Here is a 137829-nt window from a genome sequence, read left to right on the forward strand (position 1 = left end):
CTACAAGGTTGGTGGGTGATCGTGAATTCATGATTCATGAGGGGCTATTTCGTGATTTCGTATGAAATCGAGGGTGCTCCTTGTCAAATAATAAACAACGGCACTCTGACTCGTGCATCAATAAAGTCGTCTTCCCACGTCAACCAAATGTGAACGCAAGCCTCCTCCTAAACCATCCTTGTCGGCAATTACTTCCTACTTTCCGACTTTCCTAATTTTCCCCTTTCTGCCCAAATTATCCTTACTAACTCATCATTAATCATTAAATTAAAAAATGTATAAGAACAGCATCGAAAATCCTTAATTATGATATTAATGATTGTGCATTATGAAAATTGTTATGTTAATGACAAGTAATAAACGCTCTAATGATGTACAATGATGAAAACCCAAAATTTCAGCTGACGCAAGGTGGTGTTAAAAAAGTCAACAGACCGACCGGTTCAAAGAGAGGGGCGTTTTGGTCAATTCACACCGCATTAGCCCTCTCCACTCGTCAAACCTCACGCGGCTACCTGGAAATATTCACGTGTTCCGCAAGCGCGTGTGTGAAAACGGTGTCTAGAATCCTAAGGCTCCGAGATGGACACGCGTCTATCTGCACCCCGGACTTTACAGGTGGCCGCCGGTTCCCAGTCTCCCACAACTCTTACGTTTCATCTCTATAAAAATCAGTTCAAATCGACCTGCCTCAGACTTTGATATTTCTGTCTGAAGAAAACGCGAGAAACTGCGAGAAAATTTCAGAAAATTATAAGGAGTAGAGCGCTTGCGATCAAGATTTCCAAGTGTTGTGTTTGTTGGCATGATTTTGAAGGAAAAATGGTAGCGGAGGCTGAGGTTGTATGTCAACAGAGGGTTCCAGTGCTGGACGTTCAATATTATGCAAGAGAAAACAATATCGAGGACGTGGTGGCAATTTCGACGTCTCTTTCCTCTCCGAGTTTTGATCCGATTTGCGCTTCGGATTCGGTTTCGGCTGATTCATCCGGCACTCAAGTGGTGAGCTTTTGGTTTTGGTTTTTTGTTTTTTGTTTTTTTTTTTTGTTTTATGTTTGTTGCTGTAGGGATTTCATCCTTGTCAAGAAGGATTTGAGCTTCATATGTTGTACGGCGAGCTTGAATCGTTTGATTGTAGAAGCAAAACTGAATTTTGTTGAAAATTGGTTGAACTATTCGGATAGAGTTCGAAATAACGTGGGTAAAGGTAATCTCGTTAGGCTAAATCGATCTTGATTGACGAAATCCTGATCGGATAGGTGTTTTTGAGGAAAAGTTTAGATGACGATCATGACCTAAACTACCTAAGATTATTTTTCCTTTTAGTGTTTTCTCGAAATTTTAGTTGGATTTTGATTGAACTTTTTTGTATGTGATTTTAGTTTACTTGCAGTTGTGATTAAAAGCCATGATATCTATATGTTGTTTTGAAGGATCAAGTGGAATTTTTTTAGAAAGCAAAATTTCCCCTTCCTATGAGAGAAAAAAATTAATTTATATATAATTTTTAAAATATTTATTGTCTAGTTTCAGGGGAAATTGCTTCTTATGTGATTTTCTGCAATAATTGGCCTTGAACGGCCTTTGGTTTTCTTTTTGTGTATCTTGATCTGATCATCTGAGTGATAGCACTTGTGGTTTTATAAATAGTAGATTTTCTGAGGGAAAACACTTGACATATGATTCCCCTTTTTTTTTTGTCCTAGGATATAAAATCTCCTGAGAAAAATCCAGACGCTACTCTTGAATCTGCTATTGTGCAATTTGTCCCTTGCATCCGATCTGGTAGCTTTGCTGACATTGGACCAAGGAGGTACATGGAAGATGAGCATATAAGGATAGATGATCTATCTATGCACTTGGGTTCAGTCTCTAGGCTCCCGAACCCATGTGCTTTTTATGGGGTAATTGAATTGTATTCTGGGTCTACCAACTACTCTTATTGCCTGCATCTGAGTTATGTTAGAACTGATTGAGGTTGGATATTATGCAGGTATTTGATGGCCATGGAGGACCTGAAGCTGCAGCTTATGTCAGAAAAAATGTGGACAGATTTTTCTTTGAAGATGCTAACTTTCCTCGCACATCTGAAGTTAATGATGTTTTCTCGGAGAGGGTTGAAAATTCTGTCCGGAAGGCATTTCTTCTGGCTGATCTAGCTTTGGCAGATGATAGTGGTGTGAGCAGTTCTTCTGGGACAACAGCACTTACTGCTCTGATATTTGGGAGGTAAATTAATGATTAGGATTAACAAGTAGATGCTGGGTAGTAGGTTTTATGCAACATTTTGTTGGACTTTGCTTGAACTAGCAAAAGCTCCAACTGTAGGAGGAATTACTTGCCCCAGCACTTTCTTAGTTTTGATTGTCCATGTAATTGTTTGAGGCATAGTTTGATTATTTGCTTCCTTTTTTAATTTGTGCAGAACTCTAATGGTTGCCAATGCTGGTGACTGCCGGGCAGTTCTTTGCCGAAAAGGTCAGGCAGTAGACATGTCTCAAGACCATAGACCTAGTTACCCATTAGAACGGAAGCGTGTTGAAGAATTGGGAGGTTTTGTTGATGGTGAGTATCTCAATGGGGTTTTATCAGTAACCCGAGCACTGGGGGACTGGGATATGAAGTTCCCCCGGGGCTCTGCATCACCGCTCATTGCAGAGCCAGAATTCAGGCAGGTGGCATTAACAGAGGAGGACGAATTCCTCATCATTGGGTGTGATGGTATTTGGGATGTGATGTCTAGTCAGGAGGCAGTTAGCCTTGTGCGTCGTGGCCTACGGCGGCATGATGACCCAGAGCAGTCTGCAAGGGACCTTGTCATGGAGGCTCTGCGCCTCAACACATTTGACAATCTCACTGTTATTGTCATTTGTTTTTCTTCTCCTGATCAGTTTGAACCAACACCTCCACGACAACGCAGATTCAGGTGCTGCAACATCTCCATGGAGGCCCTTTGCAGTTTGAGGAGCTTATTGGACAACAATGGCAACCGATGATGGATGTACATATAATTATTTGAATAAAACCTCTCTTGTCAGGAGGGGTATACTGTTTGTTGCTGCTTCAGTTTAATGCTCGAAAAAGCAGCTAGCAGTTTTGTAGGTGCTGGTGTTTAGCTCTGGCCGGTGAGTTTTTCTGGGTCATGTATATAACGAGTGGAAGGTTGGGGGTAAATAAAGTTAGATTTATTGTTGTCTGCTAAGTCATTATGGATTGTTTTTGGCATCAAGTCCAGAGTGACCAGTGACCATCCATTTGTTCCATGTGTATAATGATATCTATGTTCACATTCAATGACAGAATTTGACATCTATTCTCTACTCTCTCCCCTTTTGTTGGTCTCCACTTTGGGCCCCTTAATTTGGAAACAGGAGCAACAATCATTATATCTTCCTCCCCCTCTGTTCATCTCTATGTTGATTGCTCACCGACTTTATCGTATATATCCATGAAACCTTGTCTAGTCTTATATATATAGTCTAGAGAATAGACAGATCAACCCTCTCAACGGTTAGAAAACAAATCGAGTATTATTGGCACTTCTGAATATTCAATTGTCTAATCGATACATTTTTCCTTGTCATGGTTATGAGATTACTACATGGTTTGACATCAACGGTTTTCCCTTACAACAAAGAGATTAGAACTTCCATCTTAATAATATTTCATATTAACACATTAATGATATCAATGATGAAAAATCAACCACCGTGAGGCTTACCATTGAGTTTAGGTAATCAAACTGTGGAGTCAGCATGATAGGTTTTTGCGAACTTGGCAAACCGTTCCAACCCACGTAGAAGTAAGCCTTCAAGAAAAGGCCGCAGTGCCTGAATAAAATCACCATTAGAGAGAAAATGTTACTTCGTCTTCTTTTGATCTTTTTCTTTGCAACCGAACATGTACATTAAGTGATTTAAGTGAAGAATGCTTACCGATGCCACTGGGATCAAGACCTGAGGAATCTCATATGATACTGTTAGCTGGAATGGAGAAATTTAGTCATTAGGGTCTACTACTGAAATTTAAGCCACCCAAAAGTAGAAGACATAAAAGAAATATTTCATTCCCTGTGACCATTCCCCCAAAATTACCCACAAGCAGAATGGAATACAATCAAAGAGAAACAGGATCAATAAAAAGATTTCTTTGCTCTTTCTATGCTAATTATCATTCCTCTTGGCGGCTCTATTGACAAATCGGTCATCTCAACAAAGTTGGAGCAATATAGAAACATTAATGTTAAGTTAAAACCCGATATTGGATAAGTTTAATGTAAACTCACCTCTACTGTGCATGATGAAGGACTTTTTGGATAAAACCGAACAGCTCCTCTGCCATATGAGAAATCAAGTTAACAAAATTCCGATATCAAAACAAATGAAATACCAGTTTTTGAGGTTTTCTAATTCAGAGATGGCCAGTTTCATTTCATGTCTGCAAAAATACACTCAATTCCTATAACTCAAAGCTTCTAGTTCCATAAGATTCTTCAACATATAGATTCCTTTAAACCTTCCTATACCTAAAGTGATTTTCTCCCAGGCTGTGTAATGCCTGGTATAGACTTGAACAACAGCTTATTAATCAATTGAAGACAAAAGGGAATCTGTAAATTAATTCTACATTGAAGCCCATGTCGTTGTTTGTGTTATGATCATCTAACATATATTTCCAGTTACCTGTTAGGAAGACCTTCCAGAGATCTCCAGTGGATTTTTTGATTTGGGATTGGCTGCAAATGAAGTAAAAATAGCTTGACTTGATATTATGACAAAAAGAGAGGAAAAAAAGGGTACACTGACATCCTTACCTGCATATTTCGAGCAAGCCAAGAGAATTCAATATCACGACCAAATGCTTCATACTTTAGCGACCATTTTGATAGATCAGGCTTGTCTTCCAAAACCTGTTCAATTTATACCAAATTATGTTCAAACAGACTCTTACATTAAGTACCCCTAGATGTTAGTAGGGAGCAAAATCACAGCTTGGTCTCATATGTCATAAACTTAATAATAACATTGAACATTTGTTGGAAAAGACTATGCCTTAGAATTACAAACAGAAAAATATACCCAACATGAAGATCAATAAGTTTGCATCAGCATTTTCCCTCCAACCATCATTTGCTTGGTCAATGTTATAAAGAACTGGGATGCTTTTAAATATGAATGAGGGTTTTCTTTTAGAGGGGATTTTCCCAACAAATTTCTATTGTAGAAAAGCAGGTTGGACATTAGGTAACTTTACATTAGAAAGATACAAAAGGGGAATACATAATCAAGTTATGTTTCAGCCTACCTCAACAGATGAAATGAAGGGCATCCAACGGGGAATGGATTGTCGATCAGAATAACAATTATATGCAACTGAAATAGGCACGTCGATTTCAGTCCTCACCCTGCAGTCATTCACATGTTCTAATTAATAGTAGTAAGCTTGAAGCTTGAAGCTTGAAGCTTGGGTTAGATGTATAGAGAATTATCTATCCATGTAAAGACTCATCCACTGGAAGTTGTAGAGCCCTCTAAAGACTAATTAAGCAACTGCAAAAACATGAATAGAAAAGGCAACTGCATCCACTAACATTGTTCCATGAAGGAAGATCTATTACTATGAGAAAGCAGAGTCTGCCTTTAGATGGAAAGGTTATATATTGATGCAAAAAGGAACATGTTGATTGTACTTGGTTGCTAGAGATTGAGTTTGGCTTAAAACTCCAATTCTACAGAACCCAGTAGGGAAATTGGCTTCTAGATTTCAAATTTGATCTATTGGTATGAATTGGAATTGAAGTTTTCAGTTCAAACTCAAAGGCCCTAATTCCAAGCAGTCAAACAAGCAGGTGTTTACAAACTCCACCAGAACTGATGATTCTAATGATGCAGCAAAGCACTCGTTTCAGGAATTGAGCACCAAATCAAAATGGGTGTCTGTCCAATTCATCAAAATGGTCAATAATGAACACTTCCATAAATCCCGTTTCACCCTAGACACAAAAAAATCAACCATACCCAAATAACCCAAAAAAACAGAAAGGTTAATAATAACCAGAAATCATCATCATCCAATTTTCTGATTCTACTCAATTTTTTTGAACTGATCCTAGAAGACCCAAAAAAACAAAACAAAATATGAAAAAGCTTCAGAGATGGAGATGAAATTACGTGCAGTCCTGCCACTCCATGACAGGGGAAAAGGGTCGAGTACTGGTGAAAATCGAGTTCCTCTTGGTGGCTCCATAAGGGTACCTGAAAAAGACATCAGTCATAGACTGCGGCCTCAAACAATGAGACTTTCTGAGAGAGGAAATGGCATTGAACACCACTGCGCCTCCGCTTCTACTCCTACTTCTTCTGATCAAATGGGTCATATAGGTAGGAGTTGATACAGAGAATGACGAGGTTGCAGACATGGCTGACCAATCAGAGATTGAAGCTCAGAGATTGGAGGAGATGGTCCAACCTCCCCACAAAATAACATCAAAAATCTTTCCACTCAGGTTCGTTCTGTCCTGCTAAATCAACCCGGCTGTTATGTCACATACATGACCAGCGAATGGAATCCACCTGTCAAGTCTACATTGATCCATAATTCTTTGGAGAAATATTGAATCTATGAAGGAAAAAAAGTAAGCAAAATTTTCTTTTTTCGGTTCACAACAAGATAATAAATTAGCTTTTTTAAAACCTACTTTTGGTAATTTGGTTATTAAGGAAAAAAGAAATGAAAATATAGTAAAGTAAATGTAGAAAAACTAAAAAATATCAATATTTTAATCAAAATTTAAAAAATAAAAGTAATAATTCCTTAAATTTTAAGATTTTGTTTGCATAAAAGAGTTTATGAAAAAGGTAATTGAGAAAGAAATAAGCATGAAATAAAAGAAATAAAATAAATTTAAACTATAAATATTTTTAGAATCTTTTTAATTTTATTTGGATATTTAAAATGAAAACATTTATGACAAAAGGCCAAAATGTTCTCCACTTCAACAAAATAATCTTTATGTATTTAAAATTATAAATATAACCTCAAATGGAACAAAATGCTATTATTTTATTGGTTTTGAAGTAAAAAGAGTATAAGCAATTTGACGTGTCTATTTAGTAAATAATGCAACAAAAAAAAAAAGCAACAAAGAGTAAAGGCATTATTGATGGGGAGAATTACCAACAGGTGGGCTTGGCCGAAATAGTTATCGGAAATTGTGTTCTCTTCTGCTAATTCTTGGGTAGAACTTTAATAGGCTTAAATACCAAAATCTTTATTCAACTAAAACTTTTAAAATTTAAAGTATTTAAAGCACTTCACTTGATTTGTCAAAATAATTACTACGAAGGCTCACTCATCCTCAAGGATTTTTAGAGGACAATTTTACCCTTAAATATGTTTTTCATATTATTTATAAATAAGTTGATATTATCAATGATGTGGGGCTCATACATGATGATAAGTATAGGTTGATAGGTAATCAACAATATATTTCTCAACTCGAAAAAATTGTTGTCCACTTTTGAACAATCAAGTGACTGTTTAAAAATTTACTATTTTTTTTTTCAAAAAATTGAGATTTTTGAAAGAACCTTGTAAAAAAATAATTTCAATATCTTATAAATAAAAACCATATCCTAAAGTTATTATATCGTTTTATATATAAAACATACAATTAAAAACTTTGTTATCATAATATAATGAATAATTATTTTTTACAAGCACTCATCAATTGAATAATATATAAATATTCAATTTTCTAACACACACCTAATTAAATGGAATAACTCACAATTATTCGTAGGTAATATAGCACGTGAAAAAATTAAATAAAAATAAATTAAATTATGTTGTAATATATTGTAATGATAGTGTATTTATATTATAAATATAATGCATTTATGTCGTATCTATATTTCATTACAAAAGTAATAATTCTAAAAATGTTTATTCATACCTTATTGGTATTAACACATCGTATCAATATATTAACAACATTTTTTTAGTGTTTTGAAATTATTTAATAATTTTTGTATATATATATATTTAGAACTAGGAGTATCGTGAATTCAAATTAGTATTTCATTTGGTTTCATAAATTATTTATGATATAGGTATGTTGTGAAATATGGTATGATCATACAAAATTATCATTTTTATAAAAAATTTCAAAAATTTCCTAATTAGGTTTTATTGTAATGTATTGTAATGTAAGTGTATTTATATTATAATTATAACATATTTTTGTTGTACCTATATTTTATAATAAAAGTAATAATCCTGAGGATCACCTTTTGTACCTTATTAATATTCAATATATCAAATATATTAATATCATCCACTTGATGCATTGAGAAAAAAAAATTATATGAAATTTTTTTTATAAAAAAAACACTATGCAAAGGGAAAAAAATCATATAAATTTTTTAAAATTATTTTATTGTAAAAATAAAAAATTATTAAACTTTCTCTACCATTTTCTTATTCTTTTAGAGAATCTGAATAAAAAATTAAACATTTTATCTTCTTTGAATTTAATACAAAGATATAATTTATCAATTTAAAATTATAATATATATATGAAAAAATCATCATTTTTATTATATAATTATAAAACATATTTTTTTTCTTAATAAAATTAAAAATTAGAATAAAAATAAAAAATATAAAAAAAACAATAAATGACATTTTGAAATATTTTTTAAAAGTATTTTTGTTTTAAATAGTAAATTTAAATAAAAAATTATATACAATGGTAAGGGTTAAACCCAAAATTTTGATTTAAAATATGAATATCAATAATTACAATAAATGTGGGACCCACGCACCATAAATGTATTGACAAATCAAGTGAACGACTTTAAATGCTTTGAATTTTAAAAGTTTTAGGTAAATGACAATTTCGGTATATTAAGTCTATTAAAGTCATTCCCAATAATTATTAAAATATACCACAATTTCTAGTAATTATTCTGTCCAGCCCACCCTATTGGGTAATTCTCCCTTGTAATTATTGATATTCAAATTTTAAATCAAAATTTTGGTTTAACCCTTATAATTATATATAATTTGTTATTTAAATTTACTATTAAAAACTAAAATATTTTCAAAATGTCATTTATTTATTTATTTTACATTTTTTTTATTTTTATTCTAATTTTTAATTATATAATAAAAATGATGATTTTTTTCATATATATATATATATATATATATATATTAATTTTAAATTGATAAATTATGTTTTTTGTATTAAATTCAAAGAAGATAAAATGTTTAATTTTTCATTTAGATTATCTAAAAATAATAAGAAAATGATGGAGTATGTTTAATCATTTTTTATTTTTATAATAAAATAATTTTAAAAAATTTATATGATTTTTTTTCCCTTTGCATAGTGTTTTTTTTCTTCTTAATTTTCATATATAATTTTTTTCTAAATGCATCAAGTGGATGATGTTAATATATTTGATATGTTGAATATTAACAAGGTATAAAAAGTGATATTCAAGATTATTACTTTTATTATAAAATACAAGTATAACAAAAATATGTTATAATTACCATATAAATACACTTACATTACAATACATTACAATAAAACCTAATTAGGAAAGTTTTGAAATTTTTTATAAAAATGATAATTTTGTATGATCATACCATATTTTACATCATACATATATCATAAATTATTTCTGAAACTAAGTGAAATACTAATTTGAATTCACGATACTCGTAGTATTTTTTTTTATATATATACAAAAATTATTAAATAATTTTAATGCACTAATGAATGTTGTTAATATATTGATACGATGTGCTAATACCAATAGGGTATGAATAAACATTTTTAGAATTATTATTTTTGTAATAAAATATAGGTATGACATAAATGCATTATACTTACAATATAAATACACTATCATTACAATATATTACAACATAATTTAATTTATTTTTGTTTAATTTTTTCACATGCTATATTACCCAATGAATAATTGTGAGTTATTCCATTTAATAAGTGTGTTAGTCAATTGAATATTTATATATTATTCAATTGATGAGTGCTTGTAAAAAGTAATTATTCATTCTATTAAGGTAAGAAAGTTTTTAATTATATGTTCTATATACAAAACGATATAATAACATTAGGATATGATTTTAATTTATGAGATATTGAAAATTATTTTTTTACAAGGTTTTTTAAAAAATCTCAATTTTTTTGAAAAAAAAAAAAGAAAAAATAATAAATTTTAAACAGTCACTTAATTGTTCAAAAGTGAATATCAATTTTTTCGGATATGATAAATGTACAGTTGATTACCTGTAGTTATCATAATGTATGGGCCCCACATCATTGACAATCTCAAGTTTATTTATAAATAATATAAAAAACATATCCAATGGTAAAATAATCTTATAACAATCCTTGAGATGAGTGAGTCTTCCTAGTAATTATTCTTTCCAGCTTACCCTATTGGATAATTCTCCTTTATTGATTTCCAAGAGCCATTACGATACCAATTGAAGGATTTTGATAACCAAATTGATGAAAAGAAGAAATTTGCAAAGGGTGTGATTAGCCAAAATTTTGATACTTCTCCAAGTCATTTTGTAAACAACATTTCAACAAAGGACAATGGTGTATGGAAATTTCAATACAAGGTATAAAATGTCCTTTCAACTTCATTTTAATACAATTTTGATACAACAATCCATTTTGATACCATATTGATGTCTTCGCTTTTAGGTAGAAAGCTCCAAATTTGAGTAATTTCTTATTGAAATAAATTGACACGACTTCAACACAAACTCCGAATTTTGATAAAACTGGCAAAAATTGTTTTTCGAGCTTAATCCATGCTAATCTTGATTTGGAAAGGAATTTGAGGTTGAATTGGACTTGTCCAAGGCCAAGATTACTAAAACTCTACATAACAGGGTGAAATTGGAAGATATAATTTTGACACAAAAACCTCCCATTTCATACCTATTTCAATATAAGAAGTAGCATTTTGACAATCACTTATGATGAACATTTTTTATGCAAATTTTGATATCAGGTTATTTCTCCATGGAAATTTCAACACCAAGTTGTTCCAATGTTAAATTTAGTGTAAAGACAGCTCATGTTGACTTGTTTCCTTCGGAGGATAGACTTTTGGATATTTTCTGTTATTTTTGTGTTGTTTTAGGGTTTTCTAATTAAAGTTAGGTATGATGGATATAATAGATTTTCTGTTTATGCTGAGGCATTCATATACAATGTAAGAGGGAGCAACTTCATTTTTTCTCACCATATTTTATGAAGTTAGAATTTAAAAAAAAAAAAAAATATTTTCTCTTCTTCTTCATCTAAGACTTTCTTCACCATGATTGTCTAACTTCTTTTGATCTAGAGGAAGGATTGCTTCCTATAGGAAAAATCCTCAATAAAGGAGTGTTTTTTCAAGCAATATGTCCTTATTCTTATATTCAGATTTATCAATGAATTTTGTATAAAAATTCTCTGCAAGTCTCTTAGGATAAGACATAATTGATGCTTATTATGCTCATTGAATGCTTACCCTGAGGGTTTGATTCAAGGGATGGTTGATTTGATTAGTTATTTGTGAAACCTTTGAGTAGATCTTAAGATGGATTAAGGTTTCACTATTTTGAGATCAAATGTGAAAGAGTATGATCGTTGTTAGAATATAAAGATCTCATTCTAGTTAAGATATGACTTAGTAGTTGTTGGGACATTATGCTTTGTTTTTATTATTGATAATTTTGTTATTTTTATTGTGACATTTGATCTTTTTAGATAGTGACTTTCTATCAAAGATCTGAGGTTGTCGTTTAATGAATCAGTTTATCACAAGTTAGTTTGAAAATGTTTAAGTAAAGGCAAGTTAGTTTTTTGATAAAGTAGGATTGGATTGAAAGTTTTAAAATTGAGTTAAAATGTTTTCATTAATTTTTGTAAAGTCAAGATTTTAGTTTTTAAAAAAATTTCGTTTTCAACCATCTAAGCCCTTAGCCCTATATATACCCTACCTAAACGTGTTTTAGGGTTGGATACTTCCAAAAAGAAAATCTTAATTTGCCCTATCATTCCTAAAAAAACTCTCAACAATTTGTACATTGGAATTATTGGTTGTTGTATGACCAGCACTCCCTAAGAGGTTAAGGCGAATCTATTGGAGCATTTGAAGTGTTGTATCGTAGACGTGAATCATAATATAGGTATTGAAAAGTAAGTCTTAAGATAAGCAACCAAGTAAATATGTGTATCTTGATTCCAAATAGTAGATGTTTGATCTAAGGTCTCAAACTTTGTGATTTCTTATCTCCACGGTTACTGTGGAGGTTTTCCACGTAAAAATCATTGTATCTTATGTGTAATTGTCTCTTTATTGATATCTTTAATCTATTAGGGTTCAATTAAGTTAAAAAGGTTTAAATCCCATTCACAAGTTCCATCAAGTTAAAAATCTCAACCCTTATATTATAATATTTTAAAAACCATTCATTCACCCACTCTAATGTTATCCTACTAGATCCTAGGTTTTTCAGGAGTATTCTTATTTCATCACATTTTTGTTTGCTTTCATTCATTTTTCATCGTTTCTTCATTTAGATTTTACTTTAATCTAGTTTTGTTTGGCTACAACAACAATTAATCATTTTAACAGAAGCAACTAAATTGATAAACCTTGATTCTCTATGCGAATTCATAGTAAAAGTACATCTCAAAACACTATATTCAAAGTTAAAACAAATTGCTATGGTGCAGAGCATTAAGAGTGTATATAACTTTATAGTTGTTAGTTCCTTTCAAACTAGAATTTTCTTCATAATCACAAATGGGAATTGACAATCAATTTGATCAATTGTAATGCATAGTTGCTACATTTTGAAGATATTTGCAATTGAAGATTGTACAAAGAATTTGTAAGTGTTTTGACGTAGCGGATGAGTTCAAAAATTGATCAACCAAATTTTAAATCATTATATTTTTATCAAAAATGGTATTAAAAGCTTAAGGGGTGTTAAGATCTTTGATTTAAACCAATTCACTTCAATTTTGATGGATGCTAATGAAGGGTAATAGATCAAATGTTACTTAGAATATTTCAATCTTATATGGGATTAATCACCACATACCAATTTTCATCTTTCCCTAAAATCCTTATCATTTAAACTCATTTCCAAAATTAGGGGTTCATGGTGAAGAGACATAAGTATGCCTCCTTAAAATTCAATTCTTTTCTACGTTAGGGAGTGTTTCTTGAAAAAATTTATGATATTTGGGTTAAAAATTACATTTCAACAAGAAAATTCCCATAAATATATGTTATATTCTTGTTTTCCATTTATTAGGGTAAGACTGAAATATCTTCTTATGTTAATATATCAAGAAGAGGTTAATTTCATGTTCGGAGGTAATTCCAAAGGGATTTCACATGAAGATGATGAAAATTTGAGGTTCGTAAGACAAGTTGTCCAAGAGACTTTCAGAGGTCTTGGAGTTAGGTAAAATGCATTGACTATTTTAATAGTAGACTTTGCAATTATACTTGTGGTTAGGGATGACAATGAGACGATTTTTCTGAATACTCATCATATCTCATTTGTAATGAAACAAGTTTTAGATAAAGATAAGTAGTTTTATGACGGGTTTGATTTTTTTTTTAAAAAAAAAAATTGGGACATGTGCGGATGTAACTTTGTCTCGTACTACCTTGATTATATATAATGTTTAAATAAAAAAATATTTGATTTGATTTTTTCTTGTTTTTTAATATATATAAAATATTACTTTAATAAAAAAATAATTATAAACATTTGTAATCGATATTTATTTATAAATTATATTTATTTTAATAAAATTTAAAATATTAAAATTTGAAATTTTGAAAAAAAAAATTAAATGGGTTGAGTAAGAAGATTTGATGAAAATAGATACCAATAAATTTGATGAAATTGGAATAAGGAAACCTGCTCGTTGTCCATATCTTTTTAGATAATCATGATACATGGTTGATATAATATGATAAGTGGATAACATATTTTATCCCATATTTAATTGATAATGAATAATTTTTACATCATTTATTTTATCTTATGTTTGATATAAATGATAAAATATATTATTCATCATTTTTTAATATCCTTTTTGAATATATTAATCTTAAATTAAGATTTAAAGTATATACATATATACCATGTATTATAAATTTATTTTTTATCAAAATTTTATTTATTTTACAAAATTTAAAAATTAAATTTATGATTTAAAATATTTATAAAAATATATCATACTAATATATGTATTATTTAATATATATATATATATATACATATAAATTATTTTTATATATTGAGTAACATAATTTTTAATATAAAGTATTGGAATGCAATATAAATTCATTCCTGAAAAAGAAGCTTGCAAACGAAATATAAAAATGGTGAAATCAAAGTAAAGCAGAGAAACATCCTTGTAATATTAAGCTGTCCGAGTAGAATTATTTTGCACTCACATCAGTGGGCAGTTGGCAGCCATAAATTTAAGTTTCACAGCTCACAAGAGATCCACAATGGTTCATCGAACTCCCCTGTCAACTTATCTCCATTCTCTGACCCCAAACACATACGCCCCATATCCACCTCATTCCCAGTGTGCCATGCTGGCGTCCCATTTTCATATCCATTCCATGTCAGCCTCTTCAATCCACTTCCGTCCAACCTCACCACGAACAGGTCACCATACGGTTGAAACTGATTGGGAAGCGAAATCGGTTCAGCCGTCATGCCCCCCAAGTTAGCCGCGAAAAGAAGCCACTCGCAGTCAGCGCTGAAACACACGTGGTTGATTCTCTCCCTGTCCACGTCAACTGAACCTTCAGATCCCGCCACGTAGACTCTTCGGAGATCGGAGCCGTCGGGCCGGATGACGTATATGCTGAAAGCATTCAAGTTGTCGGGATTGTGCCTGTTCGACGAAAAGGCGATCAGTTTTCCATCTGGCGACCAGCTAGGCATGGTGTCAATCCACGGTCCCTCAGTTAACTGACGGATACCGCCTTCTAATTCTCCGTTAACGGCGTCTATAATGTAGAGGTTCTTGTTCCCGGAGCGGCCGGACCTGAAAACCACGGACTTGCCGTCCGGCGAACAAGAAGGAAATGCGTTATTGCCGGTTTCTTCTCTGGTAAGGATCTTCACATCGGCTGGAATGTCTTCACGATCATCATCCAGATACGATGGATCGAACGAGATTCGTGCGATCTGGACCGTCGCTTTTACAGACTCAAAGATCGGTCCTACCGAGGTGTAAATCACATGCTTTTCTGTAGGACTCCAGGAGTTATAGAATGCCGTACGATCTTTCAAAACGGTCCATCTCTTTGAACCGTCTGATTTCACGATCTTAAGGCCGCCTTTCGCTTCGAAGTCGTGATTGAAAGCAATCAAATCACCGGCCGGAGAAAAGGACGGGAACGATCCGTTGAGTCGCAGCATCCGCAGTTCATTTATTGGAGACACTACGGGATCGAGATGTGGAATGGTCGACTCGCCCGGTGATGACTCCCCTCGGAATCGGTGGTAGCCGAGAAAACCACATTCGGGAGATACAAAGGGGTTGTAGTGATGGAAATTCGGATTCAGCGACTCGGTCACTGGATAAAACTTCTTCGAATCAATATCAAATATCTCTATGTGCCGGAAATTGCTCCCCTTCCGCCTAGTCGCTACGGCGATTCGCTTACTACCTTGCATGGCCGCAGGAGTGAAACAGTGAACTCGTGGCGGGGTTATCCGGCGAGGAGCCTCGGAAATACTAGAAGATTGAAAACCCTCCGGCAGATTCACGCTGAAAATGCTCCACCATCCATCATCAGCCTGCCGGTGAAAGTAGAGGTTGGAATCGCCGGACCAGGTGGGCCAACCACCACGCTCGCATACAACAACACGCTTTTCCGGCTCCGATTCCCGGAAAACAACAATATCAGTGTGCAACTCATGAAATTCACCGCCCCAAGGACGAGACCCATAGGATGCAACAGCTATGAACTTTCCGGACCGAGAAATCGCTGGACTGTAATCGACAACTCCGTGAGGAGTCAACTGCACAACTGCCTTGTCATCAAGCCCAGTGGAGTAAACAGCAGACCAGCTGATGAAGGGCTTCTCTGGCCGTTCATGAGCCGACACGAAGTACAGCCGTCCGTTCTTAACGATCGGACGGTCATGGTAGAGACTGCCGGGAACAGAGAGCAGCTGTTCAGGTTTGGTAACACCGGGCCGGATTTGATAAATTCGAGGCGAGCCGCTTCTCTCGGAGACGTAAACCAGGGTCTGGTTTTCGTCGAGGAAGTGGCCATTGAAATTGATGGAAGTACCGCCGGTGAGGCGGCGTTCAGAAGTGTGGTTGATGAGATTGGGATCGAGATTGAGAGAAAAGAGGTCGAAGCCGTAGTGAGGTCTGCCAACTGTGGTGAAGGCAATGGTTCCAGTGGGTTCCATTGGAGGTGGGGTGCGAGTGTGAGTGTAGGAGGCGAAGGCTGTCTTATATAGGTAGCGACACGTTCGCAGTGACACCATCATTCTTGGCCTTACCCAAATGTTGTGGATGATATATGGGAATGGCACGAGTCACGAGATATGGAATGATGATATATAAAAATAATATTAATTAAAATCTGAACCTGGAACTGATGAGGGGATGTAGCTCAAACGGTAGAGCGCTCGCTTTGCATGCGAGAGGTACGGGGTTCGATACCCCGCATCTCCAAACTGTTATGCACTGATGAATTTTGGTTGGATCAATAGTTTAAATTTTACTTCACACAATGGAACAAATTAATTTCGTCTATAATACTATCTCACTTAAGATCAATGTTTGGTTGGTTTGCAATGGGATAAAATCAGTTTTCCATCCTTTTACTGGATATGCAGATCCTATGTACTATAAATTTAATTATTATTTTTATATTACTTATTTTATAAAATAAAAAAATTTAATTAAAATTTAAAAAATATTACTGAAAAATATATAATACTTTCATATATTGAATAACATAATATACTTTTTTTATTTATAAATTTCAAATATTTTAATCATAAATATTGTTAATGAAAAAATTATTTATTAAAATCATTGAATACTTTCTAAATAACAGTAAATGCAAGAGAAATTTCATATTTTTTTAATAATATATATTAAAATGTAATATAATTTTTTATTTAAATAAATATACAATATTAAAAAATAATACATATTTTATTTTATTTTCTTATTCATTTTACCAACTAAATGTAAATATAATATAACATAGCATTTCATATCTTAGGATATAATATGTTAAGATATATATATTATATTTTATTTTATTCTGTTAATTAAATATAATTTAAAGATTTTACCTTATTCAATCTTCGGATAATTTTATATCCAAATCTTATTTACTATTTTCATTTAATCATTTAGATTTTATCTCACATGTTCAATAATCGAAATGATGGAGTTTATATCAATTCCATCCCTTATTATTTTTTATTAATAATATAATAATACAGAAAAAAAAAAAACCCTTCTTTTCGAGTCGTTAAAAAAGGCATGCAGAATGCGACAACTGAAGGGATGCACTCAATCTCAGTGTCTACACTTTTTGGATCACCATCTCTGTATTTCTTGTTCTCCACGTTGGCGGCCTTAGTCTCAAGCACCAAACCACTAGGCGGCCATGAGTGGGATGCACCATATATCCTCTAAAGTTGAGGTGGTTTTTCAAAGTTGGAATGTATTCCATACCATGCTTTCTCAAAGTAGACACAAAAGCCAGCTTTGTCAAGAATCTTAATATCTTTGAATAATCAATCCATAAAGCATTACAGCAACTATGCTATGCTGTGTCAGAGTTCAAATCTCTTTGGCTGATGGTCTATAAGACAAATCATAATATATTGAGTAGTTAGACCAGCCATGTAAGTACAAGAAAATGGAAGATAAGGGAACTTCCTAATGTGTGTTTCTATCCACTGCTTGGTGGAGTTTTCTCATTTCTCAATCTTTGAATCAGTGTATAAACTAGCAATGCTTTTGATGGGAGAAGGAACCTCAGCATCTTACAGGTGATTGGCATGTTTGGCAATCAGTAAATGGTTTTCTGGAGAGATGGTCGGTGGGACGTACTTCACAAGCTGTGTTTCTAACCCATGTTCTTTGACCCACATCAACCTCCCCATGTCTATGATCTCCTTGCACATGAACCCTACTACTGCCCTTTCCATGGCTTTCATATTCTGCACAATTTCAGCAACTCCACCAACATCTTCAACACATTCTTTCTTCTCACTATGACAACATGATAAAATCAATATGTCAATTAGAAAATACAGTTTGAAATTAGAAAAAAAAACACTCAGGATGGCATTAAGGCCGAAGAGTTCAATGGAATTACATTGATTGTAGATGCAGTCTGCAACCAGCAACGTCTGAAAGATCCGAGCCATGATCTGCATCCACTGCCCAGCTAGTAAACCAAGTAATAGCATGAAAATCGTCTTTAGTGATCCCCAGATTCATTAAATATTTTTTATCTGCAGGGCAGCAAAATTTAAAAATTTAGGCAGGTCATGATAGAAAGAGATGTCTGCAAATCATGAAAATTAAACAACTCAATGAGGTTGTGCCAACTATAAATTATATATATATATATATTTTTAGATAGCATGAAAAATTGATTACTTATATAGTGTTTCCACTGGCAAAGATGATGGCAACAAGTAGCTATAGCTAGGCCTCTGAGGTAATGACCACTACAGCACTGAACAGCATCATCTTGATTGGATTCCTCAGCAAGGCAACATCTCAGGCTCAAATCTGCAGCAAAGTTTGACAATTCATAATGGACTCAGAGAGTCTCACAAAAGATGATTATCAACAGATTTACAATGGATTTAAGAGTAAAGATTTAACAGCAAGTTATTTGGAGTTGCACCAAATGTTAATCACCTGTTGCAGGCCCACATAGATGTTTACCAATTGCAAGGTAAGGAACTCCCTGTAAAGACTCAACTGCCTTCAAGTTTAAATCCTCAACTGCAACGGTTGAATGTTGTAACGTAACAATGTAGCCAAAGGTATGCCATTTATAAACATACAATAAACAAAAGGTATAACAAAGGATCCTACAATAAACAAAGATGAAATCAACATGTCATATGAAACTGATGCAAGGTCAGTACTTTTTGGTACCAGAATATAACAAAGTTTTGACTTGTTATTTTGCAAATGATAGTGTGAGAAAGAGTAGATTCTGAAGTAGGGTTAATGCAGCGGACTCTAAATAGGAGAACAGACCAAGAAGCTACTTGCTAAAAGCTAGCACTATGAAATTCTCAAACATAAGTAAACTATCATAACGATTTGCTCCCAATCATGTAGATATGATTCACTTTGCACCCAAAAGGGCCCTCACAGCTTTAAAACGGGTTTACAAAGTTAAAAGAAGTTCATACATATATAATGCCAGAAATTTTTTCCCCTATCTGATATAGGATATCACAATCAACCCCCAATGCAGGCGCAATGTCCTCGTTATGTCCCATGAGTTCCTCTTAACCTTGTAAATATGTTTTAAAGCTATAAGGACCCTTTAGGGTGCAAAGTGGATAATATCTACATGGTTGGAAGTAGATTATTATAAATGGTATCAAAGTCGATCTCCAAACCCAGTGGGGGGGTTTATTTGATCTCATAAGAGGTGTTGGCTGTTTAGCCCCACAATCCTATAAGACACAACAAAGATGTGTTTGCATGGGGGTGATTATGATATCCCACATCAAATAAGGAGAATATAAGTATGAATTCCTCTTAACCTTACAAATGCATTTTAAAGTTGTGAGTACCCCTTTAGGCCTAAAGCGAACAATATCCACACAATTGAAAGTGAGTCATTACAACTACAGTTTTAATGAATATCAGTATTTGCATTTCCCAATTATTGTTTAGCATTTTGGTAATTGGGACAATGAATCTATAAAAGCACTAGTCCTAAAATTTTCATAATTTTATTGCCTAGACACATGGTTAGCCTCAAACTGAAATTCAGACATTAGAACATGCAGATGTATAAGCTCCAATAAGTACTTAATGTATATGTCTTTGTCAAAACACCAACAAGGCCATGCATGCATGTTAGTACATGCAGATGTATAAGCTCCAATAAGTACTTAATGTTTATGTCTTTGTCAAAACACCAACAAGGCCATGCATGCTCGACCTTGTAAAGGGGGCATTTTTTTAATAGTCTCATAAATGTTATGATCTTACATGGTCTAAGTGCATTCCTTAAAGTTGGCTAAACTGTAGCATAGAGAGAATAAAGAAACATTACATTTGATCTATTAAAAAACTTGTCAGCAAAGAAATGAAATTTCTTCCAAGAGGATTTTGAAAACCTTACTGTCAATTCTCAAACGCTCTAATATCAAGCTCTCTTTCTGTCGCAGTGATCGATCAGCCTAGAAGTAGCATTAGCACATTATAACAATTAAAATACATACATACACAAATCTTACTTCAAAGATGCAGTGAGTTCAAAATGTGAATTCATTATACTTCTTTAAAAACCTATCATTGAACATTTCCAAATCTGCCAACATTTAAGGAAAGACATGCTGGTTCAGTGAAGAATGCATTCAGCTAACCTTCAGCTTGTATGACTTTCGCTCAACCAAAAAGACTCTCTTGATCCCATAACAATCTGCAAGCATTTGAGTCAAGTACCCTCTTCCGGCTCCAAACTCGACTACTGCAGGAACTCCATTATCATCCCCTGATGATCTATCAGAGTCACATTGCTCCATTTGGTCATCACCACTAGATTTCTCCAATACCCCAAATTCTTCCAAATTCCCAAGAATTGATGCCTGTTGCACAACATGTTTCTCTTGAAATGGTAGTTTCCTGCAAAATAACAAACTATTTTGTAAACCAAAGAACCCCCCATTAAAGAATAAACTAAATATGTCAGTTTGTATACCGGTCTACTTCTCTCTTGATCCATATATCGCAAGCTTCAGGCACCCTATAAGAGTCTCGAATATCATTACGTATTGAACTATGAATAGACTGAATTTTACTAATTAATATGGAGAATTCAGGTACAGTCATGCTATATACAGCGTTCCTCTTCATCAATGAGGTAGCGTTCTCCAAAGAAGCTAATGTGGGTGCCGCTGCTCCCTTCTCATCTCCTTCATCTTCATCATCTTTCCCACCATTGATGCCCTTTTGGTAGAAAGGTTGACTACTCAAGGACTGAGCTTGCTTCAGTAATGGGCATCTTTTCATATGTCCTTCAAGATTTTCACTCAGTACAGAGCTACAAATCAGGTAAAACAACAAGAGCCGTTAGATTACAGAGAACAATTCTATTTCTTTGGCTGCACAGAAACTGTTAGCAAGACAAAGAGAAAACAAAAAACTTAACAACAGAGAATTATTTGACCCAATTGATAAAACGTATATTTCAAAGTTCATCTTCTTTTCTTTTCTTTCTCAGCGACCAAACAGAGGATGAAGAAAAAAAAATGAAGAATCAGAATAAAAGATTACTGAGAAGGGTCGATTGGGCATGGCACCCACTCTGCATCAGACCTAGTGTTGTGGTTCCCGCAAAACCTGGGCCGTTAGATTACAAATCAGAGATCCAATCAAAGCATATAAAGAGAGAGAAGGGAGAGAGAAATTGATGCTTACACGGAATCGTTGATACGAAAGTTTGCACAGAAACGTTTCTTCTTGGGAAGCCAGAAGCTGCAGCGGTTTTCCATACTCTGAGACAGCCGGAGACGTCCAACGCCGCCGCAGTCTCAGTTAGAGCAGACAGTTTCCGGCTGGTTGCTCAGCTGATCTGCACCCTAAGGTATGCCAATAGGGCTCACTGATTTGTGAAGCCCACTGGGCCATCTTAGTGAGTTTCTAGTCACTGGGCCAAGACCTGGCAGCAATAGCCCAAAGGCTCAGGCTACGGCAATAACAAAAATAACAAAGTAAGCAAATTTTCACATATTCTCAAAAACTGTTTTTGAAACCATTTATTAAAAATGCGTTAAGAATCAGACTCTGTTTGGATATGGAAAGTAAAGACAGAGTGTAAAATACTTATATATTTTCTAAAATACTACTTTCTTTATAAAAAAATAAAATAAATAAATAAATTTATCAAATATATTAAATTCAAACCCATTTTTGTTTTTATATTTCATTATTTCCCTTTTTATTTTTCAATTTTCTCATTTATTTTCTTTGATCTCCTACTTTTCTCCAATCTTCTCCATGTCTAAAGGGTGCCCAAAATTAACATCATGGGCTTCAAATAGCAACACACGTTTTCTTTTTAAAAATAGTAGAACCAACTCCTCCTCCCTTCACCATTCTCTCCATTTTTCTCAACCTATATATACTATCAGCTACTCTCTCGGTTCCCATTCCATGACCCAATGCTCATATATATGCTTCTCTCCTCTCTCCTTCACCTCTTTCCCTCCCCCATAAAATGGCGACTTGTGAAAGGCCCGGGTTCCAAGCCCTTGCATGGCTCCTATGCTTGATTTTTGCTCATCTTTCTGCATCTACAATGGCTTTTCCACGATCATCATTATCATCATCCCTTAAAGTTGGCTTCTATGGATCAACATGTCCATCTGCGGAGGCAGTTGTGAGAAAGACTGTAGATAAAGCTGTGTCCCGGAATCTTGGCATTGCTGCTGGCCTCATTAGAATGCATTTCCACGACTGCTTTGTGAGGGTAAGCGCATATGGCTTCTATAAATCCTCCTAGAATTTGATAAACTTCCATCAACGTACGTCCTTATTTTCTTCCTTGACTTGATTCTCTATTGCGTTTCAGGGTTGTGATGCTTCTGTACTACTGGATTCCACACCAGGCAACCTTTCCGAGAAAGAACATCCAGCCAACAACCCAAGCTTAAGAGGCTTCCAAGTCATCAATAAGGCAAAAGCCAAACTTGAGGCTCTGTGCCCGGAAACCGTTTCATGTGCGGACATAATTGCTTTTGCAGCTCGTGATGGTGCCTTAAAAGTGGGGGGAATCAACTATACTGTGCCAGGAGGCCGCCGTGATGGGCGCGTATCTCGCAAAGATGAAGTGGCTGAAAGTCTGCCTCCTCCCCACTTCAATGCCGAACAACTTGAGCTCAGGTTTGCTCGAAAAGGTTTGTCGCTTGATGAGATGGTGACGCTCTCTGGGGCGCATTCTATTGGCATGTCTCATTGCTCCTCCTTCTCAAAACGCCTCTACTCCAATGGCACTCATGCCCACGATCCTTCTATGCGTCGAAAATATGTATCCTTTTTGAGAACCAAATGCCACCCACAAAGAAATGGAGGTCAAAATCCTACTGTCCCTCTTGAAGCTAAAACACCTGGCCGCTTGGACAACAAATACTACAAGGAATTGGAGAAGCACCGGGGGCTATTGAATTCAGACCAGACGTTGATGAGCAGTCAATCAACAGCATGGATGGTGAGGAACAATGCAAGGCATGGATCTACATGGGCTGCCAAGTTTGCAGCAGCAATGGTGCACATGGGTTCGATTGATGTCCTCACTGAGACACAGGGTGAGATCAGGAGGAGTTGCCATGTAGTGAACTAATTAATCTTTTGTAATTGTTTTATGCTGGGGCTAGCAAAATTTTGAAATTTCGTTGATCTTTTCCAATGTGCTTTGTTCTTCTGCTCTCTGATTCAGGCTTTAAATCATTTCCCCCTCTGATGAGATTTTGCACTGTTCTTCCCCATAATACATTGCATTGAGGTTGAAAATTTTAGAATTATTAGATGATGGGTAATTCATTTTATAAAATTAAATTATCAATTTTAAAAAAAATTTAACTTTGTAGAATTTGAATTTACAATTTATATCATACACTTTAACTTCTCATCCTCTGAGTAGTCCATTGAGCTTAGGAATGATATTCCAATGAGTTTTTTTGGGTATTCATCCAATCCCTATTGGAAATTTGGAATAAGTTTGGAATGAAAATAAATAAATTAGAGACTTTGAGATATTTTTTTAAAAACATAAGATAGATTTGGATATTTTCTTATCCCATTTCTCCACGCATAAAATTAATTTTAAAAAATAATTTAATTTAATTTTTCTATTTTTAATACATATATAAAATAATAAAATTATTTTTTAATAAAATAAATTATAAAAAATTATAATCTTATAATTATTTTAAATGTAATTAATTTTTTTAAATTTAGCGTTTTTTAAAAAAAAATTAGAATTAAAAAAGAAAAAGAAAAAGGAAGAGGTTAAATGAGTAAGGAAAATCCGTATATACCCTTAATTTTTGGGATAACCGATTAAAAGGGACAAAAATCCCTCAATATTGCAAAACTAACCCTTTACTTATTTAGGTCTCAAAAATGACCCAATTCGGACAAAAATACCCCCTCACCCCCTCAGTTATCTTTTCAGCCCTTTTTCCCTCCAACTCCAATTTTCTCTTGTATTGTGTCTCTTCGTTACCCTTTTTCCCTCCAACTCCAATTTTCTCTTGTATTGTGTCTCTTCGTTACCCTGCAAACCCATTTGTTCCATCTGTTAACCTGCGAGAAAGAAATCACGAAGGATTTTTCCTTTTATTGCAAGAGAACAAAAAGGCAACACAATACAAAGAAAAAACAGAAAGTAAGTTTCACTGTTTCATTCTTTGATTTTGGTTTTTCGAACTGTATATATGAATCTTCATCCATGAAATGAGAAGAAACCCTAAGTGTCTTATTTTGGTTCTTATTTTTTTCTTTTAATCAAACCCGATTTTTCATCTTTCTGATATTGTGTGTTGATTCAGTTCATGAAAATGGAAGAAGAAAAAAATTTTGTGATGAAAAATACGAAACAGAAGAGGTATAAAATTTTGGGAAAAAAGAGAAGTGAAAGAAAGCCAGGTTTTGAAATCTCTTCATCGTCATCAGAAAATGAGAAGAAAACAACTGATTCAGTAAGCATTAATTGTCTACTTGAAATTTTGATTTTTAATTTTTTTTTTTTAATTTTATCATTTTTAATAGATTTTTTTTTGTGAATTTATTTTTCATGAATTGATAATCTAATTGTTGGAAATTTTCTCAGTGAGGTTATAGTCCAAGGTTTAAAGCAATATTTGAATTATTAGAAAAAACTAAACTTAACTACTATCAAGTTTACCATCAAAAGGTTTTGAAATTTTGTGTAATGAAGTTATTTGTTATGAATTTATAACGTATTTGAATATAATTTTTGTGAAATTATTTTATCCAAATATTTAGAATTTTGATTTAAATATATATGTTAAGAAGAAACTGAACTTAACTGCTATCAAGTTCATTGTCAGGTTGCAATTTCAAAATGGTTTTGTTTTGTTTCAAATTTCAATAAACACTAGAATAATGTCTCCAATTTTTTGTAGCTGCAACTTACTAAAATATAATAGCTTCAATTGCATTAGTAAAATAATATCTTTAGAATATTAGCATTTGACATGACATCCTTAAATAATAGGAAAATAAAGTCTATGTTAAGAAGTAATACAAAATGATGGATTTAACATACTTGGATAAGTTTGGTAATATAATTTTGCTCAATTTATATTGATATTTTTACAATTTGTTATTATTTTGCAGATTGACATTCCTCCTCCTTTCCTATCTTTTATATCTAAAATATCTAAAGAGGAGTACTTTCCTGGAAAAATTGCATGTTTGTCTCACTTGGTAGCCATTGAAAATATTAAGAAGAAATTGACTGAACCACAATTGGAGATGTTTAGAAAATCATGTTTTGGTCATTTTTTACTCCTTCCCGAACTTAGATTTTCAGCCCAAATTGTTCATCAATTGTTGTTACGTCAATGTGAAACCAAAAAAGACAATGAAATATGGATTTTATTAAAGTCAAAGGGCTTAAGATTTAGTAAAGAAGAGTTTGCATTGATTACGGGCTTGAGTTTTGGTCCTATTACAAAATGTGATAAAAAATCATTACGAATAAGGGACACATACTTTAAAGGAGAAAACAAGGTGCGTAATGATGAGTTGGAGAAAGTTTTTCTTTCTTTAGGAGAGGAAAAGAAAAAGAAAAAGAATAAGAAAAATAAAAAAAAAAGGATTTGAAGATGAAGAGGTGATAAAGTTGGCACTTTTGTATTTTTTAGAGCATGTTTTATTTGGGAAAGAAGGAAAAAATTTGATAGATATGGAATGGGTTGCTTTGGTTGATAATTTGGAGGCTTTTAACAAGTATCCATGGGGGGGGATTTGTTATGAGAGGACACTATTTGGTTTGCAAAGAGCTTTGGAGAATCGGGTATCCAAATACCAAGATAAAAAGAAAACAAAGGGAGAAGCTGCAGTTGAAGCATATAGTCTTGTTGGATTTCCATATGCATTCCAGGTTTGGGCATACGAGGCTATTCCACTTATTGGATTGAAATATGTCACTCGTGTATCTGAGAGGTATCCTCGAATATTAAATTGGAGTGCAACAAGTGCTCTAAGGTCTACTGAGGTTGAAAATGTATTTCTAGAGCCTCATGTAAGTAATTCTTTACCTTTACATTTTAAGAATGCAATTATAAATATTATTGTATTGTTGTTTATTAATAATTATATTTGATTTGGACTTTGTAGTTAACTTTTCATTCGCTTCTAACACCCACTTTAGAGGAGCAACAACAAGACTATTACAAGCATGTAGATAAACAAGGAGCTTCAGCAGAAATGTTGCACCAATCAAATGCCTCACAAGATGCCAAGAATGATGACTTAAGGCATGAAAAAAGCTCATCTGACACTGCTGCATATGTTGCTGCTGCTACTGCTGCAATGGCAAAGAAACAACAAATGATGCAATCACCCCATCAATAGAGGTAACTTAAACTAAACTTAGCCATCATAAATAATGCATGCATGTTTTTTTTTTTTTTGGTACTTTATTTAATATAAGATGTTCATTCCATAATTAACATGTGGAACCTGACCTTAACTATAAATAAACAAGAGCTATTACAAAAGCAACCTATTCATTGGTTGATTACAAGGGTAAAATAGGTATTTACAAAGCTAAAAATCAAGCAAAATATCTTGGAGAACCGGTAGTGGAATAACATCAACAATGTCTCAAAACAGGGGATTCAAAGGAATTTCGCAATGTGCCTAATCCTCCTTGCGAAATTTTCGCAATGTGTTTCTTCATGGTGCGAAATGGCAAAATTTCGCACCATGAAGAAAATCCCCTTGCGAAATTTTCGCAATGTGGCTCTTCATGGTGCGAAATGGCAAAATTTCGCACCATGAAGAAAATCCCATTGCGAAATTTTCGCAATGTGAAATTCACCTTGCGAAATTGGCCATTTGACATGATGCAGTTGTCTTCCGAAGGCCATATCTTCCTCATTTCAGCTCCAAATCATACACGGTTTAAAGCATTGGATTCTTGACTTCCTAAGCTTTCAAATGGTATATAACATGCAAAAATTGGACTTCGGGAAGTGCCTCAAAAGTGCGAAAGAAGACTGCAGCTGTTTTCTTCACTCTGTTTTCTTCACTCTGTTTTCCTCTTCTCCATTGCTTGTGCTCGTGTTTCCACTTGAAATTCAAGCCTATAAACGTACAAAATCCTTGCTTAACTCGCCCAAGTAGCTCCTCCAACAATTGGCATGCTTGAATTGGTTCATAAGCTAATAAAAACATGTAAACTTGCCACAAAATGGTTAAAACCAATTACTAAGGACCTTAATGAATTAATTGGGTTAAATGAATATGATTACTACTCAAAGGTGCTTAAAACCATTATAATTAGGTCTACAAAATAGCACTTTTTGGTAGTAATCACAAAGTGAACAAACTTGTCATAATATATATATAAATATTGTAAGTGTTAAATTTTTATTTCATTTATGTGCAATATGTGCAGAAATCATGGATGGAGTTTGTGAAATTCAGACAAAGCTCAGAGTTAAATTTCAATCATCTAAAGAAAGAAATTGAAGGACTCAACTTGAAGATGGATGAATTGAAACAACTTTTATTAGAAGTTAGTGACATGTTTACTTGTTTAAATTTTCTAATACTTCAATGTTTTGACATTTGTGTTTTCTCATATTTATTATTATTGGGTGGTGTATGCAATTTTAGGTTAAGAGTTCGAATGAGGAACACGGTATGCATGACACTAGATTCAGAAAATCTAGTACAAAAGAAAATGATAACAATATGGGCTTTGATTTCCAGACTGGAATTTTTGAGGATGTTACAGATGATGAAGTGGAGAGAAATGACATTCCCATGGATGTGAACATTGATATGGAAGCTTCTAGAAACCTTCAGCTTGCAGAAAAACACATGACTAAAGAGTTGAAAGATGACTACTCTATTGATGATCCAGTTATTGATATTGCCAAGTTGTTTGGTACCCCAACTATGTCGGGCGAGTTTTCAGTATATGTCATACCTCACCATCTATCTCCTGCCATTTTTAAGCGAAGGCGTGAGATTAAAAAGTCTCATATCTTACAGCACCCTTTTACAGATCCCACCAAGAGAAAGAAACTAAGAAAAGAGATTGAGAAACCATTAACTTCATTTGATCCTTTGCATCCAATCTCTGAAGAAGCATTAGAGTCCTTTCAAAAGTGGATGAGTGATGACCAAGGGTAAGTTGTATACATCCATACTTGTAAATTTGTGTTCTTCACAAGTTATAAAATTACTAATGTTTTTATTTTTTTTTTTATGTCAAAGGTCCACAATTGACATTGACTACATACATATAGATAAAAAATGGTTTCAATCACTGTCTAATCATGGTTCATGGCTTGCTGACACGGTTTGTAAATGATGCATTTTGTTTTTATTTTTATTTATTATTATGTTCAGCTTACAACCAAATAATATAACTAATTTACTTTATTGTAATTGTTAGCACATTGATGTTGCCTTCTTCTTTTTCCGGAAGCGGCGAATAGAAAATCCTCATCTTTTTTCCCAAAAGTTTACCACAGTGGATACTATGTTTTGGGTATGTGTAGTTTGAATTTTAGTTAACATTTTTAATTTTTTTGTAATAATGAATCTTATGATCTTGGTTATTTATTTATGTATATTAACTTTATTCTATGTAGCAAAATGCTCAAGCAAGATGGATTAAGCATGGCAAGAAGTGGAACCAATTCAAATTACTAGAGAATGACATCCTTATTGATTATGCCAATGGTTTGCAGCCTCTTTATTCTGTCAAATGGCCTGATGTTGACATTGTGTATGTCCCTATCAATGTTCGGGCTAGTCACTGGGTATTAGGAGTTGTCCACCTTCATCGAAGGATTATATACGTATATGACTCATTGATGGGCATCAATAATAATGCAAGATTGCAAGTTGCCATTAAACCATTAGCCAAATTGTTGCCGCATATATTGAATGCAATAGCATATTATGGTTTTCATGGTGACACAAAAGTTAACTACCAAGAATGGGAAATTGAACGACTGCAAGATATTCCTCAACAGGAAAATGAGTAAGTGATCTTAAATTTACTTTCATAACTTATACACTTAATCTTTAATAATAGCCCTAACATTGATTATTTGTGTACCATGCAGTGGTGATTGTGGCATGTTTGTTATCAAATATGCTGAATACTTAATGCACAACCATCCATTGAAGTCATTAACAAGTGCACGAATGGACTGGTTTCGGGAAAAGATGGCAGCAGAGTTATTTTATATGAAATACTTGCCTATGTAATGAATTCATGTTGATATTTCACATTTTGATAATGTAGTTGGATGGTTTGTTATATGTAATTGGATAGCTTCATATATGTAGTTAGGCATTTTGATAAATGTAGTTGGACAGGTTGATATATCTACTTGGATATTTTGATGAATGTTGTTCGATAGTTATGTATACAATTGACCTTTTAAACTAAACTTCAATGTTGTCAAGTTGTTATGGGTACAAACTTGAAGGTAATTAAGTCCACAGTCTTAATAGAACACATGAACTTAACTACTATCAAGTTAACTGTGAACAAACTTGACAGATATTAAGTCGAAATCTATTCCAGAATAACATATTTAATCTGGACTTAATAGGTATCAAGTTGATCTTCTATAGACTCATAAGAAGTTGTGTCTACAATTGTCATTTTTACCTGAACTTAACTATTGTTAAGTTATTTTATGAACAAACTTGAAGGTAGTTAAGTTTACAGTCTTCAGACAAAAACTGAACTTAACTATTGTCAAGTTATTTTATGAACAAACTTGAAGGTAGTTAAGTTCACAGTCTTCAGACAAAAACTGAACTTAACTATTGTCAAGTTATTTTATGAACAAACTTGAAGGTAGTTAAGTCCACAGTCTTCAGACAAAACCTGAACTTAACTATTGTCAAGTTGTTTTATGAACAAACTTGAAGGTAGTTAAGTTCACAGTCTTCAGACAAAACCTGAACTTAACTATTGTCAAGTTGTTTTATGTACAAACTTGAAGGTAGTTAAGTCTACAGTCTTCAGACAAAACCTGAACTTAACTATTGTCAAGTTGTTTTATGAACAAACTTGAAGGTAGTTAAGTTCACAGTCTTCAGACAAAACCTGAACTTAACTATTATCAAGTTGTTTTATGTACAAACTTGAAGGTAGTTAAGTCCACATTCTTCAGACAAAACCTGAACTTAACTATTGTCAAGTTCCTTATCAATAAACGTGAGAACAGTTGAGTCCATAGTTTGAGAATAAACATGTAATTTTCATTTATACTTTATACATAACTCATCATAACATATATGTACAAAAGTAACAAATATCTCCATTTCTATGGTTATGCAAAAAAAAGGGATCATTATTACAATATTCATCTATGTGCTTATCCTATCACCTTATACAAAAAAGTAACTTACATTTCTGTTCACATGGGTACCAAAAAAACAAAAAAGCTCACTATTACAATTTTCATTCCATGTAAGTTCATAGAGTGCCAAAGCTATCATGATATCAAGGGATTGGTCGTTTGCATGTTTTCCGATTATGCCCATATTGACCACATCGACTACAACGAGATGTGCGCTTGCCCTCTCCACCAGAAGGAATTCTTACTTTCCTTGGTCTTCCTGTTGGGCGTCTTGTTTTAGGTGGTAACACAACTTTATCACGAATATGATTAGGTACTACCCAATCTATTTCATTTCCAGTTGGATAAATACACTCTGAATATGAAGATAACAATGCTTTAGTAGTAAAATACTTGGAGCACAAAGTGTAACATGAAATGTTGTAAAATCTACAAGCAGCAATAGCATGTGCACATGGAATATGATCAAGATCAAATTGTCGACATGTGCATGAACGAGTGTCTAAATTCACTTGAGCACTAATGCCAGCATAGTTAACATTACACTCCTTGGAGTTGATAGGTTCCACTAGATATGTTGCTGACATATTATACCTAGAACGAAGTTCTCCATCAGCCCACATGGTAAGTTCAGTTGACATTGACATTGCTTGTTGTTGACGAGTCACAAACCATTTTTGAAGTAAGTTTCTCAATTCTTCAACCAATTGCAAAACCGGAAGATCTCTAGCATTTTTCAACACAGCATTAAGGCTTTCAACGATCCCTGTCGTCATGATATTATATCTTTTTTCGGTAGAATATGAACGTGCCCATCGATCAACACCTATATCCATCAAATATCTTGCTGCTCTTGGGTCAATCATCTCTAGTTGCCCAAATATAAAATTAAACTCTGAAACACGATAAGCATGGGCAGCATCATGGAACAACTTATGAATTGCAGGATTCTTGAACTTTGTCTTCAAATTTTGTCCAACGTGATAAGTGCAGACACCATGCCTCGCATGGGGAAATACTTTATGTACTGCTTTCTCAATGCTACCATGTCGATCTGATATCACAAACAAATCATCAATGTGTCCAAGTGCATCATGTAGTTTTTGTAAAAACCACTCCCATGAGGCATCATTTTCTGAATCACCAATCCCAAAGGCTAAAGGGTATATCTGATTGTTGCCATCTTTACACGCTGCAATAAATAAAGTCCCTAAGTACTTTGCTTTCAAAAATGTCCCATCAACTGCAACCACAGGCCTTATTGATGTGTGAAACCCAGCAAGAGATGCACCAATCGACATAAAAAAGTATTTGAATTGATTATCACAATCAGTAACTATATCAGTAATGGTACCAGGATTTTTTTGCTCTAAAACATAGCAATAGGATGGTAAAGTGTTATAAGACTCCTCAGGTGATCCCCTAATAGAACCTAGAGCAAGTTCTTTGGCTCTCCACGCCTTATCATAACTGATTTGAATGCCATACTGCTTTCGAATGTCTGCTACAATGTCTTTTGGTCGAAATTCACAACCAATCCCTTGATATGTTTCTCTTATACTCTCACCAATCAACCAACTACTTGCATGTCGATTGTCACGAGACATCATATCTAACCGACAAGTGTGTGTTGAATAGAATTTCATTATTTGAAACATATTGGAAATCCCCAACTTGGTAGCACGAACTCGCCACTTGCATTCTTTATCAAAACATTCAACAAGCAATAACTTAGTAGTGGATTTAGTTGTTTTGAACTCAAACTTCCTTTTCAGAGCCATCATATACAACTTCCTTTGTAATTCTTTCTTACTTGAGTAAATTTGGTGTTCTTCTAGATGGTCATCACTAATTCCACTAACTATAGGTTGTTGCATCATGTTTTGTCTTTCATTTGCTACATCTTCGATTATAGTGGGATTGTCATGTATGAACCCATCACTTGTATCAATCATGGTCAAGATTTCTGCACTCTGAGCTGAACCAGTTCTGAATGAGCCAATTTGGGTCACTTGCTTATCACTAGTAGGGTTAGTATTCATTCTATAATCCTCCTCATTAATTGCAGTCTCATTCATGTTCCAATCATGAACTTTATACCCTTCATGTGACTCATTTTGAAATCTTGGTCCATTTTCACCATCAACAGTAAGAGTTTCAACTGAATCACAATGAATGTGTCTACTTTTATGCATCAACATTGAGTCCTCATTCAATTCTTTATCAATCTCAGAAGACATATGACATTCGAAATAAGAATTGCAAATTGATTTCTGATTGTGATTATCAATTCTCTTTTCAACTGTGATGCACAATGGAACAGGCAGCTTACCATTTGTACAATTTAAACCAATAAAGAATTTCACATCCCCATCATCAGTTAGTTGTATAGGACTTGTGGGTATGTTGGCATTGAATACATACTTCATTGAAAGAAAACAATTTGTTGGATCTAGCTTCAAAATATGATGGACAACCCCTAATAACTCTTTATATGATATAGTTTTCGGGATCTCAATGCCTTTACCTTTACTTCCTTCGAAATAGAAAACATTTCCATCTCGTACCCATTCTCCTTCATATAAAAGCATTATTCCTATTTCATCAACCACTGAAATAACAGAATAATTCAATTAGTGGCATCAACAAACAATATTAGAATATTTTTTAGTTACATCATAGCATTAGCACCAATAAGTAGGTATTAATTTTAAAAAACTCATTCATTATTAAATACATATTATTTCATTACACATATTTATTTTTTTAATAAACAACAAATAAATAACATTATTAATCATCTTTACTACCTCAAATAATACCAATAATGATATAGAAATACAATGTATATAGTTATTAAATAAATTCAGACATTGTAACTCTAAACTATTTTAAACAATAAAAATATATTTGTTTACTAAAAGATTGGTTATGTTGTAATTTATTTAATGTCAAGGCTAATTTGCAAATGATTCAACTCAAATTGAGTATAATTAAATACAATAACAAAAATATAATGTTACTATAAAATAACTATATACAATCTTAACTTACTTCAAGTTCAACTTAACACACGTCAAGTTCAACTTAATATCCGTAAGGTTTTGATATATAACTAAAAAAGATAACTTTATATATTATGTCAAAAACCTATTAACACATATATTTACATCTATATAAAGCACAAATGTGCAAACAATACCAAAACCATCATAAAATTCCATAAGTTTTATTACTTACCATCATTTGATTTTTCCATATAGACAATGTTTCTCCACGCTACACTTTTTAAGCTGATTGTTTTCTTCTTTTAATCCCTTTTTTCATGGTTGTAAATGATATTAAAAAAATTATAACAATTTCAAACTTATTTAAATATTTACTACATCTCATTAAATGTTTGAAAATATTCAATAAATAAAACATGAAAGAAAAAAAATATGGAAAAATAAAAATAAACGTACACTGTTTATCCAACCACAACTTAAAGCGCTTTAAGTTGAAGAAATCTGAAGAGAAACTGTGTGAGACTTGAAGAAATGCACTGAAAAGAGAGAAACGGAATAACAGGAGAAAATGAAAAAAATGAGAAAGTGGAAGAAATAATAAAAAGGAGGTGAATGGAGGGAAATAAAATTAGAATGGGAGGGAAAAAGGAGTTGATGTAGCTGAGGGGTATTTTTGTCCAGATCGGACCATTTTAGAGGCTATTAAAAGTGGAGGGTTAGTTTTACAATATTGAGGGATTTTTGTCCCTTCTGATCAGTTTTCCCTTAATTTTTTTACAAGAGAAGGGATGAATTTAGCTCTTAGCCTTAAAGGCCACCCAAAGGGCTCATGACGGTCCATAGTCATTGGGCCTCGGGCCAGGTACGCGTACCTAAAACGTAAAACTCGCATTTTTCGAGGGTCTATAACGTAATTCCACCACCTTCACAACCATGAAACCCTAATATGGGCTCTCTTTTAACCTAGCGAGTCGCAACTACATCCAAACCCTAGAAACCCTAATCCTTACCCCTCTTCCCCTGACGCGAAGATGCAGATCTTCGTGAAAACCCTAACGGGTAAGACCATAACCCTTGAGGTGGAGTCCTCTGACACCATCGACAATGTGAAGGCCAAGATCCAGGACAAGGAAGGCATTCCTCCGGACCAGCAACGCCTCATATTCGCCGGGAAGCAGCTCGAGGACGGCCGGACCCTAGCTGACTACAACATCCAGAAGGAGTCTACCCTCCACCTGGTGCTCCGCCTCAGAGGTGGCGCCAAGAAGAGGAAGAAGAAGACCTACACAAAGCCCAAGAAGATCAAGCACAAGAAGAAGAAGGTGAAGCTCGCCGTGTTGCAGTTCTACAAGGTTGATGACTCCGGCAAGGTCCAGAGGCTGAGGAAGGAGTGCCCCAACGCTGAGTGTGGCGCCGGCACTTTCATGGCCAACCACTTTGACCGTCACTATTGCGGTAAGTGTGGTTTGACTTATGTTTACCAGAAGGCCGGTGGTGAGTGAGAGAGATGGCGCCGTCTCTGATTTCATCTTTGCTCTAGGATATTGAGACCAATAATGAGGTTTAGGACTTGGTTTGGTGGATTTATCATGTTTTGTTATGCTTTATGATACTTTAAAGTCACAGTTTTGGAGTTCAAAATGCTGTTTCAGTTGTTAGATTCTGGATTATCGTTGTTGAATTCGATATGGTCTGATAACTTCGATGGGTTTTTACAATTGATCACAATGCTATTATTTTGATTCTATGTTAGTTGATTTGTGGGCTATGATTACTTTTGTTCGGTGACTTGGTTGTTTACACTGAAGCCTTTGTCCTCCATCATGGAAGTGCGAAATTCTCAACCTCACAATATGTTCCAACTGCATTTATTTTAGTTGCTTTGCTAAAAACTTGTGATCTCTTAAAATTTTGAAGCTTAATACTCTGTATTCTGGCCATGTGGATGTGGTAATCCTTTTAGTTATGATGATCTGCTGCTAAGCAGCTCTCCGAATAAACAGAGCAAAGGTAATGAGTTTTGCTTCTTATTGAAGCCCAAACTGGCCTATATTTTGGAAGTCACTGTTTTGATTTTTATGTCCTATTAGTCTTGATTTGGGGAAGATGTGTTTTAGAGATGTGCTTGGGACTTTGTAGAGCTGACCAGTCCAGAGGCACTTCCCTCCAATTTAGAACTTCAAACAATGGTCCCTTGTGGAATAAGTTGAGGATGGGTGGGGGGAATTTGACAAAATGGCTATGTAGCTTAGTGGTAACTATGGATTTGAAGGAAATCTCTTGGGAAAGGATCAAATCCCCATCTTGCCAAAGGCACTATGTGGCTCTTCAAGTCCCTCTGATATCATTGGAGAATAAAAATTCATATCTGATGGAGGTTGTTGCATTGTTTACCCAGTCATATTTTAAGTATTAAAATAAATCTCAACATGCTATTCTGACTTCAGTTCATGGTTTTATAAAGCACACTTAAAGCGTGCCAAGGCCCAAGGTGCAACCACTTCCCAGCTGTAGCGCCTCGCTTGACAATACATGGACCTTGTTGAAGAGGCATGCCTTGTCTACTTTACTTTTCCTTTTTAAACTCTTTTATTTTTGAAATTTCTAATTATGTATTGAAATTTATATAATTTCATTACTTGTTTGTTTTAAATATTTGGAATCTTAAAATTTTTATTGATTGGATTAGATTTTGAATCATATTTTATAAAATTAATATGCATCTTAGGTCATATTTTACTTCACTCAAGTGCGCATCTTGTGTTACGCCTTGTGGCTAAGTTGTAGGAGACTTTTTGTACCTTAGGTGTGCCTTGTGCCTTTTAAAAGTATGCTTCAATTACTATTTGGTTTTCTTCTTCTATATGTGTGTGTGTATGTATATATATATATATATTTTTTTTTTTGATAAATAAGCACATAGTATATTAGAAGAGGCAAAGAAGCCAAGAAGCATACAGGGGGTATACAAGGCAACAAGGCCTCACAACAAAAACAAAAAAGAGCAAGGAAACCCTTCTTCTATATGTGTGTGTGTATGTATATATATATATATATATATATAGTCAATTGGTTCATTTAAGATTCCTTTTAATGTTAGAGGTTTTGTCTTTCCTTGCCCAAATAATTTGCAGCAAGGGCTAAGAATTGGAAGTAGTCCTATCTGAGCATTTGTCTTAATTGCATTGCAAATGGTATTTAAGGTCAAACTAATCATAAATGGCATCTGTTGTATGCACTGTTAGGAATCTTAGCTTTAGGTCATGATATTCGAATCTTAGCAAAAGCAAATCTCTCATAAGGCAACAAAGTTTATTAATGCAATAAATAGGTTATAAATGAGCAAGGAATATCCATCTTTTTGCTAAACAGGATGTATTGAGCTCATAATTCATTAGATACTTTTATTAAATATCAACTAAGTATTGTAAGGGAATTGCTCCTTGTTGTTCAATCATTTGACAACTTGTCATTTGTTGATAAATGATCACTATAAGTCAGACTCAGTAGTAGGTACATCTTGTTATGCAATAGGTTGCTTGGTTTAGGTCTTGGTTCCATCTTTTGCCTGTTTGTTTTGATCAACTCCTGGTGCCCGCACTTTCTATGTTTTTCCTTTGCTTTTGGTTGGCAATGTTATTCATGCTGATGCTTGTAACACCAATGAATTAATCAATCCACTTCTGTCACCATCTTTGTTTATGCACTTGGTAATTGGGGGTGGGATGCCCCTACCAATGGCGGTTAAGACCCCTTTCAATAGCTCAAGCACCAGCTTATTTACAGATAAATGTGTCATCTAGTAAATACGATGATGTTCTGATATATGCGGAGGATCTCGAGTAAATATGAAAAATATTGATGCAAAAATACTTACACATTGACTGAAAGATTTTCCGCATTCATTGTGTCATGGAGGTTGACAAATCTACTCAAGACAATTTTAATCTTGAACTAAAAATCATATTGAAAAGGTGTTATAATGAGTGGAAACCAAGCAAGCAAGGAAACGTGAAGACAGCACCAAAGCGCCAAGATAGGCTCGCAGTGTGGGCGCCTGAGGTTTGAAACAGAGGTTCCAAATGTCAGATATGGCTATGTTTCTGATTTTGGGATTATTTCATCCCTTTTAACCAAATATATTTCTTATTCATACAAGGCTGTTGAAACTGACAATTCAGTCACCTCAAGGGAGGGTTCTAGTAGAACGAATAATTGAAATAATTGTACATGGGGCTTACCATTGTATGACATGTTTATTTCATTACTGGCCCATGCTATGAAATTCATTTCTTTCTCTTCTCATAACAGATTGAATGTGTGAGGTTTGGAGGTGAGAGAATAGATCTCCCCACATTCAACATGATTCAAATATTAATTTGATTCATAAATCAATTGGACTCTGTAGTCCAATTCAAGTGGGGGTTCAAAAAAATGTGTATCTATAGCTAACCCACAAAAAGGTTGAGAAACTGTTGGGAAGAGCCTCCCCTAGGCTCTCTGATGGAAAAGCTTGGGCACTGGCTCAAGCCTGCAAGATGTTCAACAACCACATAATTTATGGAAGGAATGCCTGAGCATTCCTCCTTTATATACATAAGCATACCAAACAAAATCAATACAAGTCTCAACTTAAACAGACGCTCAATTTCGAGAGCAACCTGGAACTAATGAACCCTGATGAACTCGTGGGGGAAGAATCTCGAAAAAATTGAAATTTTTGCTTTCATGATCAGTGCAAAGAGTCCATAACAGGGGATGTGAAGAACAGCCAAGCAGAAATACCTGCAGGATGGACACCGACTTCAGATATTGTGTATTCATGGGTTAAGGCAAAGAATAGGATGAAATGGCGTAGATGGTTTACCATAGAGGCGCCCATTGTGTTGAAAGCTCGAGGAAAGGGTATGGCCACCTGAGAGACACGATAAGTTCAGTCTTGAAGCAAAAGTCTCAGAGCAGAGAGGATGATTAAGAACAATGCTTACCATGAAAACCCACAAGCGTGGATGACCCATTGGAAAATAACATAGATACAGCTCCAGAGCACAAAGTACGACAACCGGAACCATGGGAATGGCTGGAAAACAAGATGGACAGTCGCTTAATTTTTATCAGTAGGTTATTAACTTCTTGATGATTCTATACTTACAAGGCTATTGAGGCTGGTATCAAGGAGGAGGAAGAACGCATTCATAGTATGCATGCATCCCATCAACTGCCAACCATAGATCAAACCAAAATCAGTGGAAAGAGGAGAGTGAAAAATTCAGTGCAGTTCATGTATAGTTAAAAGGGAAGGGATGCCATTCCCTTCATCTTTAGAAGAAAGGTTCCTCACCATGTTCAGTCCAAGGTGTGCATTTGACAGAAATGGGACTATTACACACCAAAATACAATGTCTGTTAGGATTACCGCGCCCGCACAAGTCTGTTGTTATTGCCCAAGAAGAAAAATTAGCTTCAACCCGCATAATGAAATTTCTTCATGAGATTTTGCAAGAAAACACTTTCTACAAACATTAGACAGAAAATTAAAGCTCTGATTTCTGTGCTGAATTCTTCTTAGGCTAGTTCATGAACTGACCTGATACGCGATTTGCATAAGATATCCCAACAATCCTGCTCTCCGCTGAATCGCCTCTTGGTCATAGTGGCTTTGCAGCTTGATGGTGCCTCTGATTTCTTTTGCCCTGAATATCACAGCAGTTGATGACCTACTCTCTTCCAAATCCTCTGTAACCCCATTCTCAGAAGGTGGTTTCATGGAGTATACCCAGCATCCATAAGCAGACATGCAGCTCCCGAGCTACAAACAGAAACGATATATAGAGCTATATTTATACTTGTTATCCAAGCCATATGACTGCATCTATGTAGTAACCAAGAAACGATTTTTGTTCTAAAGTAGAAGACATACCGCAAAGTATACTATGACTAATGAAAAAGTCCACCTGCAGATCAAATCATATCACAAGAGTACATCATCAGATTAAGAAACAAAACTCAGATAAAATCTCTAAGATTCTCAGCAATGTAGCAGCTGGGCAGTTGCATGCAGAATTTGAATGTGAAACTCAGCATTCAAGATTAGTTGAATTCAAACCATAGATGGTGGAAACGCTTCTCAAAATAAGTAGTTTGATATGAAGTCCTTTTTATCATCCACTCCTCACAATAAAAACAGTTGTCTTCTATACAAAATGTTCACTAATGATTCATTAGGAGAGAACAGGAGTGTTGTTGGGTTCTTTAGACTCGATTATCATTTGCTCTTAATTCTACAAAAAGTTGCATAATCTGTTGTTCCCATCTCATTTTTCCTATGACAATAGCAAGGGCTTCAAACAACAGATGATTTTTATGCATTTTGTTATTCCTAACTGATATGCATTCTTCCACAACCCTTAGAAAAGTTCAATTTTCCCAAATTATATTAAAAATTTTCTTCGTCAATATGAGGGAAAATTATGCTAAAGAGTTCTGTAAATGAGTGAATTGGCATTCAATCAACTGAATCTTATCTCTTAAATCATGAGGGTTTCGGTTAATGAAACATTTGACTAGTACAATCGTACCGATTGTAGTGAATTTTTCTATTATCTTCTATATCTAGAAAATTAGTACTCCAATGGGCACAAATATACAGGAACAGAGCACAACATGAACAAGAACATCAAGAGAAATTGAACAAAATATAAATAAAAGAGAAGAGCTTACTCTGTGTAATAAACAAAGATTGTAGCATCCCATTTGAGGACGTCCCAGGCCAAGAATCCGGCCATCACAAAAAAGGAAACCACTCTCAGAAGCAACAGCCAAACAGGGTGCACCCCTCTCCAACAACTGCTCCATAGCTGTGAAGAGCTCACATGGCCCAGCCTCGTGGTACCCACATACCCCTCACAGTCTGGCCTAGCAACCAACAAGCTCTCATACATGGTTCTATCTTCATATTTTCCGGAACCTTCCTTATTCCATATCACCCAGAGAGAGCCACAGAAGGCCGCAGCCACTATCCCAAAACAAATGAAGTCGTACCAGTACACCACCATTGCCATGGTCGATGAACACACCACCTTGGCCCTTGCCCAGAAAAAGGAAGATCAAGGATCCAAAGGTGGAAGATTGGTAGTTCCAAAAATTGGTATTTTGACGGAATAAACCCTGGAATATGGTGTGTTGTGGGAGGTTCAGCTGGAGGTCTGATCAGGTGGGACTGGTGGTTTTGACTGTCTGGTTTGGTGCTGCATTCAAAAGTTGTTAAGGGAGTGAAGGCATGTTGACCCTTAGGAATTTGGCCGGTGACAGCTCTACAAAAGGATATTAAATTTTATGGCTGAACAAATTTTTCATCCTAAACTTCCATTTTCATAACCACTCATCCAATAATTTGGGTCAATTTTAATAATCTAATGTATTATTCAATCTTTTTTTTTTCTTTTCTTTTCTTCCTTTTTACCGGAGGCTAGTTTGAACCTAATAGCTTGTTTATTTTTGTATTTATAAATTAGTGAAGTGAGAAACAAAATAAGAAAATAATTGAATACTTATTATTTAATGATTTAAGTTGATTTTAAATTAAATTATACTTAAGTTCTTAATTTAAAATTTATTATTTAATTTTTGTTTTAAGTATTAAGATTATTTAATAAAATTAACTTAAAATATATTTTAAATAATTAAATTGACATATTTATTCTCATAAATTATAACTAACGCAAAAAAGGTCAAATAACAGTAAAAATGGTGGAGTAGCAAAGAAGATCCTAGAAGTATTAGGAGAAACGAAGATAAAAATATAAAATAAAAATATGGATTTAAGAATAAGTTAATTGATTTTATTTATTATTTATAATTAATTTTTTATTTTAAATCATACTATTAAATTATTTTATTAAATATACTTAATTTACTTAATAATTTAAATTAAGTTATTAAACTTATTTATTAAACACCCGCTAAGTTTAGAGGATGTACTCGTAAATTGAATTAGAAAATATTCTACTTGATTTTGGGGTTATATGTATTTCATTATTGAAGCTACATGATTGGCTTGATTTATTGTAGAAGTGTAAGAAGATATGTACTTTAGCTTATTTTAAGACAAAAGTCCACCATGAGATGTGAAGTGATTGCAATTAGTTAAACAAAATTATTGCAACAAATATGGCAAAAGTTCATGCCACTAAAATACTTGATCGTGGGGTTGGGGACATACTATAAAGACAAAATTATATAAAAAAAATTCTTTTCTTTTTAATGGTAAATGGGTGCGAGTAAATTAATTTAATAATTTAAGGTGACTTAATAGTTTAATTTAAGTCATTCAATAAATTAAGTATATTTGATAAAATAACTTAATGATATAACTTAAAATAAAAAATAATTTTAATAAATAAATAAAAATAATTAATTTATTCTTAAATATATATTTTCATTTTATCTTTTTATCCTCATTTGTCCTAATAACTTAATGATAAGACAAAAATTATTCAAAATTCATAAAAATATTTGAAAAAACTAAAAAATAAAAAAAATAAAAAATACATATATTAAAGTTATTTTGTAAATTTAATTAACATAAGTATAGTTAAAGAGAAAAATATTAGTAAGTAAAGATACATTAGTCTTAATATATAATTTATCATTTATCTTATCAAATTAATTTTAATTTATAAAATATTATAACTTCATTATTTGTTTTTATATTTTAGTATTTTTTTAATAAATTTATATTTTTAATATTTTAAAATAAAAATATTTAAAATTAGAAGGATAAATATAAAAAATTTAAAAGTAAAGTGATAGTAATTTTTTAAAATATGATTAATAAGATAAATGATGATATACTTAATATTAAAATTATAATTTATTTAATTTAAATGCATTTAATAATGTAAAATAAATAATAATGAATATGATTTTTTAATATTTATATTTTTATATTTAATTATTATATAAATGATATAAAAAGAATTGTTAAGAAATTTATAATATTGGTTTTTATATTTTTATTAATCAATTAAATAAAATTTAAAATAAAATAATTGTTTTATTTTAACCATTCGTGTTGGCCCGTGCTTCCGAAATATCGGCGAAAAATCGTGTTGGCCCTCACCCATGACACACAAACTTAACCATTCAAGCAAGCTCAGTCTAAATTTGTTTTCTTTTTCATTGTCCTTTCCGTTGTTGAATTGTTGTTTTTTTGACTAAATAAAAAAAATCAAAATATATTCAATTTAATTATATTAATTAATATCAACAGATTATTTTAAGTTAAATAAAAAAATCAAATATTTTGATTTTTTTCATTTAATCAAAAAACAAATACCCAAAAGTGTAACATATATAGTAAAAGTTTTTCCATGAGCTACTATGATACAAGGTTTGCAAAAAACAGGCAAGTAGCAATAGAAATTATTATAAAATCATTGGTTTATAAAAATATTAAAATAAAGGCATTTTAGTCATATCTTAAATGAATAGCAGTCGGTCCTTTATATGAAATAAAATATATTTTACTCTTTTTATATTCAAAAAGTAACAAAAAAAAAACCATGTGTTTTTAAATATTTTGGTCATGATACACCTCATCTTAATTTTACCATAAAGTTGGCCCATAGTGTGATGTAAATATATTAATAAAAAATATATAATTATACAAATATACATAAAGCTTTAACATGAGTATTTCAATAATGCTTATATTTATAAATGAGATAATCATTCTATTATATTATATAAAATATTATAAAAAATAGAAATTAATCTGAACCATTTTATACACATTTTTCTTATTTCTTATATGTATACTATTGAAAATCCTCTCATTCTATCAAATATCTCTAGTCCTTCCTCTTATCTCTATCTATAACCTATAATCTTCACAAACATATCTATCTCATAGCATTTTTTTATCATGACCTAAAATATTTATAGATATTTTACTACTCATTTTTTTATTTTATAAAAATATTTAATATTATAATAATATATTTATAAATATATATATATATATATCATACCCAATAGGGCATAGATAGAATCTGAGACCCTTTCCTACAAGGACATGGGTGTAGTCAGTCTAACATTTATGGCAAGAGAGAGGGCAGAAATCTGGTGAGTTTTCATGCTCATCGTGGACATACCCTTCCAAGTTTGCACATCTGCAGTCTCACAGTGCCTTGTCTTTAGACCGGCAAGTGGACGTTGATCCCAAGAATTTTGGTGTCCTCACCCCAAAATTAAGCGATCACATGTGCCATTAACAATGCTAATCCTTTCATTTGTGGTTGCATTTAAGTATTTAATAAGATCCTCCACTCCGCCCACACTTGACAATCCCTGCATCAACAAATCTACCCAATACCTTGGCTGGCCAGAGTACAAAGATGACGTTTTACTCCTGCCCAAACACCAATATTCAATCACAACATGCCAAGTTATGGAACACAAAGATTGAAGTTAGAGCTGGAAGTGATGATACTTCCACAATAGTTTACACATCAAACCATGAGCTGGAAAATGGGCACCAAAATAATCAATTTCTCCTCATCTTTTGTTTTGAAGCCTCAATCGAAATGAGCATTTTTAAGGGTCATGACATTGGCAAACGAGACTTATGAACTGAAGAAGTGGAAATTAGAAAAGATCTCATTGCAGATTACAAGGAAATGGCACATGGGAACTGCTAACAAAGTTTGACTTGCCCTGCAAGTTGAGTTCAAATTTACAAAGAAGTTCAAAGAAAAAAAAAATTAAAATATTTGCCACTCATCCATAAAATATTGGCCCATTGACGAACTGTGATGAGGCAGTACTGCTCTTAGGAAGCCGAGAAGCTGTGATTAACCACTGTAAACCCTCCATCTATGGCCAAATTATGACCACTGATGTAAGCAGACTCATCAGAAGCAAGAAATACAGCAGCCTCTGCGATGTGCCTGGCCTTCAACACAATGCCTTTCAGGTTGGAGAGCGCTAGAATATTAGCTTCAACTTCACTTGGCTCCAGATTGTATGCTCTACAAGAAAGAGGTGTGGCAGTTCCAAATGGGGACACGCAGTTGACTCTAATCCCATACGCCCCCAGCTCGCTGCAGGCCGCTCGAACAAGGCCTATGAGAGCATGCTTTGAGGTGGTGTAAGCGTGCGGGCCGGCTCCCCCAAGTGCGGCTGCGACACTGGTAGTGCATATGATGGATCCTCGGATACTTCTAGCCACCATGGCTCGAGCCGCATGCTTGATTGTGGCAGCAACTCCGCGGACATTTGTAGCCATGGTGTTGTCAAAGCCCTGGAGGTCTAGTTCTAGAATTCCGGTTAAGGGGCCTATGATTCCGGCATTGCTGAACAGAACATCCAGGCTTCCATATTTGTCCAAGGTGTATGCCACTGTCTCCTCCACCTGCTTCTCATCTCTTACATCGCAGTGTCGGTAACTAACCTTCTCTGATCCTATCGAGGAAATAACCTGATGGCCTAATTCATCTTGAACATCAGCTACAACAACAAAAGCCCCATTCTCTGCAAATAATCTCACAGCCTCCTCACCAATCCCACTAGCTGCGCCAGTCACAAGTGCCACCTTACCCTCCAACCTATCAAACCATATTCATCCATAAAACATCTTTGTGAGCAAAAAGGGAAAGGAAAATACAGAGATGGAAATCAAGAATCAGACATTCAAGTAGAAGAAAACTCACCTTGGCCTAGACATTGTTCTCTTGATGGGTGGCTCAAATCTTACAATTAGACTCTTGGATCTGGCAGTTTATATTAGGATTGTAGTTTGATAAATTATTAGGTTTGCAATGATGCTGAGCTCGAGAAAATAACAAGTGGAACAAACTGTATTAGCTCATTAACAATTTATTAATCCCCTTTCCATCTCTTCAGTTATTGTAGCAATTGGTAATAAAGTAAGAGAGACTAAACACATTCAGTGCTCCCAGCCATTGCCTTGGTTCAAGTCAACTAATCATAAAAGGCTAAAAAATTAAAAGAAGCTTGCTCTGTTCCTCTGTTCCTCTGCTTCTCTGTTATTGAACAACTTTTCTCAGCAAAAGTTTTATATAGTTCTCTGGATTCATTGGCTTATTATTAAAAGCTATTTATTTGTCTACTTTTTATTTCGAATGGATCCATGATCACATGATCACTTTAGCATCATTGTCCCCTTGGTCTTGGCCATAGATCGGGTCTTCAGAAAAACAATTCCCTGAAGGGCTTTTTTCCGATCTTTTTCCTAGGCTACAATGATTGATTAGCACTAATAAGCATGGAAATCTTAAAACCTATGCACCTCCCCTTCCCTCCTTGTGTCACAACAATGCATAGGAAAAGTATAGTCACCGTCTTTTATGCATCATGTCTGGATCCAATGCTTGTGCAACTTCACTGCTGGGCTCACTCTTTCATGGATTAGTAGGCTTAATAGGCTGCGGTGCTCGAGTTAGTGACATCTCCTGTGTATCAACAGAGTATTAACCTCGGTTTCAGGTTGTGCCCTGTATTTAATTGTGAAAATGGTACCATATGCAATGCATCTTGACTTTTCAAAATTGAAAAATTAATGGCCCTGATTTAATTTGATAATCTCAGTGTCTGTAAGATGAATTGCACATGGATCAACAGCATAAAATCCATGGAGTTCAAATACAGAATTTGTGTTCAACATATTATTTCCTGAGTCTGGACCTAGTAGTACTTAGAACACTAACCCCTCCATCAACAGCTAAATTATGTCCAGTTACATAAGCTGATTCATCTGAAGCAAGAAACAGAGCAGCCTCAGCTACATGTCGTGGCTTCAAAATAATTCCCTTCAACTGTGAGAATGAAGAAGCTGATGCTTCCACTATACTTGCGTCTACATTGTACATGCCGGTTGACATGCGCGTGGCAACTGCAAAAGGAGAAACACAATTGACCCTGATCCCATACTGCCCTAGGTCATCAGCAGCTGATCGGACAAGGCCGAGCACAGCATGCTTGGATGCAGTATATGCCGGAGGCCCAGAGCCCCCCAGTGTTGAAGAGACACTCCCTGTGCAAATGATGGAACCGCGTACTTGCTTTTCCACCATTGCTCGAGCCGCATGCTTGATGGTTGATGCGGGTCCTCGAAAATTTGTAGCTATGGTATCGTCAAAGCCATCCATGTCCATTTCAAGGATAGAGCCAATGGGGCCTGTAATGGCTGCATTGCTGAACATGATGTCCAGGGTGCCATACTTCTGTATTGCGTAGGCCACAGTTTCTTCCACTTGCCTTTCATCTCTAACATTGCAATGGAAGTAACTGGATTTCTCTGGGCCAATTGAAGCAACAACCTGATGACCCAACTCATCCTGAATGTCTGCAATCACCACAAAAGCTCCATTCTCAGCAAATAACTTTGCAGCGGCCTCACCAATTCCGCTGGCTGCCCCTGTGATTATTGCAACCTTACCCTCCAACCTGAAAACATAAACAACCAAAAGGTAGAATTAAGAAAATTATCAACAATATATGTATCCAACCACTTCCAATTATGTAGATGCCGTCCATTTTAAGCCTACATGAGACAGAGCTGGTCATTACAAATGGTATCATAACTATGCTCTCCATGCTTCTGCTATGCCACTCTAATACCATTTTTAATGACCGGCTTCATCCCATATAAATATAGTCTACTCTCTGGAATCAAAGCAGAGAATATCTATACTATTAGAAACGGGTTGTTACAACATAGAACTTGAGACAGAGATTGCTACCTCGGTTTAGCCATTGATGGTTTGCAGGGAGTTTCTTCTTGAGGAATGGTCTGGTTCAATGTGCCTTTTACCTTTCATCTTGAGCTAATATAAGCCTTGTGAGGCATCTCCTTGTTTTGGATGCATGCAAAAGAGTCGCCTTGGTGCAGGGGCATGTTTTTGGTTTATGTTTGTTGTCATTGAAGTAGTCGGCAAAATATACAAATTTATGTTTATGTCTTCCTCAGTTCAATCGACAAACAAGGCCTATTTTTCTTTTTCATCCTCGCTTTCTTATCGTTTAGCTGCCCCTGTAGTTTCCATATGGTTTGTATCAGTTTAGCCGGCCCAACTCTTATTCCCTTCTTTGATGGCCGTTTATAGAACTGAATAAAATTAAAAGAATGAAAATCAAAATCAAGAATTTAAATTTTATAAAATAATTATGTGAAAATAAACTAATATCTTAAATTTTGTAAATAATTGCATATTAAAAATAATTTAAAAATTTTACTAAAATATGTGAGTGTTTGATAAAACTTAATATTTATTATTTAATCAATTAAATTAAATTTAAATTAAATTATCCTTAATTATTAACTTAGAACTTATTGCTTATTTTTTTACTTTAATTATTAAAGATTAATTGATAAAATTAACTTAAAATTTATTTTCAACTATCAAATTGACACATTTACCTTCATTAATTTTAACTAATATTTATCCTTATTGATTTTAACCTATATTTATTTTCTTTAATTTTAAATAATTAATTTATTTGTAAAATATCTATATTTAAAATATGGTAAGATAATCATAAAATATTTATCACAAAAAATGAGTAATGGATGTGAAATCATGATACAAAGTGTGAATAGGTAAAAATATTTAAGATTAAAAATAAGTTAATTATTTTGACTTAATATTTAAAATTAAAAATAACTTTAAGTTGTAATATTAAGTCTGTGAAACTAAGGTTTGGTTAATCTCGGTTTTGATGATAAAAAAACAAAGTTTAGAACTAATGATTATATTTCAAGTACGATTAGGCAAAACGATTTCTAAAGTGGCAATCACAAAGACAAATCAAGCCAAAGAGAAATCATGAAGAAAAAGACCACCTCAAAGAGAAGTATTTTTCAAGACCCAAATTTCATAAGATCTCTTTGTAAGGTTGTTGGTACATTAGGATTTCCATGCATTACATTTTTTACTTATGCACCGAAATCATCCAAGAGTTATTTTGCTTTAAATATTTTTAAAATTGGATGATTTCATGTTTTCAACTAAAACCTTGTGTCAAATGTTTTTTCAAACTTGTTTAAAAGATTTTAAGTTGAAAAAGTTGGTTGTTGAACCATATGAAGAACCGATCGATCCCCAACTCAATTGGTCGAGGGTGCAAAAAAAATTTCTCTTTCTTCCAGAACGGTTGTTCAACCGGTCAAGGTTGAGGTCCGGTCGAGGTCCAACAATTACCTACCAAACATTAAATGCTAACGACTAGTCAACCTGTCGAACCCCCAATGGCTAGTTTGGTTTTTTTTCTTCTATAAAAAGACTTCTATCTTCATTGTTTCTAGAACTTAACCTTCTCAAACCTTTCTTGAATATATTTGAGCCTTGGAAGAGTGTTTTGAGTGCACCATTGTTCTAAAACTTGCATATATTTAATACATCATTCGATCCTAATTTTCTTATATCATTTGAGCTTAAAGTTTTTGTACTAGGATTTTTTGAGATCAATTGTTGTTCAAGAGTGGGGTATCGATCTCTTGAGAAGTATAAAGGGTGCTTGGAGCCAAAAGTCCAAGAGGGTGGATTGGAACCATAATTCAATTGTATTACTTGAAGGGTTGGTTTGGAAGTCTTGAATTTACAAAAAGAGACCATCACCATATTCGCCCCCCTCCCCCTCTTCTAGGATGATTACCATAGGTTGGATTAACCTAATTTTTCTACCAAAGTCATTTTATTAAATATGGTTTATTTATTTAGGTGGTATTTGTTTTTTTTTTTTTACTGAATTTAAAAATAAAACTTAAAACTAAATACTGTTAAGTATTAAGTTATTTGTTTTTGTAATATTTATATTAAATACTAAAAAGTAAAAAAAAAAAAAAAAAAAAAAAAACCTAATATGTTACTTTTTTTCAATCATTGAACCGAAAAAGTTATCGATTCACGGTTTATTGGTCGGACTGGCGGTCGAATTGCGGTCGAACCGGTGACATCATAAATATATATTTTATTAAAATTAATAAATTAATAAATTCTATCTATCAATAAGCTGGTAACCCAAGCCATTATTTGATTTCAAGTTAGGGATTTACCCCAATTAATGATGTCCAGCAGCAAATAACAGAATAATCGAAATGAAAGAATGAAAAAAAGCTTGCCCAGCCGTGAGGGGGGGGGGGGGGGGGGGTTCACCAGTTGGACCACCAGTTCAAGCGATCCAACCTCGGTTCAATCCAAATCTAGTTCAATTGATCGGACCAGACCAGAACCGTGACTGGCCGATGGTTGGATCGAAACTGTGACCGGCCGGTACGGTTTGATTTTTAAAACATTGCTTTTTTTCATTTAGCAAAAGTCAAAATATTTGACTTTTTTTCTTTTTCTATTCAATAAAAAATTTATAGTAAGTCATAAAAAAAATATAAAACAAATAACCTAAAGTCAAAAAATAAATCACTTTTAACAAAAAAACTAAAAAATCTGATTACTTAAATTAAGTTATTAAATTGATTTGTCATATATCTTTTTAGTCATTTCTCAATTTTCTCTAGACTTTTATTTGCTTATTAAATTGTTTTTCTAAATAAAAAATAAAATAATGTTAAACTTTTATATTTAACCACAAAAAAATAGTTATTGAATTTTATTTTTGAGAATGTTATATTAAAATTATTTTTATAAAAAATAATATATATATTTTAATATTTTTAATTAAATAAAAATAATTCTCCTACGGCATTTAGTGAAAAATATGAGTCCTTTCAGTAGGAGTAAAAATTTGGTAAATAACAACTAACAAGGGAGAAACTACTAAAAAAGAGTTGAGAATTCAAAATTATTGTGAATTACAAAATTTAGGAGGGTGAGGGTGATGGGGAGGTGAGAGTGGCAAAGGCGTGTCCTAACAATCTGTTACACGTGGCAAGCTGAGACGTGCAGAATCGTAACGAAATTTGCATGGGGTACTGCAGCAGGTGGCCTGGGATTCTGCACCACCACAACGCTGAGCGCAATCCTATTCCGTACGGGGCTATGGCGTGAAATTAAACCTTCCAAGGCTACAGCTGGTAAACTTAGTTGCCAAAAGAAGTATGGATGAACAGGAACCATAACCAGACAGATTGAACTAAAATGGCCTGTTTGGCTTTCGAGAAAGCACGGGAAAATGAAAAAAAAAATAAGGAAAATAAATATAGGTGAGTAATCTGCATTCTGAAATTAACAGAAATAACTCTTCCATTTAAGAATCAAAGCAACATCGTCCAAGAACCATGGAAAGAAACCCTAAATCTTCTGCAAAGAAACCCAAAATGATATTTCGCTGGCGCAGATTCCATTCAAAGTTTCTCACATAGAAAGCACCAGTGAACCCTAATCTACCTTCTACTGTAAACGAACCCAAAAAAGAGTGGATCTCATTCTAATATTAGGAAGCATATTGTAAAACCCTACTCTACTAAAGATCATTCCAGACAACTAAAAGAACCAAAGACAAAGAAAACGGTAATCAAGAAATCTGCACCAGTTGGTCTCGCTAGTTCTTCTTGTTCTTGTTCTTGTTATTCTTCTTCTTCTTCTTGGGAGCAGAATGATCCTTGATCATATCGTATAGCTGAGTCCCGATGAGAAAGCAAAGGTATGGATCGACAGTAGCATAGGCGGCCTTCTCGCAGGTGAGCACTCTGTCGTACCAGTCGTAATGACTGATCCTATCGTACCACTTCATATCCTTCTCTGGCCGAACCACATCCATGTGCTTCCCCAACACCGCCTTCGCCAGCCGGTCTAGATCATAGCGACCAAGATCCAGATCCTCCCTTCGCAGCCCCTCAAAAGCCAAAGTCCCCAAATCCACTGTGTTCACCATCTTCAACCTTTGCTCCCGCAGCATCCTCTTCGCCAGCGTCTTCATACCAACACCAACAGCAACAACGTTTGGATCAGAGAAAAACTCCGTCACGCACCTCGGCGGGTCGTCGCCAGGCTCCGGCAACTGGTAGATGAGACATTGCGAGCCGATGCAGAGCTGAAGGATGCCATAGGGATCGTCACCGGGGTCGCTGCAGGCGACGTTTTTTAACCAATCGGCTTCAACCTCGGCACAGACGCCGACGACTATCTTCCCGTGGCTGTTCCGGCAGCTTTTCAAAACTTCTTTGAACCACTTGGCGGCGGTGAAATCACAGAACGTGGAAATGGTGAAGATGCGATGTGTGCGCTCGTTCTTGAGGTCCTCCACGAACACTTTGTAGGCGTGGTAAACATATCTCCTATCGTCTACGACGTCCTTCTTCGCTGTGATTCTCAGCATCGTTCCTTCACCAGAGACACAGAAACACAAACAACCGGAAAAGAGAGACGGTGAGAAAGGTAGGGTGAGGTGATCTCTTTTTCCTTACTTAGAGGCGAAGTTCAAAAATGAAATCATTTCATTTTAGTTTCACTGGCTTGGGTATTTATTATGTTGTAATTTCATTAAATACCAAACAGTTAATATGTGTTTGATAATTGAAATTCCAAGTAACTAATCTCATATTTTCATGTTGTGGAAAGTATTAATTTATTATTTTATTTTATCTTAAATTTACCATGTCTTCCATATACTCTTCTTTTTTTTCTTAGCTGGCATCATATTCCATTGAAGAAATAGACATGTAATGATTTAATAATTTAATTTTTATGTTTTAAATAAGAAAAAAATTAAGGTAGTGTTTGGTTGAAAACAATTTTGAATTGTATCAATTTTTTAGAGGATTTTTGAATTAAATTTGATGAAATAATCCTAAATTTGTAATAATAATCTCTTCGGTATTTGAACTTTGAAAAGCAAGATATAAATGTCTTTCAACATTTGGATTCTTTTTATATAAGTTTTAGAAGAAAATATTACTTTTACTTGTGAAGATGAAGTGTACTTTTATCAAACATAGGTCATTTTGTAAGTTAAAATATATAGAGAATTAAAGTTGGTTTGGCGCTTGATTTAAAAATAATTTTATGTTTTTTAAAATAGAAAATTGTTTTGAAAACTTTCTAACACTATTTTGATTGCTACTATTTGAGAATAATTTTTAAAAACAAAGATAAATAGATAACAATTTTAGAAAATAAGTAAAAATTATTTTCACATGTTTTTAAAAATAAAAAGAAAACATAAAACGATTTGATTATGTTTTTTTAAACTTATTTTTATTTTTAAAAATCGATTCATTCAATTGTTGATTGATCGCGAATTACTCTAAATGAACGGTTCAAATTATCCCCTTATTTTGTAAACATGAAAGGCGAGCCTTATTTTATTATGACAAAGTCCACACCCACTCCAACCATTTTGTGGGCTAAGGCTTGAGCCCAAGTGATGCATGTGCCCTCTGTGAGGATGGCTTTTATAGGCATCTTTTCATCCTTATTTCTCTCAGAATTCGATGTGGGATTGCTAACTAATATCAATGAAAAAAATATAACAAATCTCCACTAAGAGGGCTTGAACCTTGGACCTCAAGTCTAGTTATCAACCTAGGACACCACTCAGCTATAAAACAAAGAAAATAAGTAAAAATTATTTTCACCTATTTTTTAAAGTAAAAAGAAAACATAAACCGATTTGATTATGGGTGGGTATTGGATCGGTCATGAATCACCTAAACCAGTGATCGAATCGGTGACCCGGTTGAACCAGATAGTTCTAAACGAATCGAACGATTCAAGTTATCCCCTTATTTTGTAAACATGGAAGGGTTCCATTGGGTTTAAGTGTTTTTGGCTAAAGCCCATGCTGACCTGTCTTATTATGACAAAGCCCACACCCACCCCAAACATTTTGTGGGCTGAGTCTTGAGCTCAGGTGATGCATGTGTCCTCAGGTCCTGTTATCAACCTAGGACACCACTCTACTACATACATTTTGTCATCAAATATGCCAAACAAAATAATATATATTAAATTTTAAATTTTTTTATAATATTAAATAAAAATAATATAATATTTTTAAAAATGATAAAATTAGTTTAAATTTTCATTTTCATTTTTAATATATTCATATTTTATTTAATAAATTTTAAAATATTAATATGATTTAATTTGATAATATCAAAGATATAAAATAATATTAATGATTTTTAATTTATTCATATATATTTAAAAAAATTTATAATTATTTTTAATTTTAATAATATATAAATTATATATTCATGATGTCACCGGTTCGACCGTGGTTCGACTACCGGTTCAATCAATGAACCGTGAATAGATAATTTTTTCAGTTCCATGAGTTCAATTATGAAAATATTGTATTTTATAGTGAATTGGAAGCTTTTAAGAACTTGACACCTGGCCAAATATGTCTCTTCCTTATTTATAAACTACCATCTAAGTCGTTATTTGTAAATGTTTACAATAATTCTCTAGAACATTCGACACAAGTTCAAGGACTTCAATCTAACAATGGAGATGTGCAAATGTCTAGGAATCATTCTAGAAGCTAGTAAATGTATATAAGCTGCATAATGGGACAATTCAAAATTTCCAAGATTGCATTTTAATTTATTATATGAGTTGCACTTAGGCCCGCCTCCTACTGTCAGTCTACTTGACCTGTGCCACACATTTCATAGGACTTTTCTTAATAGTGCAGTAATTTAAAAAAGTTATTCTTAAATTACTGTAGTGGAAGAAGTTATTACAAATATAGGGTAGTTTTTGCCACATAAGAGAGGAAAGAGGAGAGAGGGTGAGAGAGGAGATAGGAGAGAGGAGAGAGGGTGAACGGTAAAATTTTTTAAAAAAGCGAACTCGTCTCTTGAAGAGACGAGTTCCATGAAAGATAATTATTCAAGGAAACTCGTCTCTTCAAGAGACGAGTTCCCATTAAAAAAAATATATATATATTTTTAAAAAATTCACAAATTAAAAAAAATAAAATAAAATTTGGAACTAAAGGGAACTCGTCTGAAGAGACGAGTTCCCATGGGAAAAAAAATCCCAAAAAAAAAAAAAAAATCCTAAAGGAACTCGTCTCTTGAAGAGACGAGTTCCCATGTAAAAAAAAAAATATTTTTTTAAATATATATTAAAAAAAATAAAAATAAAAAAATAAAAAAAACAATTCCTCAAAATTCCTAAAGGGAACTCGTCTCTTATAAAAAAAAATAAAATAAAATTCAAGAGACGAGTTCCCTTTACGAAAAAAATATTTTTTTAAAAAAATATATTTTTTATTTTAAAAAATCCCAAATTAAAAAAAAAAAAAAAAAAACAATTCCAAAGGGAACTCGTCTCTTGAAGAGACGAGTTCCCATGTAAAATTTTTTTTTTTTAAATATATATTAAAAAAAAAAAAAAAAAACAATTCCTCAAAATTCCTAAAGGGAACTCGTCTCTTCAAGAGACGAGTTCCCATGTAAAAAATATATATATATATATATATATATAAAAAAATTTCAAGAGACGAGTTCAAAAAAAATATTTTTTATTTTAAAAAATACCAAATTAATAAAAAAAAAAAAAAAAAAAAAAAAAAAACACAATTCCAAAGGGAACTCGTCTCTTGAAGAGACGAGTTCCCATGTAAAAAAAAAATATTTTTTTAAATATATATTAAAAAAAAAAAAAAAAAACAATTCCTCAAAATTCCTAAAGGAAACTCGTCTCTTCAAAAGACGAGTTCCCATGTAAAAAAAAATATATATATATAAACTCAATATATATATATATAAAATATTTTTCAAGAGACGAGTTCAAAAAAAATATTTTTTTAAAAAAATATATTTTTTATTTTAAAAAATCCCAAATTAAAAAAAAAAAAAAAAAAAAAAAAAACACAATTCCAAAGGGAACGCGTCTCTTGAAGAGATGAGTTCCCATGTAAAAAAAAAAATTTTTTTTTAAATATATATATTAAAAAAAAAAAAAAAAAACAATTCCTCAAAATTCCTAAAGTGAAGAGACGAATTCCCTTTAGGAATTTTGAGGAATTGTTTTTTTTTTTTTTTTTTAATATATATATTTAAAAAAATATTTTTTTTTTTACATGGGAACTCGTCTCTTCAAGAGACGAGTTCCCTTTGAAATTGTGTGTTTTTTTTTTTTTTTTTTTAATTTGGGATTTTTTAAAATATAAAATATATTTTTAAAAAAAAATATTTTTTTTACATGGGAATTCGTCTCTTGAAGAGACGAGTTCTGAATTTTGAGGAATTGTTTTTTTTTTTTTAATATATATATATTTAAATATATATATATATATATATATATATATATATATATATATATATATATATATATTTTTACATGGGAACTCGTCTCTTTGGAATTGTGTGTTTTTTTTTTTTTTTTTTTTTTAATTTGAGATTTTTTAAAATAAAAAATATATTTTTTTCCTAAAGGAACTCGTCTCTTCAAGAGACAAGTTCCCTTGAGTAAACTCTTTTTTACATGGAACTTGGGAACTCGTCTGTTGAAGAGACGAGTTCCTCTAGGAATTTTGAGGAATTGTTTTTTATTTTATTTTATTTTATATTTTAATATATATATTTTAAAAAAATATATTTTTTTTACATGAGAACTCGTCTCTTGAAGAGACGAGTTCCCTTTGGAATTGTGTGTAAGAGACGAGTTCCCTTTGGAATTGTGTGTGTGTGAGTGTTTTTTTTTTTTTTTTTTTTAAATAAAAAATATATTTTTTAAAAAAATTATTTTTTTTCCTAAAGGGAACTCTGATTTTATTTTTTATTTTTTTTTACATGGGAACTCGTCTCTTCAAGAGACGAGTTCCCTTTAGGAATTTTGAGGAATTGTTTTTTTTTTTTTTTAATATATATATTTAAAAAAAAGTATATTTTTTTTGCATGGGAACTCGTCTCTTGAAGAGACGAGTTCGCTTTTTTTAAAAATTTTATTCCTTCACCCTCTCTCCTCTCTCCTCTCTCCTATGTGGCAAAAACTACCATATATTTGTAATAACTTCTTTCACTACATTAATTTAAGAATAACTTTTTTAAATTACTACTTGAGAAAAGTCCGGACACATCCATATGTATATATATATATATATATATATATAATATATACGCCCGACGCCGAAGAAAGGAAGGACAAATGCAAATCAAAGAAAGTAAAAGGCTAAAAGCACAAGATAACAACGCAAAGTTTTTGCGTGACGGCCAAGAGTGACTTTTTCAAGGGCATTTTAGTATTTTACAATTAAGCTTGTCGGCCTACCACTCTCTTATTTTGTTCTCGCGATTCTCCGCTCCACTATTTGAGTCCGCAACCTTTGATTGACTTGGTTTCAGTTGTTCGAAAATGCCCCTACCGGTTTTGGCCCTTGGGCGTTCCTAAAATGATTGAAGCACTTCCTTTTGTTTCCAAGGAAGCTTTTTGGTTCAACTCGGATTCCCAAAGCCGATCTATTTCTATTTTCTATATATAATTCACCGGTTCCACGAACCCTAGAAATCATCGTGTAAGCGCACCACCAGGTGTCCTGGATTATATGTTTGTTTTAAAACCCTAGATCTTCATCTTCATCTTGTCTTTAATCTCTCTTCCTTTCGATCTCTCTCATACATAGAGAAAGAGAAGAGAGCAATGGACGATAGCTGTGCCGTTTGCGCCGAGACTCTCGAATGGGTTTCGTACGGACCATGTGGCCATCGCGATGTGTGCTCGACTTGCGTGGCTCGTCTTCGCTTCATCTGCGACGATCGCCGTTGCTGCATCTGCAAAACCGAGTGCAACGTTGTCTTTGTCACGAAGGTTCCGGTCTTTCTTTTACCTTTTGACACTTGTTGAATCTGTAATTGTTTGATTCTTGATTGAGTATACCGTTTGGTTGCTGAGAAATTAGGGGAAATGAAGCTGTCGGGTTAACTAGTCAATTATTTGGTTGAGTTGAGTTAAAATTATGGTTTTATTCTTTTTGTAAATGAATTAAAAACAGTAATTAATTGGAAAAATTTAGATTTCATTGTCATTTTTTTTCTCTTTCCCTCCGTTTTCTATGGGCAAAACAGGCTAAGGTTGATAAATAGAAAAAACTTGTGAGAGTAAGTTAAAGTTGCATTCCCTTGGGATAAAGTATTTGATAAATGGAACCTAGTTGCATTTAGTTTGTTAATTTGTATTCTGTTCAATTTGAGCAATACACATGGGTCTATTGGTGTTGCTATTGTTTAAGGTTGAACTTCAAGACTTTAAGTTTACGATCCTTACTTTCTGCACTTTATCAAATTATATGAAGTTGGTTCTCACGAGTTCCGAGAGTTTTCTTTCCTGTTCTGCTTAGTTGAGTGTTTATGATTCTTTTAGGTATATTTGTTGGATTTGTGATTGTTGAATTCACACAAAATATTCAATTTAAATGTGATTTGATTTTTCAATAATAAGAACATAAATGGGGATACTTTGGCATTCAGTGTTGCTGATCTGAAATATGCAACTAGAAAGAGGGATTGGTAGATATGAATGTTTAGCATTCAGTTCTGATTTTTATTTTGATTTCTACAATTGTGCAGGCCTTAGGAGATTATACAAGAATGGTTAATGATTTTTCAATCCTGCCAACCGAATCAAGGGAGGGTCAAGTGGGAATGTATTGGTATCATGAGGACACACAAGCATTTTTTGATGATGTGGACCACTACAAGATGATCAAGGCAATGTGCAGGCTTTCTTGCAGCGTATGTGACCAGATGGAGGAGCAATCAAATGATGGCTCAAAGAGAAGGCAAAAGTTTAGGAATATTGACCAGTTGAAGGGTCATTTATTCCATCGGCATAAATTGTTCATGTGCAGTTTGTGTTTGGAAGGAAGAAAAGTGAGTTCCATATCTGTGACATCTTATATGATATTTACCCTCTGTCTATCTGTGTATACACACAATTCAGATGTCATTCTTCTGTTGTCCTCCAAATTTGTTCTTATGAATTCGTCTTTAGCTGTGCTTTTCTTTAAAGTAGGCGTTTAATATAGAATGCATTCTTTTTGAAAAAGAACACAAGTAACTCTAAATATTAATAAATTCCATGTTTGATTTGTGGATTCATTAGTCTCCTAGCAAAAAGGAAATCTATCCTTGATCCAACAACCCTAAACCTTACTTTTCATATATAAATGCCTTCTGACCATGTCAAAATCTGTTTAATCTGCAGCTAAGCCCACTTAAGTACCTTCATTGCTTCATGAAGCAAAAGTAAATAAGGATCAAATATCCTCAAAAGACAAAAGCAACAATAAAAGAAAGTACTGCAAGAACATCCAAACAGCCCAACCACTAGCCACAAAGTCAATTATCCCCTTGACCACTGATATCTCTGAACTCTCTTATCAAGTCTGACCTTTTCCCTGTGATCAGTTCATTAGTGGCTCTTTTATCTTCTGGTAGACTTTCTTTCTAGTTAAACAGAAGTAATGCATTTTTTGGAATATAAAAAGAACAAATTGACATAGTGTTGGTGTCTATAATGTTTTCCTGAGTGTCACAAATGAAGTTTATTTGTCTCTTAGGTGGTTGGTATTGTTCAGCCAAAATACTATAGTGTTCTGCTTTATTTGCTTTATATGCCCCACCATTGGATGAGAGCTGCATGTTTGTTATTCTATTGCATAAATGATTCTAATGTGCGATGAAATGAGGGATTGGTAGAAAGAGGAGAATAGTGAGGGGAATGTAGCATACGATGAGATAGGTTCTATGGCTGAAATTAATGCTGGCTCTCTGGAAATCTGGTTTTGACATCTTTTTCACGGTTATAGATGACTCAGCTGGAATGATTTGCTTTGGTGGTTTAAGTAGAATCAAGTCTTGCAGAAGCCACCCTACAGATCTGTCAGTAAGTTACAAGATGAAAGGGAAAATCACTGTGTGCTGTGGTGTGAAAAAAAACTTTTGGCAGAATGTTCTTCAAATGCACTTTCAGTTTCAATGCTATGGCATTATATCACTAGAATGGAACTGCAGAATGCAGAGTTCGCTAAACACGAACAATTCATTGGGGCTGACTTTGGGTCTGAATTGTTTTGATTCTAATAATTTGGTGCAGACATCCTGATATGATATGGAAGTTGGGATGGGGCTCTGTTTGTTGCTGTAGGTTTTAATAATTTCTTCTTCCTTTTGTTTGTATGTTGATTTCACTAGCTTTGCATGAATTAGATATTTGTGCATGATTAAAGCCTATTGACCTGTGGTTCTTTTTTCTTTTTTTGATCAGTCATCTCACTGGCTTTTCTTGGAATGTAACAGGTATTTATTTGTGAACAAAAGCTCTACAATAGAGCACAGTTGAATCAGCATATAAACACAGGTGACTCTGAGGTGGATGGAAATGAGGCTGAAAGAGGTGGCTTCATGGGGCATCCGATGTGTGACTTCTGTAGAAGCCCATTTTATGGAGATAATGAGCTGTACTCGCATATGTCCACGGAACATTATACCTGTCATATATGCCAAAGGTATTACATGCCATCTGTCAATAATAGAATGATATACAATGATTTCAGTTCAAGGCATGTTTACCTTACATAGTTCTTTGGTGCTATTCAATGCAGGCAGAACCCTGGACAATTTGAATACTATAAAAATTATGATGACCTAGAGGTAAGTTACAATGACCACTCCTTTTCTTTAATGTTTCCAAGTTCAAATGTATATGTATAAAACTCTTTTGTTTGTTACAGATCCATTTCCGGAGAGACCATTTCTTATGTGAGGACGAAGCCTGCCTTGCAAAAAAGTTTGTCGTCTTTCAATCTGAAGCAGAAATGAAGGTGATTTCTTAGAGCATAGATGGCCGCCTTTCATTATATGCTTGAGCATTTATTTATTTGTTTTTGTTGATTTTCTTTGGAGGATTATTTTGAATCTTGCACTGTTTGGGGATAAGTGTTGTGGAAGCTATGTTGCTTTAGATTGACTTTTCCTGCATCCTGAATTTCTTCTATTCATTGGGTGTTTTTCTTGTTATTCCAGAGGCATAATGCTATAGAACATGGAGGACGTATGTCTCGCTCTAAACGTAATGCTGCTCTTCAGGCATGTATTATTTTTCTAATTCTGAGATCATCTTTAGAGGATCCAATTTGTTATAAAAGATTTTTGTCCACATTATCCTGCCTCTTGATTTGCAATTCTAGATACTCGCTCTACGTTGTTCATTTCTCTTGCATTCAGATCTCATATGTTAATTCTCTCTTTCTCTCTCCAACTTCATGTTGGGGGATGTTGTAAACATAACAATCTGGTGCTCCCTCTTCTCCCTTTTTATTGCAGATACCAACAAGTTTTCGCTATCGAAGAAGTACTGAACAAGATCAACGCCGTGGAAGAGGAAGGACATTTAATCGTGATTCCTCTGCTGATCAACTCTCCTTGGCCATTCAAGCTAGTTTGGAGACAGCTAATGCAAATGACACATATCATGATCCACCCCCATCATCATCATCCAGCACTCAGGCAGTTTCTGATCATTATGATAGCGATCCCATAATTCAGCCATTTGAATCGTTGGCTATGACAGATTCTGAATCTTCTTCGAGATATCGTCAAGCCTTGGGTCATAACCCAATGAATGTACCTCTTGTGGAGTCTTTCTTTCCTCCTCTCGCCACGGCACCCAGCAGCAGTCTACCAAAACCCAAACTTGACTCAGAAGGTTTGCCGAAAAATACCATGGCTGCACGTCTCCGCCGTCAAGGTAAGGCAAATGTTCTCCATTCAGGTCAGGGTTGGCCAGCCCCAAATCGTGGATCAGTCCCACTATCAAGTAGTTCAACTCAATCTAAGGTTGCAAATATTGCACCTGTGCCATCATCTAGTCTGGATCAGGTTAAGTCAGCAACTGGTAGTGGATCTGCTCCAAACAGCTATGCTAGTTTTGCTCAGGCTCGACCCACAACAGTGCATGGATTTGCATCATCTGGTTCTTCAAGTAACTCAGGCAGCATAAGTAGGATCAGCCACTCTGCATCAGCCCCAAATCTTGCTGATAGCAGATCTTTTGATCCTTCTATGTCTGATTTTCCTCCAGTTTCTGCGACACAAAAGCAAAAGTTGCCAACAATTACCCAGCCCGTGCTGAATGCAGAAGCTGTTCACACTGCAAACAAGTCTCTGGTGGAAAAGATCCGTGCTGCTCTTGAATTTGATGAAGACAAATACACCGCTTTTAAAGACATATCCGGGCAGTATCGGCAAGGTTCAATTGACACCGCAGTATATCTGGCTTATGTTCAGCAGTTTGGTTTGTCACATCTTGTTCTTGAATTGGCTAGACTCTGTCCTGATGCTCAGAAGCAGAAAGAACTTTTAGAGACCTATAATGCTAGTGTACGGAGCAGTGGTTTACAAGAAAATGGTTGGGGGCATAGCAATGTCCATTTTAAAGACAAAAAGATCTCCAAGAAAGGTAAAGGAAAACCTGTAGTTGTGGAGGACAGTAATGTGAAGGATACATTAGCAGATAACATCATTAACACAGTTAGGAACCTTCGGTCCACCTTCAAGCCTTCAGAAGAAGAGGTGGAGGTGTTGTCAAAGGATGGGTACCGTGGTGCAAAAGGCAAATCAAAGGGAGTGATTGATGAGCAACAGTCAGATCTGAGTTCTGCTAGAGAACCCTTACCAAAGCTGAGTGCCCAAAATGAGGTGCCATCAGCGGGTGGTGGATCTAATCAAAATTTAGGGGCTGTGAGTGGAGGAAGTCAGCGACGAAAGAAAGCATCAAAATTCCTCAGAGCCCGTCTGGGTGATGGTTCAGTGGGTGCACTTCTGAACTCCCAAGATCCTGACCCAGATCCAGATCCAGTGGAGGAAACATTAGATGCAAACATGAATCCGGCTGAAGGCTTACCAGTTCATGGTGTTTGGCGGAATGGTGGTGGTCAGAGACTTTTTAGCAATGGCCAGAAGAGATTCTAAACTACATTGGCATGAACTTTTCTGAAGTGCTGTCAATAGATGGATAAGTTTTGATTTTTGTTCTCCAATCATGTGTTTCAAAGTTGTTATCATGATGAGTTGGCTGATTTAAACCAGTATAGGCAAATGAATTCTGTGTAGCAGTGGAAGTTGATTGGGAATGATGCTGCATGAGTAGGTCATTTGTGTTTTGATGACTTTCAAGTGTTTGCATATAGAAATGACAACTTGAGGTCCAGGCATTGTTTGATACTTCTTTTTCCTAGTTCAGACCACTGTATTGCAGTTTGTTTGACCCCTTTATCTTCCTTTTTGTTTTGTGAAAAAAAGAATGGAAGTGTGAATATAGTTTTGGCGCATTTGTGAAGTTCAATGATTCTCTAATCATGTATTACCTATGAACCCTCGTATCTTTGTACTCCCTTTCATTATATATTTCCTATGTTCTCTGACATCTTTTCACGTGCTAAATAGGTATTGTTGAAATGAATGGACAACTTCAATGGTTGTCTACCTCTCATGAACCCTTCTTTTAAATTTGCATCCCAGGGACTTTGTGCTCTGCTTTTCAGTTGCATCTTTGAAGGTGTTGGAGTGTATGGTGGGGAGTTAAGATTATAGCAAGAATAAACATGTGGCCCACGATTCTCTATGGTGATTGTTATGAGATTTTCAAAATCTGGGACCCTAAGAAATTCAGCAATGCATTCTACATAAGTTGCTCTGCTAGTACTAGAAGTAACAGTGGTAGTAGCTTGATCACATCAATGACAGGCGCTTTAGGTATGCTCGATTATGCAACCAACGTGCCTCTGCTAGGAGAAATGTCATTCTCTTCATCTGACATCCATTCAACTTCCATTTTAGTGAAGGCAGTTTTTTTCCATCTTCGTTATGAAAGCAGATTTTATTTTATTTTTAAAACAATTGTAAGGTACTTTTATTTGTTTTTTATAGAGTGCTCTAATTAACAATTAAAAAGACTGGAAAAATAAATATACAATAATTTTATGGAGAAAACTGTATTTTATATTTGAGTTTCCAAATATAATTTTGTTTCCCAAAAATAATTGCAAACTGTTTTTAAAAATTGTTTTTTTCAGAATGGTTTTCAATACATTACCAAAAATACCTATAGTTTGGGTTGCCAAAAGATGGGAAATTCTCACATTCAGTCTCTATAGAATAGAAGTGATAAGAAGCTAAACCCCTTTGATAAATAACATAGAAGTTCAGCAACAACAGTCACAAATGTAACATTCGCATTTCCTTTACCTGGAATACAATGATATAACTTTAGGACTTTTCTCATATATAAAGATTGTATCCAACAATTATTTCACACAGAGGAGAAGCAGATTGAAGATTCTACAACAATGTACGGAGCTCAGTGTCCATGTATCTGGATATCAGCATATCCAAAAGTTTTCTCGCTGCTGTAAGACATGTACAGGAACCCGTCCTCATCCTTGAAGGATTCATAGACAGTGTCCATCAAACTTGCTGCAAGTAGACATGTGTAAAAAATATCAGCAGATTATCAGGGCAAAAACCTTCATGCAATGAATCCACAGAAGATATGAACCAAGTGATTTAATGGCATTTCTACCTGTTTGAGGTAAGGTATTCTCCACAAATACGAAAAGAGCTTTTCCAGGAGTCAGATGAAGCCTGATACTTAAGATGTGAATGAATTGCCCAACAGACATGTCCCGGGGAACCAGGAATCTAATAACAAAGGGAAAATGGCAAAATGTTAAGCCAAGTTACTTCAATATCCTTTAAAATAGCAGAAAAAGGCAACCCTAAACTGTAGGATAGGTAGTGGATTCTTTTACCTCAGTGTGACAATTACAGAGGACTGAACTTTGAAGAGAGAGAGAGAGAGAGAGAGGAGGAAATCCCTGACTGCCCTTAAAATAAATACAAAACTAATTTAATAAAGTGGCAGGGATGAGAAACTGAAGTTCAATCAGCTTCTTGATATGCTTGGTTGTAAATAGCTAACTGGGAGAAAATGTGTACGGTGATATTCAAAGGGACTTCCTTTGAGCCCTGGGGAGGCTTGTACAAGAAGCTCCCATTTAGGTAGTTGGTCTGTTGTTCAATTGAACAAAAAGAATGGAGGTCTTGGCATCAGGAGTCTTCACACTCTAAACAAGGCTCTCCTTGGTAAATGGAACCGGATATTTGCTTCAGAGAGAGGATCCCTTTGAAACAAAGTCAGAGCTAGAAAATTTGGGGCTAATGAAGGCGATGGTGTTTAAGGATGTGAAAGACATCTATGGGTTGGGATTGTGGAAGGTTATTAGAAATGAGTAAGAGATCTTTGGAAGTAGATCTCACTTCATACTGGATAACACAAGAAGAGTAAAAATTCAGAAAGATAAGTGGGGGGAAAGCTCTTTGGAAGGATCCTTTTGGTGTTATTCTCTATAACTATTGATAAAGACACTTGAGTAGCAGAGATGAGGGAGCAAGTTGGAGAAGGGGGTCGGCGAAATCCCAATTTCAGAAATAGTTGCATGATTAGGAAGGAGTAGAGGCCTTTTTTAGAAGACTACAATCAACCAGGATTAGAAAGGATGAGGAGAATAGCTTGGGTTGGAAAGAAGCTAAGTGTGACAAACAAATCCTACTGCTCTTCTCTACCATGGGGAAGAAGTGAGCCTTTCCTTGCAAGCATAGTATAGAAGGATTTTAACCATTGACCAACTAAGCAGGGGATGGATTTTGCTAGACTAATGTTACATGTGTAAAGGAGATGAGGAGTCAGTTGACCATATGCTCTTACACTACTCCAAAGTGAGAATTTTGTGGCAGCTAGTGTTTTCTCCTTTTGGAGTGATTTAGGTAATGCACTCTTTGGTAAGAGGAAATCTATTGGGTTGGCATGGTTCTTTTGTGGGAAGAAGCTGAAGAAAGATTGGAGGACTGCTCCTTTGCGTATTTTCTGGATGTTATGGATGGAAAGAAACAGGAGGTAATTCAAAGACGGTGAATAGTCGAACCAATCAATCAAATCTTCCTTTATGTTTATCTTTTTGAATTGGGTTAAGAGTATACATAGATGGCTATTCCCTAACCATGATAGGATTTACAGATTGGTTGAGCTCAAGGTAGGTAGAGGGAGTTTGTATTATGTGTTCTCTCTGCCTTTCTACTTGTCTGATGACGCTTCTTGTATACATTGTGTGCACTTAGGTGTGTCATTTTTCAGGCACCTTTGATTTATTCTCTCTTTTACCTATAAAAGGAAAAGAAAAGAAAAGAAATGAGAATGTGCACGGACTTGAATTTTCTAATGAAGCCAGAATCAATGAAGCCCAACTCAGCTTCTTCATCTGCTTTGCCGAACATGAGGGAGTCATTGGAAATATGTCTAGGATTTTTGTGTTCTAAAAGTACTTGAAGTTGTGAAGGACAATCAACTTCATCATTTGCTTTACTTAACAAATGACAAATCTCATGGAAATACGCCTAGGATTTTCTATCCCAACAACATTAGAAGCCAGACCAATTGGAAAAGTCAGCAGCAAGAGCTCTAGACAACATTATACATTTTATGGGTCCCTAGCTACAAGTGAAAGAAAATTTTCCTTTAGTTAAATGCAACACTTAGCAAAGTATGAATTCCACAATATTCTCATTAAGAAACACAAAGTTGGGAAGATTAAAAATAAAATGTAAAAAATGTAAAAAAAATAAAAAAAAATAAAAAAAAATAAATGTCATTGAAATGGCCTTCAGTAGAAATGGACCCATTGTCATCCACACAAACAGCCCCAAATAGATAGTACAAGAATATCAGTTCTGTGCTGGTAATTACAACTTATCCTCAGCTTCCATAGATCAAGTTATGATTAAGAAAAAAAAAAATCAAACCCCTCCATTGAAATATAAACCAGTTGGACTTAGGTCTTTATTTGCAAAAAGGAAAAACAACATGAAATGTAACTTAAGTAACCAAATACTTCTAACACTGCAACTGAGTCAAAGGATTACAGAAAAGACTAGTTCACAATCAGCAGTTTATTCCGATCAAACACAAAAGACTATAATTCATATGATAGAATTAAACAATCTGAACTCACTTTTTCTTTTCCATCTCGGGGAGGTCGGTTTTTGAATACCTTTCAGCAATCACCTAAACAAAACAAAGTCAGAAATTTGAAACAAATAAATCGTATTATCTGGGTTGCGGCTGTGAGCAAAAACAGAATTGAAAAAACCAAAGAGTTGGGCAATTTGGATCGGGGGTTGGTGGGCTTACCGGGACTCGATCTGGGTATTTGGCGATGATGTCTCGGGATTCTTCCAATCGTTCCTCTGTCGAAGAAGAAAGATATGATGTGGGGAGATGATCAAGGAATTTCAATACGGAAAAGAGCTAACCAAAGAAAAAACGTACCGTATGAGAACTCGTTCTTGAATGATGACATGCTCTTCTTCCCCATTGATGATGCGTTGGTCGAGATGTTAAGGAACAGAAAGTTTTTAAGGAGAAGACCAAACGCTAGCTCAGAAGTAATTTTTCTGTTTGATTCGGTTAAGGACACGCGGGGATAGCTCAGTTGGGAGAGCGTCAGACTGAAGATCTGAAGGTCGCGTGTTCGATCCACGCTCACCGCAATACTTTTTTGGGCCCAGGTCCAAGTTTAATTTTTTTGGTTGGGCTACTCCTCGTCCAGCCCATAAAGCCCTAAATACAGCGACTCAACAAAACACAAACGTTTCAGCAAAGCAAAACACTGAAGTAGAACGGAGCAGCCATGGAGAAGCAGAGTGAGTGGCGCCTCCACGGCGGCCACTACCTCGGAGAAATCTCAGCCCTCTGTTTAATCCACGCGCCACCTCTCCCTCACTTCTCTTCTCTCCCCTATCTCCTTGCTGGTACCGCTTTCTGTTCAGTTTCTTCACCCTATTTAAATTTATTCAATTAAGATATTGAATTCTAAGGTATTTGAATTTCGATTTCTCAGGCACAGGATCGCAAGTTTTACTCTACGATTTGGAGTCCGTGAAAATACTGAGGTCCTTTCATGTGTTAGAAGGAATTAGAGTGCATGGAATTGCTTGCCGCTTGGTTGATTGTAAAGAAGGATCGGTATTGTCGGTTAAGATTGCTGTTTTCGGGGAAAGGAGAGTAAAGTTGTTTAATTTGCGGATTGAGATGGTTCCTGAATCCCAAGATGAGCCCCAAGTGTGTTTGGAGTTGACTCTGTTGCATTCGTTGCCGAAATTCAGTCACTGGGTTTTAGATGTTTGCTTCTTCAAGGTAAAAATGGGACGTATTTATTGCTCCATTGGGTGTTTTTCTTGTAAGTTAGTCTGAGAATGCAATTGTTGATGTGTAGGAGGACATTGCGACTTCTTCACATTGTCTTGTGGTGGGATGTAGCGATAATTCGGTCCATCTCTGGGATATGTTAACGTCCAGTTCGATTCTTGAAGTTAGGAATCCAGGTTTGTATTATGAGAGTATAAGTTTTGAACTATCCGGTTATCATTGGTCGTCGTTTGCTAGGGGATGGTCTGTTTGCAATTTCTAAAATTTGATGCACTAAATTTCAGGTTCTCAATACATTATATTTGCACTCCAATCACTAGATCGTAAAACGACCTAGTAGTTGGGATAAGAACTTTTATCTGTTGTGTTGTACTAGAACTTGTATTGTGGCAATTTTCATGGTTTGATGGTTTGATTCTTATTCAACTGCAGAGAGGTGCCTTCTTTATTCCATGCGGTTATGGGGTGATGAACTTCAAAACCTCCTTGTTGCATCTGGTACTATCTATAATGAGGTGGCAAATCTTTCCTTATAATGAATTTTGATCCAACGAATGGTCTGTGTAGGGTTTTTAGTGATTACAATGACCATTATGTTAGGTGGTATTTTTTTTTTTTTTTAAAACTTAATGTTGAATGCAATTTGCTTTTAGACTTTAGATGATTTATTTTTAACTTTTTTTTTTTCACTTATAACATATTTTTAAATTTATTTTATTGAATAGAAAAAGATAAAATATTTTTGTTGAATGCTAAAAATAACATTTTTAAACAACTAAAACACATTCTCAATATGACATTCACCCTTTTAATACTTGATACTTTACAACAATAAAGTAATAAAATAACAAATGACTTAATACTTAATACTATTAAGTTGTATTTAGAGTTAAATTGAATTAAGTTCTATTTAGATTTAAGTAAAAAAAAAAAAAAACACTACCTTAACATTTTATAAACTTTGAGGACCTTGATTTCATCATTTTAATTGTTTTTTTTTTCTTTTCTATTTTAAAATTGGATCACCATTGAAGTTAATCTCAGTGATAATGATTAATGTTTGGACCCCATATTCCATGATTGTTCTTGGAATATCTGCATAGCAGTTTTGGGTTGATGCTATGTGCATTCCGATTTTTCAGTTGAAGAGGCTGATGCCACCATCCCCTTATTCCAAATTAGCTTTCTACAATCTTCTCAAATTCGGAAGCTATCGAAATGTTAAATTTACATGGTTTCTTAAGGATAAATTGGTTTTGAACAGATTATTGTTTGGAAAGCAGTTCCTCAGAACTGCACTCCAAGTTTGGGAAGTTCAGTGAAAGACCACATTAATTCGAGTAGTTCTTTCTGCAACGGCTTCAATCATTATAGTCAGCAATATCAAGCTCTTAATATATGTAGACTTGCTGGACATGAAGGTTCAATTTTTCGCCTAGCATGGTCCTCCAATGGATCCAAACTGGTGTCTGTCTCTGATGATCGGAGGTGAATTAGTTTCTCAACCAGTTTCTTCCCTTTATATTACTGATTCCTTGGAGGTATGATTCTATGCAATGAGTTGGTTTTAATTGGTACAGTGCTCGTATCTGGCCAATTCATGCAGAAAGGGAAGTTTCTGATAACTCAGGAGAGATTGTTGACACAGGCTCTGCTGGTCCTGTGCTATTTGGTCACAATGCTAGGATTTGGGACTGCTGTATTTTAGATTCTGTAAGCTCATAAATTTTTTGTCTTTTACAGTTATTCTCTATTTTCTTATATTAAATTGGAAAGTTACTTTAACAAGCAAAGAACATGGAATATTGTTGTCTGTCCAGAATACAGATAATATTTTTCTTTAAATGTGTTCATGATCCTTCCCACCCAAAAATAAGCTGTTTTCATGCTTGAGGAAAAATCTCAACTGCAAGGATTTCATTTTATTATATGCTCTTCATATTTTTTGTTATCTTTTCAGGATTTTGTGATAGATTTATTTTTACATTCATGCTGATTGCTGAGGTTGGTTAGCATGTGTCTGTAGTGCTTCTTCATGCCTAAAAGCCTGACTTTGGTCTGGATTTTTCTCACATAAAAAGGGAAGGGGAAAAAAAACGAAAGGAAAAACCTGCTTTCACTGGTGGATCTAGTGATCACAAGCAAATAGCATGTCTGCAAATGAAATCAAATAATCAAGAAAATGCATACCCCTTTCCTCTGTTATTAATTGTTAACTGGTAGAATTTTTATTTCCTTTTTAGTCTGAGGTTCCATTAATTAAAAACTCTTTGCTACCATTTGAGAAAGTGTTTTCTCATTGAAAAAGTCAAATTTTGACATTCAGTTGTTAGTGAGCAACATTTGGTTTAAGCTATAGGTGCAATATTGGTTTTGTACTGAGTCGTTGCTGCATAACTAACAACAAGGCCTCCTGTCATCCATAACTATTTATTGTATGTGGTGGCGCTACCATGTTAGATGGCTTTGGTCGATTCTGGTAATGCTTGTCTTGTATTTTGGACTGGATGTCATAATATTAAAAATAGGTAATTAGGCCTTCTCTTTTGGTCTGGTATTTGTTCTCTTCACCATTTTACTTTACTACCTCATAGTTTGGGGGGAGAGGTACAGATCCATATGGCATTTTTATTATTTCATCATTTCCTCCAATTGCCAAAATATGATCTCTGAACTGTTATATGAGGTTGATGTTCCATGTTTGCTCTTTCAAAATGGAGCTACTGTTGCTTTTTGAAACGACTGTGTTTGTTCTCAGTTAATTGTAACTGCTGGCGAGGATTGTACATGTCGTGTGTGGGGAACAGATGGTAACCAGCTTAAGATGATCAAAGAGCACATGTAAGTTGCAAATTCAGTTTGTTAAGAATTGCAGGTTAATTTCTTGAGTGATGTTCCATAATTTCAACACCATCTATCAAACATATATGTAAATTGAATACATTCAACCTGATTCTGGTTATTATGGATTAAGAGCTATGTATCCCAGATACTATTCTGGACACCATACCCTTGTGTTCTAGGACTCTTTTGGACATGCTGTAGCAACCTTGATTATATTTCTGCTAAAATATTATGTTTTGAGATTCAGAGTCATTTACAAATATATTTTTTTGATAACCAATGATTCAATATATTAATAGTGCCTAACAAAGAGGCACACAAAAGCATACACGGGGTATACAAAGGCGCCGATAGGCCACACAAAGCGAAGAGATACACAAAAACAACTCCCTCACACTACTTAGAGCCCAACCGATCAATAAAGTTTATCATGGACAATGAGCAATCCCTTATGTGCACTCTAACCCACTTGTAAATATATACATGCAATAATATTTAGGCCAATTACCTAACCGGTGTTTTTTGTGTGGGTGCGAAGAGGAAACGATCAATCATATCTTAATACATTGTACAGTAGAAAAAGGGTTGTGGAACATCATTCTTGCGTTGTGTGGTGTACAGTGGGTCTTTCCAAATTCTGTAAAGGAGGTTCTTAGTAGTTGGAAAGGCTCTTTTGTGGGGAGAAAAAGGAATAAAGTGTGGAAATCCATTCCGTTATTCATTTTTTGGACTATGTGGAAGGAGAGGAATAGGCTAGCTTTTAAGGGGAGAGTGTTGGCTTTTCAAAAGTTAAAAACTTCATTTGTATACAATATTTGGGGTTGGGCTAAAGTGTACATTGATATGGAGTCGAATTCCCTTATAGGTTTCTTGGAGTCGTTAGCCTCCAAATAGGGTTTGGGTTGTTTTGTTTTTTGTTTGAGGGGGTGGTAGCCTCGTATACTTCCTGTATGCTTTGAGGTTTCTTTGCCTATTTATATATATTGCTTGCTTATCAAAAAAACAAATATTTAGGCCAATTTTCTTGAAGAAGTTTTGAATCTGAATTATCCCTCCAAAATGCTTGTTTTGCATTTCCTCTTACTAGTATCTTATCCAGAGTATTCTTCATACTTCCTTGGCTGTATTAATCCTAATTTCTTGTACAGCATTTTTCACCGCATTTATGCATTTTGAAATACCTTGTCATTAGTGCTGAAATGGGTAATACTGGTCTTAGTGTCTTGTTAGATTAAATGCTGGTATCAAGTGAAACTAGTCTATGTCTAAGTAGTATCTTGGTACTCATAATGATTCAATACTCAAATTACATCTTTTTCTTATCATGCAGAGGAAGGGGTGTATGGCGATGTTTGTATGATCCAAAGTTTTCACTTCTTGTTACTGCTGGGTTTGACTCTGCTATCAAAGTGCATCAGCTACAAGCTTCTTTGCCTAAGGCCCCACAGGAACAGGTTGCGGAGGTAAAAGAGTTGATTGACAGAACGGAGATATTCACTGTTTGTATCCCAAATTCATCAGAACATACTGGACTTATGGACAGGTTAAGGTCTCCCAAAAACAATATAACTATCATGTATACATATGGGGTAGACACACTTTCACCTGTTTGTTCATCCCCTTGCTGAGAAAAGACATGCTTAGATGAGCCTGGATTTTTTTTTTCTTTCTTTTTTTCGAAATTAAGAAAAATAGTGGACGGCTCATGAAAATGTTAATAGATTGATGAAGATCGAGCTGCATAATTTATTGGGACTTGGGATGTCACAATTATTGGACCAAACAAATTGTAGCTTATGAATCCCCTCTCAACTTACATGTGTTAGTTTAACCTTATTTCTAAATGTTGTTTTGTGTCTCTGATTTAATTGCTGTTGTTCTACTTGATTTTTTTTATCAACTGATGCATTGCCTTTTTTTTTTTTTCCCTGTTTGTTGCAGCAAAAGTGAATATGTGCGTTCCCTGCGTTTCACATGTGAAAATAGTCTCTATGTTTCCACAAACCGTGGTTATCTTTACCATGCTAAATTATTTGATACAGGAGATGTAAAATGGACTGAACTTATCCGTGTCAGTGAAGAGGTGCCAATTGTTTGTATGGACTTACTGTCTAGAAATGGACCCAAGCTTTCCAGTGGTGTTGAGGATTGGATTGCTGTTGGAGATGGTAAAGGAAACATGACAGTCACTGGAATTGTTAGTGATCTTTGCCCTCCTAAAGTAGGCCTCACTTATACTTGGTCAGCTGGAATAGAGAGGCAGCTCTTAGGAACATTTTGGTGCAAGTCCTTGGGATATAGGTAGGGACAATTCTTCACCTTTTGATATAATGTTTTTATTATGTCCCATGTATTCCAAATCTGGCCTGAATCGCTTAAATGAGTACTCGTTGAGTAATGGAATCTACAACCTATCATTCTAGCTCAGTACCCATCTGCTATTTTAGGCTCAATTTTAAACTGAAGGTTATGGATCTTTAACCATATGAACTTCTTTGTGTCTGCTTTTTGCTGTCACAAAAGATTGTTGAAAAGTCAAGTATTATGATCAGGGACAAAAATGTCGTGATATTACCGATATATCGTGTATCGAAAGGTTTTGACACGATAAATCATGATGATATATCGGAGAGGAGAAATTTCGATAAATATTACCAAAAAATCGCCAATATATCGGCGATATATTGGTTGGAGGCGATAAATCGTTGATTATACATATACAGCAAAAAATCGCCTATATTTCTCCAATCTATCGCCGATTTTTCAGCGATATTTCTGCAAAAAAAAAAAAAATGCCCTCCCTCTACCTAGATTGCCTACCCCTTTGCCCAAGCTTCCCCTTCCCTAGTCAAATCCCCAGTCTCCTGCTCGGGCTCCAACCCCACTTTGCCCATATCCTCCTACAGCCTATGTCCATTAGGGCAATTATGCCCTTTGTTAATTTGAACCAAATGTGTGTATATATATATATATATTAAAAGTCAGCACAAAACAATATTTTTGAAAACAAAGTAATTATAATTATTTTATAATTATTACAAAAAAATATAAAAATTATCATCATAATTTTTTTCATAGTATTTTTTAATATCATTAATATATTAATTAAATATTAAAAAATTATACATGTATTATCGTTTATTTTATATCATTTAATATAATTAAATTAAATGGATCATAAATTTAATATTAAATATATTTTAAAATTAGATATATTATAATTAAATATTATAATATTATTATGAAATAATATTTAATATAATTTAATAATAAATGTGCACTTATAAAATACATATTTTTTATTGATGCATATAATATTATTATCAAATATAATAAATCATATTATACATATATTAAATTATTTAATAAAGTAACTTAAAAATATTTGTTATACTTCTAATCATATTTCTATGAGGTTTTTTTTTATATTTCCATGAATTTTGATCAATTTTAGGTTTATCGATATTTTTTTTTTTCAAAATATCTGCCGATATATTTTCGATATATCCATAAAATTGAAGTACCGATATATATGTGATTATTGATATTTTCATCTTTGATTATGATCATCCAATTGGTCTTTACTTATAAAAAAAATGATCATCCAACTACTCCACATGACCATGGAGATCATACTGAGGAACTCAATTGGTGGGTATGCTTACCACTCTCCAATGTTGTCAGCTGGGAGATATCAAGGTCTTCTTGCTTTATTTTTTTGATAGGCAAAGGCACAGAAAAAGTATATTAATAAAAACCAGGTGCCCAACGGCTAACCCAATGCATACAGGAAGTATACAACAGGCGCAAGGTCTTCTTGCTTTATTGTTAACATGTACTCATCAATCTCTGGTGTTTGAATCATGTAGGTACATTTTCACTGCTGATCCAAGAGGAAAGTTGAAGTTATGGAGGTTATGTAATCCTTCACAATCAGCTTCTCAAAATTCTGCAATCAGTAACAATGTGTCTCTAATAGCAGAGTTCATATCCAGTTTTAATATACGGATAATGTGTTTGGATGCCTCATCTGAGGAAGAGGTATTTTCTTTTTATCATGTCTCTAACTTAATTAGAGTGAGGATCTTTCTCTTTATGGTATAAGACAAGGTTTTTGGATTGTATATCCTTACACAAGTAACATCTATTAGGAATCCTCCAACCTTTCCTTTTTAGCTGATCTAGAGTCAAAATCCTAGCTCAAGTTGTTTCCCAAGTAAAAAAGCTAATACTTAATGGTATCCAAGAATTCCATATTGTGCCATAAAGGAACAACTCCACTCTCCTATTTGCTAAAGAGGAACAGAAGAACTTAATTGAAAAAGTACCATTCTTTGTAGGCAACCATACCATGACATCATCGGTCTCCAAAGAAATGGAGTGTGCAAACAACCTCCCAAAAAGGTTGTACCTTCTTTAGTTCCCAATCATGCAAATGCCTTGTAAACCTAGGACTCTGGCTACCATCAACCCAAAGGTCACTCACCTAAACATCTATTGAGGTAGCTATAGAATAGAACTCTGGAAACGAATCCCTCAAGGACACGTCCCCACCCCACTTGTCTTTCCAAACCTTGTTCCCAGACCCAACCTTGAAACCTGTATCGCCTTCCACACCCCCATACCATGCCCTTCTCTCATTTCTTGAGTGCATCATCCCCCCCCCCGACCCATACTTGGGATTCCTTTTCACTTACAAATCTCCAAGACCATTTACCCAAAAGAGTCTCATTTAAAATGGATAAATTTCTGATGCCCAAGCCCCCTTTCTGTTTCTCCAAGCAAACAATAGCCCAGTTCACCAAATATGGCTTTTGTTCCAAACCCCCCCCCCCCCCCCCTCCCCACAAAAAGTCTATTTTTCCAATCTAACAACTACCTTCTTTAGGATGACAAATAGAGACATGAAGTAAATCGACAAACTACTAAAGTACTCTTCATCAGAGTAAGCCTTCCACCCTTTGATAGATATTGTCTCTTCCATAAAGCTAGCCTTTCCAAAATCTTTCTTCTATCCCTTCCTAAACTTCGGAGAACTTATAAGGGGCTCCCAACGGAAGCCTTAAATAGGAGGTCGGGAGGGCACTGACCTTGCAGCCTAAAACCCCAACAAGATCCTTTAAATTTGAGACCTCCCCAACAGGGATAAGCTCACTTTTCTCCAAGTTGATCTTTAGCCCTAACAAAACCTCAAACCACATAAAAACCCAACTCAGATACTCAAGGTTCTCCTTACTAGCATCACAAAAAATGAGAGTATTGTCCACAAATAACAAATGGGAAACCTCCACCCCTTCTCCATCTCTTCCCCTTACTATAAAGCCATAAAAAAAAAACCCTCCTTCCTTTGCCCTTACAAGAATGCTAGAGCGAGTATCCATTGCCAAGATAAACAAATAAGGGAACAAAGGTTCTTTTCCCATTTATTTCAGTCAATAAAGATCTGTGAGCTTGAATAAAAGAAAAAGGAAAACAAATATTTAGAGGATCACTGAGAGATAAAGGTCATTTTCTTTTAATTTTATGAGATTATGTTTGATTAATAATAAGCATACTACTGATTAGAAATTAGGAAATCTTGATCTTGTGAGGTCCAGAAGTGATTTAATGAATTTTCCAGGCTTACTGTTTTATTAAATGGAACCTGTATATCGGTGTTATATCTTACTGACTGTTTTATAAACCTTGTAGGCTTTTTTATTTTATTTTATTTATTTATTCATTTACTAATTATTATTATTTTACTTGCTAAATTGTTATTGTTATTGTTTTGCAGGTGCTGATATGTGGAGATCTACGTGGTAATTTGATTTTATACCCTTTATTGAGGAGTATATTGGTGGGTTCATCTTTTGGATCAGAAGTGAAGATTACTCCATTGACTTATTTCAAAGGAGCTCATGGGATATCAAGCGTGTCTGGCATTTCGATAGCAGGATTTGTTTCCAATCAAATTGAAATACAATCTGTATGTTCTGACTTCAAGCTTTTCTATTGGCAAAGAATATTGTTGCATGCCTTGCTTTCAAATATTCTCTGACAATGATTTTTTTTTTTTTTTGCATGTCTGTATCAGAGATAGAGACAGGGCATTTGATATTTATTTTGTTTCTTGTCAGACTGGTGGAGATGGGTGCATATGCTATTTGGAATATCGCAGAGATCGACAGAATTTGCAGTTTATAGGGATGAAACGGGTGAAAGAATTGAGTTTGGTCCAGTCCGTCTCTTCTGGTGCTGACTCTGTTGATGATTTGACAAGCAGCAAGTATGCAATTGGTTTTGCATCAACAGATTTCATAATATGGAACTTAATAACTGAGACAAAGGTACTTCTCTCACTCTCTCACTTCCTTCCAGGCTGATTCCTATGTTGCAAGGCCTCTTCTAGTTGATACCTAAGAGTAACATTGAAGCAGGTTGTGCAAGTCCCATGTGGTGGATGGCGGCGTCCCCATTCTTATTATCTTGGTGATGTACCAGAGATGAGAAACTGCTTTGCATATGTTAAGGTCTATTTTTCTACTCTTTTCACTTCCTAATTTTTTATTCTTCGAGGAATGTGGTAATCAAAGCACAAATACATGAGGATGATAATCAGCTTTGTTTAACATGAGATGCACATGCAGAGTTTGGGACTGTCATCCAGTTAGGGAATCAGTGCAAGTAGTTGAGCTGACAAAGTGGTCTTGTAAACTTCATGTCTTATAGTTGGACTGTTGATGAATAAGTTGTGAATTATCATATGCTTATTCTTAGTATCATGGAGTGAGGTTGAATATCTGCCAAGTGGCATATGCTTTGGAGTTTACCCAAATGAGGTTGAGCAAGTTATAGTTATATTTTTATTCAAGATAGCATGCTATTAAACTATTCAGAAGCTTTACTACTATCTGTTATTGTGTTTCTTTTTCTTTTCTCCCATTAGTTATGTTTTATTTTATTTTTATTTTTATTTTTATTTATTTTGAAGCAATCCCTTCTAAATTTGAAAAGTGTATATTATTGTTTTAGGTGTATCAAAGACTAAATGGATGAACGTTGATCCATAAACTTGTAATGCCTCGAGTGGCTTTATGTTCAAAACTACTGATGTCCATCAAAATAGATGATTGAAACACTCTCAACAGAGAGCTGTTTCGAGTTGCTAAGCCAAATTGTTGTACTTTTTATATGATAAAGGGACTGCTTCATTATGTTGTGATGTTCAATGCATCTTAGTTTACTGAGATTACAATTTTCAATTTTTCAGGATGAAATAATTTATATTCATAGATTCTGGATTCCAGAGAGTGAAAGGAAAATATTTCCTCAGAATCTGCATATTCAATTTCATGGGAGAGAGATGCATTCCTTATGTTTTGTGTCTAGGGATTCACAAGTTGGGTTAAATGGAAAGCATGACCTCTCTTCTAGATCTAGCTGGATTGCTACTGGGTGTGAAGATGGCACTGTGAGGTTGACAAGGTATAATTCATTATCATTTAGAAAACTGACCTGAAAATGAACAGAATTTTTATAACTTTAATTAATTGTTACAGTATTATTGGATTTGTTTCTGCTTGTATGTTTTGGGGTAGTGGGCAAGAGCACAAAGTTATCTGCACACATTTATAGTTAAGAGTATTAATGATCTGTCAGATATGCTGATGGGTATCCCAGCCTCCATACCTCATAAGCTACCCTCACCCTCCCCTCTCCCACCTCCGTTTCCTTATTATCATATATTTTTGCAACTGATATGATGGTTGGATCTGTGAACTAATAGAGTGATGGACAAATTAGGTATTCTCCCGGTGTTGAGAATTGGTTTTCATCACAATTGCTTGGAGAGCATGTTGGTGGATCAGCTGTGAGGTCAATATGCCCTGTATCAAAGATACACACAATTCCAGCAGATGCGACAAACATGCCAAATGGGACACAGAGACAACATGCTACCTGGGACGGCAGAGAGAATCCATTCTTGCTAATTTCTGTTGGTGCAAAACGGGTCATAACTTCTTGGGTACTAAGAACTAGTACGATAGACAACAAGGGAGAAGCGTCAGATGATGGAGTGCAGGATAAAACTGGGAAGGGCTTTCCATCAATGTCATTCCAGTGGCTTTCCACTGACATGCCAACCAAGTATTCTGGTATTCGTAAGAAAACAGAAGACTTGGAGAACATAGTTGGAATTAAAAAAGCTTCGAGTGTGAATATTGATGCAGAGTCTAGATCACTCTTCCCAGAAAGAAAAGAGATGCAATTGAGAACTTGCATTGGGGACATGTATGAAAATGACTGGAGATACCTTGCTGTTACTGCTTTTCTTGTTAAAGATCCTGTTTCCAGGTGATATGAGATAATGATGATTTATTGTTCTAGTTTGGTTTTCAATTCAAATTTTTCTTTTCCATATTAATTTACCTTTTCCCTTTTACTTTGCCTCTGTTGCAGAATTACTGTCTGTTTTATTGTTGTTGGTTGTTCTGACGCCACACTTTCTCTGCGGGCTCTCATTTTACCCAGTCGACTTTGGTATTATATCATGGCACCTTTCATTCAGTTTATTTAATGGTTTTGTTGTAAAATCCATAGTGCGTTCTAATAATTCCACATTCCCACTCTTTATTGGCCACCTGGTGTCATCTTTCTTTTTTTCTTTTTCTTCTTTGTTTTTCCATTTTGTAAATGTTTATTTACTTCATTGTAGGTTTGATGTTGCTTTATTGGTTCCCCAGTCATCCCCAGTTTTGGCATTGCAACATGCTATCATCCCTTTATTTCAGCCTTCTGAAGGTCAGTGCATTGTCTGGACTATTAAATCTTAATTTAGCAGAAATATTGTGGAAATCTTATGTCAAGCTTTCTGACCATAAATATAGTTCAAATATGATGCCCCCACCCAGCCGAACCCAAACCAAACCCCCACCACCCCAATAACAATAATAACAATAACTAAACAATAATAAGAAGAAGAATAACAACAAACCAATAATAACAACAAAAACAAGAACAATAATAGTAATACTTAAATGCCAGCTCCATATTAGGGAACAGGTTGTTAGGTAACATCAAGTCAATAAAAGAGGTAGAAGATGGGGAGGTCTTTACTCTATTCCTAGCGGAATAGCGAACTTCGGGGCTCTAGAAGAGGTTAAGGCCTTACTCTATTCCTAGCAGAATAGTGGCCTTAATTTCTTTTTGGTATAATATTAATAATAAGTAAATAAATAAATAGAATTTATTGAAACAACAATTTGGCCCAGTTAACTAACATTATTCAATCGGTGTGATTGAGAGAATAACAATTAAATTATTAGCCAAAATAATGTCTTCTCCTAATTAGTTGTAGGCACTATTTTGTGTTCCACACCACCCCCCTTCCTCTCCTCTCCCCCTACCCCAATAAAAATAGATTATATCTTTAATAAAAACAACTAGTCTCTATGAACTTTGTTTGCAACATTTTCAGCATAGCTGTGATATCCCACATCAAATAGGGAAAAAAGTTCATAACATTATATATGTATGAACTCTTTTTAACCTTGTAAACGTATTCTAAAGTCGTGAGGGCCCCTTTGAACCTAAAACAAACAATATTTACACAACTGGGAGTGGATCGTTATAAATAGTATCAAAGTCAAGTTTCAATCCTGGGTAGAGGAAAAAGTTTTTAATGCTATATATATGTATGAACTCCTCTTAATCTTGTAGACACATTTTAAAGTTGTGAGGGTCCCTTTAGGCTTAACGCAGACAATATCTAGACAGTTGGAAGTTGGTTGTTACAATATTCCTCACAGTTTTAGTGTATTTAGTGTTCACAATTATGAAAAGTGAATTTTTCGCCTCCTTATGAGGTGTGCCTCAGTGTTCACAAACTGTGCCTAAGCATTGAATTTTTAATCAGTGTTCTCATCAAGGGTATGACTCATGAACTGAGGCACATAAAGTTACACCCCAATGCCATGACCCTTTCCACTATAGTTGCATTGCTAAAATTCACAACAGAAAATGCATTTGGCATGTGGAATCAAATGCATGTTTTTAAAATTACTTATTTTATAATGTCCTAATTTTGGCATCCTAATTCCTTATATTTTCTTCCCTGGAGTTGTTAATTCCTGTTTAATGGCTTGATTAACAGAGAAGATTCAGATTGGAAATGCATATATTGCAATCAGTGGATCTACTGATGGCAGTATTGCCTTTTGGGATCTGACTGAAAGTGTTGAAAACTTCATGCTGCGGGCATCAACTCTCCATACAGAAAACTCTATTGATTGTCAGAAACGACCACGCACTGGAAGAGGAAGCCAAGGTGGACGATGGTGGAGATCATTAGGCACCACTCCTAAGAAAAAACCCAGCGGCGGCTCAGTTTCCATGAGAGTTGAAGAAGGAACTGGTGTTCTAAATTATGTTGCATGTGGAACCTCTTCAAAACTTAATGATCCTGAAAACACTCCAACTGCTTGTTCTCAAGCGATGTTCACTGCTTCCCTTGAGTCAGAAGTGAATACAGATGATTCCTCATCAGAAATATGTGAAATATCACCCTTACATGTTTTGAGTAGCATTCACCAATCCGGGGTCAACTGTCTCCACATTTCAGATATGAATCATTGTCAAAGTTTTAACAATGGTTTTCTGTATTATCTTTTAAGTGGGGGCGATGATCAAGCACTTCACTGTCTTGGATTTGATTTGACACTGCTACCAACAAGCTCAGAGTCTCAGATTAAGGCAGTAAATGTAGAAAATCCAACAACCAAATTTGAAGATATAAAGAACTTAAATCATTGTAAACAGAACAAGAATTACAGAATCAGATTTTTATACCATGACAGGGTAGCCTCAGCTCACAATTCTGCTGTGAAAGGTAAATTTTTTAAACTTGGTTCTTTAATATTTTTGCTGAATTCCTTTGTTGTTGGACAAGCCCAAGTTGAGGTTGTGTCCTCATTGTGTTTGAATTCTTGCTCCCTTGATGTCCTCATCATGTTCAACAATTGTAAATGATCTATGTTTCCATCCCCCTTCTTAGTTTCTGATGATTGCCTAAACATCACACAAAGGATTGCTTCATATTATGAAGCCTAGTATATTTATAGGAACTAAAAAAACAAGGAAATTTCCCTCTTTTTTTTCTTTTTTTTTTTTAATATATTCATTAGTTAGCTGATAATTTCCTTTTTCGAGATGATTTTCCATAAAAGCATCTGTGAATGATGATATTAATTTCAATTTTCATGTACTGAAGGTATTTGGACAGATGGGACGTGGGTGTTTTCTACTGGTCTTGATCAGCGTGTCAGATGCTGGTATCTTGGTGAGCATGGTAAATTAATTGAACAAGCTCATTTAGTAATTAGTGTGCCTGAGCCAGAGGCATTGGACGCTAGAGCCTGTGGCAGGTGAGTGAAGCATCTGATGTTATTCTGACCTACTCCATACAGCACTTCCTTATGGAAGAATAACTTCGCATTGAAAAGTATAATTCTCTAAATTGTTATCTTTATTTTTATGGTGCTATTTATGTCTTTTCCAGGAACCATTATCAGATTGCAGTAGCTGGAAGAGGGATGCAAATGGTTGAGTTCTCTGTATCCCCTGACATGGATGGCAGAGGCGCAGATGGCTTCTGCTGATTTTGTGTTTCAATCCATAAGCTTTCGAGGATGGGTATGTGGTATGTTATTGTGCATATTGTTTTCTAGATGTTATTCATGAATGAATTAGGGGTTCCTGCTGGGTAAATCATGAAGTTGGCATCCTGAAGGCATCTATCTCCCTACCTTTGCAGGTGAAACCCATCATTTGAGGGGTTTAAACTTTGAAAGATCTGATTTAAAGAATCGACTGCTCAGGTGGCAAAACAATTCAATTATTACTTTTGGGAGGTTAAAAGATGCATATAGTACACTGTCTTAAGAAAGAACAATGGTAATAATTGGATTAAGATCATGGTCATCTGAGATTTTGATGTTGTTGGGCAAGAATTGAACAAGTAATTAAAGGCTGGGAAAGCCATGTATGCCTGCTGCTAGCTGGTCATCCTCAAAGCTGCATTGATCAATAAATAAAGAATTCCAAATTATGTTTGTGTATCAGAGAGAGAGAGAGAGAGAGAGAGAGAGAGAATTCCAAGTTATGTTCTCTTTTTTCTTTCTGTACACTCAGCAAAATGCAGTTGATAATTTTTTATGCTGAATGTTAATTGGTTGAAAATTTCTTTTACTTTCAGAGTGCGCTGCCCTTTTAACTTGTCACCAATATCTGAAAAGACTGCCGTTTAGATCTGGGAAAGATGCTTCACTTAAGGAGTATAAAGATGTCATATGACTCATATCTGCATCAACTGACCTTGCAGGTGCTCCTATCTCAACTTGCCCACAATTTTTTATTCATCACTGATGACCACACCAATTTTCTTCTGAGGACTTTCAAAAGATTGAAGGTTATGTATTTTAGTAGCCATTGCTGAGTTCTGATCTGACTAGTGAAACTGTCCCATGCAGCTCGATCCAGATGATATGTATTTTCTCTTTTTCCTTTTTGTATAACAGATTAGATTTTGTTCAATTTGGACGCCCAATGATTTTAGTACTTCTAATCATGATGAATACCACAGTACATGGCATAAATTTACAAGCTTAGGTTACATTTAGTGATCTCACTTCCCAGGCACAAAGTTGGTGGCATAGGCCCAGGCGTTGTTGTTCACTGGGTCGGCTAGATGGTCAGCAAGGTTCTCCAAAGGTCCTTTGCCGGTTACAATAGCCTGCACAAAGAAACCAAACATGGAGAACATGGCAAGACGCCCGTTCTTGATTTCCTTCACCTTAAGCTCAGCAAATGCCTCAGGATCATCAGCAAGTCCCAATGGGTCAAAGCTCCCACCTGGGTACAGAGGGTCAATCACCTCACCAAGAGGTCCTCCTCCAATGCGGTACCCCTCAACAGCACCCATGAGGATAACCTGGCAAGCCCATATGGCTAAGATGCTCTGAGCATGAACTAGACCCGGGTTCCCAAGGTAGTCGAGACCACCCTCGCTGAAAATCTGAGCACCAGCCTTGAACCACACTGCCTCACCAAACTTGACTCCATTTCTGGAGAGAAGCTCAGGGAAGACACATCCCAAAGCCCCAAGCATTGCCCACCTGCAGTGAATCACCTCGAGCTCTCGGTTCTTGGCAAAGGTTTCGGGATCTGCTGATAGTCCTGCAGTGTCCCACCCATAGTCACCAGGGAACTCACCGGTAAGGTAGGATGGAGGCTCACCAGAAAATGGTCCCAGGTACTTAACACGGTCAGGGCCATACCAGGGGCTTCCAGATGGCTTCGCAAATGACTTCCTCATTGAGATTCTACCATCGCCGCGAACCTTCGATGAGAACTCTGTGCCTGGGTTCAACGGAACCACCTTGCCTACAAATGGAGATGAGAGAGCCATGGTGGCCATGTGATATGCCTGGTGCTGGGTGCTGATGATCCTAGTGATTGATTTGTTGAGTTTGGGATTTCAAGAGTTTTCTTATATAAGGGTCTGGTGAGGTCCACAATCCTATCCCGTAGATCTTCACCCTTGTCCTCATTGGTCCATGAGGTGCTTGCATGGATTCAAAAATCCAACTCATCCTCCCGGCCAATCAATGAAGGTTATAATAGATTTTCTTCAAATTATTGTGAGATTATCCACAACCTAAAGTCAGTTACCTCTTGTGGGCTCCCATTGGAGTTCAGAATTTTATATCCTATGACCGGTTGCTATCTACTTCTTATCAAGACCAGTTTTATCAGGTTATGATATTCTATCACCAGGCTAAAAATTTCACTTCCACATGAAAACGTTGGAAACTTCTATAGTATGATGTTGAAATGCAAAAGTTATAACTTAGATGAAAAAATTTTATGACCAAGGTACAAGGTAGAGCAGAAGTTGGTGAGGCTGGCTTGATTGAGACCTGGCATTTGGGTGGGCTTGGACTTAATTGGGTTGAGGCAATTTTTACCCTATCATATAGAGTACTATAAGATTAAGCATAATTCTACGTGTCTACCAAAGATGGTAATCCAAAGGTTCCAAACAATTCATGGAGGTATAGGTTCCACCTAAGAAAAGGGAATCCCAAAATAGTATATGGCCGAGATATGGACACCACTCGAAAAAAGAGAATCTGGAAATAGTAAATAGCAAGTGAAGATGCAAACACGACTTGACAAGGGGAACCCAAGAATATCTTATAGTAAGCAGGGGTACAAGCACTACTTGAGAAAGGAAAGCATACGGCAAATCAAGATGCAAAAAGAAGCAAAGATAGTCCAAGCTAAAGAAAGTTATGTTAAACTCTAAATCTGAATTCAAGAGACCAACACCAACTCTAAAAAGGAGGTCGTACACAAGCATTGACTTGGTAATAATTCATAGAACTTAAACCTTTGAAAAAAAAAAACAAATAGTCTTTCATTTAAATTAAGAGAATGTATGTTCTGATAAAAAAAATATATACTTGTTACAATTAATAAAAATAATAAATTTGATAATTGAAAAAATAATTATAACGTTTTATTAAGAAACAAATTAAAAACTTCCAATATATTCCAAATCTCTTTTAAGTATTATTTTCAATTAAGGAATAATATTTCAAAAGAAAAAAAATTACCTAATAGGTTTCAAAAATCTCCTCAAATGGTAAATTTAATTAAGGAATAACATCTTTAAAGAAAAAAAAAACTATACAAATAAGGATCTTTGGATGCTCCCAAGACAAATCACAAGAAAATCTCAAGTTTCAGACTTTAAGCTATTCAAACTCTCAACCTTTCAAGCCAAGCCGAGATTCAAATCAAGTCAAGGTCTAAGTTATGAGAAGACTCAAAACTAGATTAAGTCAAAATTCAAATTAAGCTCAAACATTTCGATATCAAACTTCTACAAGGATTAAATTAACAACTATAAACATGATTTTTCTTAAAGAGAAATTTGTACACATATTTACCTAAAAATATATTTCCCAAAAATAACATGTAATAGATCATACCAACAACATCCCTTGAAGAGATTAAAAATCAATCCACACTTCTAAGCACAAAAAATATACAAAGAAAAGAGAAGTCATCCTTCATTATCTCCCAACTCTTTTGTTAGAGATGTTTTTTCCCCCTTAATAATGTAACCCGAAATGCTACTTAAAGTTATCTTCAATAGATTGGCAGAATGGTTGTAGGATGAATGTGACAAACGATGGATGAATTAAAAATATCCCATACAAAACGTTTTGAATGTCCATTATCTTATAATAATATCATGATGTATATGATTTGAGTTGTTTTTTCCTTCTCAATATAACATCTATAGTAGTGTGAGTCACAACACTCCCCATGCCCATGTTGGCATGTTCCATGTTGATTAAATAAATATTTCATATATTATTCCTAATATATTACATGTTTAATAATTAGGTAATATTTAAGTTTATATTTTTTATATGATTATTATTTGTATCGGATTTAATTTACCTATATAGTAAAATATTTATATTTTGACATAATTCAAACATGACCCATCAACACAAATTATTATCATTAATTTTAATGTAACATTTATATTTTGATTATATAAGAAATATTTTAAAATATTTGAAGTAATAATATTTATTTATATATTTAAAATAACAAATAAGTTATATTTGGTTTTAAAAATCAATTACGCATCAATTTAATCCTTAGATTTTTATTTATTTTTTAAGATATGACAATCACATCTACTATGTCTATTAATTTAATTCAAATGTCTTGAACGATAACCATACTCCACAATTGCCATGTTTTATTTTCCATGTTGGGTTTGTGTTCCGAGTCTGTCTACCAACCAATCCATCCATCTTGAGAAATGGAGTGTGTGAGAAGTCCACTAGGAGCAAGAACCAGACAGGGCACTGCACCAACCTTCTGGGAGTTCCCCAGAAAACACACATCCGTGACCTGTCATTGGGAAGTGGGAACCCCACCTATCAAATCCCAACTGCCGCACTACTTCCCCTCAGTTGTTGCCACGTCCATTTGGGCTTAGCCTCAGCCTCTTAGCCTTCAACTCAGTGCCGCTGGTGGCTCGGTGTGTTCGGTCATCATTCACCAACCCCCAACTCCAACTCTACGAACCACGATTTTCTCAGACAGGAGTTGGTGAGGTGGAGGACTTTTCAGGTCAGTTAGGTATTAAGTTTTACCCTACGCTTCTAAGTCTTCTGGTTGTTTGACCAATTTTGGTTGGGAGTCGAAGTAAAGCTGCACTCTCTAAAAAAAATTCATTTTGATGAACTTAAAAATAATAATTATATAAATATGCACTTTAATAATAACTATTATAAATTTAGAAAGTTTTTGTGAGCTTTTTTCTTTCATGACTCATTATTATTATTTTTAAATATGCTAGTTATATATTTTATAAAATCTTCTTAATTTCATTTTTTTCATCGTCTAAGATCATATTTTATGAATTATTTTTGTAGAACCTCAGTCGCTATCAACTCTCCTAAAAGCAATTGTTGTTAGAAAAGGCGCATACCCTAATCTTATACTACATTCATCAAAGCGCCCACGGCGAACACAATAGGAGTTGATGGACTCGACCAACCTTCCGATCTGCCAACAATCTCTCCAAACCCCCCCCCTCCAGCGACACCCCTGGGGTAGCATTCATCCAAGCGCCCACGGCGAACACAAGGGGAGTTAATGGACTCGACCAACCCTCCGATCTACCAACAATCTCTCCCCTCCACCCCCAGCGACACCCTTGGGGTAGGAAAGACGCATACCCTAACCTTATACTGTATTCATCCAAGCGCCCACGGCGAACACAAGAGGAGTTGATGGACGCGACCAACCCTCCGATCTGCTAACAATTTCCCCCCAAACGATACCCCTGAGGTTCGAACCCGTAATCTCGACTCTGATACCACTTATAGGATGTCAAGCACTACCAACTCTCCTAAAAGCAACGCTGAGGTCTTACAATTTTTTTTCAAAATACATACACTTTGAAAATAAAATGGTCAAACTTCTTAAAAATGTAATATTTTTTAAATAGTGTATGTTTATATCATTCTCCCGATACAATAAGTGAATAACACCAGGCATGATTGTACTAAAATTATTAACACCCTTCATGAAAACCATTTCATATTTTTAAAAATTAAAATTAAAATATTTTCTAACTTCAAAAAAATATTTAATAATTTTTTTATAGGAAGCTCTTTTTAAAAATTTGTTTTAATAACTTTTGTTTTTAAAATAAATTTAATTTATTTTTAGTCATTTTAAAACTTTTTTTTTAAAATATTATCAAACAAATCCTGAATTTCTATTATAAAAGTCATGAAAAATTATTTAAAAAATTACTATTTTTAAATTCATGAACTATTGAATCTTCACCCATACAAGAAAAGAAATATGACACTTTCTTTGAACCTATTCTCCAAAATTTCTCTTTGATCGGAACTCATATCACTTGTCTCCATCTTTATTATTTTTGGCACCACCTTTAGTGTTATTATTGCTTATTGATATCTTCATATCTTGAATGGTTGAGACCAACTTTGAAGTGGTGATGTTGCTTCAAAGATAAGAGAACAAAAGGCTCATGTTGATAACTTCATTCTGCCGTGCTCAAGTGGCTTCATATTTTGTCATCTGAATAAAAAATAATTTTTGTAAAAATAAATAAAAATGAAAAACTATTTAATTAAAATAAATTTCAAAATTTACTTCCTTAATAATTTTTTTTTCAACCATTTTGTTCAAACATTTTTCTTTTTTACTTATTTTTAAGTTTTGACCAGGACAAAATATGAATTAGTGCTTATACTACATTATTTTAATTAAAAAAGATTATTAAATTAAGTTAACTTCTTTCCATTTGCTGGATTTTGTAGATATTTAATAAAACTTAATACTTATAACTTAATAATTTAAATTGATCTTAAATTAAATTGTTTTTAAGTTATTAATTTAAAACTTATTACTTATTTTTACTTTTAATTACGTTTGATAAAATTAATTTAAAATTTATTTTAAGTTATTAAATTGACATATTTATACTCATTAGTTATAATTAATATTTATTATTAAAAATATTTAATTAATATTTATTTTCATAAAAGATGAGTAATGAATGTGAAGTTATAGTTGTAAAATATATTTTTATTATATTTTAATAAATAAGATAATATATATATGTGTGTGTGTGATTAATAATAAGTTAATTATTTTGACTTAATACTTAAAGTCATTTTTAATTTTAAGTTATAATATTAAGATATTTTACCAAATATACTCAATAACTTAAATTATTAAGTTATTAAATTACTTTTAAGTCATTAAGTTGATTTACCAAACATCCTTCTTTAATTTAACTTTTACCTTTCTATATCCATGTGAAATGAAAATGTAAATGAAGTATAATCTATTAAAAATTATTTAGGGTTTAATACACTTTATCCTCTCAACCTATCTCATGTTTTGCACATTGCCCCTTTAGGTTTAAATCGAACACATTGCACCTTAAGCTTCTTAAATTGCAGCATTTTGCCTTTTCACGGGGTTAGTTTAGGCCGTGATTGATCGATAAAGGGTAGATTTTTAAATTCCTAAATCCAATAAGTCTCTCACCCCTAACCCTGTTTGGCCGAGAAAATGTAAAAACAAAACAAATCAAAGTTTTTAAATTGTATATCCATCAATGTTACTACAATTAGTTAACATAGTTGAGTTGAGTAGAGATTTCAATTTCCTTACAAAAACCATATCAAAGAAAACCCACAATAACTTAAAATTCCAATCTTTCCTCTTTTCCTTCACTTTCTTAACAACCAAACAACAAGAACATGTAAAGTCAAACCACCAAAATCCCACCTTTCACCAAGCATTGCACATACAAACAATTTCACCCAAATGTGCACCATTCAAAATCAATCCAGTAACCAAAAACCAAAAAAAAAAAAAATCATTCCAATAATCACACAAAAAATTGTCTATTTGCATACCCCCAAATTTCAAAACTCCAAGCTCCCTTAGCTCCTTCTTCAGAGGCGAAAGATCTATAATGCATAAGAAAAGAATCTATGATTAGGGTTTGAAAATTGGAGTAAGAAGGAGGAGAAGATAGTAAGAAGACAAAGACAAAATGCTAAAATTGTTGACCACCTTTTGATTTGAGAATTTACAAAATCTACCTTTCATTAGTTAGTCACATGCAACACGTGATATTTTCGTTTACTTAAACTAATACCGTCCAACAAAAAAAGTAAAGTATTGTAATTTAAAAAGTTTGAGGTGTAATGTGTTGGATATTAAACCTAAAAGGGTAATGCGCAAAATCGATTACTTAATATGGGTTTAATTTCCAAATTAATTTTGACACTTTAAAAGCTAAAACGAAAACAATTTTGGGTAATTGTGCGTAAGTGGAGCCAAGATGACGTACCTCAGTCTCACAACTTCAAGCGAGCCAAGCCGACGCCATCAGCCATCAGCCATCAGCAATTAAGCCGATAACCGGCGAGAGTTGGTGAGTAACCGCCTATTGCCTGTAACATCTACTCCCGTAATAATTATTAAATTAAAATCACGAAGAAGTCATGCAATTACAAGACCCTAAAAGTAAAACACACACCCGAACAAAGCGGTGTCGTTTTCACTTACCAACCTTCACCAATCCCAGATTATGAATATCTGACATCCAACGGTAACAAACCCTCACGAAACTCATCACCAACCGTCGGATCAAGATTCCACGCAAAAACCCACAGAATCCCACTTCTCAGCCGGTACCCGGTCTCCAGATCCATTCATCTATAAATAGTGGTGCAAAGTCCTGAGTAGTTGAACTCTCCATCCGTCAACAGAGCAAAGCTTGAGATCTGCTCTCGCACTACTTCTCTTTATCTCAGGTATTCTTTCTCTCCGCATCATCTTCTTCTTCTTGTTTTGGAGTTCGTTTGTGTGGTGATGCTGCAGAAAACAATGTGTTTTTGTTTTCAAAAACGCTCTCGGAGTTGTTTTCTGTTGTGTGATCGACTAGATCTGGTTGTTGTCAGCATTTATTTGCTTCCTGTTTTGCGTTTCTGGAGTGATACTTCGTTTCTGAGTGAGTTTGATTGAAACAGTGGTAGATCTGGTTTATTTTCAGTAAGAGTTTTGAAATTTGGAGATCTGGAAGTTTGTGAGTTGTGATTTTGGATGTTTACACATTAATGCTGTTGAGTACCGTATAATAAATGAATTATCTTAATTTCTTGAAAGGATTGCGTAAAATGGGTTTCATAGAGTGCTTTTGCAGAACTTGTAAGCAAGGACACTGAGATTTTGAGCTGACTGCAATGTCTAAGCAATTGTTAAGTGAGTTTTTGAGATGTAGTATTTGTCTGATATCTCACACATTTTCGGAGTGTTTTTCTGTGTAAAGCTGTTAATGTTTCTCCTTGTCTGTTTCGTTCTTCAACTTGATTTTGACGCCTTAGTCTCTCAGATCTGATGGTATTTTGGAATGTTGTGTTGGCTAGTTTACGGTAATTTAGAGAAATCTCTGTTCTCACAGGATGGACTTATAGAATGAACCGTATTGGGAAACAAATGGTAGGACGTGGTATAATGCCTGTAGGGAAGTCTTTTGTAAACAAAGAATGATTGGTTTTTTGGATTGATCGTCAAGAGCATGGATGGTAATTTTTCGAAAAATCGGCCGATTTAATAGTCGTGTCTATTCACGAGGTTCCGGATGGTATGGCGTTGCCCTTCCAAAAGCTTATTTGGGGAATGCATTATTTTTCATAATCTTAATAGTGCTCCATCTCTATAGCTATTCTCTTCTCTTCGAAGGATTTCTTTTAGTAGTGTCCATTTCTATTTTGCTTATACTTTAAGGTCAGGAATTGTTCGACAATTAATTCAGGGGTGGATATGCTGTTGTACCCCAGTTGTGGAGATTTCAACTGCCAGTACGAGAAGTAGTATAATGGGTGTGTAGTGTATTACTAATTACTGAAAAACGAAAATGCAGAAGGCTTTGCTTGGATCTCAGAAAAGATGTGGGTAAGGGAAGTTACTGCTAAATAAATTTTATGAGAGGAATTCTTCTTTTACCTAATTTTCATCATTTTCCGAGCATTTTTCACATTCTTTTCATAATCCAAATGTAGCATAAGAAAATCTCGCAGAAGTCTCCTAAATTTTGCCAAAAGAATAATATGTTTTTGTAGTTACAATAAATTTACTTGTTTTTCTCCAAGCTGATGGAGTTGACACTATGGTTTGTAACACGTTTTACTGCGTTCCAGATTCCTTACAACTTTATGTCAAAACAGTAAAGAATCTGCCCTTTTTCCTCTTTAATTATTCTCCTGGGAGTAGACTTTTGTGGGTCTGATTCTCTCTCCTGGTGAACTCTGACCCTCCATAGTAGTGAAATGATTCGACATACCATGTGTCAGTTAACCAATCATGAAGAACATACATGTTTTTTTATTCTTTCTAGTATATTCTTATCAATAGGATTTGTTTATATTAACCTCAATAAAGCTTCTTGTCTAAGGAGTTATTGTTCATCAATTTATACTAAGGCATGCTGTTGTGCTTGTGGCCTGTGTAGCTTGAAAGAATGGAGACCTTCCTATTCACTTCTGAGTCTGTAAATGAGGGCCATCCCGACAAGTTGTGTGACCAGATCTCTGATGCAGTGCTTGATGCTTGCCTTGCTCAGGACCCTGACAGCAAGGTTGCCTGTGAAACATGCACCAAGACCAACATGGTTATGGTGTTTGGAGAGATTACCACCAAGGCCGATATAGACTATGAGAAGATTGTCCGTGACACATGCCGCACCATTGGATTTGTCTCTGATGATGTGGGTCTTGATGCTGATAACTGCAAAGTCCTGGTCAACATTGAGCAGCAGAGCCCTGATATTGCCCAGGGTGTTCACGGTCATCTTACCAAGCGCCCAGAGGAAATTGGTGCTGGTGACCAAGGCCACATGTTTGGTTATGCCACTGATGAGACCCCTGAACTTATGCCTCTGAGCCATGTTCTTGCTACCAAGCTTGGTGCCCGCCTCACTGAGGTTAGGAAGAATGGAACCTGTTCATGGCTGAGGCCCGATGGTAAGACTCAAGTCACTGTCGAGTACCACAATGAGAATGGTGCCATGGTTCCCCTCCGTGTGCACACTGTTCTCATCTCCACCCAGCATGATGAGACTGTCACCAATGATGAGATTGCTGCTGATCTCAAAGAGCACGTCATCAAGCCTGTCATTCCTGAGAAGTACCTTGATGAGAAGACCATCTTCCATCTCAACCCATCAGGCCGCTTTGTCATTGGTGGCCCTCACGGTGATGCTGGTCTCACTGGACGGAAAATCATCATTGACACTTACGGTGGCTGGGGAGCCCATGGTGGTGGTGCTTTCTCTGGCAAGGACCCTACCAAGGTGGACAGAAGTGGTGCCTACATTGTCAGGCAGGCTGCCAAGAGCATCGTAGCAAATGGGCTTGCTCGCAGATGCATTGTGCAGGTCTCTTATGCCATTGGTGTTCCTGAGCCCTTGTCTGTCTTTGTTGATTCCTATGGAACTGGAAAGATTCCTGACAAGGAGATCCTCAAAATTGTGAAGGAGAACTTCGACTTCAGGCCAGGAATGATTGCAATTAACCTTGACCTCAAGAGGGGTGGCAATGGCAGGTTTTTGAAGACGGCTGCCTATGGGCATTTTGGAAGGGATGACCCAGACTTCACCTGGGAGGTTGTGAAGCCCCTCAAGTGGGAGAAGGCCTAAGCTTTTAAAGATTGATCAAACCCTGCCGTGCAATGTACTAGACTTGTTGGGAACAGATGAATAAGGAATCGCTCATGAGTCTCAAAGGTTCTCAGCTGAAAAGATTATCTCATAAGGTGTCCTTTTCTATTTGATGTGTTTCTTCCCTTTTTTTTTTTCTTTAATTTCTTTCTTGTTCTTTTCTAAATTTCATTTTAATGGTATTTTGTTACCTTCAAATATGCCAAAAGAAATATGAGAATTTTCTCATAATTGATGGAATTGGATTGTACTAAGAAGTCTTTGATGAAGAAAATGTCAGCATGGCTGTGACACAATGTAGTAACATGGTGTTTCTTAGCAGTTTGAGTTCCTTACATCGTGTGTTTATGTAATGGGTGATTGTGGTAGATGGTGTCTCAAATCATATATTGTTGACCTGGATCTCCAGGAGGCATGGGTTGATATCTAAGGCTCATTCCCTCGATATGATGAGATGAAATATCTTTTTTTGTGAACACTCGAAATGAAGTGATAATGTTGCTTCCTTAATAATGCTTTTATCGGGTAGCCTTTTGGAGGGGATATCAAAGCAGAGTTGCTGTTGTTTTGTTTTCACAGCCTCTTCATGCTCCTTGAGCTTACAAGGAGCATTGTACAAGATACAAGCAGGCTATGTTAACAACTCTGATTTATTTAATTGGCATGTCAGCATGCATGTCTTCCCTTCGCCTGATTCCGGATCTCTCAAACTTGATAGATGCAGCTTCCAACCGCTGTCAAAAGACATGAAAAAGAATTTGAGATATGAACTCAAAATGACTATTAGGGTTTTTAGGAAGAGACAAAATCTAACAAAATTCCCCGTTGTAACACTGTTTGAGCATTAGACACTTACATGGATCAACAAGAACGATCATACCAGTGCCATTAAAATGGCAGTTCCAGGTGTGCTTTCCAGCAGCCTTGTAGTAGAGATTCATAGCCATTGAAGCATGTGAAACTGCATTATTTGGATTAAAGCATTTACCACCAGGTGCAATGGCAATGCAGTCAACTCCATTTTGCTTGCAGCTGTAATCAATGTTATCATAAAGCTTAAGATTATTGGTTGAAGGCTTGGCGATGCACCAAGATGGCTTATCTCCGTTTCGGACCTGCCAAAACATTTTACAGACTACAGAAAGGAAAACCATAACTGAAAAATAATTTCCTGTGACCATATGGTTAGATTTATGGACACTCAATACTTCTTTCTTAAGGTAGAAAATCATGGTCATTATCTCCTCTTTTCAAGGCTTGTTGATTCTTCAAAAACTACAGGGTTATAGTTACTCATTTAAAATGTAAGTGACAAAAGTTGATTGATGGCAGTCTCACATTCCTTCTTTATATGGATTGCTCTTGGGGAAGAGATATTACAAGGGAGCACTTGGGTTGCTTCAGTTCAGTGGCATCCACTTTTAGCTCATTTATTCTTTTTGCTTGGCATTTGGCATTAAAGCAGTTAAAAACAGAGATCAGCAATGCATCCAATATTACCCTAATGGCTATATTGCAACTTATCTTCCCACAAACCAATCTATCAGAAGGCCATACTAGTGGCAGGAATTGAAGTAACACTGAACTTACCAGCTTTCCTTCATCACCACGCGTCCTTGACCCTGCATTGTTAAAGAACCCAAATTTAGAATTGTGAAATTTTAGGGTTCACTGACTCAACCCTGACTCTGTTTATGTGGGTCATGATCCATACACATTAATGTGCAATTATTGAAACATGATCTTAATGTGAAGCCAATACTGTCCATAGACCAAAAAAGAGGAAGATTAGGTACTCTACCTAATGAGCTAGAATAATGAGATATCTTTGATAGTACAAAAATGAATCAAAACATAGTTGTGAATGACACTAGATGAGAAAGAGTGAAGAGAGCATCATTGGTGGACTGAGCCTAGAATCAATCATCCAACGGCTGCAAATTCACTAAAATTCCTCCTTTCTCTTGATCTAGTGCAGAGAAAATACAAAAGGTGAAGAACCCACCTCAGTGGGCCTAGTAAGAAGCAATGCAACGGAGATGAAGAACACACCCTCAAATAATGAACCTTGAAAAATATAATACTAAAATCTTACACAATGGTGATGGATCAAATACATGCCCATCTCTAGCATCCTGTTTGTAAATGTGGTGTGATTGAAAGCACAAGATGTGAAGTCCACCAAACAACCCTCAAAGAGAGAAAAGTTGAAGGCCAAACACAACGAGTTAAAATGCTTAAAGGTGAGCAAAAACTCACCTGCACAAACAGAAAAACACAGTATAAAAGTGAAGGCCAGCTGAGGAAGGAATGCCAAAGGCCCTTTTGCCATCTCCATTGTCACAACGCAGCTACAAGATTATAATACAAGTAAGACTATTAAAGACAGTATTAAGGAGACAAGAACAGTGGACGATGTATGTATATTGAAATGAGGGATGCCTTTGGAGATGGGTGGATTGTGAAAAGACAGTAACTTCCTTGTGAAAAAGGGGTTGCAAGAAAAGAGGTGAGGGTAAAATTGCACAAAATATAACAGTTGTTTGCCACTATGATTTACCAGGAAAAGGCCAAAAGATTGTCTGGGCAGTGATTTTCCGGAAAGAAATGCTAATTGGTTGGGTTTAAGGAATAGTTACAGAGACGGACAGCCATATAGAGAGAATAATAGGTCTGTTTCTGCAGCACACAGATTACTACAGTTTCTGCAACTTATCTGTGCACTGCATTAATGAGCTTAAGCAGTGTATGTTTGGATGGAAATGCAGATTTTACAGCTTTTTTCAATTACTCACTCAGTGGCTTAATGGGTTAGGTTGACTTGAAAATCCAATTCAAGCCCAGTTGTCTGTGTCAGAGAATTGGCCCAAATCCAAGTGGGGAGAGGAATTTCATATCCTTGTTGACCCACATTACCACAAAGCCATTGTGGATGCCCTCCTAAAGCTCCCTGCTAACAAGAACCCATGGCTCAAATCCTGCGAAAATGATCCTAAAGAACATCAAATGATTTTTCATAGCCAGAACATTGCCTTAACCATCTATCCCATGCTGATATTTGTATTTTGTTAATATTTTCAAGACTGCATTGGTATTTTTTGTACTTTTGTGTGACTTCCGTCTTTAGGGTAATATTTACTTTATCCCTGTGAATTTCTCATTTTAAATGTTTTTTATTTTAAAATTAAAATAAAATTATAAAGAACTGGCTATTTGAAATAATTATCTATAAAGTGTTTTTCTAAAAAGTACTACAAGTAATTTTTTAACTTTTAAATTTTGTCAGATATTTGAATTTTTTTAAAAGTGTTTTATACTAAAATTGTTTAAGCACTCCAAACAAAAACTAAGGCGCTGTGTAGGAAGTGTTTCGAAAAAACAGTTTTTGAAAATTGTTCTTTAATGTTTTATAGAACAAAATAAACGCTTCTAAATTCTGACGGAAGTAAGTAGAAGAGAGAAGCAAGCTGGGATTATTCCAGAAGCAGACATAGACACTTTTATGAAGGTAAAGAATTTTATCTTGTATCATGTTCACTAGGTAGTGGCAGCTTGGTCTATTTTCCTTTCAGCTATCTCTGATGAAAACCTGCACTAACAGGCAATTTCAATCAATGGTTTAAAAAGGAGCCTTCAAACAGACTACATCTTGAAGATGATTCTCTTTACCAAATGCAAGGATCAGTTATGATGTTACTACCGTCCTTGCATTAATTGATAACAATTTTTCCACCATATTTTTGTAAATCAGATACTTGGGCTGGATGTTTGCGCTGAAAGGATTGTGGGAGATGTCGATGAAAAGAGGAATTTCAGGTGGTCATGGACAGGCATAGCTAGTACTGAATTAGCCAGGACATTTCAGGTGGCTCCTTAATTCTGTCATTTTACAAATCCCAGGACATTTTCTTGATAGAAAAAAGTAGCAAATTATATGAGATCTGTGGTTTCTGAAACATATGGAGCTAGCTTTGAGATAAAGTTTCCAATGCATTTGACATTTTCTTTGTTATAATGATTCCTCAATGTTTTCATCTGCCAGGAGAAATGATAGTTGGTCCAACAAAAGCTCTCTTTATGGATGAAATATCTACAGGCTTAGACAGCTCTACCACCTTTCAGATTGTTACTTGTCTACAGAAACTAACACATATTACAGAATCTTCTATTTTGGTATCACTTCTTCAACCAGCACCAGAGACCTTTGATCTCTTTGGTGACATTATTTTGATGGCAGAAGGAAAGATTGCATACCATGGGCCTCGTGATAACGCACTGGAGTTCTTAGAACATTGTGGTTTTAGGTGCTCACCAAGAAAAGGCATTGCTGATTTCCTCCAAGAAGTACGTCCTTCCTATGTAATTTACTCAAACATGTTCAAAACAGTTGCTTTGAACTGATGCCATATCTATATTTATGAAGGTAGTTTCCAAAAAGGATCAAGCACAGTACTGGTACCCCAAAGATCAACCTTTTAGTTATGTTTCTGTTGACAAGTTTGAAAGTATATTCAAGGAATTGGATTTCATGTGGGAAGGAAACAAGCTGAGGAGCTCTCTCTCTCTTTCAATAAAGCTAGTCCTCAAGAAATGCTTTGTCATTCAGTATTTACTCCTTGAGAAAATGGGATCTATGTTGGAATTTTTATGCGTGGACTTACATAATCAATTTGATAATATTATAAATCAGTGTTAATTTATTTTTTGCATTGTAGTCCATAATGGGACTAGACACATGTTGTTTGATTTTTTATGGACTCACCCTAATTCACTTGACTGATCCATTAAGTCAAGTCGTTCAAATAAAGTGTGTAATATGTAATATATATATATATATAGAGAGAGAGAGAGAGAGAGAGAGAGAGAGAGATGTGTGTGCATTTTGGAGAGCTATCCTCTTTTCTTCTCTTTGGAGAGCACTCCCGACAAACACACACACACACTTCACTTTGAACTGAATTTTGGGAGGCAAGGGAAGAGCTCATTGATCCCTCATTCTCGAACCATCACGCACCCGGAAAGCAGCTTATTGGATATCAGAGGAGAAGAAATGGCTTCCCATGGCATGAACCAAGGTAACCGGATGAATTTTTGCTCTTAAATGCATGCTTAAATGTTACCATGTGATCCTATGCTATTTCAATTCTCTTCAAATGGTATCAGAGCAAGCATGGTTGACATTTGAGCTGCAATTTTGGGTTAATTTTTTATTTCTCGTTTTCTGGTTATGGAAGACATTTTTTGGGGTTTTTTTTTCGTTTGGTGTTAATTCTTGGTTTTCAAGCCCGATTGAGGTTGGAGACTTGTAGAGAATATTGTTTGGAGCAAAACCCATCAATTTTTGTGATTTTTGGAGCTCATTTGATGATATTTCAAAAATTAGGGCTTGTTTGGTTCTTGCTATTATGTGTTTTTTGTGCATTTTTTTGGGTTTGGATTGAAGGATTGATGTTTGAGGATGGAAATCTATGTATTTTTGTCGAAAAATGCACAAAATTTTGGGCGAATTTTTTTTTTTTTTTTTCTTCTCCAGAACCAGGCCGTGTTCAGTTGGAAGAGAATATGAACAGTACCATGCTGACGTCATCATGACGTCATTAAAAAAAAACAAAATTTTCCCATAGAACAGTACCATACTAAAATTTTTTTTATGATGTCAGCATGGTACTGTTCATCTTCTCTTAGTTCTAGAGAAGAAAAAAAAAATTCGCCCAAAATTTTGCGCATTTTTCGAAAAAAATACATAGATTTCTATCCTCAAACATCAATCCTTCAATCCAAACTCAAAAAAATGCACAAAAACGCATAATAGCAAGAACCAAACGAACCCTAATTTTCGAAATATCATCAAATGAGCTCCAAAAATCACAAAAATTGATGGGTTTTGCTCCAAACAATATTCTCTACAAGTCTCCAACCTCAATCGGGCTTAAAAACCAAGAATTAACACCAAACGAAAAAAAAAAACCCCAAAAAATGTCTTCCATAACCAGAAAACGAGAAATAAAAAATTAACCCAAAATTGCAGCTCAAATGTCAACCATGCTTGCTCTGATACCAATTGAAGAGAATTGAAATAGCATAGGATCACATGTTAACATTTAAGCATGCATTTAAGAGCAAAAATTCATCCGGTTACCTTGGTTCATGTCATGGGAAGCCATTTCTTCTCCTCTGATATCCAATAAGCTGCTTTCCAGGTGCATGATGGTCCGAGAATGAGGGATCAATGAGCTCTTCCCTTGCCTCCCAAAATTTAGTCCAAAGTGAAGTGTGTGTGTGTGTTTGCCGGGAGTGCTCTCCAAAGAGAAGAAAAGAGGATAGCTCTCCAAAATGTACACACACACTTCACTTTGGACTGAATTTTGGGAGGCAAGAGAAGAACTCATTGATCCCTCATTCTCAAACCATCACGCACCAGAAAGTAGCTTATTGGATATCAGAGGAGAAGAAATGGCTTCCCATGGCATGAACCAAGGTAACCGGATGAATTTTTGCTATTAAGTGCATGCTTAAATGTTAACATGTGATCCTATGCTATTTGAATTCTCTTCAATCTATTCAAAGCTTGCTTGGCTCGAGAATGGCTTCTTATGAAGCAGAACTCATTCATCCATGTATTCAAATCAGGGCAGGTGATGGATGGTTGAGACAACTAGTTCATGGATTGTGTTATTATCCTGATTGCGTAAGAAATCAATAAATGTTTTTACACACATGGATGTTTCTCTCTTGCCTCTTGCAGCTTGTAGTCATTGCTCTAGTGACAATGACAGTGTTTAAACGCACACAGATGACTGTTGATATGGTTCACTCAAATTACTACATGGGCTCACTGTTTTATTCTGCCATTAGACTTATGACCAACGGATTAGCAGAGCTGCCATTGACTGGTTCCAGACTTCCAATCCTTTACAAGCAAAGAGATCTATACTTCTATCCAGCATGGAGTTATACTGTTCCAGCTGCAATTCTAAAGATTCCATTTTCATTCCTAGATGCTGTTCTTTGGACAGCTCTCACCTATTATGCTATTAGTTACAGTCCTGAACCAGAAAGGTGACGTCTCCAGGTGAAACTATTGCAGTTACATGAAAGAAAATCGATTTTTTCCCTCTCTTAGTCCTACTGTTTATCTATGCTATCAGGTTTTTCCACCAACTCCTCATTCTTTTTCTTCTTCATCATGTATCAGTTTCGCAAGCCCATTTTATTGCTTCTGTTGTACGAGATCCATCTGCTGCAGTATCTTTCAATGTCTCTACTTTGCTAGTAATGTATCTATTTGGAGGTTTCATAATTTCGAACGTAAGGCCATTCCTCATTTCAATCAACACTTCCTAAAGATAAATAACTCCATTACTGCTCACCAGAAAAACTTTCTTCATTGCAGCCTCTTTACCTGCCTGGTTGGAGTGGGGATTTTGGATTTCTCCTCTAACATATACACAAATAGGTGCTTCACTAAATGAATTCCATGCTCCAAGGTGGGAAAAGGTGAATCCTAAACTGATTATTTTGTTGATTGAATGGTGGTACGAATTAAAAATATTCCTTTCCTTGCTGTCAGTGCCCAACAGTTGATTCTCCCTTGCAGGTTTCATCTTCAAATGCTACTATGGGGCAACAATTTCTAAGAAGCCATGGTCTAAATTTTAGTGACTACTTTTAATGGATACCAGCAGGGGTACTACTCGGGTTTTGGATAGTTTTCAACATCGGGTTTACATTTGCTCTTAGGTTTGTCACTCCCATTAACATTGGAAAAACTGAAAAACAAAATCAATTAAAAAATTGATTCTTAAAGTACTAACCTTATCTTTTGGGAAATCAAACCTGTTCAGCTCCAGGGAGGTCTCAGACTACCATTTCTCACCAAAGGGTATCTAAGCTGAAAGGAGAAGATTCAACGAATATGACTCATGGACAAGAATTGCCTCATGTTGGTACTTCCAATGATGTTTCAGAAAGAAAAAAGAAGGGTGAGAGCTAATCATATGCAGTATGGACTGTTGATACTTGATGCATACTATTTGCTTACATGAATAACAAGTAGCATAGACCATTGCATTGTCACCACAAAATGCATACAAAAACATAAAAAAATTAAAAAAAAACAAATTGGTCTTACGAATTTGAACTCTTTTTAGGTACTGAAATATTAGTACTGACTTAATCATACAGGGATCGTTTTACCGTTTGAGCCCATAGCAATATCCTTTGAGAATGTGCAAGACTATGTTGACACTCCAAAGGTAGCCTCATTATCCATTGAATCCGTATTTTCCTAGGCTGCTGGACAATTTTAAGTTGGTCGAATTTCTTCCATACATCTCCCAGAAACTGAGAGAGCAAGGTTTTGCACAAAAAAGACTACAGCTTCTTCAAGATATTTCTGGCTTTCTGGAAGAAAAACGAGTGGTATAATTGAAGGAGAGACTAGAATTGGAGGATATCCTAAGGTCCAAGAAACCTATGCCCGGATATCTGCTTACTGTGAGTAAACTGACATACATTCTCCACAGATTACAATAGAAGAATCAGTGACATACTCAGCTTGGTTACGGTTGCCATCAGAGATTGACAAAAATACAAAATCTGTAAGATGTCTCCAAACTTGATATAACTCCTGAAGCATAATTTTCAGGAGTTAAAACATGCATAATACTAGGGATAAGAAAAAAAAGTCCTATTGTCATGAAAAACTAACTGTTGCATTTTTATAATGTTTAGTAATGTATCTTAAATGTTCTAATTAACCCCCATATGTAACAAAAATTTGTAGCAGAATTCCTTCAAATGATTGAGCTTGATGAAATGAGCAGCGAAAAAGGCTAACCATAGCCGTGGAACTTAATTGTTTCCAATCCATCCATAATATTAATGGATGAGCCCACCTCAGGTCTGGATGCCAGAGCAGCTGCAATCGTCATGCGAGTAGTGAAGAATGTTGTTAATACAATGCGAACAGTCGTATACACCGAGCATCGACATATTTGAGACATTCAATGAGGTAAATAGAGCTTTTTTTTTTTCTAGCATACAGTGAAAGATTACAGAAGGCTAAAAACATTGGTGTTGTTCTTTGAATCTTCAGAAATGTTGCCTTGCCTAGCCATGCCCTGCATGATTAGAAAGTCATGATTGTGTTCAAACATGATAGGTTTCTTGCAACATGCTTGATTGTCAGGAAAATTTGTTAAATTTGAACAACTTATACCTTAATTAGATAAGTTTTTTGCAGTATCTCTAGCTGACTAGATTGACTTGAATTTTTCATCTTCCTTCTTTTTGAAAATTCTACATGTGTGCATATCACTAGGAAAGTTTGTATTAAGAACATCATAAACAGAAAATTAACAATTTGCTGCATCTCAATTATTCTTTTACTTACATCTTCTGTTATAAGGATGAAAATTTCGGTTTTTTTGGCCGAATTTTCTTGTTTTGGGGGTCGGCGAAACGAAAGAGGGGGGCGAAATGTCAACGGAAGAAATATCCATAAATTTCGCCAAAAATCGGAGAAATTTCGGTAAAAAGAGAAATATCGGCGATTTTTTAAAAAAATCGCCTCCTATTGGAAAATTTCGGAGAAATTTCCTTTTGTTTCGGTTTATTCCAACGATTTTTTGAAAAAATCGGCGCCTTGCACCTACTGTTGATCCAACGACTCCCAGCTTCCCCGCATTGATCTAAATTAGTACATTTTTTCCCATTAATTAGTACATTTGAACTAATTAGTACATTTTTAAAATCTTGAATGAATTAGTAGATTTTCATAAAATTGATTTAGTTTAGTTAATTTATTAACTTAATTAACAATATTAGTAGCTTCCCAATTTTTTTAATTTTTTTTTATATTTTCATTCGTAATTAATTAGTACATTTGAATTAATTAGTATATTTTTTAAATCTTGAATGAATTAGTAAATTTTCATAAAATTAATTTAGTTTAGTTAATTTATTAACTTAATTAACAATATTAGTAGCTTCCCAATTTTTTCAATTTTTTTTTACATTTTCATTTGTAATTAATTAGTACATTTGAATTAATTAGTACATTTTTTAAATCTTGAATGAATTCGTAGATTTTCATAGAATTAATTTAGTTTAGTTAATTTATTAACTTAATTAACAATATTAGTAGCTTCCCAATTTTTTCAATTTTTTTTTATATTTTCAATCATAATTAATTAGTACATTTGAATTAATTAGTACATTTTTTAAATCTTGAATGAATTAGTAGATTTTCATAGAACTAAAGGGTCATTGCAATGTAATATGTATAAATTATTGATATTTAATGAAATCAAATCTTTCATGAAGCTTCATAATGAGTGTACAATTACAAAATTCACATTTCTTATCAACTGATATAATATAATTATACTTAATATCATAAATTATATCATACATATATCAAATTCTTCAACAAAACAACTTTAAATTGTCTATTATATTTCTAATTGTATTGTTATGAGGTTTTTCTTACATTTCCATGAGTTTTGATCAAATTTTGGCATACTGAAATTTTTTTTCAAAATATCCGCCGATATATCCGTAAAATCAAGTTACCGATATATCCGTGATTACCGATATTTTCATCTTTGCTTCTGTGAATGCTTCATGCAGTTAATTTTGATGAAAAGAGGAGGAAGAATAATATATGCTGGAGAGTTGGGAAAGCATTCAAGCAAACTAATACAGTATTTTGAGGTAAGCTACAAGAGTAACAGCTATGTCTAGCTCCTCTTTCAATTTTCAATCTTATCTATAGCTTTTATCTTGATTAGAAAAACTGCAATAAAAGGATCCTCAATATTGAAAAAATAAACACTCTATATCGGCAGGAAATTCCTGGGGTGCCCAAATTCAATGCAAACCGGAACCCTGCAACATGGATGTTAGAGGTTACTGGTCCATCAGCAGAAGCTCAACTTGGTTCAGATTTTGCCTATCTCTACAACAAGTCTCATTTATGTTGGTAAGCTAAACATGACTCTGTTGAGATGCCATGTTCTTTGCATTGACTGATATCTGAAAAACTCACGTAGTTCTTCTAATATGTCACTCCACATTGTCAAACCAAGTGATGCATATTGTTTTCTGTGTGGGGAAAACAAAGAACTCGTTAGGAGACTGAGCCTTCCAACACCAGGTTCAAGAGAACTACATTTTTCTACTCAGTTTCCCCAAAATGGATGGGAGCAATTTAGAAACAGCACTTGTCCTACTGGAGAAATCCTAAATATAACTTAATCCGCTTTATATTCTTAATCTTCGCGTCTGTGTTGTTTGCAGCACTTCTCTGGCAGAAAGGACAGAAAATGTAAGCCCTTTTCAGATTCAAACTTTTTTATGACCAGTTACTCAGACTTCATAAATCAGTAAATCACACAGCATTAGGAAAAGAAGTCTGTTATATGAGTAACAGCCTATAGGACTGATTTACACCAGCTGCTGACCTGAAGCACAGTTACTTAATCTGGCTTAGAACACAAAACAAAGAAACAAATGCATCTCCTTAGAATCCTCCTATTATTATACAAAATATTCCAGTCATACTTCGAATGAGGAGACCTACCAAGCAGCAGAACATAAAAAATGCCTCTTTACCTTCTTTAAACATTACTTACATTTAAGCTATTCACCTAAAAGCTCCTTCAGCTCCTCAACTATAAATCATATATATTTACATAGTTTTTCAAGTAGAATCATAAAACTAGTCACATTTACACAATTCACCATTTGCCAATTCTAAACTTCTGACTTGATTGAAAGTCTATTCCCATTCCCATTCCTAATGATATATATATATATATGCAGACCAAATTGAAAACTTTTGTCTTCCATAGGTAACTAAAAAGGGTAAAAAGAAACCTCCCATGCAGTCTAAACTAGAGTAACACATTCTGGCTAGGCATTGCAAACCAGCAGATCAGTGTCCCAAGCAAGCATAGGGCATCCAATCTCGCATTGTACTCAATGATCTTACATAAAATAGGCATCCCCTGAGACAAGCAGCTATGATTCTTATATTCTCCTACATTTTCTCCAAAGAAAAACTTGGTTTAGCCCCATACAATTTTTAAACTCCTAATGTTAATGCTATTTGTTTTTTCAACCAATGTGCTGAAACAATGGTTGCTGTTCCGAAGAGATGGTGAACAGGAGTTATTCAACATAATAGGGCCAATTTTCATTCTCATTCAATTCTTAGGAATCCACAATTGCACAGCTATTCAGCCATTTATATTTACTGAACGCACTGTTTTATACTGAGAAAGGTTTGCTGGAATGTACTCTTCATGGGCATATTCGCTTGCTTAGGTTTGGCCCGATTCCTGGATCTTTTTTAAGCATTCCTCCGTTCAACTAAAACCCCAATTACCAAGCTATTAAAACAATGTGAATTTTCTTTATCTGATGTTGCAGGTCACTATTGAGATTCCATACATATTGCTTCAATCTCTTTTGTTTGTGACCATTACGTATCCAGCAATAAATTTCTACTGGTCAGCCTATAAAATGATTTGGTATTTCTACTCCATGTTCTGTACATTGCTCTACTTCAATTACTTTGGGATGCTGGCTGTTTCATTGAGCCCCACTTTTGAAGTGGCTTCTGTACTGACAAGCCTCTGTTTCACCCTGATGGATTTGTTCACAGGGTTCATCATACCCGGACCAGTAAGCCCACTCTATATCTTCTTGTTGGTATCTCCATTCGTTAGTCAGCCATTGCCTGTACACATTTTACCCAAATAAAATACGAGCCAAGAATTCTTAAAATTCATGCATTTCTGCAGACACAAGTCATAAGGAATTTTCACACACACAGAGAAAAGCCTATATGCTATCAATTCAGCTAAACCAACTGCATTTTATGTTTGCTTGCAGCAAATTCCAAAATGGAGGGTTTGGAGTTACTGGATTTGTCCAATGGTATGGTCCTTAAAAGCTCTGGTCACTTCACAATATGGAGATATAAAAAAGGAAATATCAGTATTTGGAGAACCCAAATCAATCAGTGCCTTCTTAAAAAGCTACTATGGGTATCACCATGAGAAGTTAGGTGTTGCAGCATTTGTTCTTTTTTCTCTTCCACTAGTCTTTGCATTAGCTTTTGCATTTTTTATTGCAAAACTCAACTTCCAGAGGAGGTAAACATGTTCATCACTCCTTTGTAAGCCATTTGTCTGAACTCTTAATTTTGACAAAGACTGTTTCAGACCTTCAGTTTCAAAATAGAAAATAAAAAATTGGATGATTTGTGCTTAATATCTAAGGGTACAACTTGGGCGGCTGACTCAGTCCAAACCGCAACTCAAGGTTTGAGTGGGCTTGGACAATCATTTTCAATAGTTGGATTAGGCTTAGGTTAGGTTTTTTCAACTTGAGCTCAATTTGGATAAGACTCAAGGTAAGATTGAGACAACCCGAACTCAATTTAATGTTCTTATAATATCTATGATGCATCTTATTCCAAATAATAATATTCATTTTCTTTTTTAAATATCAAATTATATTATATCATATGTTTTTCATTATTTTTAGAAAATACATAAATTTATATTTATTCTTTTGTTACTATCTTGAAATTTTGTCATATTTGTTATTTAAATTTTCATATAAATACATTAAAATAATATCATAGATAGATTTTGAATTATACAACCTGATCAACCTGAGTCTAATATGATTAACTCGAGTCTAACATGATCAACTTAAGTCTAACATGATCAACTCGAGTCTATCTTAAACAACCTAAACTCAACTTGAGCTTAAAAAAAGAATTTGGGTTGGACTTGGATTGAATACCTCGAATTAGAGTTTGGATAAGGTTGAGCTCAAGTTGGTTATTCTTAATTTGGGTTAAGCTTGGATTATTCATCAACCTAACCAATCGAAAGAGAAATATAGTCATATATATATATATATAAGAAAGAAACAAAGAAGCGGACATGTCAGACGGGGAATGCTTACTCAAATACAAGATTCAGATAAGCCCATGAAAGATTGTAATTGGTTGGGAAACTCATCGTTTTCTAATGGATGAACCCTCCTAATAGCTCAGCTTTAAAACAGAGGATGTATCAGGAGATCTGAAAGCTTGCATCACCTCCTCCTTACCCTGCTTATTTGTAATTGACAAATTGTAGTCAGGCCGTTTGACTTGGGTACTTCAAAATGATTATATTTTCTTCCTAAAATAATTCACTATAAATTAAAGCATTTAAATTTTCATTAAAACATTATCTACCAAACATACTCATCAGTGATTCCCCAAGCACCATCAAAAGTACTTTATTGATCATGTTAAAAAATGATTGCTAGGAAGAAACACCTATCAAATGTACCTATGAAGGGTGATCTGCCCCCTTTTCAATCACCATTATAGAACTTACAATTAAGACATGCATTCAAATTTGAGTGCAAATGGTGTTGCTGATCACATTTCAGGCAAGTCCACAGTTGGGTCAAACCCATATTTGAGGTAGCCATCAAATGATCTTCATTCAGCATCTTCTACTTCCCCAAAGAAGTAGACACAGACATAATCATTTTTCTGTCAACAGAAGCTTGCTGCTCATGGAAACTCATAGGTATCTCAAAGGTGCTGCGCTGCCTTTTGTCACGAATGAAAGAGATGTAAGCACTTGATGTCTGATGAAAGAGCATACATTTGGATAAATAGGTAGATAATTTTACTGGGTTCAAGGTCTATCCAAAGCATAGGTTCTACAGGAAATCTCAACTTTACAGTCTATATATATTAACTCGTGCAAATACAACACCTTTTAGATAGATTTCATCAATTTGATAGTTAATTTGAGCTCAGCTTGTGCCATAGTCCAACAATTCCCACCGGAAGGGAGTAAACACGTATAGAACTTCAGGTGAGCTTTTAAAGAGAAGTGCTACACAGACACAGACTGCAGCTATGGCCACCATTGAAAGCATTGCAGGCCTGTATAACAGAGATCTGCTGGCATTTCCATAAGCCACCTTGTGATTGCAACGCTTGCACTGCTGCTGTTGAATGGGTCTCAATGTGGTCCTTTCAATCTGGAAGCCGGTAGTTGCCTCATCGTTTTGCTTCTGGTTCACACTGTAATCTGAGAGATGGCTAGGCACGTCAACTACCACATGCCCATTTCCTAGTCTTCTGTTGATCTTCTTCTGGACCAGGTGGATGTATGAGTAGTGCCCTCGTAAACGAGCATAATCTTCAGGAGTGAAACCTGTGCTGTCACGAGCACTCTTCCATGCTTCAACTCCCACCTGAACCAAACAGACTCATCAGTATCTTCAAAGAAATTCAAATAAGGCATAATGTTCAATTTTCACATTATTCTCCCGAATGTTAATTGGAAGGCCTGATCATGCATTTGTTTTGGAATTGAGACAAATTTAGACAAAAATGAGCAATAAATTGATACATTATAACCACTCAAAATACTGAACTGGTCATTCGACCACTTGGGAAAGCTTGAACCAAGTAGTGAAATCAGCAAATATTTTGTTCACTCCTAGACATTTTAAAATATGGGAGTAAAACCTAAAGTCAAGCCAGCTGTTAAATTTGGTTTAATTGTCTATCTCTGATCATCCCTTTACAATAGGTTTGTTATTCTTGGTTTAACGGTTAAACCAGGTGAATAAGAATTTCAAAAGCAGGAAGATGGTAAGACCATAGATTTTAATTTTTGTTTCCTGTGGGGAATCAAACCAGGAACCTTGCACAACCCCACCCCAATCCTTTGCCACTTGAACAGGTCTCAAGGGCTGGAAAGGTCAAACCATAGATATGGTGGTCAGATTTAACAAGGGCAACATGTCAAAAGCACTTTTGCAGGTCACAGGGAAAATAAGCATCAACCCCAATGAATCCCCCAATTCAAAGGTTCAGAAATAAATTACATATACAAAGAGAAGAAATTACCATTCCAGGATCATCAGTCAATGCATCCAATACATCTTCGGAACCATCCCTACCAGCTGCAATGTGGAGAGGTGTCAAACCAGCAGGTCCTACCACATCAGGCCTAAGCAAGAAGCTTGCACGGCCTCCCTCAACCATTGACTTATCATCAGATGCTAGTACATCAGAAACTCTCTCAGGGACGTATCTCAACAGGAGTTCCACCAGAGGCCTAGAATTTCTTCGTACAGCTCTGTGAAGAAGACCCATCTCCATGAATGCAAGCTTCAAGGAAGGGTACTCTCCTGCACCCACAGTACCATCAAGCATGATGTCTAAGAGTTTCTTGACAACAGCACACCAATCACGGTCCATGGAGAACTCCATCAGCCACTTGAACCGTTTGAAAGAAAAAAGGTCTGCGTTAGGATCCAAGTGACCCAATCTGGACTTTAATTGACTTCTATGAAGAAGCCAACCAATTTCATGTATAAAGTCCATAGCTTGATTCTTGGTTTCCAATTTTCCAGTCCCACAGCCATCTTCATCAATGTCAGTCATCTCTATCGTACTCTCAAGCATACAGATCTCTGAACAAACATCCTTCTCTGCAACTATAATGGGAAAGAAGCTGCTGCTGAGACCGTGATCTTCAACCTGAATAAGATTGATTAAATATAAAAAACAGCTTACACAGAAGGCATATTTAAAAAAGAATCTATCTTCTATAAACAACCATGAGGTGAAAAAGAAAAAATGAAATAGAAAAATACTCGCATACATGGGTATACTTATGCATATGTTTATGGAGATCCACAATTGCATACAAATAAAATTCTTTTGTTTTTTGAGTCAATTCAAAAAACACCACAACAAACACACTCCAAAATCCACAGTAATATACACAAAAAAAAATGCAACCTCTCTCTCATAACAGCATATTTAATGCAATTCCAACAACACCCTCACTCACAAACAGGAATCTAATTCTATTTCAAATACATAAAAGACAAAAATACCATCAATAGCAATGAAAAATATCATATTGACAGCAACTATGGACTCTTCACTCAGTTTCTAAGGATATTGATCTTCATGGCAAATTAGTTAGTGTTACTTCACCTTATTATGGTTTCAACAGATGAAAATAAGGCTATTTTAACCTACACAACAGGAATGAGCATTAAGTGCTTCAAATAAGGCTTCAAAGGGGCCTCCATACAGGAAAACAAACTATCATAGATGGGTAAAAACAGATTTGAAAGTTGTCCATGCCTCATCAGGGAAGTTGGGCCACCACAGATGCACAGCACTTAATGGGTCCATCAATTTTGGCCCACTCAGCAGACATGTAAACATATGTCCTTTTCTTCCTTTTTAAATGTTTTATAACATGCCTCTTCATAGTGAAGAAAAGGAATTTCCAAAGCCAGTGGACCCAAAAAAAGTCAATTAGACATATAGCCTTATACAAAACAACCTATGGCTCATATCTTTATATTTAATGAGCTTCAAAAGTACCCTAGTTCATACAAATACTTCCACCACCCCAAATCCAAAGACACACACTTTCTGTTCATGTACCTATCAACAGATCTGATGTTATTCATTTACACCCATAGCAAACTTTGTCACATTAGAGGGGGAAAAAAGCATGTACAGCATCCTTAGATCTAATGCTACCGCATTGATGGCAAATTTTCAGAGAAAAAAGAGGATATGGTATGAGTAAAATAAGAAGCCACAGCACCTCAATGAATCCTCTTCCAGTCATTTTGGGAATAGAGCAAGAGAAGTTGAGATACTGGAGCTCATCATGCTCCTTCACACTATCAATATCATCCATTAACTCATGAGTTGCTTCCTTAACAAGATACTTTCCTTCTAGTGCACAGAGTAACCTGGAAAAGGAGATGAGAGAAACACAGATAAAAAAATTCCATACTGAAATCAAATCCAAAATCCATATGCAATTTAATATCACTTCTGAGTATCATTGCCAAGAATGATGCAATATGCAGTTACGGAGATGAAGGTCAATACCTTGTGGCTGGCCGAGACAGGTTAAAGCCTTTAACCAAAAATTGAGCTTCCTCAGACATAGATATTGCAATAGGTTTGATGCTTAAAATTTTGCTATAATTATTAGTCTTGAGAGGTAAGGACATGTCTACAACAACCTGACCTGCAGCACAGAAAAAGATGGTAAGAATTCTCCATCTTCCATCCAAAAGTGCTGTGATGTATCAACATTTGATGGCATTAATGTGATAAAATCAAAGGGCAAAAAAAAAAAATCTAGGGGAAAAAAAGGGGGTGGGGGGAACAGACCGTTGTAGATAAATGCTATTTGATGCTGCACTCTAATATACACCCATCCAGTTCTCCAGAAAGTATCATTTGAGACATCCAGAAGCCTACTCAAACTGGAACCCAGATCACAGCAAAGCTGTATGAAGCAATCAAAACATGGAATATAAGTTGTATTGCCTGGAAAGAGAACTGTAATTACATATTTTTGTGTTTTCAATAAGAAGAAGCTTACCTCCTCCCATGTGGACTCAGGTAGACGAAGATAAATTGTTAGAACAATACAACCAGGCCTAATGTAGCTCTCAATGTCAGTAGGACTATGAGATAACCAGTCAAGAATCTGGAAGTCCAAAAATTTTACACAACTCAACTTTCTGACAGAAGAAATGCCAAAGTATTGCACTCAAACAATTTTAAAGCATATGATGTACCTGTGCTCGCAGAACAAGAGGAAAATCATTTGGTTCTTTCCCAAATAGTTTGAAAACAATCCGATCGGTGCGGCTCTGGAATGAGGAAGGAAAAGATTACAGAAGATCAGACAAATACCGTCATACATATGATTCCTCCAAGCATTCATCATCCACAAATTGAAGAATGACTATGAAGCAACTTTTAAGGGCACATGAGATCAACTCTATGCTTTAGCTAAATGGGTTAAAATTTGTTTTAACCAAGCAGGCAGGTCTCAGACAAAAGAAAGCAAATCATTAATAACAATCGTCAGAAAAACTAAACATTCAGTAACCAAGATAACCCACCACGTGATTTAGTTGTTAAAATTGTGGGTAAAGAAAAAAAAATGGAAATTTTAGTAACTGCCTTGGCATCAGAATGGTAGTTGTACAATTCTTCATTTTCATATCTGCAGACAAGGATCTTCTCTTATGCATAAGATGTCCTATGCATTTCTGAACCATTCACATGTACATCAGAATGTAGGGCCCACATTGAGAATCAACTTGTGGATGGTTCAGATATGTAAAGGACGTCATGCAGAGAAAAAGATTAGTTAGGTTTTGTAATTGACTTTTGCTCTTCATTGACCAGATTATATCAGTTATAATATCCATGATAAGACGACAATGATACTTTGGGAAAGAAACAAGAAAGAAGAGAAAGAGAGGAGGGGGTGGAGATGCAAGGAGAATAAGGGAAAGAATGTGTAGAACTTTGATTCCATGATAGCCACTAATTTTACATTGTTCCATTATTTCTGACTGCAATGAAGCTCTCTCTCTCTCTCTCTCTCTCTCTCTCTCTAAAATGTAAAATAAGGAAATTGGATGATTGTTTATGTCCAATGAAGTTTCTCCTACTAATGAGCACTCTGTTTGGCAGGCTGGAATCAGAACACAGTGACAGCATATTTAGACATCTTTTGAGAGAGGACAAAGGAAGAGCAAATTGATCTATTTAGAACTAAGGATCCCTAATATAGACACATAACTGGACAGTTCTACACCACTATACAAGTTCTACATGTCTACTTCTAATGCTTCAAGACCCATGTTTTTTATAAGGCTCAGGTACAAGATGTTCCTAAAAGGTGGAAAATATAAATAAAAATAAAAAAGTTGCTCTAATCTGCTCATTTCAGCAAAATCTTCCAGAAGAAATAAGAGGAAACTCAACAAATCTACTTAAATTATCAAGTGCCACAGATTGAAACAAGCAAGTAACAGAAAATCTACTATAAAAATATACCTGAGCCTCTCCACTGGAACTAGAAGGTGACTGGGCAGATGCTGAATCAGAATTGCCACTTGTCTGAGGTGGACTTGATTGATGAGAGTCTTGTTGTACCCATGAGGGACATTCAAGAGAACCAGTCCCCAGATTCTCAGGGACAGGCGATCTCTCCAGATCTTCCATGCCATCATCTGAATCAATATATATGTCATTCAAATCAAAATTATTCAACTTGATCTGCCCTGCAGTACTGTCTCTCACTTCTGAGTAAACTGGCAGACTGTCTTTAATAGGGAACATAATCCCAGGCTTTCCACAAGAAGTCATTTGCATATTTCCAACCCTAGCTTCATCTGCATGTACCCCTTTAGGCAGAATTTCAGATTCAGGTACCTTGAGATGTTTAATAGGCCGTGGGGGAGCTTGAGAACCATTTGGGAGCAGAGCCGAAACCACTTCTGTATTTCCAACAGAAATCCCATCATTCAGCAGTTGAGATTCCTGAAGGAGCCCTGATATGTTTCTACTCCCATTTGTACCACCATAGCTGGCAAGGCTTCTTAAAAGATGGGACAGCAGATCCTGATCCTTAGTCTGATCTGATTTATCATTGGCTGCAATTCATGGAAAACAAAATCACTGACCAATAAAATATGCTGATCATACCAAAAATTCAGAACAGAATGTAACGAACAGAATTAACCTCACAGACAAAGCAGCCAAAGAATCATTCTTCATTTTCTTCTTTTTTATTACAAATTGTCATAGCGAGAGAAGGACAAGAGAAAAGTTACGAATCAACAAGTTATGATTATCAGTTTAACATGTATGGAGTTTCAAAAACCATTGGTTTCATTTTCATTATGTTACTAACACCAAAATATGCAATTTGTGTGACCTATTAAATGTAAGCTCACAATCTATCTCATCATAATATGCTAAACACGATGCAAGAGTACTTATTGAAACAGCTGCAATTACAAAACAATTCATCTTGAAACCTGAAAACTGGCTTGTGTTTCCATGTACTAGAAGAGAAAAATAGTTTTCCAATTTGTGTAGTGAATGGGCCAAAAAAGAATTTTTTTTTTTTTTATAAAAAAAAAGTGCTTTTTGCACTGCCTTGGACTGCATTTAAATCACTGCAAGATAGTGGCTCCAGGATAGAGGTTTCAACTTTACAAGCCGTACAGTTACTATGACTCACAGTAGAAAGTAAAAATTAAACAGTAGAAACAACAGTACAAAACAAGGCCTTCCGATCAAGGGGAAAAAAATTATGGTCCACTTTGCTTTTGTCTGAGTCGAGAGGAACCATTCTAAAATCTTGATAATGTTCTTCACTCAAATGCCTGTGTTTGGCAGTGAAGAGCAAATTCAACAACAGATAAGCCATGAAGTCTGTACAGTTAATGATCATTAATAAACTTAGGGGAGTCACAAAAAGCAGTACCCATGAGCAGGCTTGTCCCTTGTTTAATCCTTCAGATAAAGCATGTAACAACAGATAATCCATGAAGTCTGTACAGTTAATAATCATTAATAAACTTAGAGGAGTCACAAAAAGCAGTACCCATGAGTGGGCTTGTCCCTTGTTTAATCCTTCAGTTAAATCATGTACAGACATCAAAAGCATCAGCTAAATTCAACTAATACCAAACACTAAAAGGTGGCTTTTCAATGTATCATTAACCAATTCACTTCATCAACTTCTAAGAGAGGCTTCAGATTCTTAACTTTTAACATGATTCACCTTATCAAGTATCAAAATCATAGCAAGGATACAATGAAAGAATGTGAAGGAATGCTGTTAGGAAATAGAGATTTGATAAAGAAAATGGTAGTTGATGGTGATGTACAATCACAGGTAAGTAATACAAAATATGAAAAACAATAAATTAAGGAACTACCATCTCATCCTCCCATCTGCTACAAAGTTTTCAACTAAATACTATGCCCTTGAGGTTCATAACAAAATGATTAAACAAGCAACTTCCCAGCAATCTAATCTGAAGTTTTATTGCACAAAGTAGCAAAACAAGGGAGAATCAAAATGATCAAGATACTAAGAGAAGAAAAAATTCACACAAAATAGAGGGAAAAGTGTTGAGTTACTCACAATGCATGTTGGAAAGTATCCTCAGTAAACTTATCAAGAGATAACCACTAGCCTGATCATCATTCAAGGAATTTCCATTACCGGCAGCATCTGGATGTGTCTTCCTCCTCCGTTTATTATGGCCAGCTAAACGTCTCCGACAACTCCTTTTCCCCTCATCAAACTCTTGAAGGACATGAAACCTGCCAACAAATTTAAAAATAGCATCTAAATGCAGAACCTTTTCCAGAATCAGGTTTCCATAAAAGAAACCTTTTTTCCATAGATATATCTGCATAAAAGGAACTTCTGATGTTGATATAACAAACTTATCAAACTAGAAACTTTAGGAAACTCTAGGAAGCCAAAAGGCACTGACTTAGATTGCATTGCACAAGAAAAGGATTGATTCAACAGCTTGGATCTCAACGCAAGTAAAATGCATAATAATACAACATATTCTACTAGGTTGTACAATATCATAGACGCATATATTAACAGTTTGTGCGATCTGAAGAACAAAAACTTACCTACTACACTGCTGACAGAATCGTTGCATATCATTTCCCACCAGGGCGCAACCGGCCTTTGAATGCATCTCACAGACCTTATGTCGTCTGTGATAATCCTTGGCTTTGCTTAGATCAGCCCCACAGTCCTCTACCTGACAAACAGCGCGACTGGAACTAACTCCAGCCAATTTGGTCTTCTTCCCACTTGTCCCTTCCCAATTTCCCACCTCCCTTTCAGAAACCGAATGTCCATGCCCACCAAGCTTTAGAGAAAGAGTCCCAGTTTCATCATTGTCGTCTTGGACAACGATAACCCTCCTACGTTTCTCCAATTCCCTTTTCCTTTTCTCAATTCCAAGATTCACTTCATCAGAACACGAAGAAGAACTGTTAGAGGAACCCCCAGTCACTGGAATTGCCGAGCCATGTGGGAAAAATTGCTGGCTCGTGTAATCTGAGGGCACTGGATTCATGGGACTGGCTATGAAAAGATCACCATCCCATTTCCACTCATTCGAATCCCATTCCGAACTCCTCTTCCCCACCACACGCAAATCAGAAGTCCCGATACCATAGAAATGGTGAGCTTCACCCCCAATTTTAGCCTCCATTGATCAAACCCAGAAATCAAAACCACCCAAATCCACAAAACAGAACCCCAAAGCAGACGACAACAGTACAAACCCAGAAAAAATAAAACCCAATTCCACAGAGATCAGAGCTCAAAACCCCCAAACAACACAAACCCTTACTTCAACTAATCAGCCTCAGTTCTCCCCCAAAAGTCCAGAAACAGTACACCCACACACCCATGGTTCCAATTCAGAGCAACCCACATGCCCAATTGGCCCTAATCACCAAAAACCCCTTCAAACTCAATCAGACAAACACCCAACACCATCAATCCCAATTTTCAGCACCAACTCTCCGCATTAAAAAATTAAAAACAAAAAATCCACACAACCCCAACAGCCAAGAGCAATTCAACAAGTAAAACACAAAAAGAACACACTCACAAGAAGGAAAGCAGCGAGATCCCCAGTTGCCGGAAGACACCGGAAAGCAGGCAGTAGTGAAAGAGAGTCAAGTTGAGAGGAGAGATGGCGAAAGGTTCGGAAGATGTGAAAGTGCGTGGCTTTGTTTTGTGGGAGTACTGTGGAGGAATTAATCAATTAAGGTCAGGCCACCACCACCATCCCCAAACCTCCTGGGTCCCACTCCTCACACCGCGTGTTTCTTTCTATTAAAAATTCCCAAAACAAAAACTAATAATAATTATTTGTACAATTATGATTTATTCATTTCAGAAAGAAGAAACTGAAGAAAAGAAAAAAAAAAAAAAAAAGATGCTTCACTTTTTGTTGGAAAATGGAGATGGGTTTTGGGCACATGCGGCATCAAGTGGAAATGGTGAAGTTGGTTTTGGTTGGGGTCTTTGATTTTTGAGCTTCAGGAAATCAGTGGAGTCTGCGCTTGGATGCACTCTGCCTCTCTCCCCCCTCTCTCTCTCCCTCTCCTCCTCTTTCTAATTGGTCCAGACTCCAGACAGGCCAGAGTGTGATCACAGGCGTTTTGTCCTCGTCTCAGTACCGTAATCGTTTTCACTTTGATTTTTTTAGTAAGGCCAATTCATCTTTTGAAGTCTACCAAACTCAAACCAAACGTTGCTTATAAATTTTTAGATTTATTTCTTTTATTTCTTTATAATAGAGATTCCTTATTGAAAATATTGAAAAAAAAAATCTTTTAATATTACTAAAAAAATTATTTATATAGCAATGAACTTTCAATCACAGATACATCAATTTTAAGTCTAAAGATTCTCATAACTTTAAAACGTGTCTAAACATACATAACGTCACGAATTATTTCATTTATTCTCGTACTAAGAAAAAATTTATAATCTTTTATGAGTTTTTCTTAAATTTATAGATTTATTTTAAAGTCATAAAATTTTTTAAATTAAAATTGATAATATTTACACTATTGAAAGTGGATCGTTGCAATTTCAAAACTAAATACTTAAATTTTTGTAGTAGTTGTGCATAGAGCAAAAAATATAGCTTAAATGGCATTAATCTCTTGGTACTGTTGGTGCCAGAATGTCTGCTATTTCATGCAAGTCTTTAATTTGAAGTAGTTACACTTAGCATTAAATCTTTCTATTTTCTTATTTTTCTCACTTTTAAAACCCAAAACACTTGAAAAAAAATTATAAAAGTGAAGAGTTAGGAAGAAGCAGCATCACTAGGAGCACATCAATAAATATTGTCTAATAATTTATATCATGATGTGGTCTTTGAACATTGACTATAAATAAAGTGTATTATCTACTTTATATTCCAACTCTTTATTCTTCCTTGACTTTTCACCATTAGAGGGCTTTTTCTAATTTGTCCGTATTAGGGAGTTGATTTTTAATTTTTATTTGTTGGCTTCATATCCATAATTTAAAAATAATAATATAAAAGTTTTACGAAACATAAAATGACCCGTGAGGATAGTCCAATTAATCAAGACGAATATTAGAAAATATAGTCTCAATAAATGACATATTGTCCTAACTTTAAATCTTATTACTAATGATATTTTGAATTTATCCGATGCTAATTGTTATTGGATGTCACATCCCGAGGTTTGGGTCCCTATAAAACCTTAGGAAAAAGTATTTTAATCACATAAATGTGAAGAAGATTAGCCCATGATGATATAAAGAATACATGTACATATTAAAGAAAGAAGGTTGGGTAGAAGGAAATGATTATCAAATAAAGAGTGGAAAAGGTACCAAGAGCTTCCATAATAAAATCATACTAAATATTTTAATTGAAAAGAGATCAAATCATTATTGACTTTACACGGTTGTATAAATCTAAAGTATGTCTCTCTTACTATTTATTTTCAAAGTATCCCAATCAACCCATTATTGTATGTTTTCTTAAACCATCAAATTTGTTATGGTTTTATGATGAGCCCAAATGCACTCAAATTTCAACTATTTGGTTGTGTTTGGTAACTATTTTAAAAAATAATTAAAAATAAATTTTTATAAAATAAAAGTCTATTTAAGAACATGAAATATTTTTAACATATTTTTAATATATTTTAAAAATAATTTTTATATTCGATATTTTATTTTTAATCATTCTACATTACTTATATAATTATTTTCTAAACCAACCTTTAAAAAACAAATGAAAATAATAAAAAATATTAATTGAAAATATATTTTATTGTTTTTTAATTTAAAAAAATAGAAAATTATTTTAAAAAACAATTGACAAATATGAGCATTTTATGAAATAATAAAAATAAGTGGAAATAGGTGTGTAATAAATTTAAATTTGGTAGCTAATGTTGTGGGTTGGGCATAGGAAATGGATATGATGGAAGCAATATTTAATGGTAGGAATTTACTTTAAGGTACATGAAAATTGAAGGAAACAGGCTGGAATCTGGAGATGAGAGAGACAGTTACCTCACCCAAGGGCCGGACAAAGAAAAACATCAAATCATAGAGCCAATTGGGTATCTAATCACAGTAGATGATGGTTAATGCACTGTCCTCCATGTCTACCATGGCTGCCTCTCTTCTCTCTTCTCTCAGGAAAATTTGAGAAGTAGTAGTACAACACTAGTGTTCAATTAATAATAGTAGGAAGATGCCGAGTCAAAATCTCCATATCAAGATTCCAAGTCGAAATCTACATTATCGGATAACGATACAAACCCAATGATACCTTGAAATGCGCAATGTCACCACCGATTGATGTTGCCTTTCCTTCCAAAAAAGAAGTATTCGACACGTTAACGTGTGGTTGGGGAATTAAGGTGTGTTTGCTTTTCTACTCAATAAAAATAAAATAAAATATTTAATTAAAAGTAACTTAACATAAACTAAAATAAGAGCTCGTTTCGCAGTGATTTTTAAAAGTGTTTTTACCCTTAAAAACACTTTTAAGTGTTTTTGGAATGAAAATAAAGTGTTTGGCAAATTTTAAAAAACACTTTTAAAAATCTGGAAAAACACTTGAAGTGATTTTTAGAGAATCACTTGACAGGTGTTTTTTAAAAAAAAACACTTCAATTTTTTTGAAATATTCCAAAAATGCCCCCCAATGATAAATCAATTAGAAAAATCTTTTTTCTTTTTTAAAAATTAATAGGTGGTCATATATTGTTTTACTTTTAAAATTATCTTTTATTCAATCTTTTTTTTTTATTGATTTAGATGTTTTTTGTAAATATTTTTTAAAATTTTAGTATAGTGATAAAAAATTATTATTTTTAATTAGAAAAGTCTTTTTTTTTTTATAGAAATTAATAGGTAATCATATATTGTTTTAATTTTAAAATTATCTTTTATTCAATGTTATTTTTTTAGTGATTTAGATGTTTTTTCATTAATAAAAAGTTTTTTTTGTTTATCATACCATTTTTTTTTAATTAAAATTGTATGTCCTTTTTGATAATTTATTAATATTAAAAGTGTTTTTATATTTATACAATATATTATCAAAAACATTTTAGAATCATTTTATCTGATTATCATAAAAGTGTTTTTCACAAAAACACTATAGCAGAAAACACTTCAAATAAAAACACTTCCACTAGAATCACTACCAAACGGGCTCTAAATATATCAATTTGATTATTTAGAATAAATTTTAAATTAATTTTATCAAATAACTTTAATATTTAAAGTAAGAATTACATAATAGGTTTTAAGTCAATAAATTTTAACTATAATTTAACTTTAAACCAACTTAAATTACTAAGGTGTTTGTTTTTTTGACTTTTTGTTAAAAACCATTTAGTTTTAGAATTTAGGTTGTTTGTTTTTTTACTTTTTCATGACTTATTATAAACTTTTTACTAAATAGAAAAAGTCAAAATATGTGGCTTTTTCTAAATAGAAAAAATAACATAATGATTTTTTTTTACTTTTTAATACTTAATAGAAATAAAATACTACAAAAACAAACAACCTAATATTTAATACTATTAAGTATTAAGGTTCTATTTAGAATTAAGTAAAAAAACAAACACCACCTAAATAATAAATATTAAGTTTTACTAAATACTCTCTTAATAAAACTCGTAAGAGTTATATTATTTACCCCTTATACCCGCTTACTATGATTTTATTGGTGTCTAATGTTTGAAACATGCTATAGAGAATTGAAATGAGAATTACTTTTAATTTGATTAACTTTTGACCTTATCTTACTTTTATTTTTATTCTCATGTACAAAATGTGGACCCCAACTCGAGTGAAAGGGCGATCATTAATTATCATAGTTTTAAAATATTTCACCTATTATCATACCAATTGCTACTCATCGGGGAACTTTTTTTAATTATAATATCATTCTAATTTTTTGTTTTAATATTTTAGCACTTTAATGAAGCATATATTCAATGTAATTTGTTGTTATAATTTTAATTCAAAGCCAAAATTTAAAATTAATAAAATTCTAATGCATTGATTCGATCATTGGAACTTGCACTTGAAATTTTGTAACTATCGAACTTACAATTCTAACTTAGGTGTAAAATTTGTACCTACCGAACTTGTAATTTTGGTCATTAAAAATATATAATGAAATTTAGGTCATTGAATCAAAGTATAAATATATGAAATTAAGGTACAAATGAATAAGATCGAGATACAAATAAATAAGATAAGATATAAAGTAAAGAGATTCAGGTTAAGTACAAAATAAATGAGATCAAATTATACATGCGACATATTGTGATAGGTTCCACTCTTTACCATGTAGTGATTCAATAATGTAGCATGAGTCACAATTTTAATTCATAGCACTATAATTTAAGACATGATTTCATATAAATTAAACAATACTTCTATAGAATTATGCTTCTTCGTACACCCTTTCTTTATAAGACTAGAAATGATTTTATTACAATTTCTTAAATACAAGTAAAAAGTCCGTTAGGTTATTTTTTATTTTAGAAAAATATTGAGAAAAAAAATTAAGAAAAATGATTTTATTATGGAAAAAATAAAATAGAAATAAAATTAGTTAGAAATTTATATATTTTTAAATGATTTAATCTTTATTAGAAAATTTAAAATAAGTTTAAGGAACCAAATATAGCTTTTAAAAAATAATTTTTTATACTTTAAAAAGTCAATCAAAATAGGACAACTATAGACAACAAATCGTTCAACTGTTTGGTAGTTTTTTCAAGGGAGGATGTGTAGTGGTAGGCACATGGTGAACCGGCAGAACCAAACCCGACAGACAGATCTCCTCCAATTCTACAAAATTCAAAGCCTCTTTTCCCCTTTTGTTTTTGTGTGTGTGTGGAGATGGGGGTGGAAGTTTTATGTCCATAATGACCCACATGGAACAACTAATTGTTTGGTAAACATGCCATCTCAACTCAGAAAGGGCGTTGGTGGGTAAAGAAATTGCAACATGCATAGTTTGTTTTGGGAAACCTTCCAACCTGACAGCCTCCTTCCAATATTATTTTTGCTGATGAAATGGGTGGGACAATGGGAGCTTAAACTATGGTCTAGATTCCACAAAGTGATTCATGGATACGACAATTTTGACTTGCTAACTCATGTACAATTACAAATTTTTATATGGTTTATTAAATTGAATTGAGGAGAACCAATTGATAATCTTCATATGAATTTGAAACAACTTTTTCCTAAGCGTATTTTTTCTTATTGAAAGGTTGGTTCTAGAATGAAGAATGGGATTAGCAGACAATACCATAAGATTGTGATATTAATATTGAAACTCTAATTATCAATTTTTCTAAAAGTTTAAACTTTTTAACATATGGAGAGATATAGAGAGACGTGGGAGAAAAAAACAAATACATGCAAATAGTCCTTTTTGGGCTTCTAAACATATAAATGGATAAACAAATGTATAAATTGCAAAGAGGTGATTCAAACGCATGATCTCCTATCAAACCAAGTTCTAATACCATATTAAATTATTAATTTTTCTGAAAGTTTAAGTTTGTAGGATTTAAATCCGAAATGTATATCATGCTTTTTAACAACCAAATAGTAGGTTCTTTGAGTTTTTAAATTCTTGAGTTTAAAACAAGAAGAAACCACAACTATAAGACTTTAAGACAAGTACGGACAAGGTTTCTACATTTTGCTTCTATGATCGAAAGAAACTATGTGTTGTTTCTTAGAACAATGAAATACCATGTTACATCTCAAAAATATGTAGAAACCAATAGTAGACTTTCTATCATCGGGATTACTACCCCCATCAACATCAAAAAATCTAATTAAATTCAAGTGACTTAACTTTTTCAAAATGATGTTAAATTCCATTGTACCCTTTGAAAATCTCAAGATGTGCTTGATTATCTTTCAATGTGTATCCAGGGGATTTTGCTGGCAAACTGTATCAACACAAAAAAAACTTTGTTCTTATAATTGTGATGATTGGAGTGCTCCCAAAAAATTTGTTATATTCTTGACAATTAGAGATATGATCACCCTTCTTAGCAATGGGCTAGATCATTAGAGTTTTCAACATGTTGGGATTATTCATCTTTATTATCTCAAGCAAATTAGTAATATGTTTCTTTTATGACAAATGAATGTAATCATCAACTTGTTTGAATTTTATACCCAAAAAGTAACTTAAAGGACTCATATTGTTTTATGAAAAAGCATAGTTGAGATGAGAAATCAATTTTCTCAATTCATGTGAATCATTTCTCAGAAGTATTATATCATTTGTATACATGCATAACGATAAATATAGAAGACTTGCCCTTGAATCTCATAAATAATGATTGATCACCCCTTGATGAAATAAAACCGAATTGACACAAACATAACCAAAGGCTATGTCTAGAGACTATACTATTAGGATTTCCCATAATTTTGAAAATCTACCCGTGTCCCACAATTTTCCTATTAAGATTGGTACACTTATAATTTGGATTAGAGAAAATAAATCGAAGTAAACATAGAAAAAATTATCTATAATTGACACACAAAATCTAAAGCCATTTTATGCTATAATCGGAGATGAACTAAATATCAAATCCAACCAATTACAAAGTTGTATAGATAGTGTTAGAACTAGAAAATAGTAATTTATGACTCTTTCCTAATGTAGTATAAATAGAAAGAGTTTTATTGAATTCAAATGATATTTATAATGTGAGAAAACTCTAATTAGAACTTTTGGTGTTGGGTAACCTAGCTTGTTATGCTAGAGTTCAAAAGAGTAAGAAACTAAAATACATCCCCTCCCCCCCCCCCCCCCCGCCCCCCCCCCCCCAAAAAAAAAGGCAAATTCTAAAGAGTGGTTGCTATATTATCATTCAAAAACGAGGAATAGGAGACATTAGACAACAAAACAAAAGACAATTTGATTAAGACATTTAAACTTTATGTAGTTTCACTACACTAGGACATGTTAAATTTGTAGAATCCACCACTAAAGGTACATTGAAGGAAGATTGCCTTGATTGCTTGGTCTTTCACAAGACAAACACATTATTATTTTTTGCAAATTGAGAAAAAAATAAATTTTTTCATGATTAAGGGCACATGAACTGAATTTTGAAGAGATAAAATTCTAGAATTATAATTTGAATTTGAGACAATTGAAGAATGATCAATATGCGAGATGGACAAACTCTTATCTTTTACCATATGGATGTTGTTTAGCCCATGATAATAATGAAAAGAAAGATAATTCAGACAATTGGTGATGTAACTTATTATTTTAGAATCTAGATATTAGTAAATATCATTTTCATGATAAAAAATAAGAAATATTAAAGGAGGTTTTTACTTTACAAAAGAAAAGAAAGAGAAAATATTAAGTTATTTTACTAGGAGTTCTTTTTCAAATTTTTATTTTTATTTTTCTAAATGGGCAAATAAAATTCCCATTGCCTTTTGTCAAAAGTCCAAAAAAGGAAAAAAAAAAAGAAAAAGAAATGAAGAAAAAATGGTTTATGTAATATTTGTAACATGCAAAGTATTAAAGGAAAGAAAAATATGTTGAATAATTTAAAATCTTTTATTGAATTCATTGAGAAAAATGTGAAGAACAATCTTATTTAATATAAATTATTTAAAAAATTATACAATTTCAAATTTTTTTCTTTTTATATAAATAAAAAAATGAAACTTTTATTTTATTTTTTCAATTGTTTTCATTATCATTTTTCTTGTACTTCCCCATAATTCTATTTGGACCATGGACTGAATTAAAGGAAAGAGTAAAAATAGGTAAGAACCAATATGAAATTTGTTACTTAATTTTCCAAGGGAGGAAAAATAATATAATAAAATTAAAAAGTTTATATATTATTAAATTCTTTATTCCTTATACAAGAGAGAAAAAATGAGATTCATTTTTTCAAAAAAATAAATAAGAAACTATATATTGAATTTAAATTTACTTTTTTTTTTTCCTTTTTCCCCTTCTATTTCCTTAACTTTATAGTAAAATCATACCAATAATGCAAATCTTCATTGATATTATTTTAAGGAATCCAAGATCTCTTATTTAATTTATCATGAAAAAAAGCAAGGGAAAAAAATGTAATAAGATCGGAAAGTTTATGTATTATCAAATTTTTCTTAAGGAGAAATAAATTTTCAAAAATAGATATTGAATTTATTTATTTTATTTCTTTATTTTATATCCTTCAAGGTAATTTTAAGTTTATTAATTTTTTTTGGTAAAAACGAGTTTTGTTGTTCATATAGTAAGTATTTGATAAATTAATTTAATAATTTAATTTAAATCATTGAGTAAATTAAGTATGTTTGATAAAATAACTTAATAATATAACTTAAAATAAAAACTAACTTGAAGTAATAAGTAAAAATAATTAACTTCTTCTTAAGTCCACATATTCATTTTACATTTTTATCTTCATTTACCATAATTATATCTAAAATCTCTTTTACTACTTCACGACTTCCATTGTTATTCAACCTCATTACTCTAATTATAATTTATGTGAATGAATATATTAATTTAATGATTTATAATAAATTTTAAGTCAATTTTATCAAACATTTTAATACTTAAAGTAAAAATTAAGTAATAAGTTTTAAGTCAACAACTTAAATATAATTTAATTTAACATTAACTTAAATCATTAAGTAATAAGTATTAAGTTTTACCAAATACCTTTTCAAAATAAAATAGAAGATAGAAGTAATTCAAATTTCACATTTTCTAACGTGACATATGATATTTGAATTATTAAAGATAATATCTATATCATTAAATAGTATCCGACAGTGAAGATCGTCAAAGTTATTACCGAAAATTTTTAATTATTTTAAAGTAAATATATTAAGTTTGGATTTACAAATTCAAATTCTTATTATTATTTTTTTCAAATGTGTGTACCAACACACTTTTTTCAGCTTATAATTAATTTTTAATCCATATAAATATTTAAACTATATTTTTTAATAAAAAATAGACGTGGGACAAAATTTAAAAGATTACTTGAAGTGGTTATTGAATTAGAGCTTGGAAGATTCTTCTTCCTTTATTTTATTTTTTTGTAAAATGATAATTTATTAAAAATACTATTAAAAGCACTTTACAAAATCACCCCCAAGTAGGCTTTGGCGTATTCTTGCTTTGTTTTCCAAAGTGCTTTGCATGATTCAAACGTATGGAGTGGGACGGATGCCTCGTAGTACTTTTGCTTGCAAGGGACTCAAGGCAAATAAACACCCACACCCAAGTGGGCATGGAAATGGATGGCAATTAGCAAGTCGCTGTCTCGTTCCCTACCTACACATCATTGCTTCCTTCCTTCCTTCCTTCCTTCGCTCTCTCATCTCTCTCATCTCTCTCATCTCCTTCCCTATCAATCTCAGCCGAAATTTTATCCTTTTCCTCAGCCCATGGGATCCGCAGAAAGAACCCATGGCTTGACCAACTGTTAGTTCTATGCCCATGTGACCTATTCATAAAGGAAAGGCTAGGCCCAATCATTTTCATACAACACTATCCATTTCTCACTCAAATCAAAGCCCACCAACCTCGTGTGAGAGGGTTTTGAACCCCTTGCCTTTCATTGCCACTACACCACATGGTAAATTCAGTCATTTATGCACCCCTAAAATATGTTCTCATATTTTGCCTGTCCCTCAGCTCATTTTCTAGCTCCGCCAATGCTAATTTGATTTTTCCCTTTTTTTTTCTTAAGAATTAATCGATTAAAAGGGATAAAATTAATCCAATTTTATAAAACTAATTACCCATATATTTGAACTTGAAAAATAACTATATTTTTTTAAATACCCTTCAATCTTTAGATTATTTGCATATAAATGTTAATCGAACGTCATTTTTATGGAAAGAAATGAGAGGGCATTTTTGTTAAGGATGATGCTTTGAGAATGTTATTTATATACATATATAAAAGAAGATGTTATTGTTTTCGAATTGAGGATTATTTTATTTTATTTTAAAAAAAATAACTTTATATATATAGAAATATGTGATGTGGACAAATATAGAATAAAATCATCTTTTAAAAATGCGATATTAATATAAATATAATTTATAAAATTATATTGAAATCTTCATGATTTTTGAATCTTGTATTATAGAAAATATATTTATAATTATTATTTTTCGGATTTTAAAAAAATATGTATAATTGGGAAAAAAAAAAAAGGGGCTAAGGTGGAGCTTGGAAATATTCAATACCAAATCAGCCCTACTCCCACCCAATGGAAGAATTCTTCCCTTTTAAGCTAAGTCAAACCAAGGCCTCCTAACACCGAGAGCCCCTAATGTGAACTCATGCTTCAAACCCAAGTCTTTTTTTACTAATAATAATAATAATAATAATTTCAGTGGTTAGATACAAATAACACACAAAAATTATGGGGGAAAAATTTAGAAATATAATTTTCTTTTTTAAAAAAAATATATAGAATAAAATCTATGATATCAAGTAATAATAAAATATTCCATGCTAATAAAAATAAAAATAAAAATAAAAATAATTTCCACAATAAAATATCATTTATTTTCAAAATAAAAATTTATCATGCATTTATATTTAAAACAATTTAAATAAATATCTCTTTTTTAGGACAAGACTATTGACAAAATCATGATTAATTTGAATAATATTTGTGGTCCAGGAAATCAGTCTAAACATTTAAAGTCTCAAAAGAAATTTCCAACATTGACAATCCACTCATGTCCAGCCAGCTATATCAGGCTGACTAAGCAAAAAATCCAATATATAATAGTAAGAAATCAAAAGAGGGGTCTGTCTCCGTAATCCTGCGCACACATTTTGCTTATCCCGCGCACCATCGGCGGCTTCTGAGTTGGGGTTTTCAGACAAGTCAAGTTACAAGTACAGTTCCTGATTTTCAGGTCCGACCCGAATTATTCTGCTTGTGAATTTTAGTTTTTGGCCATTTTATGACTGCTGTTGGGTGTGAATTTGATTGGATTAGTTGATCTTGTACTGGGGTTTCGTTTTTCGTGTGGGTTTTGTTTTCTTGGTGCAAAACTAGTGTAGGATTTGATGAGGGTGTTGTTTGATCGTTTGGGTTTTGTGGTGTGATTGATGGGCATTTTTTTGGGTTTTGTTTCCTGGGTTTGGCTTGAATTTTTAATGTTTTGGAAGTGATAATTGGGTTGATCTGGATGGTGGGTATTAAACTGGGTTGATTTTTTTACTTGGTGAAATGAGGAACTTTACTGGAGAGCTCGACCTTGGCGGGTTTTGATTTCTAGGGCTTTGGGCTTGTAGGAGCCGAAATTATGGGGCTGTTTGAGAAAAGAAATGGAAATGACACTGAAAATATGTTTGGTTAGGGGATTGGGAAACCTGATTGGAAAACTATTTTCAATCTGGAAATGGATCATTTTTAGGAAATGTTAAATTAGTAATTCCCTGTTTTTTTTTTTTTTTTTAAAATGCAAGCTCTTTAAGAATTGAGAATGATCCAGGAAAAAAAAAGGTGGGCATTGTGTTCATCTTTGAAAAGAGAAAACTTCTCTGAAATTTTTTTTTTCATTTTCCTTAGGGAATTGGCCCTGTACTTTGTGTGATGGCACTCTGTCAATATCGTCTTGAGAGATAAATGAGAATTTTGGTTATAGTCTTGAGTTGTTTTTGTATGTCACTTCAACATCTTGTGCCTTTATTTCCACTCTTTTTGGGATACATTTCTAATTTTCTTTTAAGAACTCCCTGTTCTGTGTTTGTGTTGTTGGAGTTTGTTTCAATAATTTGTATCTCTTAAACTGTTTTTTGGCTTGGAATTAGAGAAGATCTAGAACAATATGCTATTTGGGTCGAGGGACTAACAACAACATGTCTCAAACAAAAAATGACAAGATAAGAAGTACTTTTTTAGATTTCTTGGTTTTTTGTTTTATCTAGAAGGCAAACTTATCAGTGGAAGAAAACAAAATGTACCACATTTCTAATTGCAAGGTTTGGATTGCATCTTGCTTTTAGATTTTATGGAGACATTGTCCGCTATGACCATATAAATATAATATGAACATTCACATTCTCTTTTAGGTCATGTTTAGTTGGCTGGATATAAGCTTGAGATAAGATTAGAGAGGGGATAACATATCTTATCCCATGTTTGGTTAGTAAGGGGATATGATAAATTATCTCATCAATTATATTCTATATTCAACCAAACAAGAGATAAAATAGGTAGTGAAATACGTTATCCATCATTTATTTTATATCCCTTCTATATGATATATGTTAATCCCAAGTTAAGATATAAGAGGAAAATATTCCATATATCATAAATTTAATTTTTTAAAATTTTTATATCACTTATTTTGAAAATAATTTTAAAAAAAATTATAAAATATTGTAAAATAATACTAATATGTGTTATTTAATATATTTATATATATATATATATATATTGAATAACATAGTATAATTTTTTTATTAATAAATTTTAAATATTTTAATCATTAATATTGTTAAACGTATTAGAATGTGATATAATTTTTATTTTAAGCAAATATCAATCTTTGAAAAACTATATATATTTCATTTCATTTTTTCTTCATTTTACAAACTAAATTTCATAACATAACATATCTCATTGCATATACCACCTTAGGATATCATTTCCATTAAATATAATATCCAAGGATATCATATATTATCGAAAATGATATCCTTTATATTATATATATCATGGCCAATGGTATCCCACCAACCAAACCTAGCTTCAGTGTTTTTTTGGTGTGGTGTCATTCTGTTTTTATTTCTTCTGTGTGTGTGTGTTTCTGTGAAATTGAAGGGTGTCTTTTCTTGCTGATTCAAACAAAGGAAACCTGTATCAGAGGGAAGCTTCCTTTTGGGAAAGAATCATGAGTTGCTTTGGTTGTTGTGAAGATGATGACATCCATACAGCTCCTGAGAGTGGAAATCCATTCGCTGCAAAAAACCCAGCAGGTAATTGTGTAGCCAAACTATGGGTTATCAATTCTTATGCTATCTCTTGTAACCATAATATATCACAATAAAAATTCCTTTGGTTCAACATTTGAATTTTAGCTGTATGAATTTGTCCTGTCTGAGTTGAAGTTCATCACGCAGGAAATGATGGAGGTTATCGTCACACAGACCCTGCACCAAAGGGAACTCAAGCAGTTAAAGTCCAGCCTATTGCAGTCCCTCCCATTCCATTCGATGAACTGAAGGAAATTACAGATAACTTTGGAACAAGTGCTCTGATCGGAGAGGGCTCATATGGAAGAGTGTATTATGGGCTTCTGAAAAATGGGCAGGCTGCAGCAATCAAAAAATTAGATGCCAGCAAACAACCTGACGAGGAATTCTTAGCCCAGGTTTGGATGACAACCATGAACTATTATAATTTCCGCCTCATGAATTCATGCCATGAATTCAGATTTATTCTTCAGTTGATTTATGGATTTACAGGTATCCATGGTATCAAGGCTGAAACATGACAATTTTGTTGAATTGATTGGTTATTGTGTTGATGGAGGTTCTCGTATTCTCGCCTATGAGTTTGCATCTAATGGATCTCTTCATGACATTCTTCATGGTAAGTTATGTTCAAGATCAATGGTACAAATTGAAAACCTAATAATACGTTTGATATTTCTAGCTGAGTGATTATGATTCATACAGGGGCATTTTCATGTGCCTTGAGTAAGAATAATTACTGTTTATACCAAATTAGATATCAAATATTTCTCAGTTTCCATTAATGCATTTTCATGTTGAGACTTACTTGAAGAGCTCTCTTTACATGGACGAGCAGGCAGCTTATTACTATTGCTTTCTTCTGATTAGGATGCTTGAATGGCCATGTGAAACTATGTTATACTGTTTTGGTTTTGTACTTTAGGTGACTTAATCCAGCAGAAATCCATTTGCATGACATCAGGTTATTGTTTGTGTTATTCTTGTCAAGCAATAAAGTCCATGTATAGCTGGAGTTCACATTGCCTGCTTTATTCAGTCAAATATCATTTCTTCAGTTGATCAACAGCCTTGTCTAGGAGATTATTACTAGGCAAAAACATAGTTAACCAATCTTTTATAGGACTCTGGAGATATTTATTTGTTCACTTTAATGCGAACAATATGTTTCTTATTGTTTGTGTATGATTTAAGTGGTTTGATTTCTAAATGCAGGGAGGAAGGGAGTTAAAGGAGCACAACCTGGGCCCATTCTGTCATGGGCACAACGGGTAAAAATTGCAGTAGGAGCTGCAAGAGGGCTTGACTATCTGCATGAGAAGGCATCACCTCACATCATCCATCGTGACATTAAGTCCAGCAATGTGCTACTCTTTGATGATGATGTTGCTAAAATTGCTGATTTTGATTTGTCAAATCAAGCTCCAGATATGGCAGCACGACTTCATTCCACCCGTGTTCTTGGAACCTTTGGTTATCATGCTCCTGAGTAAGTTTTGTCATGATTCCTTAAGACCAAAATCACTCACAGATACACACATACTGACCTCAAATATGTGAAAATGAGAGCAGCTTAGGTAATCATGGGTTTAGGATGTCATTCAACAATTATATTAAGCATTCCAATTTCCATGAGTACATAAAAAGCAGCAATGCCCACCTAATTGCTGAGAAACTGTAGGAAAAGAAAAGAAAACTTGGGATTTATCATAGTGATCCCAACCTCAACAAGTTGAAAGGCTCCAAGTTTTCATTTTCTTTTCCTTGTCTTACGGGGAAAAAACCAAGCTTATATTAACATTAGTACTTTGCCTCACTGTATTGTGGTTGGCAGATATGCAATGACTGGACAGCTGAATGCAAAAAGTGATGTATATAGCTTTGGTGTTGTGCTGCTTGAGCTTCTGACAGGACGTAAACCTGTTGATCATACGTTACCTCGTGGGCAGCAGAGTTTAGTAACATGGGTAAGGATTTTTTTCTAAGTTTCTTTCTGTGAATGAGCACTAGTTTTTTCAAAATATTGAGATGCAGAGACATTTTTCTTTTTGTTTGCGTCCACACTGATGCTGGAAGTTTTAAACATCTTAGGCTACACCAAAACTAAGTGAAGACAAGGTTAGGCAGTGTGTTGATACAAGACTAGGACAAGACTACCCTCCCAAGGCAGTTGCCAAGGTACATCCTGCACTTAATTTTTCAGTTATATTTTTATTGTTTGTTGGAGATGGTGCATTGATTATATATTGCAATTCAGTTTAATATTTTCGTTGGTCATTCTCCCCATTTATGAGTATGTCTTTACTTATGATACTGTTAATGAATACATTATGGTTCGCCACACTTCAAAATAGTTCTATGCACATCTGCACTCCTGTAAATGATTTTCTTTATAAATAACGAAGGGTGGTAGCGCACAGACAATATACATTCGGGTGATATACTGTGATTTGTAATTTTACTTACTTTTTTTTCTTTCTCACATGATCTCATGTCTTTCCTGGTGGGACCTTTTAGAGAGGATTCAATGTTTAAGAAAGGTTCTGTGAATTGTTTGATGTGTAACCATGGAGGTAGTTCTGCATGCATGGTACTTGATCCACATGTCAGCTTTAAATTTCTATTACTATCATGGAATTTACAAATGAGGAGTAATTTGCTGGTTATGTTAATTGAATCCTACTATAAAATAATTATATGGATATCGGGTACTGCTGCAAATGGTAAGCTGCAACTGTCCATAGGGACAGGACATGGCATTTGGAACCCCAAATCCCACCCAGTATGCTTCTCAGAGTATGCTTTTTATTACTGTGACCAAGATGAATACGATTGTAGAACATCTTAATCTGTTATATTCTATCTGCCATTAACCTGCTGTGGCTATACCTTTTGTCTTGGATACAGATGGCTGCTGTTGCTGCCTTGTGCGTGCAATACGAAGCTGATTTCCGGCCAAACATGAGCATTGTTGTTAAAGCTCTCCAGCCTCTATTAAATGCCCGGCCTGGACCTTCCGGTGAAGTACCAAACATGTGAATCTCCCCCCATCACCTCTCTCTCTCTCTGCAAGGGTGTGTGCATGCACAGAAAATTCAAAGAGGATTGTGTCAGAAATGACTGATGTTAGATTATCATGCACAAAAATATGAGGATTGTTTGAGAAACGATTGATGGTAGATTATCTTGGGAAACAAAAAATGAGGATTGTTTCAGAAACCATAGATTGTAGATTTTGACTGCACTAGGTTCCATATGATTTCATTATTTATACTGTATTTGATTTGTCCATAATGTGTAAGGTTGTTCTTTTGGCTCATCTGGGCTTTATCAGTTTCTTCTTCTCTCACTCTCCTCTCTTCTTCTCTCCTCTTTCATGCCATCTCCACCTGAAATGATTTGCAGTTTCTCCTTATTTATCATAAGCTGTGACTGTGACAGAAGGTTGCCCGGTTTCCCACTCAGATTTTGTTCTTATGCAAATCATGTGGGCAATTGTTGGATCTGTAGATTTGACTCCCCACTACCCACAAACAAACAAACATAAGCTAAGACGCGTGTATGCAGATCTTGCTTCTTCCATATTTAGATTATCATGTCATAATGAAGATGATGACCAAGGGCTGCAAAACTCCAATTTCTGCAGTAGTCTTCTTCCGCAGCCACCTTGTGGCCATAGCCATGGCTTTTTGTTTATTTTCTTTCCTTGGGTGGGCTATAGCCTATAGCCAATATCAGACCCCCAAACCCACAACATTTCATGCAATGAATTATATACATTTAATTAAAAAAAAATTAAAGTACAAATGAAAAAGGATTTTCCAACTTTGTTGCATTAAATCTCTCAAATTTTCGTAACCTTAAATATTCCAACCAATCCTATAATGATATTTGCATTTACGTTTTATGGTAAGTCTTTTGCTTTGACAAAAAACATTGAATGCGATGAGGGAAAGGATGATGGGTATTCATTTGGACCGACCTCAACCACTAAAGCACAAAGGTGCCGAGTTCGCTTCTCTTTGGTTTTTTCTTCTAGAAATTTGTCCCGGACACAACACAGGTGTGACGTAAAGAGGGCATGCCAAAACGACGTCGTTTGGGTGATGGTTTTCTGGAGTAGAAAGGCTGAGAGAGAAGAAACACTTGTTTAGTCTCGGAAAATTGGTCATTGGGAATTCGGTGGTGGCAGTAGAGATTAGGGAAAATCCATGAGATTTGACGTGTGAAAATTGGTCCGATCTCTTCCTCGCTCTCATCAGATTTGCCGTGTGAAACTGCTTCCGTCTCTTCTTCTGTTTATCTTCATATTCTCCTTTTCTCTCTGCTCTCTTCCCACTGCGATCTGTGAAGCTTCTCCACCCACTAGGGTTCTTCCAGGGTGAGAACTTTTCGTTCTTTTTAATAAATAGTGATCGTTGTCTGATTTTGAGTTCTTGATTTATTTGCATTGTGATGTTATGGTTGTTTGTTCGCCATGTGATGCTGTTTAGTTTGAATTTCCTTTTTTTTTTTCGTTCTTTTTGTTTTTGGAATCTGAATACATTTTCGAAGTGGTGGATTGTGTTGAACTGAGTTGACGAAATGGAGTCAGTTGTAATGAATGGAATGAAACGAGACTCACTGTTGACCGAAATTCGAGGTTCTGGAAAATCTCTTTGATATTGTAATTTTGTTTTTGCAAATCAAGCACTACATTGTCGTTTAGAGTTTGTTTTTTTATGAGATTTGATTGAATGTGATGATGATTTGAGGTTTGGGACTGAGAATGAAGGCTTCGTTTTGAGTGAAGGCTTCTCATGCTTTGTGACAGCTCTGTCAGATTTTCAACATGAAAGTCTCCAAAAGGAGAATCCATATGATTACCCACCAAAACAGAGGTTTTTACCCTAATTCTCTAAAGGGAATGAGGGCTTCGTTTTGTGTGAAGACTTCTCCTGCACTGTGTCAGCTCTATTAGAATTGCAGCATGAATTTCTCCAAAAGGAAAATCCATATGATTACCCACCAAAACAGAGCTTTTTACCCTAATTCCTTAAACCATTTTACAAACCCATGCATGGCGGCTGTTATATTAGGATCCAAATGTAAGCTCCTTGTCGTGTACCCTATTGTTGCATTATCCGTGTAAATGTGCGCCAAATTTGACTCTTTTGATCCTGAAGTGATTGGCATTTCATTGGTTTGGTGTTATCCGCTTGTCGTGTACCCAATTGTCGCATTATCCATGTAAATGCGCTCCGAGACTAGTTTGATCTTGAAGTGATTGGCATTTCACTGGTTTGGCGTTCTCTGCTTAAATGTAAGCGCTAATGCTTTGGATTTAATTGTTTTGAGCTTCAAGCAGTTGACATTTCATTGGTTTGGAAATTTCTTGTGTGGCAATTTTCTGTTGAACTTTTTGTGTGATACCCATTTTATTATTTTCTTGCCAAACTACATTTGTTAACTCTAATGTATTTATTTTCTTGCCTTTTATATACTTCAAGTGAACAATTGCATGAAAAAGATTGCAGCTACACTGACCTCTATTCTTTTTCCTTGTTTCCTATTTTTCAGGTTTTTGCATTCTGCATATCAGAATAACTGTGATGATATTTGAGTAAATCAACCAGTATATTGGTGATTATTGGTGAAGGCCCTTGAGGGGGCTAAGACTACAACAGATTTCTGCTGAAACATGCCTAGAGCCCTTTCATTTCCAGTTTCAAGTGAAAAGCTCATGGTCATAGATATTTGGCTAGCCAGGAATTGCTACTGAAAGAGTTGTTGTGCGAAATAGTAGGCAGACACCATGGTTGGAAAACAACTTTTATTGACTTACTTATACCTTCTAGTTTACATACTGCTCTCATCAGGAGTTATTTTGTACAACAAGGTAATGTATCATCATGCTAACTTATCTATGATGTGAGCCACTATTTGGCTTTGCTTGTTTTTTCCCCGCCATGTTCTTGGTGTTTATTTATTTATTTATTTTTAACTTTATATTATCCTAGGTTTTATTAATTCCAACAACTTATCATCCAATTATATCTTTCTATTATTGGACGAAGATTTCCATGTCCATGAACCCTTGTTAAATTGACTTATTGTGTAATTAGGAACTATTGGGGTTTGGTTATGTATTTATCATGCCTTTCCTTACTTTGGCATTGCATAGTTTACTTTACATGAACACTGTTATGGTCAAAGTCCTATACAAATTATGTATTATTTGGGCATTGATATGGAATCCTGCCGTTGATTCAATCTACTAAGCCATAATATGATATTTTACAAATGGCAGTTCAGTTTCTTATTCACAGAAATCAATTCTATTAAATCAAGGTTTAAATCCTACAGAAATATTGTATTGTTTGGGTATTGATCTAGAATAACAGTCATTCCTTCATTTCAATCCACTTAGGCATATATATATATATATATATATGGAAGTTCAGTGTTATTTGTCCTGAGTTGCTTGGGGATCTTGTTTAGGTTGTTTATAGGTGCACAGTTCATTTCTCAATGATATGGAGCAGCTAGTTTTCAGTTTCAGTTTTTCCTTTGAAGCTTAGTGATTTCAGTCATATCCTTCCTTGATGGCTGATTACAATTTAAATAGTAAAGTTTTTGGTCCATCACTAGGTTTGTTCCCCATGGGTTTAGTTGGGCTCAGCCGAAGACTAGCCTGCGCTCAAGAAAGCCGAACGGCCCAATCTATGTCATAGAAGTAGGTGCTGCATCATAACCTAAGATTGCATTTGTTGAGGATAATAATGCCTCTAAGTTCAGTTTTGCTTAATTCCCTGGCATGTCTTGTATATGTAATGGATGTTTTCTTGTAGAATTATTTCCATTCAATGTGTTGTAGTTGCAGCCTAGTAGGCTGTTCCTGGCTCTGGTTGGCCTGACATATGGGGGCTTGATTTGGTCCATTTCCAGATTCTTTCAATTATATTTGCTGCTTGTTTCTGCACGATAATGTTCATCTCATTACTAATGTGTTCGGCCTGCCATATT

At 34.5% G+C, this 137829-nt stretch overlaps 21 protein-coding genes, 1 long non-coding RNA gene and 2 other non-coding genes across 37 annotated transcripts in view; 12 read left to right on the forward strand and 12 right to left on the reverse strand.

The window, feature by feature from the left end:
• Window positions 1–632: 632 nt before the first annotated feature.
• LOC100246961 (probable protein phosphatase 2C 49) lies at window positions 633–3320 on the forward strand. 2 transcript variants are annotated; one of them, XM_002279654.5, is made up of 4 exons: window positions 633–1002; window positions 1707–1904; window positions 1994–2229; window positions 2426–3320. In XM_002279654.5, the coding sequence occupies exons 1-4, from the start codon at window positions 823–825 to the stop codon at window positions 2994–2996; spliced, it is 1185 nt and encodes a 394-aa protein (XP_002279690.1). In that variant the 5' UTR covers window positions 633–822; the 3' UTR covers window positions 2997–3320. The 2 variants fall into 2 exon arrangements, with proteins under 2 accessions (XP_002279690.1, XP_010652296.1); XM_010653994.3 differs by lacking the exon at window positions 1707–1904 and having other exon boundaries at window positions 679–1002.
• Window positions 3321–3511: 191 nt separating this feature from the next.
• On the reverse strand, window positions 3512–6518 carry LOC100241830 (uncharacterized). The gene is made up of 7 exons (XM_002279734.3): window positions 6171–6518; window positions 5305–5404; window positions 4814–4909; window positions 4683–4735; window positions 4286–4334; window positions 3936–3983; window positions 3512–3830 (listed from the first exon to the last, which is right to left on the reverse strand). The coding sequence occupies exons 1-7, from the start codon at window positions 6416–6418 to the stop codon at window positions 3738–3740; spliced, it is 687 nt and encodes a 228-aa protein (XP_002279770.1). The 5' UTR covers window positions 6419–6518; the 3' UTR covers window positions 3512–3737.
• A 7857-nt stretch (window positions 6519–14375) lies between these two features.
• On the reverse strand, window positions 14376–16588 carry LOC100264112 (uncharacterized). The gene has a single exon (XM_002279767.5). It carries the CDS (start codon window positions 16585–16587, stop codon window positions 14557–14559), a length of 2031 nt encoding a protein of 676 aa, XP_002279803.2. The 5' UTR covers window position 16588; the 3' UTR covers window positions 14376–14556.
• Window positions 16589–16704: 116 nt separating this feature from the next.
• On the forward strand, window positions 16705–16777 carry TRNAA-UGC (transfer RNA alanine (anticodon UGC)). The gene has a single exon. It is a non-coding gene; the product is annotated as a tRNA-Ala (tRNA).
• Window positions 16778–17829: 1052 nt separating this feature from the next.
• On the reverse strand, window positions 17830–21940 carry LOC100248556 (uncharacterized). Its single transcript, XM_010653995.3, has 9 exons — window positions 21752–21940; window positions 21608–21673; window positions 21033–21374; window positions 20698–20956; window positions 20454–20511; window positions 19001–19087; window positions 18734–18868; window positions 18447–18585; window positions 17830–18340 (listed from the first exon to the last, which is right to left on the reverse strand). Exons 1-9 carry the CDS (start codon window positions 21823–21825, stop codon window positions 18112–18114), a joined length of 1389 nt encoding a protein of 462 aa, XP_010652297.1. The 5' UTR covers window positions 21826–21940; the 3' UTR covers window positions 17830–18111.
• Window positions 21941–22583: 643 nt separating this feature from the next.
• On the forward strand, window positions 22584–23694 carry LOC100243422 (peroxidase 5-like). Its single transcript, XM_002272764.4, has 2 exons — window positions 22584–22802; window positions 22905–23694. The coding sequence occupies exons 1-2, from the start codon at window positions 22632–22634 to the stop codon at window positions 23670–23672; spliced, it is 939 nt and encodes a 312-aa protein (XP_002272800.2). The 5' UTR covers window positions 22584–22631; the 3' UTR covers window positions 23673–23694.
• Window positions 23695–26907: 3213 nt separating this feature from the next.
• On the forward strand, window positions 26908–30000 carry LOC104881542 (uncharacterized). Its single transcript, XM_059737938.1, has 6 exons — window positions 26908–26937; window positions 28205–28722; window positions 28811–28895; window positions 28992–29087; window positions 29191–29585; window positions 29671–30000. Exons 2-6 carry the CDS (start codon window positions 28232–28234, stop codon window positions 29813–29815), a joined length of 1212 nt encoding a protein of 403 aa, XP_059593921.1. The 5' UTR covers window positions 26908–26937; window positions 28205–28231; the 3' UTR covers window positions 29816–30000.
• Window positions 30001–31067: 1067 nt separating this feature from the next.
• On the reverse strand, window positions 31068–33164 carry LOC132254116 (uncharacterized). Its single transcript, XM_059738809.1, has one exon. It carries the CDS (start codon window positions 33162–33164, stop codon window positions 31068–31070), a length of 2097 nt encoding a protein of 698 aa, XP_059594792.1.
• Window positions 33165–34776: 1612 nt separating this feature from the next.
• On the forward strand, window positions 34777–35684 carry LOC100258943 (ubiquitin-40S ribosomal protein S27a-like). Its single transcript, XM_002279842.5, has one exon. The coding sequence runs from the start codon at window positions 34964–34966 to the stop codon at window positions 35432–35434; it is 471 nt and encodes a 156-aa protein (XP_002279878.1). The 5' UTR covers window positions 34777–34963; the 3' UTR covers window positions 35435–35684.
• Window positions 35685–38295: 2611 nt separating this feature from the next.
• Window positions 38296–41229, reverse strand: LOC100253796 (uncharacterized). The gene is made up of 8 exons (XM_002279949.5): window positions 40653–41229; window positions 39853–39886; window positions 39520–39741; window positions 39274–39363; window positions 39085–39150; window positions 38921–39012; window positions 38800–38847; window positions 38296–38717 (listed from the first exon to the last, which is right to left on the reverse strand). The coding sequence occupies exons 1-8, from the start codon at window positions 40991–40993 to the stop codon at window positions 38600–38602; spliced, it is 1011 nt and encodes a 336-aa protein (XP_002279985.1). The 5' UTR covers window positions 40994–41229; the 3' UTR covers window positions 38296–38599.
• A 3328-nt stretch (window positions 41230–44557) lies between these two features.
• Window positions 44558–45643, reverse strand: LOC100250275 (short-chain dehydrogenase reductase 3b-like). Its single transcript, XM_002272906.5, has one exon. The coding sequence runs from the start codon at window positions 45217–45219 to the stop codon at window positions 44764–44766; it is 456 nt and encodes a 151-aa protein (XP_002272942.3). The 5' UTR covers window positions 45220–45643; the 3' UTR covers window positions 44558–44763.
• Window positions 45644–46618: 975 nt separating this feature from the next.
• Window positions 46619–47419, reverse strand: LOC100245155 (short-chain dehydrogenase reductase 3b-like; the record flags this gene model as incomplete). Its single annotated transcript, XM_019220967.2, has 1 exon — window positions 46619–47419. A coding segment is annotated over one exon (801 nt), but the record flags the coding sequence as incomplete, so codon positions are not given.
• Window positions 47420–51449: 4030 nt separating this feature from the next.
• LOC104879844 (uncharacterized) lies at window positions 51450–52226 on the reverse strand. Its single transcript, XM_010654241.1, has one exon. The coding sequence runs from the start codon at window positions 52224–52226 to the stop codon at window positions 51450–51452; it is 777 nt and encodes a 258-aa protein (XP_010652543.1).
• Window positions 52227–57003: 4777 nt separating this feature from the next.
• Window positions 57004–63284, forward strand: LOC100262296 (uncharacterized). 3 transcript variants are annotated; one of them, XM_003632334.4, is made up of 8 exons: window positions 57004–57377; window positions 57486–57670; window positions 58429–58731; window positions 60160–60368; window positions 60465–60513; window positions 60594–60683; window positions 60886–60948; window positions 61186–63284. In XM_003632334.4, the coding sequence occupies exons 2-8, from the start codon at window positions 57503–57505 to the stop codon at window positions 62830–62832; spliced, it is 2529 nt and encodes an 842-aa protein (XP_003632382.1). In that variant the 5' UTR covers window positions 57004–57377; window positions 57486–57502; the 3' UTR covers window positions 62833–63284. The 3 variants fall into 3 exon arrangements, with proteins under 3 accessions (XP_003632382.1, XP_010652299.1, XP_010652300.1); XM_010653997.3 differs by having other exon boundaries at window positions 57160–57409; XM_010653998.3 differs by having other exon boundaries at window positions 57160–57393.
• A 740-nt stretch (window positions 63285–64024) lies between these two features.
• LOC100248696 (autophagy-related protein 8i) lies at window positions 64025–67462 on the reverse strand. Its single transcript, XM_002279999.4, has 5 exons — window positions 67244–67462; window positions 67106–67161; window positions 66927–66979; window positions 64442–64560; window positions 64025–64335 (listed from the first exon to the last, which is right to left on the reverse strand). Exons 1-5 carry the CDS (start codon window positions 67287–67289, stop codon window positions 64220–64222), a joined length of 390 nt encoding a protein of 129 aa, XP_002280035.1. The 5' UTR covers window positions 67290–67462; the 3' UTR covers window positions 64025–64219.
• TRNAF-GAA (transfer RNA phenylalanine (anticodon GAA)) lies at window positions 67392–67464 on the forward strand. The gene has a single exon. It is a non-coding gene; the product is annotated as a tRNA-Phe (tRNA).
• Window positions 67465–67553: 89 nt separating this feature from the next.
• LOC100257191 (uncharacterized) lies at window positions 67554–83580 on the forward strand. 9 transcript variants are annotated; one of them, XR_786223.3, is made up of 22 exons: window positions 67554–67725; window positions 67815–68110; window positions 68190–68298; window positions 68555–68637; window positions 69387–69610; window positions 69703–69835; window positions 70881–70963; window positions 72297–72509; window positions 72908–73267; window positions 74836–75007; window positions 76743–76934; window positions 77086–77295; window positions 77386–77478; window positions 78219–78433; window positions 78752–79303; window positions 79409–79489; window positions 79665–79750; window positions 81102–81836; window positions 82218–82371; window positions 82506–82646; window positions 82761–82824; window positions 83202–83580. XR_786223.3 is itself a non-coding variant. In XM_010654003.3 (21 exons), exons 1-20 carry the CDS (start codon window positions 67605–67607, stop codon window positions 82603–82605), a joined length of 4212 nt encoding a protein of 1403 aa, XP_010652305.1. In that variant the 5' UTR covers window positions 67554–67604; the 3' UTR covers window positions 82606–82646; window positions 83202–83580. The 9 variants fall into 9 exon arrangements, 6 of the variants coding, with proteins under 6 accessions (XP_010652305.1, XP_010652304.1, XP_059593923.1 ...); XR_002030460.2 differs by having other exon boundaries at window positions 82506–82639; window positions 82761–83104; XR_786222.3 differs by having other exon boundaries at window positions 82506–82639.
• LOC100252066 (chlorophyll a-b binding protein of LHCII type 1) lies at window positions 83530–84488 on the reverse strand. Its single transcript, XM_002273070.5, has one exon. It carries the CDS (start codon window positions 84420–84422, stop codon window positions 83631–83633), a length of 792 nt encoding a protein of 263 aa, XP_002273106.2. The 5' UTR covers window positions 84423–84488; the 3' UTR covers window positions 83530–83630.
• Window positions 84489–90843: 6355 nt separating this feature from the next.
• On the forward strand, window positions 90844–94144 carry METK5 (S-adenosylmethionine synthetase 5). Its single transcript, NM_001397862.1, has 2 exons — window positions 90844–90909; window positions 92607–94144. The coding sequence occupies exon 2, from the start codon at window positions 92616–92618 to the stop codon at window positions 93789–93791; it is 1176 nt and encodes a 391-aa protein (NP_001384791.1). The 5' UTR covers window positions 90844–90909; window positions 92607–92615; the 3' UTR covers window positions 93792–94144.
• Window positions 94145–94297: 153 nt separating this feature from the next.
• Window positions 94298–96272, reverse strand: LOC100241804 (major pollen allergen Ole e 10). The gene is made up of 4 exons (XM_019221242.2): window positions 96072–96272; window positions 95403–95434; window positions 94669–94927; window positions 94298–94546 (listed from the first exon to the last, which is right to left on the reverse strand). The coding sequence occupies exons 1-4, from the start codon at window positions 96148–96150 to the stop codon at window positions 94518–94520; spliced, it is 399 nt and encodes a 132-aa protein (XP_019076787.1). The 5' UTR covers window positions 96151–96272; the 3' UTR covers window positions 94298–94517.
• A 3830-nt stretch (window positions 96273–100102) lies between these two features.
• Window positions 100103–107084, forward strand: LOC100264081 (uncharacterized). Its single transcript, XR_009466019.1, has 11 exons — window positions 100103–100290; window positions 100558–100884; window positions 101008–101120; window positions 101206–101309; window positions 101410–101552; window positions 101657–101794; window positions 101997–102412; window positions 102601–102825; window positions 104445–104528; window positions 104663–104796; window positions 106713–107084. It is a non-coding gene; the product is annotated as an uncharacterized LOC100264081 (long non-coding RNA).
• Window positions 107085–108478: 1394 nt separating this feature from the next.
• LOC100258912 (squamosa promoter-binding-like protein 1) lies at window positions 108479–118003 on the reverse strand. Its single transcript, XM_010654006.3, has 10 exons — window positions 116371–118003; window positions 115862–116043; window positions 113758–114356; window positions 112482–112556; window positions 112283–112390; window positions 112069–112186; window positions 111781–111922; window positions 111488–111638; window positions 109759–110394; window positions 108479–109097 (listed from the first exon to the last, which is right to left on the reverse strand). Exons 1-10 carry the CDS (start codon window positions 116961–116963, stop codon window positions 108651–108653), a joined length of 3051 nt encoding a protein of 1016 aa, XP_010652308.1. The 5' UTR covers window positions 116964–118003; the 3' UTR covers window positions 108479–108650.
• A 10619-nt stretch (window positions 118004–128622) lies between these two features.
• Window positions 128623–134154, forward strand: LOC100265884 (pto-interacting protein 1). 3 transcript variants are annotated; one of them, XM_059737942.1, is made up of 8 exons: window positions 128623–128756; window positions 130716–130827; window positions 130972–131222; window positions 131317–131443; window positions 132040–132313; window positions 132659–132791; window positions 132916–133002; window positions 133732–134154. In XM_059737942.1, exons 2-8 carry the CDS (start codon window positions 130743–130745, stop codon window positions 133861–133863), a joined length of 1089 nt encoding a protein of 362 aa, XP_059593925.1. In that variant the 5' UTR covers window positions 128623–128756; window positions 130716–130742; the 3' UTR covers window positions 133864–134154. The 3 variants fall into 3 exon arrangements, with proteins under 3 accessions (XP_059593925.1, XP_010652309.1, XP_010652310.1); XM_010654007.3 differs by having other exon boundaries at window positions 128624–128756; window positions 130702–130827; XM_010654008.3 differs by having other exon boundaries at window positions 128631–128756; window positions 130673–130827.
• A 383-nt stretch (window positions 134155–134537) lies between these two features.
• Window positions 134538–137829, forward strand: part of LOC100255602 (probable sugar phosphate/phosphate translocator At3g17430) — a 7039-nt gene continuing 3747 nt past the window's right edge. Inside the window, exons 1-2 of the mRNA XM_002280348.5 lie at window positions 134538–135205; window positions 136384–136702. Of these exons, the coding sequence (XP_002280384.1) occupies window positions 136619–136702 (84 nt within the window). The 5' untranslated portion in view covers window positions 134538–135205; window positions 136384–136618. The remainder of the gene's footprint in view (window positions 135206–136383; window positions 136703–137829) is intronic.

The sequence above is a fragment of the Vitis vinifera genome, chromosome 7 (assembly GCF_030704535.1).
Source record: "Vitis vinifera cultivar Pinot Noir 40024 chromosome 7, ASM3070453v1".
Lineage (NCBI taxonomy): Eukaryota > Viridiplantae > Streptophyta > Magnoliopsida > Vitales > Vitaceae > Vitis > Vitis vinifera.

What these genes read in the sequence shown, in the direction of transcription:
- LOC100246961 (XM_002279654.5), top strand. Translation starts at nt 823, where the DNA reads ATGGTAGCGGAGGCTGAGGTTGTATGTCAACAGAGGGTTCCAGTGCTG. An exon ending in ACCCATGTGCTTTTTATGGG is followed by an intron (nt 1,905 to 1,993) that starts GTAATTGAATTG and finishes GATATTATGCAG; the next exon opens with GTATTTGATGGCCATGGAGG. An exon ending in ACTGCTCTGATATTTGGGAG is followed by an intron (nt 2,230 to 2,425) that starts GTAAATTAATGA and finishes TAATTTGTGCAG; the next exon opens with AACTCTAATGGTTGCCAATG.
- LOC100264112 (XM_002279767.5), bottom strand. Translation starts at nt 16,587, where the DNA reads ATGGTGTCACTGCGAACGTGTCGCTACCTATATAAGACAGCCTTCGCC.
- LOC100252066 (XM_002273070.5), bottom strand. Translation starts at nt 84,422, where the DNA reads ATGGCCACCATGGCTCTCTCATCTCCATTTGTAGGCAAGGTGGTTCCG.
- LOC100258912 (XM_010654006.3), bottom strand. Translation starts at nt 116,963, where the DNA reads ATGGAGGCTAAAATTGGGGGTGAAGCTCACCATTTCTATGGTATCGGG. An exon ending in TTCTGTCAGCAGTGTAGTAG is followed by an intron (nt 116,044 to 116,370) that starts GTAAGTTTTTGT and finishes ATTTGTTGGCAG; the next exon opens with GTTTCATGTCCTTCAAGAGT. An exon ending in CTCTTGTTCTGCGAGCACAG is followed by an intron (nt 112,391 to 112,481) that starts GTACATCATATG and finishes TTGGACTTCCAG; the next exon opens with ATTCTTGACTGGTTATCTCA.
- LOC100248556 (XM_010653995.3), bottom strand. Translation starts at nt 21,825, where the DNA reads ATGGAAAACCGCTGCAGCTTCTGGCTTCCCAAGAAGAAACGTTTCTGT. An exon ending in ATCAAGAGAGAAGTAGACCG is followed by an intron (nt 20,957 to 21,032) that starts GTATACAAACTG and finishes GTTATTTTGCAG; the next exon opens with GAAACTACCATTTCAAGAGA. An exon ending in TCTATGTGGGCCTGCAACAG is followed by an intron (nt 18,869 to 19,000) that starts GTGATTAACATT and finishes ACTTTGCTGCAG; the next exon opens with ATTTGAGCCTGAGATGTTGC.
- LOC100253796 (XM_002279949.5), bottom strand. Translation starts at nt 40,993, where the DNA reads ATGGCAATGGTGGTGTACTGGTACGACTTCATTTGTTTTGGGATAGTG. An exon ending in ATCTTTGTTTATTACACAGA is followed by an intron (nt 39,887 to 40,652) that starts GTAAGCTCTTCT and finishes TTTGATCTGCAG; the next exon opens with GTGGACTTTTTCATTAGTCA. An exon ending in TAGTCATAGTATACTTTGCG is followed by an intron (nt 39,742 to 39,852) that starts GTATGTCTTCTA and finishes TTCTGTTTGTAG; the next exon opens with CTCGGGAGCTGCATGTCTGC.
- LOC100248696 (XM_002279999.4), bottom strand. Translation starts at nt 67,289, where the DNA reads ATGGGGAAGAAGAGCATGTCATCATTCAAGAACGAGTTCTCATACG. An exon ending in CAAGAACGAGTTCTCATACG is followed by an intron (nt 67,162 to 67,243) that starts GTACGTTTTTTC and finishes CTTCTTCGACAG; the next exon opens with AGGAACGATTGGAAGAATCC. An exon ending in GAATACCTTACCTCAAACAG is followed by an intron (nt 64,336 to 64,441) that starts GTAGAAATGCCA and finishes GTCTACTTGCAG; the next exon opens with CAAGTTTGATGGACACTGTC.
- LOC100262296 (XM_003632334.4), top strand. Translation starts at nt 57,503, where the DNA reads ATGGACGATAGCTGTGCCGTTTGCGCCGAGACTCTCGAATGGGTTTCG. An exon ending in ACGTTGTCTTTGTCACGAAG is followed by an intron (nt 57,671 to 58,428) that starts GTTCCGGTCTTT and finishes ACAATTGTGCAG; the next exon opens with GCCTTAGGAGATTATACAAG. An exon ending in AACGTAATGCTGCTCTTCAG is followed by an intron (nt 60,949 to 61,185) that starts GCATGTATTATT and finishes TTTTTATTGCAG; the next exon opens with ATACCAACAAGTTTTCGCTA.
- LOC100241804 (XM_019221242.2), bottom strand. Translation starts at nt 96,150, where the DNA reads ATGGAGATGGCAAAAGGGCCTTTGGCATTCCTTCCTCAGCTGGCCTTC. An exon ending in GTGGTGATGAAGGAAAGCTG is followed by an intron (nt 94,928 to 95,402) that starts GTAAGTTCAGTG and finishes ATGTTTTGGCAG; the next exon opens with GTCCGAAACGGAGATAAGCC. An exon ending in GATCGTTCTTGTTGATCCAT is followed by an intron (nt 94,547 to 94,668) that starts GTAAGTGTCTAA and finishes GTCTTTTGACAG; the next exon opens with CGGTTGGAAGCTGCATCTAT.
- LOC132254116 (XM_059738809.1), bottom strand. Translation starts at nt 33,164, where the DNA reads ATGTCTTCTGAGATTGATAAAGAATTGAATGAGGACTCAATGTTGATG.
- LOC100265884 (XM_059737942.1), top strand. Translation starts at nt 130,743, where the DNA reads ATGAGTTGCTTTGGTTGTTGTGAAGATGATGACATCCATACAGCTCCT. An exon ending in ACGAGGAATTCTTAGCCCAG is followed by an intron (nt 131,223 to 131,316) that starts GTTTGGATGACA and finishes ATGGATTTACAG; the next exon opens with GTATCCATGGTATCAAGGCT. An exon ending in TCTTCATGACATTCTTCATG is followed by an intron (nt 131,444 to 132,039) that starts GTAAGTTATGTT and finishes TTCTAAATGCAG; the next exon opens with GGAGGAAGGGAGTTAAAGGA.
- LOC100257191 (XM_010654003.3), top strand. Translation starts at nt 67,605, where the DNA reads ATGGAGAAGCAGAGTGAGTGGCGCCTCCACGGCGGCCACTACCTCGGA. An exon ending in CTGGTACTATCTATAATGAG is followed by an intron (nt 68,638 to 69,386) that starts GTGGCAAATCTT and finishes GGTTTTGAACAG; the next exon opens with ATTATTGTTTGGAAAGCAGT. An exon ending in AAGATGATCAAAGAGCACAT is followed by an intron (nt 70,964 to 72,296) that starts GTAAGTTGCAAA and finishes CTTATCATGCAG; the next exon opens with AGGAAGGGGTGTATGGCGAT.
- LOC104879844 (XM_010654241.1), bottom strand. Translation starts at nt 52,226, where the DNA reads ATGCTGAGAATCACAGCGAAGAAGGACGTCGTAGACGATAGGAGATAT.
- LOC100258943 (XM_002279842.5), top strand. Translation starts at nt 34,964, where the DNA reads ATGCAGATCTTCGTGAAAACCCTAACGGGTAAGACCATAACCCTTGAG.
- LOC100250275 (XM_002272906.5), bottom strand. Translation starts at nt 45,219, where the DNA reads ATGGCTACAAATGTCCGCGGAGTTGCTGCCACAATCAAGCATGCGGCT.
- METK5 (NM_001397862.1), top strand. Translation starts at nt 92,616, where the DNA reads ATGGAGACCTTCCTATTCACTTCTGAGTCTGTAAATGAGGGCCATCCC.
- LOC100241830 (XM_002279734.3), bottom strand. Translation starts at nt 6,418, where the DNA reads ATGTCTGCAACCTCGTCATTCTCTGTATCAACTCCTACCTATATGACC. An exon ending in CCTTCATTTCATCTGTTGAG is followed by an intron (nt 4,910 to 5,304) that starts GTAGGCTGAAAC and finishes TAAATTGAACAG; the next exon opens with GTTTTGGAAGACAAGCCTGA. An exon ending in GGCTTGCTCGAAATATGCAG is followed by an intron (nt 4,736 to 4,813) that starts GTAAGGATGTCA and finishes CTTCATTTGCAG; the next exon opens with CCAATCCCAAATCAAAAAAT.
- LOC100243422 (XM_002272764.4), top strand. Translation starts at nt 22,632, where the DNA reads ATGGCTTTTCCACGATCATCATTATCATCATCCCTTAAAGTTGGCTTC. An exon ending in TCCACGACTGCTTTGTGAGG is followed by an intron (nt 22,803 to 22,904) that starts GTAAGCGCATAT and finishes ATTGCGTTTCAG; the next exon opens with GGTTGTGATGCTTCTGTACT.
- LOC104881542 (XM_059737938.1), top strand. Translation starts at nt 28,232, where the DNA reads ATGCATGACACTAGATTCAGAAAATCTAGTACAAAAGAAAATGATAAC. An exon ending in GTTCATGGCTTGCTGACACG is followed by an intron (nt 28,896 to 28,991) that starts GTTTGTAAATGA and finishes TGTAATTGTTAG; the next exon opens with CACATTGATGTTGCCTTCTT. An exon ending in CAGTGGATACTATGTTTTGG is followed by an intron (nt 29,088 to 29,190) that starts GTATGTGTAGTT and finishes TATTCTATGTAG; the next exon opens with CAAAATGCTCAAGCAAGATG.